We start from the raw sequence: 128,193 nt of genomic DNA, 5'->3' as shown, positions 1-128,193 counted from the left end.
GATATAATTGTTTCTTCACCTCCTAACTTCTATGATCGAAATATCTAGAATTCGATTTTCGTTAAACTAAACAAAAAATTTTAACATAATGAGATAATGAGATAATGCATGAATTATTAGTCAATATAGTTGGCATAAAAAGAATGCATGTGTATATGTATATGTTGTGGCATAAAAAGGGTCGATTCCATCATTATCATTATCCTATAATTTGAAGGATGTTTTCCATTATTGGAAGCGCAAGTTCTCATAGTTGATGCCATTATTGTCAAATCGAAATTACGTGGAAAAACTCTCTACGTAAACATATATATTCCTCATTTGTGTAAACAACATAACAATAATGCAATCAAACAAGTGATCAAACAGAACAGGACAACACAAAACTCCGATGCCATCCGACAGGATCGTGCTTATATATATATATATATTCTCGCATGCTTCTTAATCAACGGTAGTATAACAATAACAACAAAATTTTGTTTCATTAGATAAAATCAGTTATATAGATCAAATAATAGATATTATTAAACTCTATCATGTATTATATAAAGAGATAGATTGTTTATATGTAGATTTTGTTTGATCATTTTATAGATGGTATTTCTAAATCTTCTTTTCACTCCTTATCCATCTTCTATCTCATCTACCTTTTTAATTGGATATTTTATCGGTCTTCTTCTCATATGTCTAAATTATCTGAGATACGATTTTACCATCTTTTCCACAATAGCTGCTACTCTAACTCTCTCTTATATATTCGTTTCTTATTCTATCCAATCGCGTATGACCACTCATCAATCTCAACGTATTCATCTTTGTCATACTTAACTTATGTTTATACTCTCCTTTGACTGTCTAATACTCTATACCATAAAGTATAGCCAGTCTGATAGTAGTGCGATAAATTTGTCTTTAAGTTTTAAAGGAATTTTTTTGTTACATGTAAAACTAGACGCACTTTGCCATTTTGACCAACCTGCTTGAATCCTATGATTTATATCCTGTTCAATCTCTCAATTATTCTATATGATACACCCCCAAATACTTAAAACTTTTAATTTTTCGTAAGATATTTTCTCCAATTTTCACCGCTATATTAGGGTTTTTCCTTTGACAGCCGAACTTACATTCCATATATTTCGTCTTGCTACGGCTTATGTATACACCATACACTTTTAGACCTTTCCTCCATAAATTCAACTTCTTATTTAGGTCTTCTCTTGATCTCCCACAAAGATAATATTATCGGCAAAAAAGTATGCACCATGGCACATGTTATTGGATATGCTCTATGAGTACTTCCAAGACTAATGTGAAAATGTATAAACTTAAATATGATCCCTGGTGTAATCCTATACCAACCAATAGAAAATTCTTCTGTCGCACCACCTTTAGTATTCACACTAGTTGTAACCTCATCATACATGTCTTTAATTGCACAAATATATGCGATCCTTACTCTCTTTCTTTCCAAAATCTTCCATAAGACTTTCCTTGGCACCCTATCGTATACTTTTTCCAAATCAATAAACACCATATGTAGATCCTTTTTATTATTACAATACCTTTCCATCATCATTCTTAATACGTATGTAGTTTTAGTGGTGGATCTGTCTGACATAAAACCAAATTGGTTCTCTGTTATTTGTGTCTCTTGTCTCAACCTCCGTTCTATCACCATTTCCCATAACTTCATGGTATGATTCATGAGTTTGATCCCTCTATAATTTTCGCAACTCTATATATCTCCCTTATTTTTGTAGATAGGTACCAATGTGCTCTTTCTCCACTCATCTGACATCTTCTTTAACCTTAAAATCTCGCTAAAAAGCTTGATTAACCAACTGATGCCTTTCTCTCCAAGGCTCTTCCAAACTTCAATCGGAATATTATCGGTCCTACTACCTTGCTATTTTTTATCCGCTTTAAAGCTTCTTTTCCTGAGAGTCTCGAATTCTTTAATAGTAGTCAAAGTTTTGATCTTCTCTCGTACATAATCGACCAACGTTTGTCAAAATTCTCTGTCATTCATTAAATAACTCGTAGAAGTAGTTCTTCGATCTTTTATTAATCTTCTCATCTTGAGGTAAAACCTCTCCATCTTTATCCTTTATGCACTTAATCTGATCAAAATCTCTCATTCTTCTTTCACGGCTCTTTGCAGTTCTATATAATAAAACAAAATAAGTATAAAAAATTAAATTTTAATTAGTTAATATTAATTAATTTTTTATTATAAAATTAATTTTTAAAAATTTTAAAATTTAGAATTAGAATTTAAATTTAAAATTTAGAATTTAAAATAAAAAAATTAGTTGATATTAATTGAGAAAAGTTAGTTTCCTATTTAAACTGTTTTCTTACCATTATTTTGCTCACTAGAATGTAGCAAAACAAATTTATATATGGAGCGTCTTTTGTAAAATTCAAAAATATTAGCTTTTTTTTAGATTCTTACTAGAACATGGGAGCGAAAAAAAAAATTGTTGGGGGACAATTTAAAAAAATTGTTGAGTGTGGTTTTCTGATATTTTTTTTCCCTTAAAATTTAATAAAGAATCGACGGCGTGATTTCTGATTTTTTTGTTAAATAGTTGATAGAAAACAGTGGACATAATTTCTATTTTTTTAATAAATTAAATAAAAACTCTTGGTACGAATTTTGCACACCATAATACACAATTCAAAATTGATACCATCGATTTCTGCACATCATAAAAGTATATTTCACACCACTATCATCATTCTCTTGTCATACATACACATTTGCCATCTTCAAAATAATAACCTCTAGAATGTTTTTAATTTACATATATATATATATATATATATATATGAAAATTTTATATTGAGAGAAGCTTTTAAATATTACTTTTAATGTAAAATGATCGAGAATGTTAATATATATATATATATCAACCACACATCTTATAAGATTTTAGCAGACCAAGAGTTAAACATGAGATTCAGATCCAAATTAAACATCAACATTTATCTAATCTTAAAAAGAATTTAAAATAATTTCATACCCTTAGCTTCAGATCCATTTTTATTCATTCAAACATACAAGAACGGATCATATTTATATTTTTGTTAAGATCAGAGTTTTCATTCATCAATATTTAATATTTTAGTTATATAATAATATTGTAGGATAATGGTCAATTTAAAAGACTAAAATCTAATCAGTTTTTTTTTTTATTTTTAAGATACTATATGTTAAAAAAAAACTAACTATATATATTTCTTATATATTTTATACACTAGCATGGTTGATTTTTCTTTTTGAGAGAACTAAGGGCTAACAACAGCTCAATGAAAGCAACAAAACAAAACTGCTAAGGTAGTGTTTGGTAGAGAGACAGAGACAGAAAGACTAAGAATGAGAAACAGAGACTAAAAGACAGATATTTAAATAAATTTTAATATTCTATTTGGTACAAAGTGGGAGACAGAAATTGAAACAAGAATGAAACTCTAATTTAATTAGTACAAAGGATAAAATTGGAATTAATTAATTGAAATGAGAATATTTTAGGTATAAAATATTATTAAAGTTTCACTCTCTATCTCAAAATTTTAGTCTCCTATATCCATACTTTTTGGAGGTATTGAAATACTGAAATTTTAGAGATAGAGACAAAAGTTTTAGTATCAGTCTCTAAACCAACAAATATGATACTAAGTCTCAGTCTCTCATCGCTGTCTCAATACCTCAAAACAAATGCTACTTAAATATTTTGCGTTTATTTAATTAATTAATTAATTATACTATTCAGTCACGCTTAAACATATCCCACAAGTTTTTCCATGCATGAACAGAAAAAGAGTCTTTGTTATATTGTAATGTATATATAAATATGAACTTGGATAGAGAAACAATTAAGAATTCAGAATTGTGAACATGCATGCAATATTATTTGATATAAAAATGTGATTCTTATGGTGAATTATTTGTTGAACATGAATTTAACTAGATGTAACGCAATATTAAATGAGGACATAGATGTCACTTGGATATGGTCAAGGGGAGATAGTGAAGATTTGAAGCTAGGTAGGGTTGAGATAGGTGATAGAAGTGTCAATTATCATAACCCCAAGCTTAATTAATCATAGGATTAAAATAATAGTGATATGGATGGATGACATAGAAGATAATTAATTTAGTAAGTGAAGGAGGGATTATATTAATGTTAGGTGTTTGGTTTGGCAAGAAATATGGTGGCTCGCTCCCCGGTTACAAGTTTTTGAGCCCGGACCACAAGGACACTTGTCTCAAATGTAAGAGAAAAATGTGTCCTATTGTGACTCACCCCACAGCCCACACCACCAATCACCAATCAAAGCGAAAGCCACAACAGCATTATTCACATTGCACATGTGAGTGAGAGACACTCATATGGAAAGATAAATTATAAGTTAAGATGGATAATTGATTAATTAAGATGGTATATATCTTAGCATTATAACTATAAGAGTAAAGTATCGTTTTTATTTTCAATATTTGGGGTAAGTTTTATTTGTGTCTCTAACGTTTAAATCGTCTTATTTATATCTTTAATGTTTATAAAAGTGATTGAATGTTATCTTACTATCAATTATATTAATAAATCAGATTATATTTTTCAATTATTCTCATTTGGATGTATTCATTCTTAATTACTCACTTGAATGTGTTCAATTTTAATATTATACCACTATTTGTGTTTAGATTCAATTATGTCCCTAGAAAAGTGAATTATGTAAATGTTGTAGGAATTAGTTTAGTTTCAACATTTGATGAGTTATTTTTCGGAGTAGATCATCGATTTTATCCCAGACATTTGTATTTTAACTTGAAGAAGAGATTTTTAAAACTCAAACTAAAGTGCTCATGATGTGTAATTGACGGCAGGATAACATTGAATCACTTTTACAAACGTTAGGGATACAAATAGGACGATTTAAACGTTAGAGATACAAATAGGATTTACTCCAAATGTTGGGACAAAAACGATACTTTACTCTAACTATAAATCTTGAACCAAGTTGGGTTAGTCTAATGGTTAGTCTATTAGTCTGGTTAAATAAGTGTTGAAAGTTCGTATCCTACCTTGTGCATGCAGTAACTTATTGGCCAACAACAAATTTTTAAATGAAATTCTGATCCGTAACGAATTGATTCTTAACTTGCCGAACTGAAAGATACGGTAAAAAAACAACAAAACATTGTAAATCTTGAATTTGATTAGATCAAATCAAATTTATTACATTAGAATAATCAAATTTACAATAGATGAATAATTAAATTTATTTAAGATTATATATAAGATATCAAATATGTATTTTTATATGTAATAATTAATTAATGATTAATTTTTGTGTACACATAACATAATCAATAATAATAAATCTTGAGTTTAATCTGAACAAAAATATATTCTCAATTTAATTGAATCAAATTGAGTTAATTAGGCTTTAATAATAAGACTAAGATGTTTATAATTGAATTTTAAAAAGGGACAATGAAATATAAATTCGGCGGTGGGGCAAAACAATTTAATACACTATAGTGTGGGCTGCAGGAGACAAGAAAGGCCTCAAGACCCGGATAGGATTTAAAAAAAAAATGAACTTTTACACTAAGCAACTACAGTGCAAAGAGAGAGAAAAAAAATGCCTAAAAAATACAAATGCAAAAGGTTGCAGGCTGATGAAGTTATAGTGTAAAGACTAAAAAGAAAAAAAGGAGGGGAATGTTTTGGATTGGTAGAGAGTTCGGCGGGAGTGTGTTGGCATTTGTGGTTTGATTCCCTTCAAAACTGCGGTAAAAAGATAAAATAAAATAAAATAAAAGGGACGAAGTTGAAATTTACTCAAAAACTATAATAATTGAGGGGCATAAAAAAAAACCCCACTAGCATACAAATGTTGTAACATAAAGTAAGCTAATTGAGGCAGCTGGCTATACAAAAAGACATATTCTTTAATTCGTGGCCAAATACTTTGCCGGAACGGTCAAAGTTTGATTAAAAAAAGTGCCATTTCTATTGCTCAGTCTTGTTTGTGGTCAGAGAAACGAATCATTTCTCACGTTCATTGCCCATATCTATCTTAATTTCTTACTATTTTATTATTTTCATTCTTATTACTTCATGATCCTTTCTTGCACTCACCTCTTTGTATTCTAGCTACTCCAATTCTCTATTGTTTTTATGTATTTAGTCACTTTTTAATTTGAACATAAAAACAAAAGTGATGTTAAATTCGGATATGAAAAATACAGGTGTTTTATAGTCATGTGGTGTTAGTGGAACAGAATTTGGATCATACAAATTTTTTATTAGTAAAATAAACGAATGGTCCGAATTGCATTTAATATTTCATTTCATAAAAAAATTGACAACAACAAATAATTTAGAGGGTCCGTTTTCTAGCTTCCGAAATTCATATTTGCCCAACCACAAGTCGGACTATGCGATTTCTTAAGCAAAATTTTAAAATCAAACAATTCGTATGGTCTGATTTGTGTACTCTAAATTTTTTTCAATTTTTTAAACACAAATCGAAACCTACAATTTTAAAAATACCAAAAATTACCATGTTAAAGTATATCACGCATTTTGCTTCATATCAAAATTTTTCAGCCGTATTTAGTTGTGTTTGATTTAAATATTGTTCTTACATTCTAAGTTTAGAGAGAGGGTGAAAGAACGGTGTTGGCATTGTGTCTGATCATTACATGATTTAAGACATATACCAATGCGGGACCCACTTAGGATTCACTGTACGTGTGGGTTTGATTATGATTCTATTGCAAAAAAAGATATTTTCCTTTTGTCGTTTTCCTAACTTTGGTGTATAATTCCAATTAAACATTAAATAAATTGGATTCGGCAAGAGAACTTGGACACTGCTATATCTAAATCTAAAAATAAATAATTGAAATGTTAGTGAGTTTAATTATGGAGGTAGAGTGAAAACGGTGCATCCACATGAGGGGCAATTGTCAAACCTTGAGAATGGCAACGCACGTGGCGACTTGAGTGGTATTAGTAATTGGTATTAACGTCTATCACCGCAGCACGTGACATGGATACAAAAACTTCTGTTTACACGTGCCATTTCAGCCACAAGAGGAAGAGGCGGTGGAATTGGATGCATGCAAGTCATGCTTCCACTTACACTTGTTCTTTCTAGACGGTATCAAATGGAAAGTTATATGTTCATGGAATATTGAGTTACTTGTGCATATATATAAGAACACTTCAAATTTTTTGTTGGTCATGCCGTTCAAATTAATAGCCCAAAGGAACAAAACTCGGATTGTTTTAAGGTTTCTAATCTTATAAAAGAGCATGAGACCAAGAGGCCCAATGTTTGAGACCATTAATGGATCCAATAAGGCCAAAAAACAATTCTTTATCAGAGTGAAAAAAGAGTGAATACCCCATCCGGTCCCTGATAATTATCTCAAAAGGACGAGACCCAAAAAAAAAAAATCCAATCCGATCTCTGATATTTTTTTTTTGGGACTGATTAGTCCCTGTGGCAAAAAAAAACAACATTGATTTTTTTTTGGCACAGGGGCCTCGTCCTTTCAAAGTAATTATCAGGGGTCGGATTGAGATTTTTTTTTGTCAAGGGTCTCGTTGTCTTTTGAGGTAATTGTCAGGGGTTATTTTTGGTTTTTCTAAGTGAAGGAACTACTACCTTGTCAAGACCCAAAAAAAAAAAAAAAAAACCATCCTTGTAAGACTATTTCTTATCATGATATAAAAGGAAACATCAACAGAAAATACAAAACAAAACAAGTAGATCAAGATTCAAGGACCAGCAAACTCCCTACTTTGCTTAAATCCATAGATCTTAGGATAACTAGTACGCTTAATTGCTCATATTCACACATTAAACCTTACTAACAGGCATAGAAAGGATGATTGGAACTCCGCACAAACTATATCTTCGTATATTAAAATGTCAACCATTGATGGTTGACTTATAGTGATCACTTATAGCTTCATAAATCTGGCCTTCATCAATAAGATTTTTGATAGCCAACCTGCAAAACCAGAAATAGAGTCAGCAAAAGTGTGTGTGTGTGTGAGAGAGAGAGAGAGAGAGAGAGAGAGACATCAGCTTGTCCTTAGGAAGTCGAAGTTGCTCTTCAATAAGTTTAATAGAGACTCCCCCTTCCGATGCACTGAAACATCAGTATCACAAAGTTGAGATGTGAATGCCATTATGCCAGACAAGTCTCCATGTATCAAGTAAGAATTCCACCAAGGAATATGAACATATAATAGTCTGATTAATGGACTAGGGTAAACAAATCAAGCATAGTAAATGCAATACTGCATATATTCTAGAAAGTAAGTGCAAACTTTAATTATAAGAATGCTTGAATGAATGATGCTTTTGTATGATTAACCTTGCAATATCTAATTAAATCAGCTGTTCCAGAATATAAGTTACCTTCAATGTTTAATTCTAATATATCATACTGCAAATTTTCTTATATTCGGATTGTGGAAAACTCTAGTCAGTTCCAAAATTAACAAAAGCCCACACCTGCATTTTGCCCCCTAATCTCGTTACTGCAGGAGAATATATGGAAGGTTATCCAATTCATACCAGAACGGATACCAGCAAAAGTCAAGCCAGAGACTTAACTTTTCGACCCAGTCACATGACAGGTTAGTAGTTTACCAATTTACATTTTGTATAATTTACACTAGCGGACCATTCCTTTACCAGGCAGACAGTTCCACACCCATCATGTAAACCAATAGAGTTGATGCCCTTCAACTCTTTGTTAACCAATTAAATGTTTTTCACTTAAAGTTGAACAAGAAATCCCCTTACAATCGTTCATCAAATCTAAAATTGGATAATTTGCCCTTCCATATTTCCATTTATGCATCAGACAATGCCTTAGATTTTGCTAATTATAGGATTATATGCATGCATCACATGCACAAACAACAGATATTCAAACAAAACAAAGGCACCAGGGAGATAGGCATATGGTCAACAAGAGCTGATCAAATAATATATCAAAATAACTTTCAAAAGATCACCTGTGTGGGGGAAGATGCAAAAAATCCAGGACCATTTCTTCGAACCTCGGCTGACCATTGTTATGCAGACCAGAGAACTACAATTAAAATCCAGCAAACCACTGAGGAGACCATATAAAAATGAAGTGCAAACTGAAAATCTATGGTCCATTATCTTACTTGATTTGGTGGGAGAACTTGGTAACCTTTTGTGGGTGTTATTGGTGTTGAATTTGTAACATGTTGCTGGTTAGGCACAGCAGCCTGAAAATGTTACCATGTAACGTTAGAAAAAGAAATATAAGTGTATGGTACAGTTTTCTTAAAATTAATAACCATATATACACATAATATAAATTCAATTTGTCCAACTCAACAATAAATCTACCTTTAGCTTGGAATTGTAGAGATGGACATATATACATTCAATGAAATGGCTGGCAATCTCATTAAAGTCAGTCACAGGTCTGAAAGTGACACAAAGTAAAGTATTTAACTGTCAAGAAAACAACATATCTGCGTTATCATTTACTTGGACAACATGATAAGTAGCATGGGGCATCCTTACACATTGAATTTTACTGAAAGGAAACCATTCATTGGTGATAGAATAATATTTTTGATAAGTCATAACCTTACATATACGATATAAATCCAAATATTGAACCGCTAAAATAAAAAAGTGAAAGGTAAACTTCAAATCATACCTAAATGAGAAAACATTCAAAATCCTTTTCCCATTAAGGCCTTTTAATTGTCCATGAAGACGCACATACACTCCATCCCTATAATGAATTATGAATCAAGAATTTTAGCATGACACTATACTAAAAGCATCTTTTATTCCCTAAAAGAACAGGGGGGAGGGGGGGGGGGGAGGAGGATTTGTGTTAGCAACAACTTTACACACAACTATAGTGCAAAATATCCAGCTTCTGCTGCAGAATGATAGATAAATAATGGAAAGGAAAAAGGGGAGCTTTCCAAATCACAGATTTCCGTTTCTAAATTGATAGTAATGTTCCTTAGTGTTCTTCTCTACTCACTGAAATAAATCCCCCAAGTAATCATAGTGTCAATATCAAGCAAAAATTTTCTTGAAGAAGATATACAAGTAAAATTGCACATGGAACTCACTAATAAGAATTTGGAACCATTTTTTTCATCCCCCCCCCCCCTTTTTTTTTCCCCTCTTCCTCCAAAGAAAAACAGAGAGGAATCACAGATCAAACCATACATATGCTATATGGTAAATGGAAAACTCAAACTAGGAAATGCAGTGTAAAACCATACATGATACCGTCCACTTCATTTGATTCCGCTGCTTCTTGAAGCCTGCACGGAAAGAAAAAACTCATCCTTGACAAAAAGGAACTGAAAAAATAAATGATAGTGCAACTTTTGGCAATAAACTAAGACAATTTTTAGAACATTCACCATTTATTACACTCAATCCTTCCAGTGCCATCATCAAGGACAAAATGAACTTCAGTAATCATCCCATTTTTGTTGCATACCCTTCCTACGAGTGTAACCTACAACATTGGTTTGTGTTAACCTTCAGAACAAGAGAGAACCAGAAACCCAATTTTTTTTTAAAAAAAAAAAAAAAAAGAGCGATAAAGGAGTTGAAGAACACACAGTGTTGACATCAACACCATCGACAATCAAATTGGATTTATTATCGCTCGAGTTATACGCATCGTTTATCTGCTTCACCGTCAAAGGTAGCAACGACTGAGCATCACGATTCTGAAAACCAAAACAGAAGAAATTAATAAAGAGAGCAAGTAAATAAAAAAGAAAAAAGGGAAAATCAATAAAGCAATTTCTGAAATGACTCGGAAGTTTAGTATTCGGAGGAAGCTAAAACCCTAAACCCTAACATGAGAGTGAAGTTAATTAGCGTTTTATTGTGACAAGTAAGGTGATTAAGGTTAAGACTATGATGAAATTGAGGACAGTGGAAAGAGGGTTTACTCTGGAAGTAGTGAAGGTGGAGGAAGAGTCATGGGACTGAGTGGTCTGAGAGGGCATGAAACCGCCGCCGGAGAAGGCGGCGTTGCCGTCAAACTGGCTGGCATACATAATATGCTTCGAAATGCAGAGATTGAATTTGAAACTGAAGATACTTCAAATTTTCACGAATTCGTGTGGAAAATGTAACTGCTACTCATATCAATTATCAAATCCTTTCTGCTCTTTTCTTCTTTTTCATTTTTGAGGACCAAACGTGTTTCCCGCCATTTTTTCCCCTTTTTTCTTTTGGGGTTTTTTTTTTTTTTTAATTAGGAATAGATTTTTAAAAAAAATATAAATTAGGGAGATTTTAAATTTAATGTAAAAATCTTTGGATTTAGGCTACATGTTGTAGATTATTATGAATGAGATAAATATTGATTTATGATTGATAGATTTTTAGAGATATTTTACATAATAGGTATTATTGATAGCATTGGTTAAAATTTAATGTAAAAATATTTGGATCTAGGCAAATTATTGTAGTTTATTATGATTGAGATGAATAGTGATTTATGGATGTTAGATTTTTAGGAATGTTTTACATAATAAGTGTTACTGTTAGTGGCGGTTTAAATTGACCTTAATGTCAAAATTACACATGGTCGGCGAATCCTATTTCCTATGAGGAATAAGGATTTATGAGTGGAAGGACCGCCTAATCCATTGTTGCTTTATTTAGAGGAGTCTGGTGTTGTTTATGTACCTCGAATTAGAGATTTATACTTCAACAACTCGCTCCTGTTAGTCCTTGTTGAGAGATGGTGTCTAGAACCCATTCGTTCCACATGTGGTGGGGTAAGTGTACCACCACTAGATTTCCTATGAGGAATAAGGATTTATGAGTGGAAGGACCGCCTAATCCATTGTTGCTTTATTTAGAGGAGTCTGGTGTTGTTTATGTACCTCGAATTAGAGATTTATACTTCAACAACTCGCTCCTGTTAGTCCTTGTTGAGAGATGGTGTCTAGAACCCATTCGTTCCACATGTGGTGGGGTAAGTGTACCACCACTAGGGCTGGCAATGGATAGGGTAGGGTAGGGTTTGGACTCTATCCTAACCCTACCCGCGGGTTGAGAATCTCTCAACCCTAACCCTACCCGCACCCTAAAGTTCTAAACCCTACCCTATGCTACCCTACCCTACCCGCAGAAATATCAATTTTTTTCAAAGTAAATATAAAATTTAATCATTTCAAAATTTTATACATATTAATAACATAAAAAATAAAAAACTAATGCTCTAAATTACTAAATGAACTAACTAGTTTAGTGGTTGTTCATTTATTGTAAGTCATTACATAAGGGAGGTTGTGTGTTCAACTCTCACTTTCCTCATTATATACCTATTTTTTAATAAAATATGTGTTATATATGAGGTACGGGTAGGGTAGGGTAGGGTACACTCTAAACCCGCAGGCATACTCGGACCGTACCCTAGCCTACCCTACCCGAACGGGTTGGATCGGGTTGGGTACCCGCGGGTAGAGTATGAATTGCCAGCCTTAACCACCACCCTTCAAGATGTTGCTTATCACCTTAACTTGTAGACACATAGAGAGTCGGTAGGTGGTTGCACCCTTCAAGATGTTGCTTATCACCTTAACTTGTAGACACATAGAGAGTCGGTAGGTGGTTGCAGTCATGATTTTCAAACTTATTAGAATCATAACATGTGAGAGTGTGTTGGGGAGGCGCTTGGAGAGTTGTCACTGCATCAGGATCCCCGAGAGGGTGTACAGCAAGCTGAGTCTGTTTCCATTAAGATAACGTGGTTAAAGACTCTCCTGAGACAGATGTCTGTTGACGCTGCACTAAATATACTCCGGCAGGTTGGCTGGGCTAACACAACATAAAAATGACATGATTCAAAGGCTATTGAATTGGAGGCAGTAGTTGGACTTGACCCTTTATAATAGGATATTTAAGTTTACATAAAAAATATTTAGTAAATTTTGTTTACTTATGCTCATCATTAACTTGACAAAATATATATATATATATATATATATATATATATATATATATATATATATATATATATATATATATATATGTTTTTATAGTTCTAGTGGATACATTATGACATACGCCTCAGTGGGTGTGTAGCGACAAATAAAAGTTGACGCATTCTGTAGTGGTTCCTTTGATCCTTTTTATTTTGTCGAACTCCATCACCCAGATCAAGTTATTTGACAGTTCATGGGTGCGTAGCATGTAGGAGTCACCGGTAAATATTAACGGGCTACTTACTTTGACTCTCATATTGGAGGATAAATGTCCAAAATACCTTATCAAACTTCAAAGGATGTCTTCATAACATGTCACAAGCTTAATATCATGAACCGTACTAGACAAACATTGCTCAATCGCATTTAGCAACTTTGGAAGCTGGTTGTACAACTCTTCTCAATCCCTATATATTTGAGTAATTGCTTTTTGTTTCGCCATCCAAACTTTTGTGTATGACGGCTTAAATATGTAGCTCTGCTCCACTGCCCACTGTAGTACTCTAATCTGAATGGAAGGATTACCTAATTTGATTTAAATGTCAACCATTTTAGAAATCTTACAACAATAATATGATAAACAGGAAGCCATTTTTCCAAAAACATGCAAAATTTTAAAAAACTTGCCTTCTATCATGGAAAAAATAACTGTGCAAATCAAGTTGCTGTTGATATTTGAATGATCTTTAGACATTGTTGACACCAAGCACATGTGAATAGTCTTGTATTTACGAACCTCCCAATAACCAAGATTCTGTCTATATGCAATCTTAATGCTCCACTGACAATTTACAACATAATATTTGCATTGACAATGATACCTCAGATAATCAGATTCAATAATTCAATATTCTACACTTTGACAAATGTTGTATATTATAAGAAAAACGCTGAATACCGTCGGATTTAGCGTTGCACATTAGCGTCAACTTTACCGACGGATTTTTTTTCCAAGGTAAATTCGCCGGTAATAATTGGAGAAAAAAGGGAAAAATAGGAAGAAAATTTAGCGTGGGATTTACTGACAGAAAAATCTGCCAGTAAACCTAATTAGTGGAATGCTACGTTTTGGTGACCCGCAATATGTTACCGTCAGATTTATCCGACAGTAAACTTGCCCTAAATTCAAAATGCGAACCTTCCTCCCTCATTTTTGAAACTCTCTCTCTCTCTCTCTCTCTCTCTCTCTCTCTCTCTCTCTCTCTCTCTCTCTCTCTCTCTCTCTCTCTAAAGACTTCATGGACTCGCCTTGATCCTGTTTTGTTGCCTGAAACGGAGCTTCTCCCTCTGTCTTTGTCGTCGTTGGTTTCGCTGCTGCATCTTCTGTCACCGGAGTTGCGTCTCTCCTCCCTACTCTAGGTAGGTTGCCCTTATCCTTCTCCCTATTCTATCTTTGTTTTTACTTCATTTTAAATAAAAAAATCCTAACCCCTTTTTGAATACCCTAACCCCGCTTTTACTTTATTCAGTTGGATCTGTTTTATTATTGTGTATTTATTTTTTCTTTATTATTATCCTAATAAATTTTATTTTAGTGTTCATATTCATTGACATAAAATTATTCTAAGTAAGCTGTCTGTGTGCTGTAGTTTTTTGGGCAGCTCATCATCCTAATATTAATATTGTTGTTAAGTTGCTTAGACATGTTAATTTCTTGTCATTTTTGTTAACTATTTACTTATTAGATTATTCTAATTTAGTTTTGTGTTAAGTTCTTTTGGTCTGTTTCTAAATATTATATAGGTATTGTTGAATTGAATATTGAACCATATGTTGAAGATGAAGGTACTGACGAATTATGATATGTTCAGGTAAACGGTATGTAATAATATTGAGTATGTTTTAGTTCAATTAATAATTGAAGTTTTGGATATGAAAAGATATATGAATGGTTTTTTGTTGTTATTGAATTAGATCATTTATGTGAAAAAGTTGAATTGATATTATTTTGCTATCGGAGTTAAATAAATTGTTGATAATTTATTTTATTAATACTGTTTCAGAAAAGGTTTAAGTTACTTTGGTTTGGAATTCAAGAAATGAAAATTCACCTAATTTAGACAAATGTGAGCTTGCTGCTTTCTTTTTTTTTTAATGACATAAGTTAATGTTGTTGCTACAGTGACTAACATTGAGCATCAATTTGTTCCACATTTACATGTAGTCACCATTGGATCTTGTAACACTACTTGATCAATGACTCCCTTATTTGCAGAAGAGCAATTGCCTATGATTAATAATATAATATCACAAAGTTAGTAAATTAGATATAGGAGAAAGAATTAAATCGAAAAATATATATTTATGACGCTTTATATTAACCCTCTTGCGTATAGTTCATACTATTACTTAATAGAGAGTGAGCAAATGAGAGAAATAAAACTTTGTTTGGTTGGAGAGAAATAAAATGAAAGTTCTTTCTTTTCCTTTTTATATTAGAATACAAGTGTAATTTTGTGATATTATTTGGGTATTAAGATTGTAAAAAAAAAATTGTTACTATCTAAGGAAGTGTTTCCATTTAATTTTTTTAAACAAAAATTAAAATTTAAGTTACTTTTGGATTTATTAGGGGATTAATCCGACAGTAACAAGTTCAAGAATTTCGCCAAATAAAGATATATATCCGCTGATAATTAGCGGCAGACAAAAAAATTCGCTAGTAAATAATTACCTGCGAGGTTTATACCGTCAGATTTTTTTGGTAAATCCGTAGGTAAATTCGACAGCATTCGACGATTATTTTGTAGTGGTGGTTCTTGATGGCAAGGTAAACGGACTCGCTACTGTAGAATCTATGGTCAATCCTTAGCTCTACGCTCCCATCTATGTTATAGTCGTCAGTGCCCCCTAGACTAAAAGGCATTGGCTCCACTTGCATAGTATTTAGGTAAAATGTCGAATAACGGCTTGGAACTTTGGCTCGGCTAGAAAATAGTACGGTGGTGACAATATATGTTGTGAGGAAGTAAAAGACGATAGTTTAGTTTATGGGACAAACTATGTATCGTCATCGCTATCACTATCAGAATCAGATTGGACCCACTCCTCGTTTGAGTTGAACTCCTTGGAAACCAAATTAGCACTGCACAACCTGTTGGGACTGCACGTGAGGAATAAGAAGAACTACTGCCAACGTCCACCAACTCAATGCAAAGTTCCATCATTTGTTCAGTCACAATCTTTTCATGAAAATTGAACATAGTTCGCACGCGATCATCATTCTTTAGCCACAATACCTTATACTGAATATTCCTCATGACATTCAATGAAATGAATCGATATCCAATTTTTTAAACATGTTTAATGCCAAACATTTTTATATTGATCAAAATCAAATTTTTAAACTCTGTCAACAAATACAACTATCAAATATGTATAATAACAAAATAACTGTATTCAAAATGTGCACCATCATCTTTACATATTGTTACATTCGAATAAATAACCACAATTATATATTCACTAGCCATTTGAAGATTAAAAAGAAATGCTGATGAGAAAACTCTCGTCTATTCTTCGAACCCTTTGAAAGTAAAGGTATTGAAGGGAATTTTGTATATCCCACCTCAATTCATTGCTGCTAACTACTTTGAGTTTGAGGCAAATTAATACGATATTTATTATTAATAAGCACACTATTTTCACATTATGTAAGAACTAGTTACAACTATGCATGAGATAGAACATAGAAGCTAAGGCACATGATAGAGTGTGATCGGAGAGGCACACGCGTTTACACTGTGAGTGAATAGCAAGATATTATATATGACTTTATATTAATTGACAATCATGTATAAGGGAAGTTACCCCAATACCTTCAAACTATACATCATATATAATATGATACATAACCAAAATCAAATTAAAACAGGACGCGTTTTCCTTAGATGATGATTAAATGAAACTAGTTATTATTAGTAGGGCTGTGAAACGAGCTAGACCGGCTCATTAAACTTGCTGGTTAAATGGGTTGGACTGTTTAAGTCTGCTTTATTTGCGGACCATAATTTTTCAGCCCGGACCGTTTATGGTCAGTCTGTGGGTTAAACGGGCCAGTCCGTTTATCCTTTTATTTTACTTTTTAAAAAATATTTTGATAAAAAATATTACTTTTATGTCAAAAACCTTTAAAAAATATTTTTTTTTTAGTTAATTGGTCGGATTTTCGGGTCGGATCGAAGAAAATATCGACTAAAAATACTACTTTTTTAGAAAAAATTAAACGGACCACCCGTTTAGCCCGCGGGCTAGTCCGTTTAACCTGCTATTTTTTGCGGGTTAATCGGGTTCAGTCCGTTTAGCCCGAAATTTAAACGGGCCTAATTTTAAAGACAAAATCTGCCTATTTAAATGGATAAATGAACTGGTCCGATGAATTTAGTCTATTTTGGCGCCCTAATTATTAGCGTTTGTGACTTCGGGTTTATATTTTAGCAAGACCTTTTACTGGCTTTTGAGCATAATACATTAATATTCCTACGTTTTAAAAGGGGTATTTTCTTGAAGCTGATGAGAACAAAAGTGGTCGTGTTCCTTAATCAAGGCTATTCATATATAGAATTAGAATATTAATAAGACTAAGATGTGTATATATACGAGTTAGCTTATTCCAGAATCATACTCAAAGAAATTATATTAAAATGACGGGTCTAACTAAAGATAAGGATTGTCAAAAGTCAACTATCTACTTCATAAACAACTTCATTCTTACAATAGTAGATATTAGATAGCTAGTAGAGTTTGCAATTAATCATAAAAATTCAATGAACGTAATAACATTAGGTAGTTTCCAAAGTAACGGAAGGTTGCTTTCTTCGCAACGGAGAAACAAAAGAGAATCAATTTCGCAACCAAAGACGTTCACAAACCCTTAAATGGAGCTCAGTACCGCGACGGATTAGTCTTTGACTTGTCGGGTTGGGAGATACCGTGGGAAACAAAAAAAAAAATTAGTTATCCTGTATTAATCTTTCAGAATAAAAAAATGTAAGGTTCGTTAAGTTAAAAAGTATATATCTTTTTCAATCTTAAATAACTTTTTAAACAAGTATTTATTTTTCTAACTGTAAAGATAATAAACTTAATAATATTACTTTGATGATTACTCGAGTTAATAATATACTAATTCGTATTAAAAGCTAGAATCTTATTCCAACAATAGTAATTTTATACACAAAATAGAAATGTTGGACAGGAGTTGTTAACAGGAAAAAGGAGTGGAACAAGTAACTCATATATTTCTTTACAGTTATTTGGAAGAGGAATGTTAGGGATCAGTAATTTTTGTGATTTGTAGTCATCAAATAGCCATCAATGATGGTTTTATTGGTGTGAGATTGGTGTGAGATTTCATTCAATGACTCATTTTTCTTTGCTGGTTATATGCTGGCCAGAATTTAACAAAGTTGCTGGCCCACTTTTCCTATTTGGAATGTATAGCTAGAGAGGAACAAACGGATCTTTAATAATAAGGAATTCGGAGTAGAAGATGTGTTTCACAGATCCTTGACGAGTTACGGAGAATTGTTGTTGACGACAATAACAAAGATAACACTAGGGATTGTTTCAGGCTTTTATTCTTTGCTTGTTGTTTGAGACTCTGTTCGAAACTTTATCAATCCACTCTATTGTGTTGAGCTCTTTTGTTAAAAAAAAAATCATGTTTGCATACTAAATGCAAGTATACGTATATGCCTTACATGTATAATTAAAAGTAGTGTGATTAAGAAATTAAATTAATTAAGAAGGGTAATAGCAATTCTTAAGGGTTTGGTTAAATCTCACATGCAGAAGAGACCGCCCAACAATACAAATATGATAATTATATTAGTCACTTAGAAATAACGACACAACACACACACACACTTTATGCCTTTTTCAATTTGTTTCCTTGTGATTACAAAAAAGACATCTCAAGTCACTCAAACTACAAGTAATTAACACAAACACACCATCAACAATAATCAATCTAACTAACAATAACACAAACTCAAAAATAGTCAAACATCAAATTCCATATCTAATTATCTCTCTCTCTCTATATATATATTACATAGATAGAGAGTTGTGTATGTCCTTCAATAACTCACACACACACATATTAAGAAGCATTGTTCATTTGGAAATTAAGATGGATTTTGAGAACCAAAGTGATGAGAGAGCAGTGATGAGTAAGATTCTGTCAAGAAGATCGTCGGTGGGGTGCTCGTCTCGTCTCTCATACTACCGTAGTGGCGGCGGAGAAGGAGGGGTTCCGTTCAAATGGGAAAAGCAACCCGGGGTTGCGAAAGAGAAGTCACCGGAGAAAGTGATTCCTCCGCTGACTCCTCCGCCGGCACTTGTCAGCCTTGGCCTCCCAAAGCCATGCATCCACTATGAACCCAATAAACACACCAAGCTCATGAGGCTTCGATTTTGGAAGAAGAGGGGAAGAAGAATAACGATGAGGAGCAAGAAAGCACAGCGAGAATGTAATAACAATGAAGGTGGTTGTTGTTGTTATGACGAGGATGTTGGTTTCTTGAATAATAATGTAGATTACAGCTCGGATTCAGAATCAACAATGATGACATCATCGTCACCACGTGGCTCAGTGTTGTCTTACTCTTCGTTTTCTTCTTGTTCTTGTTCTTCGTCTTCATCTTCTTTAGCTAAGAGTACGAGGGAAAGGGTGATTTATGGAAGACCCTTCAACTTGGGTTGCTTCCCTAACGTGCGTGTTATGGTTTCCATTGCGAGGCGAGAGTAGCGTTGTTTGTAATGTTATATCTTAGGTAAAAACTCTGGTGAAGTTGATTTCACTTGAAGTTGATATCTAAAAGCCGTTAAATAAAAATTTAGTCAAACCAGTCAAATCAGATAACGGTTCTCAGGTAGACTGCAGTTAAGTTTCCACTTATATCTTAATAAGTTCTGATTTACTTTTATGTTTACATTTTGAATATAATAACACACACTACTTTGATATGAAATGAAATGTAATGGATGAAATTGTGCACACCTGACCTCTTAATGAACAAGTAACAAGCATGCATTATATATTACAATCCCGCTACGTCACCATTTCTGCCAACTTCTGCCAACTCTTATTTATAACTGTGTTTAATAGAAGTGTCTTTGTAGATGTGTCTAATAAAAATGTCCTTTTTATAGCTATGTTTAATGGAAGTGTCTTTATAGATATATTTTTTGGATGTGTCTCTTTATATATATGTTTAAAATATAATAATTAATTATTATTGATAATAAATTGACAGATAATATATTGATACCATATACTTTTTTTATATATTATTATGCATCATATATCACCTTTATATTAATATGCAATATGTAAACAGTAACACCTCCGGCTTGTTGAGTTGAGTTGAGGGGCATTATTTAGAATAACCATGCTAAGTGTAAATATATTTTAAAATATAAAATATATATTAAAAATAAATTAAATAATATATATATTTATATACAAAATATAATTTTAGTGTATATGTATTTTTGTTTAGAAAATAACATGGTAGTTGACTAGTAGTTACTGTCATCAGAAACTCATCAACTTCTCACCTTCATTCTTCAAAATTAAAAATTAAGTCACGTACGTTCTCTTTTAATTTTGTTGATCAACTACCTTTGTATTTTTTTTTTTTTTTGAATTTTTGTTCTCTTGGTCTGTGATCAACAACTAATTCAAGCCATTTTAAAGTATATTGGGTCTAAGCCATGATGAAAGAACGCTAGGCCAGCCCCTTTGTGTATTAAAAACTAATAACAATACCAAAATACAAAAACTAATAACATATATTGCCACTGAAAAAAAAAATTAGTAACTAAAAATGAAAACACACACACACACTCTCTGACGTCGACAAAAACTTAAAAAGGAAACCAGAACCAAAAAGAATAAAGAATAATGAAAGTAGAAATCTTCAAAACACCAAAAAAGAAAAAACAAAAGTAAAACACAGTGGAAATCATTGAAAAAAAAAAATATAGTCAGTATACCTGGGCTTAACAAACTATAGGAATATGCAAAAATATAGTCAATTTTAGAACCCTGCATCCCAATGAATCTATTTCTATTTGCTTTTCATATAAATAATGTTATATGCACTTTTTCATACAAATAATGCTTTTCATAAATTTGTTGTACAATTTTTATTTTTAATATTAAAAATAATTGATAAGAAATGTTATGTACACATATGTATAAATCTCTCTTGTATACCTTCTATTCATATTAAAAATTAAAAATGATTGATAAGGAATAAGATATACAAAACAAAAATGTACACAATTATATAAACATCGTTTTAAAAAAAAATGTCTTTTATATTAAAAAAATTGTACAGAAAAAGTTTAAAGACTGCGGCCTACCTTACAGCTTCAAGAGCCAATAGTAGCAGAAATCATGTAGATGCCAATATTAAAAGCTACTAAATTTGGTTAGTTGTGCCATCAATATCTTTTCTCTTCTAGAAATAGTTCCAACCTAAGAGTACAAGACTAATTACAACATCATAATAATTACAATAACATTCCCCCATACAGAGCTTGTTGGCATAAAACAAGGCAGTGTAGGACGGACCCGCAAGATCAGTTACACATGCTAGAACCTTGATGTTCCTGCATATACACTAGAGGTGTACATAAACAACTATCATGCGAAGCATCAAATGTAAGTGCCCTCAACTTTGTTAGTTACACACTGCCTGTAAATCAAGAAAGGATAATATCACAACGCAGGCCATATCAATTTCACATATTAAGAAGCAAGTGACAACAAATCAACTGTTAAATGCAAAGTAATGATAGCAATGGTTTCACCTTATTTGTTATTACAACCTACCACCAATTGGCAGGTTGGTTGTTACACGTAATAAAGATTTCAAGTTTCGAGATTGAATACCACAATCATATGTTAATCGTAATTATATGTAGCGAATACAGGAATCAGAAATGGAGACCTCATAGAAGGTTAATAGTACATCAACACTACTACCACTATCATCACAGCAGGGGAATAAGTGTGGACACAGCTCTGTAAGTCCCAGTGGTAACAATTTAGCTTCAAGATTTCAGGTAACAAACAAGTCTATTAGGAGCTAGATTTCTAAGAATGAGCTAAATGAGCCTAGAACAGAAGTGAGCCTCACTTAACAAATGCCAAAGTGCCTAACCTCCAATTTGCATACATAATTCGGTGTGCAAAAGATATTCTATATCTATCATGTATGAAAACAGGATAGCAGACTCAACAACCGGACATCTGCGTAAAACGAAACATCATGTTTGTTTGAGGCCTAATCATTTTACAAAATAACGTATACCACATTGCAAATTATTGCCCATGGTTACTTATCAATCAACCACAAGAAATCCACATGTTGATACTAAAAAACCCTCGGCATCTCACTGATGAATTGAAAGTGTGTTGGTTATTAAAAAGAATCTATAACCGAATTCTCGCATGAAAAATTATTTTTAAAAACGAAAAAAATTGAAATCATACTATAATATACATACCTCAGCTGCCGATGGGATGATAGAGTCCCTGTAAAAGTTGTTGAAGCAAGTTAATTTGCCGTATCCATGCATAATTTGACAGATCTTAACAAATCTAAGAGTACCTTGGCCTGTCAGACTTGGCAAGATGTTTTGACATTATGGATGCCTGCAAATACACATTATCACAATTCTCAGTCCTAGAGAGACGATGCATTGTCAAATTAACACACACACCAGCACCAAGAAACTATGTTGTTACATTGAAAATAGTGATTAAGAGAAAGACTTTGGATTTGTTGGAAGAAAAAACCATTTGACTAGATACAAGGTTATTTTTTCTATTCCTCAATTTTCACAGTTAGTTCCTGATTTTCCTAACTTGTGATTGCAATTGCAAGAGTATGAAACATTACCTGCTCCTGTATAATGCTCCTTGCTTCAACAAGTTGTGCTTCAAGCTCAAGTTCCCTTTCAGTAGCCTCTGAAGTAACTTCAGCCCCTTTCTGAGCATCTTGCAATTGATGCATGCGCTCCTTCATATTTCAACTTTCAAGCATTAATAATCAAAACAAGCCAATTCTATCTAAAAATACTTACAGATCAAAAGATATAGATACCTTTATGGAAGCCATCTTGGTTCGAAGACTTTCTTCTATCTGATCTCTGGCCATGTGAAAAGGAAGATCAAATACATCCTGCAAGTAACAAACTAACTAGTTTCACTTGATAGTTTCACACTGGGAACAAAATATGAAACATTATACAGTTTCCACACCATCCTCCCAACCAATGGAGATTGCGACGGATCACTGTCAGATCTTTCGCTGGAGGTCATAGATTCCTTCACTAGTCCATTAGGAGCATTTAGGAAATCACGCATATCCCCCTGTGATAAGTACAATCAGTAATTCGATAATCAAGGACCCTGCTTCAAAGGGAATGGTATACAACAGAAATATGGCCTTTGTAACACATATTTTAAAGGAGAAACAGATTATTTTAAGAAAAAAAATGGATGAAAAACAAGAAGAAAAATAAATATTTTACAAAGGCAAATGAAAGATCCTAAATAACATTAAATAGAAGGAAAGAAAACATGTGCAGAAGAAAACATACATAAATCCAAAAACTTGTCTTCATGTAGGAATTTCAGTGAATAACAACAATTAAATATCAGGATCCTACCTGCATTGATCTCAATAATGCTCTTAAATCGGTATTCTCTGCCATTAGTTCTTGATTTTTTGCTTCACATGCATCCACCTTCCAACATTATAAAAAAAAAAAATTGTAAATGATGTCTTCACAATGCTATGGGTTTGGTATTACAGGGCAAGAGCTTATCAAGTTGCATACAATCTTTTTATAAAAATCATTGTCAGCCTTCTTCCCATTCCATGTTCCACGTTGCCGGCCTTCCTTCTGTTTACACACATCATAGACACCTAATTAATATGAAATTTAAGATCCTCTGTGCAGAGATAAAAACTACATGAATGGTTGATACCTGGAGAAGATTCATTATCTCCATGCCTGACCTTGATTCCTTCTTCTTTTCCATCAACACTTGGTTTAGCCTCTCCTGCAAGTAGAATGTATCACCCCCTCAAATTGAGAACTAACAACTTACGGAGTCATGCAATATTTCATCAGTAAAGTTCGTACTAAGCAAGCACCAATAACTTAAACACATTGCTTCTTTGTATGAAGAAAACCTGAATATGTCATGTCCTACCTGCAACTTTATGTATTCCTTTTCCTTCTTCTTCATCTCATGCAGTTGTTGAGTCTTTACTTGCTTTGGGACAATTCAAATAATCAAAGCAATTAAGAGTTAGAAATTATCGATTTTGAAGCACAGTTTGGCAAACAACACACAGCAATAGGCAAAGCAGATCCATTCTCTAACCTGATTACCAATAACCATTCTCTGAAACTCATCCCGCTCCTGCTGCAGCTTCTCAATTTGGGCCTTGAGAGCTGCTGTGTTTTTAGCTTCCTAGACAAGAAAAATTAAATACCCATATTAAAAAAATGAAAAGAAAAATAGAGTAGCATTACTTTGTAATAAAGTAAACAGTTTAATGCTTGCAAAAGTGATACACTCGATCTTTTCCTTTAAGCAAGAAAATCATAAACTTTACGTTTGCTAAAACTAGATTTTTATATATGCTCACCGTTCTAGTAATAGTAGCTATCTCTCTATCTTTGGCTTGTAGTTGCCCTTCAAGCCTCTCAACTTTGGCCTCCAATCTTGATATGTCGGATAATAATCTACAACACCATTCATTCAGGTACCGTGCAAGACAATTTTGCATCTTATGCTGAATCCTCAAATGGCTAGAACATTTAATTAAGCTCTGAAATGAGAATTTACCTCTGTCTCTGGTCATTAGCAGACTCTCTGAACTCCACGTCACGCTGCCTCTGTTGCAGCAAGAAGTATATGCAATTGCAAGTCCGTGCAATTGAAACCTACCAAAAACAACCTCCTTTGAAATTTTTTCCCCAAAATAATAATAATACTAGTAACAATGATTATGCAAGAGAAAACAATGTAGATGAGAAAACGAAATTGAATCTCACGGGGTCATTAGCGAAGAGATCGAGGGAAGCAGGGAAGCCAAAAGTGACGAGGGATTGGTTCAAATACTTGGCGCAATGCTCTAAATTGTCCACATCGGCGAACGCGTACTCTCTGAAACGACGAAAAAAGAAGAATCAAAATTGAAAACCGAAAATGTGGCTGGAGATCAAAGCAGCAAAAAACAGAAGAAGAAGAAGAGCGAGTCAGCGAGGATTAACTAACTCACCCGCCGGTGAAAGTAGAAGCCTGAGAAGAAGGCTGCAAAACAAACCAGAAAGAAAACACAATTAGAAGAAGGGAACAAATGCAGAGTGAGGAAGAGTATGTTAGGGTTTACCCTAAGATCGAAATCTGCCTCAGTAGGTGGCATTGTTGTTCTTCTTCTTCACTGTGGCTTCAGCGGTTTCAGATCTAAACTCTCAAGTGTAGTGTTTATTGAGCGGTGGCCAAATTTGAAAGAAAAAGGTGAAAAAAAAAAATATCTACGCAAAAATTTGAAAGAGGAAAAGGGGGATGGTGCTGTTGTTGTGGGGAGAAGTGAATGAATGATGTCTCGTCACTCACGTGACGGTGATTTTATGGTGCTCTCCAGTTAAAGGGGTCCACCTGTAGTCTTGTTTTGGAGATTTCCCACGTGGCGGTGTATGACTCGTTGGGTGAAAAGCCATTGACCGAATTTTGTAGTATTTTTTTCCCTTTTTTGATTGGATATGAAATCCAAATGCAAACTAAAGATACTTAATTACTTTAATGCATTGAATTAGACGTGCAGGTGTGTTATGTTTTTCATTACTTCAATTCTGGTTAGGGTGCACTTCTCATATCATAATCATCAATGGATTGCATAAGTGAGCCAAGGGAGTAGTGACTAGGAGTATTTGCGGTGCAGTTTGATCGATTTTGAGTCAAAAATTCATTCAATTCGAACACTAGTTTTACTTGCGGTGTGATTTGGATTGGATGCTTTTTTTAAAAAAAATTCAATCTGATTTCAAGCGATTCTGATTGGATTGGATTTGTGATTTTGTAAATTAAAAAATTAAATACATATAACAAGTCTCAACATCAAAGTTTAAATAATCAACAATAACATAACAAATCTCAACAATATCTTAAAAAACCAACGATAACATAACAATGGAAATAAAATTCTAGATTAGTTAAAATAAATAAATAAATAACATTTTGAACATAAAATATTTATTAAATAATAATAATACATGAATAATATAAAAATGTATAACAAATTGAACATGTTATAAGTATAATTGTAAATATAATAATAAAATAATAATATTATAACACATTGTACGGTTTGGATTGGATTGGATCGGTCATGAAAAGTAGATCCGAAATCTGATCCGATCTAGCGGTTTGCAAAAAATATAATCCAATCAAATCCAAACTAATGCGGTTTTAATCGATTTTCGATTTGAATTGGATTGAACGAGCAGTTTAATTTAGATCGGTTTGGATTTGAACAACCCTAGAAGTGACTGAATTCGGAAAATTAACACTTGTTTTTCATTCTACTTCTATTATGATAAGAAAATGATGGGACATTTTACTTTTCTTTTGAAAAAATATAAGAAGACAATGAGAATATTAAATAATGTAAATAATAGATATATTAGATATTCAATTTAATAGGTATGTAAATAATTATGTTGATTATTTTTAATTAGATAGTTATTTTTTTATTCGATTTACTCATATACAATTAATAATAGCTGGTTGTTCAATTCATTAGATATCATATAGTTATCCTAATATTAGGATTTAAGAAGTAATTTAGAGACAAAATATTTTTTACTTTATTGAATCAATTCTAAAATTTATTATTCATATTAGTTACAAAAGTCATTGTTTCCTAATAAATCTTTTTTTTTTTCCTTCACTCACACCATCACAAATGGCACCCCTTTCTTCCGCAAAAGGAACCATGTGTCTATCAATTATATGGGAGACATCATAATTTAAGGCACGTGCCATCTACAATAAGGACAAAGAAACAATACAAGCTAGATTATTAGTGCCATGCATCATTCGTTTGCCAACATGTCCATTTGCTTACGAAAAGGTTCATCATAATTATTTATTCCATTCATATTTTTCTCTTTAATTCAGTTACACTAAGGCCCGTTTGGAGAAACAGTTTAATTAAACTCTTTTTGAAAAAATAATTTAAATAATAAATAATTATATTAAAAATAGTTTATAAATAAATTATTTTATGTTTGGATTTTTAGTTTTAAAAATATTTATTTTATAGAAATATGATAAAAAATAAAAATATTATGAGAGAAGTCATTTTTTTAATTTTTATATAAACTCCTAAATAGCTTTTTAAAAAATCGCAATTTAATTTTAAAAATTGTATCAGACATTAATACTACTACTTTTTATAAGTCAAAAATTAAAAAAATTTATTTTTAAAACTTCCCAAACGGACGTGAGACTTGTTTGTTTAGCGAAGGAAAATATCGGAGAAAGAAAAAAGCGGGTGTAATTAAAGTCTAGTTAAAACTGGTTATTTACTTCAGCACTTTAGCTAGAAAATATTTTCATTTTCATTTACTATATATATTGCGTCCTTTCTTTAAGATTTAAAATTATTCAATTTTTTTTTTGTCATGGGCTTAGCCATACAAGGACCCAAACCGCCCAGAAATGCTTTACTCATAACTTAAGTCATAAGAGTGGAATTATTGTTATTATTATCTGTCAAAAATTTATGGTACACACGTTAGGCTATTATCCTTCTAGTTCTGGTAATGGGCCAGCCATTAAAAATTGACCAAAGTGGAAACCTCTTTCTTCTAGGTTGAAAAGTTTTGATGGGGGTCCAACTGCTACTTAAGTAGTTTTTATGTAATAATGGTTTATTTGGTACATGGTACTTTGGTAGTTCTCACCTAGATATGAAATAGGACCGTTGGCAATACCAAAAAAAAAAAATGAAATAGGACCGTTGGTTAATTGCTTAGTAATTTATGGAGTAAACCAATATAATGTTTGAACTCTCAACACTTAGTTAAACGGATGATTGAACTGACCACTCAACCAAACTAAATTAGTTAGTCTAACTCAGCTGAGATTGTATTTTTTTTATTAGCAAAGAGTCAAAGAGACCCTCTCTTTCGATTTTATCCTCAATTTTTGAACGTTCATATTTGGAACTTCTTCTTTTTGTCGATATTTCTATAACCTTTTTCTTTTGGTGAGTTATGTTTTGTTATGGGCTTATACCTCTGTTGGATCCGTTAAGAAAAACAACCTAAGCTTTTCTTAGCCAGCAAAATTTGTAACTTTTTTTTTAAGTTTTTAAGTAAGTGAATATTTCAATGAAGATTTTATAATTGTTTTAATGTAAATTTTTTTTTGAATAATGAATTATAGAGTTAAATTTTGATATGTTATAAAAGTGTTGTTTTTATTTAAAATGTGTCTAAATAAATAAGTCACATTTTTAACAAAAACATATTCATAAAAAGATATTTTTAACATCTTTATTTGAGTAATTGCCAAATTTTAAATCCTAAACTTTGAAGTATTTACATGGTTGATATTAACAACTAATTTTAGCCTTCTTGAAGTTTATTTTTGATAAGTAACAAGTTGGCCACAAAATCTTCTTATATACACAAATATAGGGCAAATGACCTGAATAAACCCAATAGATTTCAATATTTCGTGAATGTCTCAAATCAAAAAATGCAACGTCAAAGTTCTAAAGTATATTTCTATATAAATCGAATTGAGTCAATTTGAATTAGTGACAAATATAGTAAATCGAATCCATTAGATTCGAATTATGTTCATGGTTAAAATGTTAATAAATCAAATTTAGTGAATTCGATTTCTAAATACATGTAAATCGAATTAAAAAGATTCGATTTAGCCAACGGATTACAAGCCCAATGTAAATTGAAACCATTTGACTCGATTTGATGATTTTGTAAAGCGAATTTACTTGTTTCAATTTATATGTACTTATCATCGAGCATAATTTGAATTTAATTGATTTGATTTCCTTGGATCTTTGCTATATAAACAAATTGAAGTCAGTTAATTCGAACCAATAAATCTCATACCCCACCCCAACCCCACCACTAGATCCGAAAATCTCTGTGAAAGCAACCCGGGAACAACCGAATCTGCACGTATAGAAGACGATCCAAATCGTCTGTATCGACTAGATGGAGTTGCGCATATTGTTGGTGCCGTCCACCACAAGGTTAGTGTTTTTTAGTATTTAATTTTTTTTGAATAAATTAGTAGTTGGTTAGAACCGTTAGTTTGGAATTTTTAAAATAAATCCAAAAATAGATATTTGAATTTAGTTCATATCAGACTTAGTGAGTCATTAACTATAGAATAGGGTTAGCTGTAGATTCATGAACAGGGATAAGTACAGGTTTTTATGTGTGTTAATAGAAAGAACATGTTTTTATCTCATATTAATTGTTTTTGTTACGTTGAAGAATTGGATCGTGATTAATGTAGTGGTTAACGTTTTTATCTATAAAAGATTGGTAGGGATTTATTGTAAAAATATTTTCAAAGTATTCGCATGCAATGTCTGCGGTAGCTAGAAATTTTGATGCATCGAGCACTTTTTTTGTGACGAATGTGAGAAGGAATTTTTCATTCTTATGCAGCCCCATCGATGCATCAGCAGCATGAGACGGCAGCACGGTATGATGTTGGATGACAGGATCATTCCTTACTTGCATATGGCTGGTCTGTACCATCTTGCAAGACTGAACGAGAGTTGGTTTCGGTTGACAAGCCGTTGGTCAGCGCCTTCGTAGAGAGATGGCGCCCTGAGACGCATACATTTCACATGCCGTTTGGGGAGTGCACAATAACCCTACAGGATATAGCGTACCACTTTGGTCTCCCGATAGACGGTCAGTATGTTAGCGGATGCCTGACAGACTTTCCACGATATATAGCGGGTGGCCGGCCACCATGGGTGTGGTTTGAGGAGCTGCTGGGTGTATTGCCTCCTGCGAGCTGCATCGACAAGTTCATAGTGAAGTGCACGTGGTTTGAGGAGACGTTTAGTGAGCTTCCACAGGGGGCAGATGAGGAGACAGTTAGGAAGTATGCCCGTACGTACATCATGATGCTCCTATTGATGCAGCTGTTTGGGGACAAGTCAAGTACCCGCCTCCACATTCGATGGCTGCCGTACGTCGCCAAGTTAGAGGACATGGGTCAGTACAGTTAGGGGTCTGCTGTATTGTCATTAGTCATTACTATACAGGTGCATGTGCCGTGTGGCGAACAGAAATATCGTCAAGTTGGTTGATCCACTGCAGCTCCTCCAATTGTAGATCTTTTGGAGGTTCTCTAAATTCCAGCCGGACGAATTTGATATTTTTCATTGGCCGTTGACTCAATTCGATTTATATAAAAATATACTTTAGAACTTTGACGTTGCATTTTTTGATTTGGGACATTCACAAAATATTGGAGGCCATTTGATTTAATCAAGTCATTTGCCTAAAATATATAACGTTTAAACAGTTCATACAACTATTGCTTATATATGCTAAATCTAGTAAATTTTTTTGTTGAACAATAAATCTAGTAATTTGTGAATCCTATTTATTTGCTTATTAAATTGTATGTATTCATACCCATTTTTTTCCTTTGATAAACAGTTAAACAATTTGGAGAAATGTCCAAAAGGAGAAAAATAAAACATACACACATTTGGAGAAGATAATACTCTCTAATTAGAGGCTGGCTTTGTTTATTTTAATGCAAGATGCCGTCTTATTTACGTTAATACGTTTCTTAATAATGAATCTACACAAATACAAGTTTGCAAAAGGTGTAATTAATTAATGGCTACCTAATGAATAGCTTAGAAAGTTAGCTCGTCCAAAATATAATGTAACTTTTTTTTTCTTCTTTTTTCCCGCTTCTTAAAATTGGTGTGGTGATATTAAGAAATTGAGTTTCATATGATTCTACATCTCTAGTACGATTTTAAAGAATATATGGTTAAAAGTTAAAAACAAGTCAAAAACCAAAAATAAGATAAAATAAAATTAAAGGGGCACGTGTCCCTTTTGCTATTCTCTTCTTAGTTACTAGAAGCTTATGATATGGTTGTAAAAAGAATATTGAATATGAGAAAATTTCTTTTAGTAATTAATTTTTTAAGAAGAAAATTAAATCTTGAGACTAGATCGCATCCAAATTAAAGAGAGTATTTTGGTGATTATTGTTAGTTAAATGTCAACGACGGCTTCCAGTAAGATTGAATAGTATTAGCTCTTTCATTATTAAGTCATATTGTTTATTTTATTATTAATGTATGTTTTGTCATATATTTTGACTTTTTCTTTAAAGAAAAAACTTATTCAACCCGAAAGAAATTGGTAAGACTCGTTTTTCTTTATATTTTCTTCGGACAACAGAAAAGACTCCTGTTAAATAACTTGATGAAATCATTAAAGGGAAAGTATATGAACTAATTCCAAATTAACTAAGAATGGAACAACTTAGTTAATTATTAATTATAAATATAGTAATTAGTTTTATTTATTTATAATTTAAAATATTAGTTATTAAATGTTTCATCATATTTAAATTAGGAGGATATACGTTCAGTATCATTACAATGTGAATCATGGAAACTTATTCAATTAGCTTCTGTCTCTTCACCTTTTTTCTCTTTATAAATGTCTAAAACATGATAAATCAGAAAACAGAATCAGAACCATCCAATTTATAAAAATAAAAAAATATCCTAATACCTAACATAAACACCATCCACATAGAGATTTTAGATTCACCCAAAAATATTTGACTGATTTTGACTGGAACCATCTTAGTTCCTAGCATTATTGATCATTAAATTCACAACTTATTTTAAAGGTGAAAACCGTGTATTTTTGTAAGAATTTTACTAATAAATATAGTCCTAGTTACTACATAGTTTTCAAGTCTTATATGCATTTAGAATCTTCTATTTTAGTTTAGTTTACTTTCATTTCTTCTCTTTATTACCCTTAATTAGGGGGAAAAAGATGCTTAAAGTCTTAAACCAACACTGCCAATCGGTAAGGGAAAAAATAAACAAATATGAATGGTGAATACAAATTCTGTGGGCTCTATTTATTTTTTAATGTATAATCTGTGGGCTAATGACCGAGTATGAATAACATATAATAGTACCTAGCTATGAACATACAAATTACAAGGGTCAATGCTGCTGACCACACAAAATGCATCAGCACCTGGACTTTCCAATTGAGCGTCGTTGAGTATTGAGTGTTGACATCTTCCTCCAACAGACATAGTAATAATAATCAAATCAAAATAAGGACTAAAAGGTCAAGAAATGGTGGCAAAGGTGGCACCTGCAGAAATTAATTAAGCTGACCATTTAACTGCACTTCAATATTTGAATCCTCTTTTGATCCGTCACCTTATAACTCAGTCTTTATTGTGAATTATGAGTTATAACTCGACTTTAATTATTATTCATTATGTAACTGACACATTTATTATCGATTTAATGATCATTATTCTGACTTAATGATCAACGGTCATACCATCAATTCTATTCATCAACTTTATGCCTATAAAAGGCACCAATCTATATATACACTACATTCTAGAGACATTTTAAATATATTCTATATTCATAGAATTATTATAATATACAACACATGATAACTTCTATTTCATGTCTTACATTCTATATTCATAGAATTATTCTTATACCTCTTAAACACTTACTAACTTGAACGTCGGAGTGTTTTTTGCAGGTACCCACCCCCTTGTTATCTCCTGAGGAGAAACTTAAAGACATTCATTGACGGACGAGCTAAACACCGGCCAAACTCAGCAAGAACACTCTTAATTTTTTTGTTCGCGGGTATTTTTTACTATTAATTTTTAAAAAAAAATATTAAAAAAATAATGATCATATTTTATTTTCTTAATTTAAAAAAAATTAAAAAAATTCGTTTTCCTTAGGTATCTTCGTTTTATTTTTGTTTTTGTTAAAAATTAAGATATTTTAAGTTTATGAAAAAATTAATATAAACTACATTGACTTTTAATAAGTTAAAAAAAATAAAAATACTTATAATTGAGAAATATAAGAATAATCAAACTGAATGAAATCTACGTTTGACCAATCCAATTTCAAACCCCAAATCATAATATAATCTTCTATTCAGTCTTCTGTCTTCGGTCTTCATTAATCTTCTTAATGCTTCTTATATATATAAAAGGAGGTTCTAATTATAAATCCCCTTTTTGTGGACTGGTGCTGGGGAATAAATCGCACACAGAAAAACAGTTGGGTTTGTGTTATCTTCTTATACCTACTTTGTTGGCGGTTCCCTTCTTCGCCACTATTAATTATGACCAACTGAGATGCATGCACGCAATCAAAATTCGTTAATCCATCTAAAATCATATTAGGCCGTTCCTAATTAGTTTAACAAAAATATTATTTGAATATTAAAATTAATAACAATATGTTTATATATATATATTATTTAATTTATTTTTAATATGTATTTTATATTAATATCTAATTTTAAAATATAACTGTTTTAAAATATTTTTATAAATTCAATATTAAAAATCAGATTCAAGAGTATGAGAATTCTAAGAAATTGATATGATAATTGAGTATTTTTTCAGATTCTCAAAAATATGTTATTGTTAAAAAGGGGAGAGGGAACAATAGAAAAAATATTTGTGAATATTTAAATTATATAGAATGATACAATATAGAAAGGTATTTATAGGTGCTAAGAGAATCAAAATAATAAAGACGTAATTTCCTATAATAAATATTTAGATATGTTAAATAATGCTAATTGATTTCATTGATCTTAATTATACTCTAACATCCCCTCAAACTCAAGTGATAACTTGAGTTTGAAAAAACTAAATAAAAAAAAAAACGCATAAACTAATAGAACGGGTACATACGGAACTTCCCGAAGAAAGCGCAGACGGAACTGCCCGAAGCAAGCGAAGACGGAGCTGCCGGAAGGAAGCGTAGACGGAGCTGCCGAAAGGAAGCGCTCAAACGGAGCTGCCGGAAGGAAGCGCCCAAACAGAGCTGCCGGAAGGAAGCGCCCAAACAGAGCTGCCCGAAGGAAGCACTCAAATGGAGCTGCCCGAAGGAAGCACAACGGAACTGCCACAATGAAGCGCAGACGGAACTGCCACAAAAAACGCAGATGGAACTGCCGGAAGGAAGCGCAGACGAAACTATCGGAAGGAAACCCAAACGAAATTGCTGCAAGAGTGGCCAACTGCTGAAAAACTGCTGAAAAGATGGCGAACTATTGGAAAACTACTGAAAAGTGACAAAGTGCAAAGAGATGACAAACTATCGGAATGTGACAAAAAATATATGGTTTCCCCATGAGAATAAGTAAGTAGTTGATGACCTAATCGGTGAGGTAAGAAAAGCATCAAAGTATTGACAAAAGAGAAGGAAACAAAATGGCACAGAAAAAAGGTACAGTGATTTCTCCATAAGAAAATCAACTTGTCCTCCTCAAGGAGGATACCATGACTCTGATACCATGTTAAATAGGGGAGATGGAACAATAGAAAAAATATTTGTGAGTATTCAAGTTGTGTAGAATGATACAATATAGAAAAATATTTATAGGTACTAAGGGAATCAAACTAATAAAGACGTAATATCTTATAATAAATATTCAGATATGTTAAATAATACTAATTGATCTTAATTATACTCTAATAGTTATAAAGATGACACTAACTCTTCATAATTCATTCTAAGTTCTAACGATCAATAACTCAATTTTATGAGATTAATTGTTATATTATAATTATCATTTTACTATTAAGGAGAACATTATAACATTAACTATATATAGACCTAAGAGCATCATATGAAAAAGACCATAATAAAATATCAAATAATTCATGAAAATAATAATTCATTTTTCTAGATCAATTTAACTTAAAAAGTAAATCATTCATGACCTCTAAAGGACATAAGGAGAGGAGCTCGTGACATCAACCTCACAACATGTGCATTATGTTTCAAATATCCGTACTAAAGTATGATTTCTAACTTAATTTTTCTTGCGACTATGTTAACTTGAGCGTCGGAGTCTTTATAGGAATACTCTCACTATTGGAAATGACGAATTTAAAGAATTATCAACTCGAAATAGGAAGATGTCGACAACATCGTATTTCTGACCGATTCTCTATAATTTTGTTCGGATAACTCTTAAGTTTAAAAGAGTAAAAACACTTCTTAATAATACCTAATATAAATATTAATTTAATTATATAAGATAAAAAAAATTTACATGAGTAAATAAGTATTGCAAACTGAATAAAAATAATTGATAAATGATCATAAAAAGAATATATTTGAATAGGATTTTGATCTTTTAAATTTTGAGTTTTACTTTAAAGGATAAAGTGTAATCTCTCACAATTTATTTTATAGATAGGACTTAAAAAAATATAAAAAAGAAACTATGGTTTTTTTTATTTATATAAATTAAATAATTATATTATTTACCAATTTCCACTATTTCCAGTGTTTTTACCGAAATCCGATTTTAAGCATATTTCGTTTATAATGTAAACGAATTAATTTTGCACGTATTTCGTTTACAGTGTAAATGAAATATAGTGAATATCATGAGACATGTATATTTTGTTTACAGTATAAACAAAATACATATAAAATATACTGTAAACAAAATACGAGTATCTGTAATTATAAAAAAATTTAATTTTTATAGGTATAAAAATATAATTTTTAAAATAATAAAACCGTATTAAAAATATAATTTTGACCAATTTAAAAAATAAAATTAGTTTATATAAAAATATAACTTATAATTCTACCTTAATTAATTTATATTCTACCTTAATTAGTTTAAATTTTTAAATATAGATGAGATATAAATTAATTATGGTAGAATTATAAGTTATATTTTTATATAAACTAATTTTATTTTTTAAATCGGTCAAAATTATATTTTTAATACGGTTTTATTATTTAAAAAATTATATTTTTATACCTATAAAAATTAAATTTTTTGTAATTATAGATACTCGTATTTCGTTTACAGTGTATTTTATACGTATTTTATTTGTACGATAAATAAAATATACATGTTTTATGATATTTACTGTATTTCATTTATACTATAAATAAAATACGTGTAAAATTAATTCGTTTACATTATAAATAAAATATACTTAAAAACAAATTTCGGTACAAACATTGAAAATAATGAAAATTGATAAATAATAAATTATTTAATTTATATAAATAAAAAATCTGAAAAATTATTTAAAAATAAAAAATTATACTTTATTTTCTAAAATAAAAATTCATAATTTAGTGGATTAAAATTGAATAACGTATAGAAGATGCGTGTTACAATATCAGATCAACAATATTAATTAAGCTCATATATTATTATCTGAAATATGTGAGGTTGAATGTGCTTCCACGTTTCCAATGTTTAGACGAGTTCCAACTTCCAACCCCCTCTTCATTTGGGAGGTAGATCAACGCGGAGTGGGAAAAAAATAATCCTTTTTCATTCGAGAAATATGATTAATAGTGGGTGAAAACTTAGGTAAAGTCGACTTCACGTGAAGTTGATATCTGAGAGTCGTTAGATGAAAATTTAGTCAAATCAATTAAATTATCTAATGGTTATCAAATATCAATTTTATGTGAAATCGACTACACATGAGTTTCTACCTTAATACTGACAAAAAAAATTGATATTGATCCGTGTTGTAATCCCGTAATATAAAAGTGTTCTTTGTGAGTCGTGACAATCTTAGATTAAGACTTACATTATACATAATATCATCATGACTTTAATTTAAATTCACAGCATAACATAAATAAGGATTAATATTTCATTTCGGCCTCCATGATCCATCGGTGTTAACGTCATTATCGCCAACTTCAATTTCATTGGAGATACAGTGCAAGTGCAACAGTACAAGGGATACGAGTGGGAGCCAATAAAGAAAACTATTATATTATGTTTATATTAAAATTAATTACCAAAATTTATCACAAAAAATTAATTATTAATATAAAATATATATTAAAATATAAATATATATTAAAAATAAATTAAATTATATATTTTTATATATAAATATATTAATGATTGATTTTATTAGTAAATAGCATTTTTGTAAAAAAGACTTTTGGTCAAATGAATAATAACAACAAAATAAAAAGAAAAAGACTTTCTGGTATTATTTTATGTGGATTTTAGCGTTGGATACGCACGTGTTGCCATTCCAACGAAGCAAATTAAAGCTGTAAATGAAATACGGAAACGAAGGGTGAAATTTGAAATGAAAGAACCCCACCACACAAAAATGCAAGTCACATGGGCAATTGTTTAATATCAATTCGTTTATTTCCAATTTTTTATATGGAATGACGCAAGGGAAGATCATATAGTCCATTTAGTATATTATATTTTCATTTTTCAAATAATGCATCTTAAACCATGAATGTATCTCATTTTTTTATAAATAAATATAGATTGACGTAACAGCTAGCATCATTTTGACGAAAACAGTTGAAGTAACAATTTCACCCTCTTAATTTATTTTTAATGCTGCTACTATAAGAAAATTCTATATTTTAAAAACATGTACATATGTTCTCTGAATATTTAGTTTCATTTCCTAATAGTCTAATCTTCCTTTCCCAAACAAATTAATTTTTTTTCTAGAAAATTAAAGACATTAATTAATTAAAAGAAAATATAAAAGCAAAATTTTGTAGTCATAAGTTTAACCTTTTTTAGAGTTTGTGCATCAGAAAATATTAATCACTACCATTAATAATAAATACTAGTTTAATTGAACCATTTTAAAGAAAAAAAATTGATAAAATAAAAAAATATTAAAATAAGACAATAAATTCATACCTAATATAAATTACAAAAGTAATAATAACTAGTTTTGAATTTTTTTTTTGAAATTTTATTTAAAAAAAAATAAAAAAAGGGTAAAAACTCAAACTTTTTTTAATATTGTATTATTAAGAGTGAAATTTTTCATCATGAATTAAACTGTATGTTGAATACTACTATGACCATTTACAAAATGTCAGTAATATTTTGTATTTCTTTAATTAAAATAATATTTTTCTAACAAAACGTCAGTAATATTTTGTGTTTTAATAATTAAAATAATATTTTTTATTACAAAATATTAATAACGTTTTATTTTTTTTATAATTTAAATTTTTTTATTACAAAATATGATTGACATTTTGTACTGCCACCACAACTATATAAAACATTAAAATAATAAAATATTTTTGTATTTCACATTAAAATTATTCGTATATAAAAATTTTAGCCTAATATTCAATTCATCACATCCTTAATTACGGACAAAAACATCGCATAAATTTCATTTGTTTTTAATTTCTTTTTCTTTTATAGAAACTCTTTTCATTTTTTCCAAAATTTTAATAAATTTTTTTACAACATACAAAATCTCCTTTATTTTTTATACCAAATAAATTACAAAATATAAACAAACATTCATGTCATTATAGTCTGCATCTGTATTGTCCACGCACCGCGCGGGTATCTTTCTAGTTTTAGCCTAAAAACTCAGAAGTTAATAAGTTAACTGCCCTGAATTTTTATAAAAAGTAATTAACCATGGTTAAGGAGTGGTGGGAGGGGTTAGGTGGATTTGACCGGTCTGGGTTGGTAGGCGTTGGTTCAGTAAATGTAATTAAAGAAGGAAATAATTTTAGTTAGTTTTCCCTCCGAAATTCAGAAAAATGAGAATATAACATGACATAACCCCCCTCTCCCTCTCTCTATTCTCTAACATTCCCTCCTACCACGCCTCTCTCTTTCTCTCACACACAACTCCCAACTACTTCTTCCACCACCCACCAAAACCCTCCCAATCGCACAATGGAAGACTCATCCACCTCCATCAAGATTTCGCCCTTCGATCTCATGTCCGCCATAATCAGAGGCAAGCTCGACCCTTCCAACGTCTCCTCCGAGGCCGCCGGCGATGTTGCCGCCATAATACTCGAAAACCGCCAGTTCGTCATGGTGCTCACCACCTCCGTCGCGATTCTCATAGGCTGCGTCATCGCTCTTGTATGGCGAAGATCCAGCTCACACAAGCCCAAGCCTGTTGAGCTTCCCAAGCGCGTCATCGAGAGGGAGCCCGAGCCCGAGGTCGACGACGGCAAGAAGAAGGTCAGCATCTTCTTCGGCACACAGACCGGTACCGCCGAAGGATTCGCCAAGGCCATTGCCGAAGAGGCCAAAGCTAGATACGACAAGGCCACCTTCAAAGTCCTTGATTTGGTAAATAAATTAGATAGCGGAACCTATCAATTTAGCTCTCATGATTTAGAAACGCCGATGATTTAGTTCTCAAATAACTAAACAAACTCCAATTCAGAACTACGAGCTTGTTTAGTTCTTTTGAGGCTAAAATCTTCAATATTTTTGGACTAAATTGGTGATTTATTCAGATGAATACTTATCAGCTGCTTTTCTTTTCTTTTTCTTTTTTTTGATTAGTTCATTAGTTTATCGGATTTGATGCTTACGTTTTGAGAATGATGATTATGGTAATCAGGATGATTATGCAGCCGATGACGATGAATACGAGGAGAAGTTCAAAAAGGAAAAGTTCGCCCTCTTCTTTGTTGCCACGTAAGCTTCTCTCTCTCTTAGTTTTGAAAAAAAATAATTGCTGCCTTGTGTTTTGTGATTTTGGTGATTGATGAATCTGTGGTGGGATATGTGTAGATATGGTGATGGTGAGCCAACTGATAACGCGGCTAGGTTCTATAAATGGTTTACGGAGGTAAGTTTGTTGCCGTTGAGAGAGAGAGATAGAACTTGCATTGTTTATAGCTTGATTTTGGGTGCATGTGGCTGTGTTGGTGTGATTTCAGGGAAGTGAGAGAGGAGAGTGGCTTCAGGATCTTCAGTATGGTGTCTTTGGCCTTGGAAACAGGCAGTATGAGCATTTCAACAAGGTTTGCCCTCACCATTGTTACTTTCTTGCGGATTTGTTAAGCCTTGAGTTCTGATTTTGGAGTTGCATGTTGCTGATGCCTTATTTTTTTTTTTTCATGACTATGGCGATTGACACAGGTTGCAAAGGAGGTTGATGATATTCTTACTGAGCAAGGTATCTACCTCTTCCTCATTTCTATCCTTCTTGAGTATCATGGTTTCCAACTCGCATTTGTAATTATAATATTGCACTAGTATATTTTTCTGTATCGAGTGGAGCTTATATGGAAATGCAAAAGCAGAAGGTCGAAACTCTTAACAGTTCATCCTGCAAAAGGCGGATCTATTTCTAGCCTCACATTAGCTTTCTGAGTGAATCGTTTTTCTAATCCCTTTGATCTGGTTCCCACGTGACGATCTCACATGTCAAGAGAGAGATTCACAAATCACACACTATAGTTTGATGCATGGTTTCTTAAAATAATAAAATCCATCGATAGGGCCCCACAATCCTAACATATCTCTCTCTCTTTCCACTTATTTCACAAGCCGTGGATTTCAATCCCAAATCTTTTGTACTCTATATGGATTGTTTCCAGAAAAGACTTGTATCTTATTCTTATCACAAGTTCTGCTGGATGTTACTTGTTGTATTCTTCTACAGAATTTATTGAAGTGGCATAACATAAGTAGGCACATTTATTGATGAATATGTCTCCAAGGGTCTTAAACAGGGTTAAAATAAATACTGTTGATAATGTAGTTCTCGTACTGCAATGCTTAGTATAGGTTTTATCAATTCTTTTTCTTGATGGAATATCTCCCCCGGTCTGATCTAACTTGTCTTCTGCTATTGAAGGTGCGAAGCGTCTTGTCCCAGTGGGACTTGGAGATGATGACCAATGCATTGAAGATGACTTCACTGCATGGTATTGAAATATTCAACTTGACTTGAGTATAGTGAACCAGGACTCATATGCAGATATTGGTCGGTCATTTCCTCCCCCTAACCAATGGCTGTTATTGCAGGAAAGAAGATCTGTGGCCAGTATTGGATCAATTTCTCAGAGATGAGGATGATACAACTGTATCTACCCCTTATACTGCTGCTGTTTTGGAGTATCGGGTTGTTATTCATGATCCATTAGATGCAGCTGCTGAGAAGTGGCATAATGTTAATGGTCATGCTATTGTGGATGCTCAACATCCAGTCAGGTATATTAGATTAAAATATTAAATTGCAACTTGGCTATGTCTTACAATAATCTGATATGTATGCTTATTCCTGTAGGGCAAATGTGGCTGTGCAAAAGGAGCTTCATACTCCTGCATCAGATCGTTCTTGCACTCATTTGGAATTTGATATTTCTGGCACTGGAGTTGCGTAAGTATCTACCTTTGGAAATAAAACTGTTAAAATATACCACTCCCTATTTAATGTCTGATGCTTCCATTGTCATTGGGGTTATTTATTTATTTATCTATCTTGTAGATATGAAACCGGTGACCATGTTGGTGTCTACTGTGAGAATTTGTCTGAAACCGTAGAAGAGGCCTTAAGGTTACTAGGATTGTCACCAGATACCTATTTCTCTGTCCATACTGATAGTGAAGATGGGAAACCAATTGGAAGCTCATTGCCACCACCGTTCCCTCCATGCACTTTAAGAACAGCAATAGCCCGATATGCAGATGTATTGAGTTCCCCTAAAAAGGTACTTCTCATGTGCTTAATGCGTCATTGGTTTAATCCAGTAATCCATCTTCTCAAGTTACATACTTTGACCTACCAATTAACAATTGCTTATATTATTTCAGTCGGCCTTGCTTGCATTGGCTGCCCATGCTTCTGATCTATCTGAAGCTGATCGACTAAGACATCTAGCCTCTCCTGCTGGAAAGGTTGTAATCTTATTTCACCATGTGTATTTAGATTAACTTTTTATGCTTACATTTCCAGTTTCTAAGCTATTTTGGTCTATCTGCAGGATGAATATGCTGAATGGGTGATTGCCAGTCAGAGGAGCCTTCTTGAGGTTATGGCTGAATTCCCGTCAGCCAAACCTCCACTTGGTGTATTTTTTGCAGCAGTTGCTCCTCGCCTGCAACCAAGATATTATTCTATCTCATCATCTCCAAGGTCAGTTTGTCTTTTCTATTCATGCATTATTGCTTGTGCTGGTTGGACTGTGTGGATCGAGGCTATTGAATGAAAATCAACTTGGAGTTTGCTGAATTTCTGTTATTTGCTTGTATGCTATCATGATGCAAGATAAAGAGTTAGTGCATGAGCTTCTGCTCGGTGGTTAGAAAATAACCACTTACTGTATTCTACTATATATGAGCCATGTAGGAAATTTTGCTGTGACATGTTTTCTTTGTAAGTCTTGTTAATCAATAATTCGTGTTGCATTTACACCCTGTCAAAATTGTCTGCAGGATGGCTCCATCAAGAATTCATGTTACATGTGCACTAGTACGTGATAAAATGCCCACTGGAAGGATTCATAAAGGAGTCTGTTCGACTTGGATGAAGGTACTTATATGCTTGTTTCCTACTCTGAAATTATGGTCGTTCGGTTCTTTAACTGTTTCAAGATATCCAATGTTTAATTTTTATGCAAAAAGAATTGGCTTAGAGTATTATTTTTTATGTCCATACAATAGTAAACCCGTCCATCCCCCCTCTTTTTTCTTTTTCTATCTTTTCTCTATTTCTAAACATGACTTCTTGTTTGATTCCAGAATTCTGTGCCATTGGAGAAAAGTCAGGACTGTAGTTGGGCTCCTATCTTTGTTAGGCAGTCTAATTTCAAACTACCTGCAGATAATAAGGTTCCTGTAATCATGATTGGCCCCGGCACTGGATTGGCTCCTTTCAGGGGTTTCTTGCAGGTTTGGACCAACAGATTTGATATTCCTTCTGATAAATCTCGTCTATCCAATCATCTAAGCCAGCTATTTATACTCACTCTTTTTTGGGCACTTCAGGAAAGATTAGCTCTAAAGGAAGAAGGAGTTGAACTTGGCCCCTCCGTTTTATTCTTCGGATGCAGGAACCGACAAATGGTGAGTTACAACCTCAAATTCAATTGCTTGTAGGTGAAGAGTGCTTCAATATAGATTGGATGACCAATTCTTTGTCTATCATTATTATTATAGGACTACATCTATGAGGACGAATTGAACCACTTTGTTAATAGTGGCGCACTTTCTGAGCTCATTGTTGCCTTTTCACGTGAGGGACCCAGTAAGGAATATGTCCAACATAAAATGATGGAGAAGGTACCCACTTCTACCAAGCTTCCAAATTCTCTTACCAATTAAACGTTTCAGTGTTCACTCAACCAACACTAAAACTTTTTCTCCAGGCTTCGGATATTTGGAGCATGATATCTCAGGGAGCTTACGTTTACGTGTGTGGTGATGCCAAGGGCATGGCTAAGGATGTACACCGTACCCTTCACACAATCTTGCAAGAGCAGGTGTTTATGAATTATATTTAGTTTGTCAATTTGTTGCCTTTTATTATTGGCTGACCATAGCCATTTTTTATTGGTTTTTTGTGATTGTAGGCATAGAATTCCAAATAAAATACCCTACAATATATTCTTAATATATGTTCGTTTTTCCTATTTGCTAAACTAATCAAGTTGTGTGTGTTTCAGGGTTCTATGAACAGTTCCAAGGCTGAAAGCATGGTGAAGAACCTACAGATGAATGGCAGGTATCTGCGTGATGTATGGTGATGATCTCCAATGGTAGAAGAACAAAAATAACAAACTATAAGATATGAGTCATTGGTAGAATATGTTGGAAGGGCCTATTTGCGACGCCTTCCATTAGTGCCCTCAAATGGGGGAACTACGGTTCTGTTGTCATCACTACAACAGTTCCTATATTCTTTTTCATGTATTCTTTTTTCTTTTCTTTTTTTTTTTTTTTTGGCTTTTCGGTGTAACTTATATATTCTGTTTATACCTAGACTGTTGAAAATCGCATATTATTTTTTCTTGTATTTTAATGAACCTGTAAGAAAGGTTCAGAGACCTAATCAATACTCTCTATTGTATGAAATCATAAGAGAAAAAGAAATTGTTTGGAGATAAAGCAGCCATTAGCCCATTACTTCTGCACGTATTGTAATTGGATCAATTTCAATTTTCCATGTCACTAAGTTCACTGTTTGAGGAATACAAACAAGATGCTAATAGATTTGTGCTTAGTTTATTCAAGGCTTCCTTTCTTCTCAACGTAATATTAGGAGTGAGGTGTAGAGCATATTCTTCGAATATAGTTCAAGGGAAAGTTGATTCAATCAGGCTTCACAACTTATTACATTCCGCATTTTTCAAAAAAGAAAAAGGGCTAAATCGATATTTTAATGAGTGATTATATTTATACCAGGAATAAATAAAGTAGATTTGGATGATTAATTCTTTCTTGCATGTCAAGCATATTCAGTGAAATAAAATATTGTTTCAGAACTTTATTTTCAGGTTATTCAACCTATTTTTAATTTTTTGTGACACATTTAAATTGAAAAATATTTTGCATTCTAATTTTATCTCATATATTAAGTAAATATAAATATATATCATCTACTATTGGACGAAGCATTAAAATTGATATAAGATAGATTTAATTCCATTAAGTTATCATTTTTATTTTATTTGGTCATAGTTTATTATAGCCCCTTCTATGTATTTAACTAACTGATCCAATTAAATTGGTATGACTGCCAACTATATATATATATATGAGATTTTCTCAATAAATAATTTTAAAACACTTGTTAGGTAAAATGCATATTAAAAATGTTTAATAACAAAAAATATTAGTTAAAAACGGTCAAAATTTAATATTTTTTACTTTATTTAATTTATATTACAATACATAAATAATATAAATTTAGATTGTTTGAACTTATTATTTTTTTTTGTCATCTTAACATTATAGTAGGGATATTCTGATTTCTACATCAATGGCTGTGGCCTTCAAATTATAGCCACTACACTCCTTCCCTTTGCCACTCACACAAGTCAAAAGTCTTGCATCTTGTGTTTCTGCTTTAATACACTAACGGCGGAAACTAAATCCTAACTAATTTTGTATTTGTTATTTGTTATATGTATATTAAAATTAGTCATTAAAATACATATTATAAATAAGTTAAAAACACACACACACACAATATTGATTTTAATAACTGATTTTAGTGTATAAATAATATTTTTATTTTTTGATTAACTATATTCATATGAACAATGGAAGGCTCAATAATAAAAAATAAAAAAATATTATGCACACATAAAAAATCAATCATAAAATTAGTTATTATATAATTCCATATAAATATGTGTTATTTAAATTTTTTTAATATTATATTATATTTTAATATATATGTGTTATTTATTTTAATAGATAAAATAAATTATTAAAATATCAATGAAAAAATAAATTGAAATATGTCATGCATGTATAATGAGTTGAGGAGTTGCATTATTCTTCAATTGTAATTATTACAATTTTTAATCGAGAGGAGGTCCACGATGTAGCATCGGTGATCAACCAAATTATAATTTACTTTGGTTTAATAATTTGATCAGTTTTTCAACCCTTATTAGTGGATGTTATAAATCCACGACACGAAACATCAAGTATTCAAGTTCAGACGTAAGATAAGAGGACCTAAAGTAAGGCAACTTGAACTGAACAAGAGAAATGTATTCTCTCAAATTTTTTAATTAATTTTGTTAAATATATTTTTTTATTATATATTTTTTTAATAGGATTAAAAATATGTATATGGAAAAAATATTGAATAATAAAAATTATACTTAACAAAATAATACAAAAAAAAAAAGAGAAAATCCATTTTCCTAAATCACTGACTTTGGTTTATAATTGCCGTAAAATGTTAGCAAAATAATTTATTAGAGCGAAAATGAATTGCTACTTAGCGAAATTTTACTTATTAATTAATGCATACATCATAATACAGATATTCGAATTTTTAAAATATAGTTCAATAAAGTGTTTATATAATAATAACAACTGTTTTTCAACCCAATACGTGTAATTAATGAATTCAATTAAAAAAAATATAGATAAACAACTTTTAATCAATCAAATTTAAATAATAACTAGTTAATGATAATTTAGAAAATCAGAATTACCAATTAGTTACAAATTGGTTGGTAATTGGCTAGCGGGGTTCTATAAAGAAAAAACAACTACACAATGTATTGTGAAAATATTAACAGTTATTAAATTACAGGATAATATTTCTTCACTCTCTTAATGGCTAAAGCGGTGCGCTTCTGCTTTAACGTTACTGCCTAAATTGCCGACAAAGAATATACTCCTAAGTCTAATCATTCTTAATTACATTTAATTACATTCATATTGTCAATGTAAGATTTTTTCTTTGTTGTTTTACACCTCTGGTGTGACAGTAGAACCGATATAACATATAAGTTTGGTCCCCCCTTAATATTTCTACAAAGAAGAATTATTTTCTTTCAAATAATCATCCCCCAAGCTTTTTCACCAAACATTGTTAACACTTAAAGATCAATAATCACGTCGAAAGCCATAGAAGCTGCTAGAGGATTCTGTTAAGTTACGGTTTATAAACCTACCAAACATTCCTACCAGCATTATGGAACCTCAATACCACTTTGAGAAAATGGCCACTAAGTTTATAAAACAAAATATGTTGTTTTATGAAAAAAGAAAAAAGAAAAAAGAAATGTGAACGACACAGCTACTGGCCCAGCATGGCGCACACCCCATAAGATATTGCGATCAGTCTTAATCCTTACCAAACCATTCACTTTTATTTTCTTGGTAGTTGGTAGATACTAGATACCACGCCATGAACATGATTTTCATTGTTTTAATTAATTAATTTATTTTTCTTTCTCAATACTTCGGCTTGATTTAAGCTATGTTGTACAAATAATTATTTAGAGTCCTACTAAGCCCAATAAAATATTTGTACAATGTGTACAATGGCTATATGAGTTACAAAATGAACATCACCCATAATATCCGGAATAACCATCTGGGTATTAGGGATAATAAACATCTCATATCATAAAACCACTCATCCCAAAAATTTACGATTCACCAAGAATCGAACTCTTGACCTTTCGGATCTAGAGCTCTAATATCATGTCATGATACCACTCATCCCAGAAGCTTACGCTGATGGGGAAAAGGTAACACTAATGGTTATATCTCTAATACTCCCTAAACTTCCATTATACACATTGTACAAATATTCCATTGGTTCCTTCTACTTTCCCAATTATTTATTATCATACTTAAGAGAGATAATTGCAAGTAAAAACGTAATTAATCCCGAAATAAAATAAGTTTCTCTCAAAACTTATTCATTAGCTTAGAATGACGATGGATGTTTGAAAATGCCTAGCAGACATTTTAGCTCTGTTATTAATGCGTTTCAATAAATTATTACCGCATCGCAAGAATCTGATGGCTACAAAATGAAATTACTAACGACCAATAGTGATAAACATAAAACACCTATCATAGAATCAAGAGAGTCAATTTAGAAATCAATATCAGTTCTAGCATTTACCTTTCCAAAACCTCTAACGGCAAGGTTATATACCACATTGTCAATGGAATATGGGTTATCACTTATCATCACACAAAACTTTAACCCAATATACAAGCCTGAACATTTATAAGAAAGACCTCACTTTCCAGAGAACATGACTATCCAACTATGCAGCAACATTCAAGAAGAAAGCATAGCAGCACCAGACCAGATCAGACCACTACTTCAACTTTTTCAAACTAGGAAAAATCAAATTCAAAACAGTAGAAATCAAGAGGTCTAAACAAGCAGAACATAGGCAACCTATATTGATCCAAATCTCTACACATAAATACACAACCTGAATTTAAGAGGTCTCTAATTATGTTATAACAATGAGATAATTTTATCATTCTAGTCTTCTGCAGCATCATCAATTTCCTCATCCTCAGGCACACCACGAAGGTAGAGAACATTGTTACATCTAGAAATAAAAATAATAGAACAAAGCATACTTATTTCCATTCAAGAGGTTTAGTCAAACACAAATCAAACAGGCCACAGCAATTTCATTTTCATGACAAAGTCACAACTCATAATCACAGATAAAACTAATATGAATAAATTACCATTTGTACCCATAAAAGATACAGATGCTAACAAATGTACCCATATAACAATAAAACGACAATTATAACCACGGAAGATGACTTCCGTGTGCCAAGAGTACCCAAACGTTGGTTACACATCGTTTTATTCTTATATGGATACATCTGTCAGCGTTTGTATCTTTCATGATACAAATGATAATTTATTCAAACTAATATATATGTGCTATAGCAAAACAAGGAAATGCATCAACATATACAAAATCTGGATAGAACACATACCTGATTAAAATTTCTCCCAAGTTTCCGGTAAATTGTCCCTCAATGTATTCTTCAGTGTTGGCAAGCTACAAAGAGATCCATCCACACAAAAAACAATGTCAGTAGCTAGGAACTAAGAACCCTAACATGAGTAAACTATACAAGAGCAAACAAAATAGGGAATGATTCAGAAAATGCACCTGCAAATTCATATAGGAATCAACTGAAACAAGATAACCTGGAGAAAAAACAACATAACCACTAGATGATTAAAATCATGCTTTAAAGTATTTCCGATAACAGTAGAAAAATTTGAAAGAGAAAAAAAAGGAGCATACCTTTGTATTCCATTCCCCACTTCAATTTAACAATAACTTGCTTTCCAGTCAAATTGTTCAAGAAAGGCTTCGGATTCACTGGTATAGTCTGCAAATTTCAGTGTGCAACAAAGACCGCGTGAGTTCAAGGAGTGTGGTCTAGAGTTAATGAAATACATAGAAGAAGATTAAAGGGATGATAGAGGAAGTTACTCACCGCCATTGGAGGAGGAGATCGCAAAACCTGAAACGCGGCAACAATGGCTGACGATGGTGGCAACGGCAGCTGAAGTTAGGGTTTAATGAACCAAAAAGAGGGATAAACAATACTATGATTTTTGTGAGAACTGTACTGGGCTTGGGCTTGTAGATTTAATGGGCCTTGGCAACTTTGCAATTGTCTTCAATTTCTGTAGCCCATTAAGAATGCCAACTTGAAACTTGAAAAAAAATGCAATTACTTTTAAATATTTTTATTTCACTATTTTCATATTGCAAAAGTACTACTTGTTGTATATAAAAAACAGGTTTAATTACTCCCTTGATTCTTATTATTTCACTAAATCTATAATTAGATTTTTATATATTTTTTTATTAAACTTTTATACTATTTTTAACTTTATAATTAAGTCATTTTTATGTCAAAAATATTAATATTAGCAGAATATTTTTTTCAAAAAATATGTGATCAAAAATCTAATTAGATTTTTTATTATAGATATATTTAATTTACAGAAAAATATTTAGTTAATTTTAATATTTTTTATACTAAGAATGTCCTAATTCCAAAACTAAAAGAAGTATAGAAATTTAATTGAAAAAAAAAATAAAAATTTAATTACAAATTTAGTAAAATTATAACGATCAACAGCGTAATTAAACCTAAAAAATAAGCTCTTATATATTTTATAAACTTGTTTAATTTAGTGATTTTTTATATTATTGTGATAAGTACAAATAATGATCGATGTGCTTGTTAGGTATATAAGACTACTTATTAGCTCAACCTTTTACTCTTAAATCTTTTTTGGTGTCTACTCTTATATTCAAATACATGAATAAACATTAAACAATACCGAGACATAATAGCCAATCAGCAATAATTAAGATAGATAATTTCAAACCAATACATAGAAAGCACTAGGAGATATTCATGTGCTAAGGGTTGGGTTTGAAATTTGGACACTCAGGTGTCACACAACCCAAATAAAAATGTAGTGTAATGTCTCTCTAGTCTCTAGAGACAAATGACACGAACTCCACACAACATCGAATCCCAAAGTGAGGGATTTAAGATCCCAAGTTGAACCGCAACGCGTTGCTTGCGTTCTCAACAAAGCTTGTCACCATTTTTAATGTGTGTTTTTGGTCTCGCTCTTGTGCTGATTCAAATTCAAGCCTCTTTGCTTGTTCATATTACTAGCTTTCTAACACAATATACATAGATGATGTCATGATGGCGTACTACGTATCAACGATTTACCAAAAGCTTATTAGAAGTGATTTAAAATTATAGTATGAAATCAGAGTTCATGTTCAAGAAGTCTCTAAGTAGCGTTTGGTGGAGAGACAGAGACGGAAAGATTGAGATTGAGAGACAGAGACTAAGAGACAGAGATCGAAATAAATTTCAGTATTCTGTTTGGTGCAAAATGGGAGACAGAAGTTGAAACAAGAATGAAACTTTAATTTAATTTGTACAAAAGGTAAAATTAGAATTAATTAATCAAAATGATGGTATTTTAGGTATAAAATGTTATTAAAGTTTCAGTCTCCATCTCTAAAAATTTTAGTCTTCCGTGTCTTCATTTTTTTGAGATACTGGAATATTGAAATTTTGGAGACAAAGACATAAATTTTAATATCAATCTCTGAACCAACAAATATAATACTGAGTCTCAGTCTCTCAATCTCTGTCTCAGTACCTCAAAACAAACGCTAGAGTAATTATTAAAGTCAACAAAATCAACAATTTTTTTCATAGTATCTCCGTGTTGGATAAATTAAAATCGCAAACTTAAACTAGTAAATTTTGCACTCAATTAAGTCAAATCGGAGTTTATATTCAAAAAGTCTCTAATAATAAATTGCTACTTACACAAAATAAAATTTAAATCTTGATACTTATGTAGCGTTTGGTGGAGAGACAGAGACAGAAAGACTGAGACTGAGAGACAGACACTAAGAGACAGAGATTGAAATAAATCTTAGTATTCTGTTTGGTGCAAAATAAGAGACAGGAATTGAAACAAGAATGAAACTCTAATTTAATTTGCACAAAGGGTAAAATTAGAATTAATTAGTTAAAATGAGAGTATTTTAGGTATAAAATGTTATTAAAGTTTTAGTCTCCATCTCTAAAAATTTTAGTCCCCTGTGTCCCTACTTTTTGGAGGTACTGAAATACTGAAATTTTGGAGACAGAGACAGAAATTTTAGTACCAGTCTCTGAACCAACAAACACGATACTGAGTATTAGTCTCTCAATTTCTGTCTCAGTACCTCAAAACAAACGCTACCTTACTTAACGAACTAATAAATTTTACATTTGGCTAATTCAAATTGGTTAACAAAATCAACTTTAACCTTGAAACTTGTCCGAGGCTAACTTTGAGTTTGAAATCATGAATGTGTGCCATTCACACATTTGGAAGCAGTATATATGTAGTTAAAGCAAGATCAAATATTCATAAATTAAAGGGCAAAAAACCATATTAAGCCACATGCAGAAAAGTATAACCAAAATACGCCAAACAGAAATTTGTTTCAGCAATAAGCCAAGAGGCATTTTTATATAAATCGAACCACCAAGGTTCGAACTCTATTAGCAAGTAATTCGAACCATCTTGGTTCGAACTACTACTGGAAAAATTTGAATAATTCGAACCGGTTAGGTTCGAACCAGGGAAGCATGTAATTCGAACCGGGTTGGTTCGAATTATGGGGAGAGAGGTTGCTTATAGTAATTCGAACCAGGCTGGTTCGAATTACATGTATCATGGTTCGAACCAGGTTAGTTCGAACCAAAGAGAGGTTGATTGTAATAATTCGAACCAGCCTGGTTCGAATTACATGTATCATGGTTCGAACCAGGTTAGTTCGAATTAGTAGGAGTCAGAGCTCTATATAAACGCTGTAAACGTGATTTGCTCTCATTAGAGGACGTAAGATGGCTAGTGAGGAGGAGAGTTTTGCTGTTTTGGTACACCACAGAGGATCCATCAAGAGGAAAACTCGGTCCGGAGTGAAGTTCACGGATAAGAATCCTCTCTATATTGTGGTGAATCGAACGACAAGCTATGATGACTTGGTTAGAGCTGTGCTGATGAAACTTGGCCTGGAAGGTGCGAAGCGGATTAAGAAGTTTTTCTATCGCATTCCAGTCACGATCCTGCACGATACGGTGAAGTATGATTGTCTCACGATTGGTAGTGATGAGGACCTCCAAGTCATGTTTCTTTGTCGGAGGCAGTTTCCGGAGGTCCGCACACCAGAGTTGCTGGCAAAGCTGGTTGATGTGGTATCCAGCTCAGGGGGTTCGAACCGGAATACCGCCAATGTAGCCACGGCAGCTGGCTCCAGTTCGATGGCTGCTGTGGCTTCTTCCTCCGTCCCAGTTTACGAGCCATGGGCCCAACTTGTCGCCTCTCCGTCATTTGCTGTTGATTTGAATGACGGCGTCCGCGACGAGGTAGGATCCTTTGATGTTCTGCCAAACGCTTTACACGGCGTTCCACCGGTTGGCGTCGGAGACGGAGAATTGGGTGATCCTGATGAGGACGACGTTGAGCCCGAAACGATTGAGGATGATAGCGGGGACGAGGTTGTAGCGGCCGGGCCTGCATTGGCTGGCGGTGGTTCTAGCTCTGGCACACAGCAGTATCCACCATATTTTTCTTCGCTGGACCTGGACGCCATGACGCATGAGGGTGCGGTAGGGCACCCTGTTGGATTCGGAGCTAGAGATGCGGAAGGGAATGCCGGTCTCACAGAGTTCCAGGTTGGTCAGCAATTCCAGGATAAAGATGAGGCCCTGTTAAGTGTGAAGACTTACAGCATCCGGCGAGGGGTACAGTACAAGATGGTGGAGTCCGATCACCGCCGGTATGTGGGCAAGTGTTCCGAGTTCGGGAATGGGTGCACATGGTTGATTCGACTCAGTCTCCGGAAGCGCAAGGGCATTTGGGAGGTCAAACGGTACAATGGCCCTCACACTTGCCTGGCCACATCCATATCAAGTGATCACAGAAGTTTGGATCATTCTGTGATTTCGGCGTTCATTATGCCAATGGTTAGGGCTGACGCATCGGTTAGCATCAAGGTGCTCCTGAACGCCACGGCAGCGCATTTTGGTTTTAGGCCGACTTACAGGAGGGTTTGGATGGCGAAGCAGAAGGCCGTTGGCCTCATCTACGGTGACTGGGATGAGTCATACAGCGAGATACCTAGGTGGGTGTTGGGTGTCCAGCTGACGATGCCTGGTACTGTTGCGGTCCTCAGGACGAGCCCGGTTCTAGTTGGAGGACAGGTGGACGAGTCTCAAGCTTATTTCCATAGACTTTTCTGGACTTTCCCTCCGTGCATCGAGGCATTCCGGCATTGCAAGCCGCTAGTCAGCATTGACGGCACACATCTATATGGTAAGTATGGGGGAACGTTGCTCATTGCGATTGCACAGGACGGGAACTCCAACATTCTACCTGTCGCATTCGCACTAGTAGAGGGTGAGAATGCGGAGTCGTGGACATTCTTTCTCTCGCACCTTCGGCAGCACGTGACCCCGCAGCCCGGTCTGCTGGTTATATCGGATAGGCACAACGGCATCAAGTCTGCGCTTGAGGCCCCGGACGGAGGTTGGTTACCACCATTTGCGTACCGTGCATTCTGCATACGACACGTAGCGGCTAATTTCGCCCTTACCTTCAAGGGCAAAGACGCTAGGAGGCTTCTCGTGAATGCAGCGTACGCGAAGACTGAGGTTGAGTTTGATTACTGGTTTGATATACTGCGGTCTGAAGACCCGGCGATGTGTGAGTGGGCGAACCGTATTGATTACTCCTTGTGGACGCAGCATCGCAATGAGGGGAGGAGATTCGGTCACATGACGACGAATATCTCCGAGTGTGTGAACTCAATCCTGAAGGGTGTAAGAAATCTTCCTGTAGCATCCCTGGTGAAGGCAACATATGGTAGGCTGGCCGAACTCTTTGTTCGCAAGGGGCGAGAGGCTGAGGCCCAGATGGGCACCGGACAGCAGTTCAGTCAGCACTTGGTGAAGTGTATTGAGGCCAACTTGAAGACGGCCAGGTGCTTCACGGTGACGTTGTGTGACCGTGATAACTCCGAGTTCACCGTAGCGGAGACCACTCCGACTGGTACTTTCTCATTGGGTACTTACCGAGTATCGCTTGCCTCCCGGACATGTGACTGTGGGTACTTTCAGGCGTTTCATTTCCCGTGTCAGCACGCACTTGCATGCTGTGCCTACGCACGTGTGAGCTGGAGCTCCTATGTTCATAGCGTCTATCAGATTAGCTCGGTGTTCAATGTCTATCGGATGGGATTCACACCTCCAATCCCGGAGGGCTTCTGGCCACCCTACGATGGGCCCACGGTGATTCCGGACCCAAACAGAAGGCGTGCGAGAGAGGGGAGGCCTAGATCCACAAGGATACGGACGAATATGGATGAGGCAGATCCAAACAGGCCAAAACGGTGTGGCCTTTGTCGCCAACCCGGACACACTAGACGTAGATGCCCACAGGTAGTAGGATCGTCTCAGACAGGGCGAAATTAGTTTCCATGATGTTATTGTTAGTGTTATTTACATTTAAGTTGTCTTGTTAGATGCATTGCTTGACCACGAATGTAACTTGTTGAGATTAATGCATTGAACTTTGGTATTTGTGAGTAGTAATGAATATGTTGTCTTTCATTAGAAGTTATGCTACAGGACTCGTTGATCCTCATTTTAATAACTAAACGAAATCATTATACCTTATCATGTTTCATTTAATACAAATAGTCAACGTCCCCGAACACAAGTTACGAACAACATACATAAACAGAGCACTACATAACAAGAAAACTACACCTAACTATCATACATGACTGAAATAGAGGAAACAAAATACATGAACCGTGACTCATCTAAACAGATGCGAACCAGTACCACAGCGACGTGCTACCCGTGCCCTCTGACCTCGACGGACAAGCGGCTCCTCATCCTCTATCTCATCCTCCTCCTCCTGCGGAGCAGGCTGTACTGGTGGCGCAACACGCAACGGTGCTGCAGACGATCCTGCGATAAACTCTGATGCAGCGGTATAGGAACTGGTACACGCAACTGGTATAGGAACTGATCTCGGATCCCCCAGCTGAGTGTCCGGGGCCAAGAACCTCTTCCCATGCTGACTCCACCACTGAAGGAACTGATGAGATGGTCCAGGGTCGGCAACAACGTCGAACCTCAATACACTGTCATGACGAGCGTCCCAGTATGCATGCCACTTCGGCATGGAAGAGGGGAACCATCGATCGCCGCCTCTCCCGTCCTTGGACATCAGAAAGTCGATGTTCAAGGCGGGACGCGGAGGGGCCTGTACCCCTCCAAACTGAGGAAGAACACGATCTATCTGATGCCACTCTATGACAGCAAAGTAGATCAGCGCAGTCACAGAGCGCCACACCGCCATGTGCCGAGGCTCCAAAACCTCCGGGTGCAACACCTGAAGTACGTCGGGGCTACTGTACGGCATCCATATAAACTGCAGAACAAACCCACCCTTATCAGGGCAACTGTACGACCCAAGTGTAAAATATTTAACTAAAAGAGCATCAGTTATTAATTAGCATACTAACCTCCCTGGACTGTAACCGGTCTATCCTAAGCCTCCACATCCGCACTCTCGGACCCTTCTCGCTACCGGAAGGGTTGTAACCTGCCCATCTGCACCATACACATGAGTTACATATACTAATATCTGTGTTTACATTATGCAATAGAGTATTAACATACACGCAATTCTGTAAGTCATATTGAAAAAGAATAGGCCCAGTATAGTACCTCGACGCCAACGGCCAGCTGAACGTCTCATATCCTGCAGGCCTAAACTGAGGAAACCGCCAAAAGATCCAAGACTGCAGTAGCTGGAGCGGGCCCGCTAACTTCACAACATGTCTGTTTGCCACTCTGCACATGCACCGGTACAACCAGGCCAGTGCTGCCGAACCCCAGCTGTACGTACCCAGCTCCTCCAGCCTCGCTACATATGGAAGCCATCTAATGTGAATCCGGTTGCCAGACTTGTCCGCAAACAGCTGCGTGCCCAGCAACATCATGATGTACGCACGGACATATCGGCGAACAGTGTCATCATCTGCATCCTCAGGGCACTCACCAAAGGTCTCCTGAAACCAGCTGCAGTTCACTGCGTACTTCTGAACCTGACTGGGGGGAGGTATAACTCCTAGCAACTCCTGGAACCAGACCCAGGGTGGACGGCCGCCATCGATGTATATATGGAACTCTGACAGGCACCCGCTCACGTAACGGCCATCGACTGGCAAACCCAGCTGGTATGCCACGTCCTGTAGTGTGATCGTGCACTCTCCGAACGGCATATGAAACGTGTGCGTCTCGGGACGCCATCTCTCCACGAATGCACTGACGAGCGCCTCGTCTAGCCGGAACCACCGGTCGTTCAGCCTTGCAAGATGGTATAGCCCTGCCATCTGCAAGTATGGAACGTATCTGTCATCAAGACGCATGCCCTGCTGCCGCCTCATGCTCCTAATGCATCGCTCCGGCTGCGCATGAAAAGAACCGCATACTGAGATATATAACTACACAGGTTTTACAGTAAATCGGTTCACATAAACCGGTTTACATTAACCATATTGCTAAATTAAACAGCATAACATTACATGAAAGATAACTAACTGGAAAACAAACCCTAAACCACACAACTAAACCGCTAGCATATACCACAATTAACGAGAGCCATTAACAAGAAACAAATTCAATAAACCGGCTTACTTAAACCACCTAACATTAACCAACTACCCTAAGCCACATAAAAAAACCGCTTGCAAAAACCGCTAACATAAACCACCAACATAAACCACTACCAAAAACCACTGACTTAAACCACTAACAAAAATCACTACCCTAAACCACCACCCTAAACCACTAACTTATACCGCTAGCTTAAACCACTATCATAAACCACCTACATAATCCCCTCACCTAAACCACCTACAAAAACCACTAACATAAAGTACCGTCTAACCAAGATACAAAACCACTAAGGCACAACTAACGCTTGAATCAAAAATATTTCCGTACTAACCTCGTCGTTGATGACCCCGGCTATATGAGCGACTCCGTCCAACCGATATAGCCGTGCCGGATCGTCCCCCATCAGCAGAGTAGTCCGTTCAGGTCTTCCTCGGAGAGAATCTGGGTCGTTTTCTCTGAGATTTTGTGGGGTAGGGGGGAGGGATAATGGTTCGAATGAGGGTGATTCGAACTCCTTATATAGTCGAATCACACATAATTCGAACCAGCCTGGTTCGAATTATGAAGGAGTGCACTAGGAGTAATTCGAACCGGCCTGGTTCGAATTACATGGAATCGAATACAAAGCATAATTTGAACCACCCTGTTTCGAATTATGTATGAGAGAAGTTCGAACCTTAGTGGTTCGAATTATGTATGGGAGAAGTTCGAACCTTGGTGGTTCGAATTATACAAATACGTAGCACACTAAATCGAACCATGTTGGTTCGAATTATGAAGGAGTGCAATTCGAACCAGTTATATTAAAATACACTTTGGCTCATTGCTGAAACGAAATTGGATTTGGCGCATTTTGGTTACAAGATTCTTGCTTTGGCTCAATATGATTTTTTGCCCTAAATTAAAAGAACATTGAAATTCGAGTTTCCAATAACGATGTAGTAAATTATATTTAACTTTTATTTTATTAATTATTATTAAATAAGATAAATTTTAACTATTTTTTGTTAATTTATTTTGATTATAAGACATTTTCTATTATTGTTATAGGTGTGAATTACAGCTATGAGTGATAGCTAGTACACACATCATATTTGGGGTTCCTCAACTTGGCAAACCGTTCGGCGACTGCAACGCGGTCGTCCCCACTGTTACTAATTCACACTTCAAATTTCAAGATTGTTTTAACCCTAATTTATTAGTATGTACTACTGTAATCTCGTAGGCAAAGATAACATTGCTTTATCTCTACGCTTTAATTCATTTTCTTATGTCCATTCCCATGATAATTAAATTATAAGGCTATGAGAACAGTACACTGAAATAAGATATAAAAGATAAAAAATATAAATTTTATGTTTTTATATTCTATTTAATAATAAATTAGAATAAATTATAAAAATTAAATTAAATTTTATTTTTTTTATTTAAAAAATTTAAAATAAAAAATATAATAATAAAAAATATAATTAAAAAAATTAATAAAAATAATAAAAAAATAAAAAATAAATTATGTTTCTTATTAATGTCTTTGTGTTCTGTTAAACAAACCCAGCCTAATAGTTATTTTAATTAGTCTTGTGTCTTCACAACAATCACCTGCTACATTCAAATGCAACTAAAACTAGCAATAATTTGTTTTTCCTTTATTAGCTGTTGCATTGATATTTGCATCGGTTTTGTAAAAATAAGCTAATAATCAAATTTCAGACATTTAAATATTTAAAAACTTATATACATTTCAATATTCCAAATTTTTTAAGCTTTAGAACTTTATGTTGACTTTTTCAAAGAAAAAAAAATTAAGCAATATATATAATACTCTGAAAATAAATGTGCCTAACAAAATATACCTTAGCACCCAAACAAAGAAAAATTGTATTGAGCTTTATTATTAGATCTATGATTAATAAATTTGAAAAAAAAAAAAAAAATATATATATATATTAAAATATATTGTCTTTTGTTATAATATATATGATATATGACTAGGAGGGGCAACTAGGGGTGCACAGACCCGGCCCGGCTCGAAGACCCGGTCCGGTCCCGAACACTTTAAGGACTAATTTGGTGTGATTTCATCGGGTTTAGAGTCGGGTACGGGTCTTAAAAATAGACCCGGTCATTATTTCGGGTCGGGTCCGGGCCATAGCTCGGGTCACCCGAAGTCGGCCCGGTGGCCCGGTCATCATACACAATTAATATTTTGTGTTATTAGTGATGGATCATGACTATTCTTATGTGGAATTTAAGTATTGTAAACCTTAATATTTTGTGTTATTAGTTATAAGACTATAAGTTAATGTTTTATGTTTAGAATGCATAAGACTTTAGACTAATACATAAGATTGTGTTATTTGTATTGATTTAAATATTTGGTATTATTAGACAATATTAGTATTGATTGTGGTTATGCTTTAATATTGAAGAAGGGTTGGTTCTTGTTATATTTTTCTAAGTGAATTTTACCATGTTAACTAATGGTTGGAGTCTTGGAAATTTGGATATTTTTACATGCTAGCTTACAAGAAGGTATCAATGTAATGTAATGTTAACGGTCCGGTTTTCACCCGATTTTCACCCGGTATAATTGTAACCCGAAAGTGTATTGGTTTCATCGGGTCTAGAGCCGGATTCGGGTCTAATAAATAGACCCGGTGTATATTTCGGACCGAGTCTGGGTCACATCAAACCCGGCTTCACCCGGCCCATGTGCACCCCTAGGAGCAACTATCGCCTTCAGGCCAAGCTTTGAGTTTGGTCATAGTTTATTATTATAGCCCCTTCTATATATTTAACTAACTGATCCAATTAAATTGGTATGACTGCCAACTATATATATAAGATTTTCTCAATAAATAATTTTAAAATACTTGTTAGATAAAATGTATATTAAAAATATTTGATAACAAAAAAATATTAATTAAAAATTATCAAAATTTAATATTTTTTATTTTATTTAATGTACATTACAATAAATAAATAATAAATAAGATAAATTTAAATTGTTTAAATTTATTATTTTTTGTCATCTTAATACTGAATATATATATATATATATATATATATATATATATATATATATATATATATATAGTAGTAATAATTCTAGGATAAACTAAGGAAGAGTGCATGGAATAAAGAAATGGATGCATTTATTTTATGGGGAACACCTTCTTTTGCAATCACAAGCAAACATCCCCACACTCTTCGATCTCGTCCTCTCCCTACCTACAATTACTACCCACTTGCCTAACTTAATTCATTCTCTCTCACTAGCTCTCTGCCTCTTTTCTTTCTCTGTTTTCCACAAATTAATTAAAGCCAAAAAGAAAAAGGGAAAAAAGGAGGAAGAGATCAGAGAAAAGTGGAGTTAAGTGAAGAAAGGAAGGGGAAAAAAAAGCATGAGAAGTGTGATTGATGGTGAGGAAGAAACTGAAATAAAAAACAGTACTTAGAGATGGAGAAGTGAGTTAGATATTTTAGAAAGAGAAGAAAATGAAAAAGTTATTATTAGGGGACGTATGCTTTAATAAATGGGCTTGAAAATAGAAAAAACTAAATCAACCGTAGCAAATATAAATTAAAATCGTTCACTAATATAGGATAGATATTAAAATATAAAATATATATTAAAAATAAATTTAATAAGGAAAAGTCTAGGGTATAGCAATTTTTGTATTTTCTGACCAGCACTTAACCATCAAAACAAAGTGAGTGATCTCTCACCATTAAAAACACTATTGATGGTCAATTGATGGTTACAAAACACTAAAATTGTTGGCCTCCTAGCATTTCTCATTAAATAATATATATAATATTTTTAAAATTCAATGTATATTTATTTAGGTGGAAACTTAGGTGAAGTCGACTTCACCTGAAATTGATAATTGAGAGCCGTTAAATGATTTAACTGATTTGACTAAATTTTTATCTAACGGTTCTCAACTATCAATTTCACGTGCATCTGAGTTTCTACTATTTATTTATTATGTAATTTAAGAATATATATTAAAATTATTATTAATAAAAAATATTTTAATAAATATATAATAATTGTATTAAAAATTTTAAATTATATCTTTTTAATTTTTTAATTAATATTTTTAATATAATTATTGTATTAAAATAAAAATACACATGCAATTATTGTATTAATTTAAAATTAATAATTAAATTATTAAATTATTTGTCAATAAATTATAGCTTAAATGGTAACGTCTCCTCGTTCTCATTTAGAGGTCGCGGGAGAGGGGAGGCAGGAGGCGGGGGTGGGTCGTGCATATAGACACCCATCTGATCCCTTCCGACATTTGTGCTCTCTCTCTCTCTCCTCTCAAGAAGATCGATCAAAAGGAGAGAGAAGAAGAAGAAGTATATGAACTCACATACATACATGCAGTGCCCCCAGCAAGAGCTAGCAGAACAAATTTAAAGCCTTCTTTAACTCTCTTTTACCAAACTCCATTCTTCTTCTTAACATTAAATCCCCTTTTCACTTTCACTACTTTAATTTCCGATCCACTTCCATCAGTTTTCATACCTAAGCTACATAACATACCATCCCCTTCTTTTCTATCTGCATTCATATTTACATCCATCATTTACTCTCTTGTGTGTGTGCGCGTGCGCGTGCGTGTGCGTTTCTCTCTTTTAGTTACTAGGCTACTAGCTTCATCATCAAGTATTGTCCAATATGATGAACAGTTTTGACCCCTCCTTGAAACGGAGATGGCAAGAAAGTAGTGGTAGAAGACAGATCGTGATCGGTGCTGCACCTTCCAATAATAGTACTAATCCTTCTTCTTCTTTGCCTTTCTATGGCAAATTGCAAGGCTTCCCTGGCCTCGAAGACGACGATCTAGTTTCCACAGTAGTGCCTGCAGTCACGGTGGTTCTCGAAGGCCGTTCGATCTGCCACCGCATCAGCCTCCATAACCACGGCAGCTACCAGAGCCTAGCAAAGGCACTTAGACAGATGTTTGTGGACGGTGCAGATTCATCAGGAACAGGAGCAAACTCTGACTATGATGATAATAATAATAATAATAATAATAATAATAATAATAATAATAATAATAATCTTGATCTGTCAAACGCCATTCCCGGTCACCTTATTGCTTATGAAGATATCGAGAACGATCTTCTTCTTGCCGGTGACCTTTCTTGGAAGTAAGCTTCTCTTCTCTTAATTTCTTTTTATTTATTTGTTCAAAATTGAGCTGATTTTAGGGTTCACCAAAGATCGAACTCTTGACCTTTCGTATCTAGAATTCTAATACCATGTGATGAAACCACTCATTCCAAAAGCGTAACCTGATAGGACAATGTAACACTAATGGTCATATCTCTAATACTTTTTAAATCTCTATTGTACACATTGTACGCTTAGGTCATTGGCTTCCTGTACTTTCTCTTAATTAATTAATTGGATATTATTTGTAATACTAAATTACTAATAATAATTAGGGATTTTGTACGTGTGGCGAAGAGAATCCGGATTGTTCCAGCGAAGGGAAACTCAAGGTCAAGGAAAGGTACAAGAGAGGAATGAGTTATGAGTATAGTATGGATTAGTAATATCTTAGCTGCTAGCTAGCTACTTCATCAGTTGGTTGTTGTTGCTTATTAATTTGGTAATGATTTGAATATGTTGTGTGCATGTAGAAGTAAAGATAGTAGAGAAATTAGTACTCAAATAAATTGGACGGTGGAGGCTAGAAAGAAAATATGTGTGTTGATGATGCATAGGGGAATGAGTCCATACATACAAAAATTCTGGTTCAGTGTGTGCTGGCTATATATATTTGTATGAATAAAAGGGTATTTAATTATTCCCAGTTTGAATGAAGCTCTTAGCTTGCATCTTGCTCACGTTTGATTCATTATTTTATTCTTTTTACCACAGAAAAAGAGAACTTGCTTAGCTTGTTTCTTAAATCAATACGTTTTCAGTTGGCATGCATTAAGATAGATGAATATGAAAGCTCCATTATTATTTATCCCCCCTCTAATAATAAGTGGTAGTAGTGTTTTGTTAGCTTATAGTAGTATAATGGTCCAATATGCATGTCATTAAAAAGTAACAATGTAGTATGTGGAACACTCTCATATTTGCTCCCTTGCTAGGTTAAGTGCACACAAGGGATCATTTAGGCTTTGACATTGATGCATTTCCATATTCATGGACAAGTCCTCCACCCTACTTCATTGGCACAGTTTCTCAAGAAGCATCTTCAATGTTCCTTAGATGAAAAAAAAAAGAAGCCTTTTTAAGTCCCCCTCCTTCCTTAAAAATGATTTTTGCACATTATTACGAGGAATGTTAGGGACATCAACTTTTGTGATTTGTAGCCATCAATGATGATTTTAATAGTGTGAAATTTCATCAATGATTCACTTTTCTTTGCTAGTTACATGCCAGAATTTAACAAAGTTACTGACCCTAGACTTTTCTCATCATTATATATTCTTAGACAAGCTCAAGTAGGGGTCAATTTTTTTTAATTAAATTATTTTTTTAAATATTTTTTTATCCTAAATTTTAAACCATACATTTTAAATTATAAATCTTAAATCTTAAATTATAATTCTAAATCTTAAATTCTGAAAAAAAAAGATAAAAAAATATTTTTACAATAAAAAATTAATTAATATTAACTATTTAAAAATTGATTTTTCTTAGACGTATAAAATACATCTAAATTAAGAACTAAATGGAAAATAGATAAATTATTAGTATATTTTACTTTTTCTTTATCGATAAGAATGTTGCCCTAGCTCGCTAATATATAGATAGAAGAATTATACAGTATTACAGTATGACTTTAAGAGAATTCAATTCTTAATAATCGTCAATGGACATAGCAATCCTAATTTCATTAGGAAGAAAGCAAATTCCCTCAACAATCCCCCAAAAGGACCTAAGCATTTTAAACTATATAGATATTACATGAAGATATCCAAGATTATAAATGTACCGATAACGACGTACTATATAGGAAAAACCCTTTTTCTTTTAGGTACGGTTCTAATTTATGAATAGAAAATATATACAACTCTTGAGTTATCTCGTTTTGCACTCAAGTTTAGTTTCAACTTTCCTTTGATGACAAGTTTGAAATAGTAACAAATAAATAAATAACTAAATATACCTTGATTATGTATCATCCAATATAACATTTCTAGTATTGAAATAGTAATGAGTCAAATTAAATATGTCTCTTCCAGTGCCCTTCACTACAAGTAGTTTTGATTCTCTTGTTCTCTAGTTGGTCGTCGATCAAATCTTTAATTCTGTCTATACAAAAACTAAAAACTTCTATATTTAATTACTGGACTTTAACAGGAAATGATGAATGCTTACTACCACTTGAAACAATATAATATTTGCTCTCTTAAATAGGCCTGCCCAGGAATTTTCTTCTAGGCTTTTTTTTTTTTTTTTTTACGGTCGTTCGACAAATCAAGATTAATCCGTCGCGAATCTGAACTCCATTTAAGAGTCTGTCACTTGTCAATGGAATTTTCTTCTAGCTAGATCATGCGAATCACAATCTCCTTATTACTTGTTTAACTCCAATGGCACATCTCTTGGTTCATGTGACAAGATTTGTTACCTTTAGGGTTCAATCTACATATCCATTTCCCTAGCTATCTCTCTAATTTCTCCTTCCCTATAACAAATAAGCATAAGAATCACATACTCCTCTATTAATAAAAAGATTGTTACATGCTACTTGTAGTATATTTATTTTATTATGCACATTATATATATAATAAGTAGTTTATTTATAACTTAGTTTTTTTAATTTTTTAATATAACTTTTAATATTATAAATTAAAATGATTAGTTGTAAATATTTTTAAAGCATGAATTAAACGTATGATCTAAGAGAATAATATTTCCCCTATTATTATTTAGTTCATTTTCAAACAAACATTTTACTTAAAAAATTTATTTACCTTGCATGCAGATGAGCTTTAATACTATAAGATATTGAGTGACACAAATATATTTTTAAAAATATATATATTTACGTAATTTATTTTAAAATAATAATTTATTTTTTCATTATTTTAGTATCACTGACTCTAATTTATATTGTGTTCATGTGCATGTGAACCACTACTAACATACATATCTCCCCACATGCTCCTCCCTATTTCTCATCCTACATCCAACTCTAGAGATTCTTTTATCTATCCATTACCAGGTCTTAACTGACCAGATGACAAGTTATGGAACCACCAATTTAAATTTGGAGCCTCTAAATTAGCTTTCAAACCTAAAGGCCAGGGGCAAAATCTTACTCCAATTTATTTAAATCAATAAATATGGACCACAGGAAGATAAATGTAGAGGACCACTGCCAACAAGTCAACAGTTAAGTGAACACTGAAAAGCAGACAGAAGGATGGGGAATCTGATATACATGATTAATGGGGAAGGGGAAAGTTACATTATCCTTGTTTAGTTTGAATAGTTCAAATAAGTCTTTATGTGTAAATAGAACAATGACATTCCAATTGCTATTGAACAAAATTAATAACATAACATACCCCTTCTGCTATTCAAAAGATTTATTTTCTATTTTCTAATTTTAATCTTTGTACAAAATTAATGATAGAGATGTTGCATGTCAACCACCCACTCCAAATGACTTGGCTACTAAATTGGAACACAGGTATTAGTAGTAATATAATAAAGTAATGTTTATTTAAAAGCTCCAAACAAGACAACTGAGTTTAAAGTAACATAAATGAGGTTTTTATGTCCTATAAAAACCAACAAAAAGCCAATAAAGTTGCACTAATTACCAAGTTGGAAATATTATTACCAACAAGCAGAGCATTTGTTATTCTCTCAGAATATATTTATTATTTATTTTATTTCAAAATAGTCACCATTTTTATCAAAACAAATAAATTGTATTTAAAATTTTAAATATACCAAAGTAATAATCAAACCGACAATTATTTTATAATAGGATAACCAACCAGCTAACATCTGCTTCCAGTTACGTTTCAATCTGTAAATAAACTATGAAAGTTGAAAACCGTTGTTTTATTAGGCAACTTAATTATTACTAGCCTATATGGTAGAGTTTTGACATCAAATACATTCACGTTTTATGCTACATACGTAAGGAAATATGTAATACTAAGCAAACACATAGACCATGGTCCCAAATCTAAAGCCGTATTGGTGAAAGGTGATGGCAACATTATTAGTAGCAGTATTATCAAGAACACAGAATATGAACGTCAAACAATGTAATAGCTGACAATGCAGCAAAAAGAGACAGAAACTGACATTCTATGGAAATGGATTAATGAGTCATAAATATAGTTGTACATCAGTGGTGCCAGCTTTTTTCTGACCGCAGTGGAAACTGTACGGCATCTGGAGGTTTAACTTGAGCTTCCATTATCTTAGAAGGGTGGTAAACCCCATTCACTAGGGTTGAAATCCATTAATGAGTTTAAGACTAGATCTGCTGTATCATGAAAAGACTTGTCCAGTCTTGGATCCGGAACCATAACAACAAACCTGTGTGACAGACACGTAACAGAAAGAGATCAACATCAAGAATAAATTTAAATCTCTACTACTACATCAAATTGCACAATGTATCTATATTTATCCAAACAACATGCAACTGAATATTGATTTAGGCAAGAAATAGGAACAAGTAAAAACGCTACCATCATTACATAGTGTTCAGAGGTACCCGTATCACATTGAATGCTATATTACCATCAGATCAATATCAGACAAAATTTTGTATCCATTTTCTGTTAAGCATGGGGTTTGAGTGATCACTTTGCTTTTCATTTTTCAAATGATATTATTAGCCCGCTCACGAGTTAGACTTAGATGTAGTACTAAGTTCTTAACTTTTGAAACTAAATAGTGTAACATAATTCTTAAAATATTAGAGCTTATCATGCTTGAAATTCCACCAATACCATGCAAGCCATTAGCCACCTCAAACTTTCGGAGCTAACAAATGAGGAGGATTTCAATTCTTGGAATGTTTATAGATAAGAAATCAATTCATAATTAAGTAAGCAATAACAGATTCCTACTTTGATAACAGAACAGTTGGGACGATCTATCAGTCTCAAGAGATCCCTTTTTTCAGTGATTGCATCTGGTTGGCAGAACTTATCATCTGCCGCTAAAAATTAGCTTAGTTTCCACTCAAACTTAAGCCATCATTAGAATATAAAAGATGGTGGAAGTCAAATCCGCTAACTTGCCTGTGAACACTAATATTTACAATTCATAGTTTTCACTCCTAGGACATACTAAACATATTGCACAACGGTGTCGTGTATCGTATATACTAGAGTTTAGAGAAAGAGGTAGAGAAAGAAATGATCCTAAATTCCTAATTCAAAGTGACATAAAGTCAATACAAAGATGCAATCTGTAATAACTGTTAGGAAGCAATAATGCGACATATGGAACTGATAAATCTATCAACTTATATCCATTCTATTAAATGTTGGAAAATGTTTTTGGAAACAAAATTTGTTTAGATGAAAAAATGAAAATAAAAGAAAAGAACAGGGATATTTTTCAATGGCTCAATCTACTTACATCCCAGCATTTTTAGCTGCAAGAACTCCTGAAGGTGCATCTTCAAAAACAAGAACGTTAGAAGGATCTGCCGGTCCACCCTGTTGACCAGCTGAACATTAACTACAACATCACCATATACAACTACTAACTACAGAGTTTGAAATAAAACAACTAAAAACGAATTCAATACCAAGTTCAGATTAGGAAAAAGAAAAGTCAATTGTAACCATTCAATCTGCAGTCATTTTTGTCATCTGGTAATTGTAAGGTATTCATAACATGGTAATTGGTATACCTCAAATCTCTTGGCTGCTGCAAGAAATACATCTGGAGATGGTTTGCCTTGTTTAACTTCAAGGTCATCACCAAGAACAACATGATGCATCAAAGCAAAGAGTTCACCATGTCTTTGAGTTTTCAATTCAAAGTGTCGCTTGTGAGAACTGTAGATTAAATTTCAATACAACTTCATAAAAAAATTTCCTTCCATGCATGACAGAAAACAATTGCTTCTTTATACATCAAAACAAAAACGACAAGAATCAGAAAAAACATACCCAGTTGCCAAGGCAATCGGAACACCTTTTGCATGTAAATGTCTGAGTAAACGATCAGCACCTATAATATACAAACCAAACAGGGACAATATATAAGCATGGTTGCATATGAAAACAGAAAACTAACCCTTGACAGCAGAGCCAATTTCACCGCTGTCTAAGATATGTGTTTCAAAGCAGCCAAGCATGGCGACATTGATTTAATTTACTGATATTGCAAAACAAAAAAGTGTCCCGATCTAAGCTACTGCTATTAAAGGCATCCATTTAACAATGCCTGTTTGATAGCATTCTCTAATGATCTTAAATGCCAATTCCAGAATTCTAGTTTCCATAGTTACTAGGGATAGGAATGTTAAATAGAAAAAGAGGTCCAATCTACATTTTTTCAAAATATACCTGGCATGAGCTCACTTGTTGGGAACAATTCCTGAAGCATCTCCTCTCTTTCAACCAAAAACTGCTCGGCGCTAAGAGAATCGCTAATTCCACTCTCTTCAACGAAAACCCTAGCAGCTTCTATTGCTTTCCTTCCCATCATCTTGGCCTTGAGGCTCCAATCGAATGTTTTGTTGTATCTGGCTAGTATCTTTTCCTGAACCTCAGTGTAGAATTTCTCCGTGTCTGCAAAAAAGCGTAATTCTCCATCATAATCATAAATCTCCCTAGCAATAGCACTTGAAATGCAGTTGTTGAATGCATGACTTATGCAAGTAATGTAACAGAAAAGAAAAGAGCCGATTCAGAATCCTAAACTTGGCAAAGCTAATAAGAGTGAACGAAGCTGGAGACAAATGGAGAGTATCACATACGAGTAGTGTATAGTAGAGAGAGGTACCGAGCAAGAGACCGTCCATGTCGAAAATGACGTGGGTGATTTGTTTTCTGAGTGAGTTGGGTGCACAAGAATTCGCCATTGCGCTGCGAACAGAGAGAGATCTGATTGGGAAGGAATATTTCTGCCCTGTTCTCTCCTCCAGGTTGCCGATATGGGCTTCTGTTACAAATTTTAGCATAGATGGGTGGGCTTTTTTTGTAGCCCATTATCACTACTTCAGCCCAAAAAAGGGGCTTATTTTCGGACCAAAAATCCCGCGCACACAATCACTCACCACGAATTAGTTTTTGCCGTATATGTCCAATCACAATGAAGCATTTCAGATCCAACGGTGAAAACGTGGAAGTAACTCAGTGACACGGATAAGCATCGAATCCAACGGTAGCAAGTGTATCGTCTCATGTTATATAAGCTCCAGATCCCAACTTCATCTCTCACTTCTCACTACACTCGTCACTCATTGTATTTCATTTGGAGTAGCGTCCATCAGCATCTGCGAGCCATGTCTGGAAGAGGAAAGGGAGGTAAGGGCCTTGGAAAGGGAGGAGCTAAGCGTCACCGTAAGGTACTGAGGGATAACATCCAGGGTATCACCAAACCCGCCATTCGCCGTCTCGCAAGGCGTGGCGGTGTCAAGCGTATCAGCGGTCTCATTTACGAGGAGACACGTGGTGTTCTCAAGATCTTCCTTGAGAACGTCATTCGCGACGCCGTGACCTACACTGAGCACGCTCGCCGCAAGACAGTTACTGCCATGGATGTCGTCTATGCACTCAAGAGGCAAGGCAGGACTCTCTATGGTTTTGGAGGCTAAGCTTCATCAAAAATTGGGGATTTTTAGCATTGTTTACGAAATTAGGTTTATTATAGTCTCCGCTTCGATGAATTTGCTTTTGTTCATATTATATTGTGGACTAGCTCTTCAATTGAGTATTTAACAATGCTTTTAGTTGGCTCTGAGTTTATATTGTGGATTAGTCATAGGTAGAAGTTGTGGTTTCAATCTGATTTTGTAACCAACCTCAGAGTTGTAGCTCTGGTTTCGTGCAATTCGAAATTTATGATAGTATATGGTGTTCCGTTCTGCCTTAATTCTCCAAGTCTATGACGAATTATAGCATATTTGGTGATAATTGTCTGTTATTAATGAGTGTACATTCTTGATTGTTCATACCTGGTCTGCACTGGTTGAAACAATCTTAGTCTTTTTTTTTGTATGTTTGGAGTTGAACTATGTTCTGAATCTTTCTGAAATGTTTGCTTGCAATTAATTAAGGAATTATGGGCACATTAGCTGCATTTTGCTGTATGTTTTATTATAATATTCACTCGTTAATAAAAAACTAACTTTGTTCTTCACGATGGAGAATTTTCTACTTCTCTGCTAGTTGAGAATGGAGATTCTCAAACACACGTATGTTCCAGACAGAATGGAGACCAAATGAAACTGACAATAAATTGTTTTCCTTCTTAAAAAAATGTTTATGACGACTGAAATTGGCCCAAATTGTTAGTGACAAAAAAAGATTTTCGACCATAAATATACACAATGATCCAATTTAGCGTATAAGTAAGCCGAAACATATATGACATTGTACACCAAAAAGAAAAAAAAAATATGACATTAATGAACTAGAGAATTTAGAATGTAGATTTGGAATAGGTGTTACACAACATATACAAGGGCTAGGTAGAATAACAACCAAAATCGTGGATATATATAGAAAGAATAAATATAGGGAGCCAATGGCTTATGCGTATAATGTGTACAATGAAGGTTTAGGAAGTATTAGAGATATGATCATTAGTGTTACATTGTCCTGTCAGGTTACGCTTTTGGAATGAGTGGTTTCATGATATGGTATTAGATTTCTAGATCCGAAAAGTCAAAAGTTGAGTGCTTTCATGATATGATATTAGATTTCTAGATCCAAAAAGTCAAGAGTTTGATCTTTAGTGAACTCCAAAATCAGCTTTAAGCTTTTGGGATAAATGGTTTTATGACATGAGATATTTATTATCCCTAATATCCGGATAGTTATTCTAGATAGTATGAGTGATGTTCATTTTATTCATGGACCAAAGATTTAGCCCATTGTACACATCGTATGCTGGCAGCACTACTCTAATTTATTAGTCGTTTTCAAATAAAAATGAGAAGAGCGGTCTTTGGTATTTACCCTTAAATAATTCCAAATTTTCAAATCCCCCGCGATGCCTACATTACCATTTCAGCCAATCAAAATGAAGCATTCCAAATCCAACGATCCCCCTTTACAAACAACTCCGTCACACAGATCACTACCCAACCCAACCATCATACCTTATAAAACCTCGCAGATCCTCCACATTTTAACTCGTCATATTTTGCCCATTAATTCCACATCGTATTATTTGCCTCAACAAAAAGCTATCAACCATGTCCGGAAGAGGAAAGGGTGGCAAGGGCCTCGGAAAGGGAGGAGCTAAGCGCCACCGTAAGGTTCTGAGGGATAACATCCAGGGTATCACCAAGCCCGCCATTCGCCGTCTTGCAAGGCGTGGTGGTGTCAAGCGTATCAGCGGTCTCATCTACGAGGAGACACGTGGCGTTCTCAAGATCTTCCTTGAGAACGTCATTCGCGATGCCGTCACTTACACCGAGCACGCTCGCCGTAAGACAGTTACTGCCATGGATGTCGTCTACGCACTCAAGAGGCAGGGCAGGACCCTCTATGGATTTGGAGGCTAAATGAACTTCTCTTAATTTGGGATTTTAGGGTTTAGATTTATTTTCCTAGTTTTAAATTCGATTTTCTGGATGTCCCTCTTTAGGGACTTGTTTTGTTGATACGAGATTATGACTCTTTGAATGAATGGTGTAAGGCTTTTACTATCAGTGGTATAAATGAAAACTGATTGTTTCCTATTTTCTGAATGTGCTGACTTTTATTAGTTCAATTGGCTCTTTTTTTGTTGTTGTAGCTTGCAGATTCTTATTATCTGAATATTTATTTGTTTTTGGGTACTAGCTTCTATCTTTGTATAATGTTATGCTTGGAGGATTGTTCTTATGTAAGATTAATGTGAATTTTGATTTGTAACATAAATGTGATTTAGTGCATCTTAATAGGTTTTGTTTTTAGTATTTTCATCTAAATGTTTGACAAGGCTATTTTAAATTGAGGCAATCGGTAAGGTATAACTTATTAGAAGCTCAAATTCTCAACAAGACTACTTTAGATCTGAATTTGTTAAAAGTTGTAAAATTGTAATAAATAAGTTACCACACTTGTGAGCAAAAAAGAAAATCGTGTTGCATCTGGCTTTTTATTCGGCTACCATATGAAATCAGAGTATTCTCGGAATAATTAAAAAAAAAAAGGTATTCTCTCACAAATATTAGCAAATACCAAGTGTACAACAACAAAATTTTGTCTCATTAGGTAGAGTCACTTGAGTCAGTTATATGGATCAAACGATATCATTGAACTCTATCATATATTATCCCTAAAGAGCGATCGTTTACATGTAGATATCGTTTGACCACCTCATATATAGTATTCTTATGTTTTTCTTTATCTTTCACCTTTTATCTATCATCTATCTTATCCACTCTCCTAACTGATTGTTCTGGCGCTCCTCTTCTCACATGTCCAAATCACCTAATATGCGATTTTACTATTTTTTCTACAATAGATACTACTCCAACTCTCTCTGTTATATTTTCGTTCCTTATTATATCTAATCGCATATGATCACTCATTCATCTCAACACTTTCATTTCTGTCACACTTAACTTATGTTCATGCTTTTCTTTGGCCGCCCAACACTATGTACCATAAAGCATAACCGGTCTGATAGCAGTGCAATAGAACTTACCTCTAAATTTTAAAGGTACTTTTTTGTCACATATAAAACCAGACGCACTCTGCCATTTTGACCAACCTGTTTGGATTCTATAATTTACATCATATTCAATATCTTCATTATCCTGCATAATGCATTCAAGATACTTAAAACTTTTAACTTTTTGTAGGATGTTTCTCCAATCTTCACCTCTATATTAGGATTTTCCCTTCGGTAGTCGAACTTACATTCCATATATTCCGTCTTGCTACAGTTTGTGCGCAGACCATATACTTCTAGAGCTTCTTTCTATAAATCCAACTTCTTATTTAAGTCTTCTATTGACTTTCCCATAAGAACGATATCATTGGCAAAAAATATGCACCATGATACAGGCTCTTGGATATGCTCTATAAGTACTTCCAAAACTAATGTGAAAAAGTATGGACTTAAGGATTATCTCTAGTGTAATCTTATAGAAATATATGCGATCCTTACTCTCTTCCTTTCTAAAACTTTCCATAAGACTTCCCTTGGCACCCTATCGTACGCTTTTTCCAAATCAATAAACACCATATGTAGATCCCTTTTATTACTACGATACATCTCTATCATCCTTTTTAACAGGTATGTCGCTTCAGTGGTGGATCTGTCTGACATAAAACTAAATTGATTCTCTGTTACTTGTGCCTCTTGTCTCAACCTCCGTTCTATCACCCTTTTCCATAACTTCATGATATGACTTAGGGGTGGCGAAACGGGTCGAACCCGCCGGGTTAAACCGCCAAAACCGCCAAAAACGGCGGGTCGGGGCGAGATTTTGAACCCGCCAAATTTTAAAAACCCGCCAAAACCGCGGGCCAAGGCGGGGCGGGGCGGGCTGGCCCGGCGGGCTGACATATTGTTTTTTTAAAGGGTAATTTCGTAAATTTGCAAGTGATATATAAATAGGAAAATTAGGTTTTCCTTCTCCTCCTTCCCACAAACAGCCGGCCCTAGCCCCCTAACCCTTCGTCCCTTACTCCTTTCCCAGTTTCCCTGACCGGCGACCCTGACTCCCTGAGATGCCAGAGACGGTGAGACCTCAGAACGACGGACCCTGACCCCTGGCTTCATCCTTCAACAGCTCAGCTCCCTGTCTGTCCTCACTCCTCGGCAGACCCACACCTGTGACACCCACACCCACACGGTGCTACTGTGGACTGCGGAGCTGCCTCGCCTCGGTGCCTCCTGAAGTCCTTCTCAGCCTGTCAGCCACACCCACACGGCAGACGGCACACCCACACGGCCACACCCGACCTAACGCAGTAGCGCCGGTCACTCAGCTCAGCCACACCCACACCCCCGCCGGCCAGACCTTTCGCTGACCCACTCCCTCCTCACTCGCTCCTCCTCACTCCTCAGCAGCTCGGCTCCCTCTTCACTCGCTCCTCCCTGCGGCGGCCTTTCCTCACTCGCTCCTCTCTGGCGCCTCTGCCTCTCTTCTTCCTTTCTCTCCTCCTGTCGTCGTCGGCAGTTTTGTCTCGTCGGTGCCTCTGCTCGGCGGTTCTGTGACTGGCGGACTCCTGGAATCGCTCCTCTCTCCTCCTCTTCCTGCTCGACGGCTCTGCCATTACAGTAAGTGATTTACATTTTCCATGTCAATTTGTTCAGCCTGATTTGAGTTTTCTGCAACTGGGAATTATTGTTTGATTATGTTTGAATATTATTTTTTTGCCTGATTTGAGTTTTCTGCAATTGGGTATTATTGTTTGATTATGTTTGAAACTTTGAATATTGTTTTTCTGCCTGATTTGATTATGTTTCTGCAACTGGGTATTATTGTTTGATTATGTTATGTTTGAATATTGTTTTTCTGCCTGATTTGAGTTTTTTGCAACTGGGTATTATTGTTTTTCTGCCTGATTTGAGTTTTTTGCAACTGGGTATTATTGTTTGATTATGTTTGAAACTTTAAATATTGTTTTTCTGCCTGATTTGATTATGTTTCTGCAATTGGGTATTATTGTTTGATTATGTTTGAATATTGTTTTTTTGCCTGATTTGAGTTTTCTGCAACTGGGTATTATGATTATGTTTGAATATTATTTTTTTTCTGCCTGATTTGAGTTTTCTGCAACTGGGTATTATTGTTTGATTATGTTTGAAACTTTGAATATTGTTTTTCTGCCTGATTTGATTATGTTTCTGCAACTGGGTATTATTTAGTTAGTACTAAATTACTTATTGATTATGTTTGATTATTGTTTGAATATTTTTGACTGATTTAAACATTTTTATGTATTGAGATTATTTAGATTGAGCTGTTGATTCTGTAATGGATAATTCTGTCTCTATGGAAGTTGATGGTGGAAATGCAACACAAAATCCTGAAAATATGGAAAGATCTGAAACGACTGAAGATATTAGAAAGAAAAAGACGAAGGCAACAACATCTGATGTGTGGAGATATTTCACAAAGCTTGGACCTGGTGATGATGGAATAGATCGTGCTCAATGTGATGGATGCAAACAGAAGTTTAAGGCTGGTGGTAAACAATATGGGACATCGACACTTAAGCGTCATTTAGACAGGTGCGTGAAAATAGACTTCGAGGATATTGGTCAAACTTTGATAGAAATGCAAAATAAAATGGGGGCTCTCAAGATAGATAATCATGTATCGCGTGAGATGTTTGCTGCCTTTGTGATTGATTGTGATGTTCCCTTTTCTATTGTTGAAAATCAGAAATTTAGGAATTGGGTAAAATACATCAGTCCAACTCTAGGCCTAATTACTAGAAATACTCTTAAGGAGGATGTGCTGAAAATTTACTTAAGGAAAAAAGATAAGCTTAAAAGTACTTTATTAGCCATTCCTAATAGAGTTTGTTTGACTTCTGATTTGTGGACATCCATCACTACAGAGGGTTATTTATGCCTAACTGCTCACTTTGTTGATTTGAATTGGAAATTGCAAAGTAAAATTTTGAGTTTTTGTCATATGCCTCCTCCTCACACGGGATTTGAGTTGTCTTCCAAGATTTTTGAGCTTTTAAATGAATGGGGAATTGAAAAGAAGATTATGACTCTTACACTAGATAACGCATCTGCTAATGATACATGCCAAGATCATTTGAAAAGTACATTAAATATGCATGATTGGTTGTTGTGTGATGGGGAGTTCTTTCATATTCGATGTTCTGCTCATATCTTGAATCTTATTGTGCAAGATGGATTAAAAATTGCTCATGATGCACTGGATAAGATTAGGAAAAGTGTGAAATATGTAAGGGGATCAGAGAGTAGAATGATAAGGTTTAAAGAATGTGTTTCAGCGATTCAGGGTTTGACTTTTACAAGTGGGTTGCATCTAGATGTTACTACTCGATGGAATTCTACGTACATTATGCTCGAAAGTGCTATCAAGTATCGGAAGGCCTTTGAGTATTTGAAGGCAACCGACCATGCTTATAAGTATTGTCCTTCGGTTGATGAATGGGGGAGAGCTGAAAAGATATGTGAATTTTTATACCCCTTTTATGAAACTACTAATTTGATTTCTGGCACATCTTACCCTACTTCAAATTTGTATTTTCTACAAGTCTATCATATTCAATGTGTTTTGATGGGAAGTTTGAGAAGTGAAGATGAGCTTCTAAGGAGCATGGGAGAAAAGATGATGAACAAATTTAAGAAGTATTGGGAAAAGTATAGTGTCATTCTTGCATTTGGTGCTATTCTTGATCCTAGACTTAAGATTTCTACTTTAGAGCTTATGTATGAAGAGATTGATGTTGAGACTGCAAAAGGGAAGGTGGAACATGTGAAAAAGAAATTATATAAGCTTTTTGAAAAATATGACAAGAATTCTCTTCCAACTGTTCAAGCACAAGGACCTAGTAATCAATCTTCATCCATGGCCCATACCCCTAAAAGTGCAAGCAAGAAGCGACTTGCGATTGTTGGTGTAAGTAATGTCTAACATATTTAAATTCTCTTATTAATTGTCATTATTCTATCCTAACAAGATGTGATTATTTCTATTTTGATAGAAATTGATGAAACGTAACCATCAAGCTGAGGTCTCTAGTGGAAAGAATCCACTTGATACATACTTGGAGGAGCCACTTTTGTCAAAGGATTGCTTTGAAGATTTAGATGTTTTGGAATGGTGGAAATTATATGAGAGTCGTTATCCGAAGTTATCAATCATGGCACGTGACTTATTGAGTATTCCAATTACTACGGTTGCATCGGAATCTGCCTTTAGTATTGGAGCTCATGTCATTAACAAATATAGAAGTCGAATGTTGCCAGAAAATGTTGAGGCTGTGATTTGTACTCGCAATTGGAATAAAGGCTTTGTTGATGGTAATTACATTGTTAGTTACTAATTTAATATTTATATGACATTTAAGTATTTATATCTTGTTCTAAATTCGGGTATTCTTCTAATTGTAGGTGAAGGCGAAAGTGAAGATGTGAATCCTCAAGGTGCTAGGCGAGGCGGTGTTTCAACTTCTGGATCAGATTCAAATTTTGTTGATTTAGAAGTTGATAATTAATTTATGTGTGTTGATTTAAGGTTTTTTTGGGTATCTTGTTGATTTATGAATTATGTTGTGTTTTGTTTTAATTATAGTAGGATTTATGTGTGGATTATATGTTTGTTTTGTTATTATTATGCAGTTATGTTTGAGACTTTGAGACTTATTATTTGTTATGTTATTTTTATTATTGCTAATTTCAATCAAAAAAATTATTATGGTTAATTATAATTTTTTTATGGATTAATAATTAATTTAGAATATTACTCTATATATTAAAAAACCAATTCGATGAAATAATTTTATTATAAAATAAAATAATTGTTAGTTCTTAGTGCGTTAAATTTAATTTTATCATAAAAAAAATGGTTAAAAAAAAAAAAGAGGCGGGCCAGCCCGCCAACCCGCCAGTCCGCCCTTTGGCGGGGCGGGGTAGCAAGTTGAGCCCATATCAATTTGGCGGGGCGGGCCAGCCCGCCCCATATTTGGGCGGGCTTTGGCGGGGCGGGGCGGGGCGGGGCGGGCCAGCCCGTTTTGCCACCCCTAATATGACTCATGAGCTTGATCCCTCTATTTTTTTCGCAACTTTGTATATATCCCTTATTCTTGTAGATATGTATCAATGTGCTCTTTCTCCACTCATCTAAAATCTTCTGACCTTAAAATATCATTAAAAAGCTTGGTTAACCAACTGAAGCCTTTCTCTCCAAAACTCTTCCAAACTTCAATCAGAATATTATCGGGTCTTACTGCCTTGCCATTTTTCATCTGCCTTATAGCCTCGTGCATAACCGACCGAGACTCGGAAGAGTCTTCTGTTATCCGTTAAATAACTCGTTGATGTAGCTCTTCTACCTTTCATTAATATTCTCCGCTTGAGCCAAAACATCTCCGTCTTTATCCTTTATGCACTTAACCTGATCAAAGTCTATTGTTCTTTTTTCACGGCTCTTTGCGATTCTATATATACATTTTTCTCCTTCTTCCGTGCCTAAAGACTAGTAGAGACTTTCATATGCTCTTGTTCTTACTTCACTTACAGTTACTTTTGTCTCTTTGTTAGTCGCTTTATATTTTTCCCAATTATTTGCATTACAGCACAAAGATCACTCCTTAAAGCACTCCCTTTTTGTCTTTATCTTTTCTTTTACACTCGCGTTCTACCACCAGGACCCCTTGTCTCTTGGTCCCATCCCTCTAGATTAGTCTTGTATTTGTGATATGAACTTATTTAACTCTAAGCCATTGTTAGTTCATGGATATTAATAGGTTTTTTTATTGTGCTTGTGCTGATGAATTGTTGCTTACCATGATGTCATACAAAACTATTTTAAACAGTTTGTAATATTTGCTTGTATGGATTATTATGCTTTTGTGCAACCATAGAATTTTAGATAAACATATATATACATTGGATTATTTTGTTGGCATTATTGATTGTATCCTCAAGTTTAGTGATAAGCATACATTAAGGGGGAGTTACCCTTATGAAAAAGAGGGAGAGCACATCAAGTTAAATTGGTATCATTAAAGGAAAGTCTGTGAATTTTTTTTCTATTTCAATTCCTTTGATTATTACCTCATATATAATATTTGTCATTAAGGGAGAGATTGTTGAGTTAAGAATACAATTAATTTAATGATGATGATAAATATTGATTTATTGGGTTAACTACCCAATTGGGTTTAATTATTTCATTTAGTGATGCAGGCCCAAAATAATTATGCAGCAGCCCAAACCAAGTTCAAATAGGAATTTATGTTGTTTTGGATATAGTAACAAGGAGAAAGAGAAGTCCACTAACTCTCCAGATCCATAAAACAAGTGGATGGCTCCATGAGAAATCAAGGAGGGCTTCAGGTCATAAAATGATGAATCAAGCCCATGATTCATAACAAGTCCAAGAAGAAATACAACTTCATTTGCATCTGAACCTTTCCACCACTACCGAACTAAAATTCTATTTTTTCTCTCTTTTCTCTTTCACATCACCCATGTAGTTTTTCCAAAAGGAAGAAATCAACAGTTGGAATCCTAAGTGTCCTTCGGGTATAACACAGAGAAGAAAAAGAGAGTTTGTTGATGATGCAGGCCAATTAAATAAAGCATCCCAAACAAACAAAAAAACAAGAAAAGAGGAGCTGCCCATATCTTCAATCGAAGCCCAAGTGAAAGTAACAAACATATCTATTGGGCCGAATGAATTGACAAGAAAATCCAAGCCCAATGCAATTCATCCAAGTTGAAGCCAACGTTCACATTTCTTACTTCAGTTAGATTCTTGTGGAAAGAGAGAGAGTTTCTTCTTCCTAGTTCTTTCACCAGAGAAGAAAGAAAGAGAAAGGTTCATCATGAAAGCAAGGTCATATCACTCTAATCAAAGCATGTTTAACAAAGTCAAATGTTAAAGGTAAATAACTTCCATTTGTATACAATTTGATTTCTTCACTCCTTCTCCTACTCTCTGCGACACCATTTCTGGAAAGAAGAAGAAACTGGGGATGGATTAGCTTTGCTTTAAATCAATAGCTCAAAGTGTTACTTGGAGCCAAAGCACCTTATCAAAGGTGTGGATTTGGGATTGTCACTAAGAAGACATCTTTTTTATACTCAGTGGACCTCGGTCAAAGCAAATGAAGCAGTTTCAAAATTCCTAATTTTGGAGATGATTGAAGAAAAAGGAGGCATGATTTCTGAGATCTCAAAGTCCAAGGAGTTGACTAGAGATAAACCCTATTTGGCTCTCAGCATAAGGTACAAAAAGAAAATTGCTTCTCTATTTTGGACAAAGAGAGAGAACCCGAGAGAAAGAGCAAAGGGTGAATCCTCACTACTGAGTTTGAAGTCTTGGAAGCATTGCACCTACACTAAAGAGAGCACTCTGCCAAGATGAAGAACAATGTTTTGAAGTCTTGTGAATCATCATCTCCTTCATTGTTTATTGCTTGTGTTTCTATTTTGATGCATATATTTCTTTGTTTTCTTTAAGAGGTAAAAGGCAAGAAAGAAAGATATTATGAAAAAGCCATAGAATGAAAAAGGTTGAGTGAAACACTTGAGAGAAAAGCCAAGAGTGATTTCAGATTTTTTTTTGTTGTATTTTCTGTGTTGTATCAAGTACCTGAGAGGTATCCCTTGCTAAGTTGGGTAAGCACTTAGTGTGTCTAGTTTAGGTAGTTACATAACCAAATCAAGTTCAGGTTGGAGCTTGAAGTGTCTCAGATAGGATTACGTAGAGTCCTAGAGAATTGGTGTTTGTAATACTTAAAAGATAGTGAAAATTCCACTAACGTTGTGGTGGAGACTGGATGTAGATTGCATGGCACAAGGCAATTGAACCAGGATATATGGCTGTGTCAACTTCTTTTTTTCTCTGCTTTAGTTCTATTTTCTATTTTTTGTGAGACAAATCGAAATTGTCTCCTGCATAATATGCTGTGCAGACCAAACTGAAGCCAAATTTTATTTTTATGTTTTAAGGCTTAATTAATCAAAATGAAAAAGGCCATAGATTCAACCTCATTCTCTAAACCTTCTGGAACCTTCACACCTCAATTAGCATTAGCCTATATCATTACCATCTAATATCATCATCATATCTCTTATTTCTCTTCTCGAGTGACCGAACCAAATGGAGAAAGAAAAAAGAGAGGGAGCTTGTGACCGAACCAAATGACACACGACCCTTTTTCTAATCACCACTAATCATCATCTTTACTTTATTTTTTATTTCATTCACTGAGCCTTAGAAAATAAGAGAGAGACCGAAACTTTTCTGCAAGAAACCGTGACCCTCACAAAAACTTTCGGCTTCATTTTTTTGCGATTCGTAACCCTATCAACGCCTACAAGTACTTGTAGAGGTCATGTTCGACATACTTCAACTGGAGAATTAGCGCCTGCAAGAAGTAGAAACTTGCGAGTTGGATTGCGTCGGGTGCGGGTCGAAACCGACAAATGAGCTCATTACCTGCAATAGGGCTAGATGTAACAACCAAATTTCCGACAGGTCTGGATCACTGCTAGTCATCAAGTGTCACCTCTTAATAATCATATAAAATTCTAGACTCGATAATATTTACTACCTATGAGCCTTTCGTACTAACAGAATCACGTATGTTAGCGTGTTTTTATCATATGTTTTTCTTAGTAAACCCGTTAGCAGCAACCAAAACATCATCAGAGATATATAATATAAAGTAAATAGCAAACTAACGGCAAAATTAAAATAGCAACAAGATTACAAAAAAGCTTTCATACATATATACGTCTTAAGTTAGTTCATCATCATCAATCAAGATCACATCTAACAATTACCCATAGCCAATCTATAATCCTATCCCTTACCTCTTTTGAAGTTCAAAATCCTGTTTGCGCCTCTTCCTTGAATTAGAAACCCTAACCACATGAAATTGAAGCTTCGATAAGCCCTTTTAGCTTCGGTCAACCCCCATCTCATGCCATCACTATGTTCCTCTTGCTGCTCTGATTGATGGTGAACAAGAAGAATTGGAAAGACTCCTCCTTAACTTTCTTTTGGCGTCACCCCTACTCCCTCTGTCGTTCTCCTGCTCTGTCGTTCCCGTTTCTATTTTTTGTGTGTTGAAAAGAATACCCAAAAGAAGGGGTGGACATATAAATAGGAGAAGAAGAAGTGGGATGAGGTGGTGAAGAGAGTTGCGTGGTTTCTCCTACAGAGAACACCTAATCAGAGCCCATCATGACATGAGGAAACCAAGAGGTGTAACCTTGGTTGGGGGGTTTCTCTCTGTTTCGGTTATCAGAGGAAGGATGAAGAAGATTAAGGCTTTAATTATGTAGGTTCCTGATGATGTGTATGCTTATAGTTCGGTTGAATCGAAAAAAAAAAGCGGTTTAATGTATTGGTTCATATTTGACTAATCTTTAATGATATATTTGTACTTCTCTTTAATTAATTCATCAAATGAATAATTAAAGATATAATATTCTGTGACGTTTGATAAAAAAAATGTGGAGAAAGAAAAAGAAAATCATCGCTATATAATGGAAGAAAAACCGGTTTGGTTATGAAATGATCGAGTTTGTTTGGTACGGTTTTCAGGTATATCTATTCTTTTCACTTATCAAGTCTAAATTCGCCTTATTATTTTATGATGAGGTGATTCTCAAATATTTATCAAATTTCTTATCACAGAATTTCTGAGGAGAATCCTGTGGAGAATCGGGGTATTATACTAGACATGTATCATACTCGTTTACGTATACTTTTCTATGATTGTGTGTGTATGCTTCCTGACTTGTGATTTCATTGCATTCTGTGATTTGTTATGGTTGTGCATGTGTGCTTTCTGATTTATTTTTACTTGTATCTTTGGTTTGTTAAAAGTTGTTTGTATTCCAGACTTTGTTGATGTTAGCTAAGTATAATAAAGAATAAAATGAACTTAACTTCTAATCCCGACCCTATTAAGAATTCTCCAATTTTTACCCCCTATTTCCACCCCTTTCAGCTATCGGTGCGAAGGCTTATTATGAAACTGCAAGAGTATAGAAGAATATGTTTGCAAGTTGAGTCGTTGTTAGAATGTATTTTCCCCCTTGCCTTGTTAGTTGGAGTTTTATTCAGAGGGGGTAGGGTTTGTAATTAGTTTTGTATGTAATACTATAATATATTATTAATATTAAATACGTGGATATGCGATATTCTGTTCTTGTTGAAAAAGTATTTTAACTTTTAGTAAAATTATTGATAGATTAACGTGTAAAGACTCAATATTAAATAGATAATAAAGGAATTAGGTTGGTAACACCTTACTTTTGGTACGATCATGATGTACTGAAAGTTGGGTCATTACATACATGATGTTAATCTTCTTCATTGTCATGGTATCTACCACCTCCATGAATTTTCCTGTTAGAGTACTTATGTTTCATGTCCTAAATCTCAACTTTCTGTCGCTCCGACCTATACATTTACCTTTTTCTTTGTGAACTAGTTTATTTTATCCTCGTCCGTTCACGAAATCACGGGAACCCTTTCTTATTTAATACTACACGCGGACACCAATGCAACGACTCTTGCTCATTTGATACTATACGAGAGCCATACATCGCGTTGTTTCTGAACAACAATCTAGTTTTATCGCAATAATATCTTTGATTTATGTCATGAAGATTCGACTAAATTTTTATGATGGTTGTCAAAGATTTAATATAACCCTCCTCCTTTATCCGAATTTTAGACCTGCTATGTACTTCAAGCATAGCATAGACGAGTTAGCAAATACCAACAGTGTATTTCACTTATTATTAGAGCATGTTTGAAATTGTTATATGTTTAATAATTATTGCATTTGTTTCTAAAACCATATTATATTTTCGGTTTTTTATATGAACTTTTAAATAGTTATTTAAGTTCACTTATAAAAATTTGGACCAATTATATAATTTTTTTTTTAGCTTTTATTTGTGGTTAGTATTTTTGGTTAATGATATAATATTTTGGATACTATTTAAATAGTTCATCCTAAATTCCTAATACATAAGAGTTGAGAGATACATTAAAAAAATGTTTATTATAATATTTTTAATTTAATTATATTATTTTTATTAATTTTTGTTAAAAATATTTTAAAATTATAGTGCTTTATTTTTTTAATAAATAATCCTTCAAATTTAACGGACGACAAAAGTTAATAATTCAAATTTCAATTATAATTTTCAAGTCGACTAATGTGTAGCACATTATTTTAAAACTCGGAAAAAAAATATGTATTATCTGACTTATACTAAATTAGTAATACATATTTGTTATTTTGAGGAATAATTTGCCTAAAAAATTGTGAAAATTCATTTGATTCACAGGGAAATTGGCACGAAATGGAAAGCGGGTCAATCTTCATTCTTCAATCCGCGCCAACTTTGCCTCCACTTATCTTTGGAATTTGGCGTGTTTTCTTTAAGACACATCTCCCAACAAAAATTAAAATAAAAAAGCGCCCGCTACCCCGAATGCCTACAAAATTTCAAATCCGCCGAACACCATTTCAGCCAATGAGAATCAATCGTTACGAATCCAACGGCATAGATTTGAAGGTCACTCACTCACACGGATCGCTACTCATCCAACGCCCACAAATCCATATCCGAACCCTATAAAATATCGTCTTCCCCATTCACCACATCATTCATTAGCATATTCTTTTCCGGTTCCGTATTCACCTCATCGTTGTCGAGAGAAAGCTAGCAGCCATGTCTGGAAGAGGTAAAGGAGGAAAAGGTCTCGGAAAGGGAGGAGCAAAGCGCCACCGCAAGGTTCTGAGAGATAACATCCAGGGTATCACGAAGCCCGCCATTCGCCGTCTCGCAAGGCGTGGTGGTGTCAAGCGTATTAGCGGCCTCATCTACGAGGAGACACGTGGCGTCCTCAAGATCTTCCTTGAGAACGTCATTCGTGATGCCGTTACCTACACTGAGCATGCTCGCCGCAAGACTGTCACCGCCATGGATGTTGTCTACGCTCTCAAGAGGCAGGGAAGGACACTCTACGGATTTGGAGGCTAAACTCTTCAGAATTGGGAATTTGTTATCACTATGTTAGAATTAGGGTTTATTTGCGTCTTCTTTCTATTATGCTCTGTTTTTTGTCGATAATTGTATTGTGGATTAGATTTCCAATTAGGCTCTTTAATTTGTCTACGGATTGTTTCGACGAACTCAAATATCTCGCAAATTTATAGTCCTAGTTAAATCTTGCATCTAATTCAATATCATTTTCGAAACAGCTCAGACTTGTAGCTCTGGCTCTGTTAAATTCGTTATACAGAGTATTGTGAATGCAGAATATAAGTTAGCGTAGCTGTTGCTATCCCCTATTGAATCCATCTTGAGGTTCTGTATTCGATTTGAATTGAATGAGAATGTTTCGTTAAATATCTCTTTCAAATTGTTCTTTCCTAAATTTAAAGGATACGCTGTTGTATTGTTCAGAATATTACTCTGTAGAATTATAAACGGAGCATTGTACGCAGAAGAATGTTAGGTTTGGATGGTCAATGGCATGAGGTTCACATTTGTTTAACTCTGTCGTGATAGCAGAATTCGCTCACTCTGTTCGCATCTTGCTCTTAAATGAAATCGTTCGGGTAGTTTTTGAACGTATTCAGCATCTGAATGTTATCTGAGTGTCTGATAAAGCATGGTACATGATTCATTAGTCTAAAATGGTGATACTTTTACTTTTATTGCTCTAGATTCTGCAGTCTTTCCGATAAATGAAGGATGGTCATAGGAAAAATAATTGCGCAAGTAATATAACGCTCGAGAAGGATTTGAATTTACTGACACATTAGGATTTGAATTACTTGTGCTGTTACCTCTCTTAAAACAAGGATAGTTTGAGTTTGAGTTTGTAGAAAAATGGGAGAAGGAAAGGCTGTGTGTCTAGATGCTCACTACAAGCCCTTTCTCTTCTAACTCTTAACTCAGATAAGTTTTAACATCATACTATTTATGCACAGGAATATTCAACAAAACCAATTCGTTCTTTCTTCAGGAAAGCTTGGCTTGAACTTTCTGTATTATAATTTTTTTTTTTTTTTTGTATATTAAGCTCAAACTTGTTTTCTGCATTCACCTTTATTTTCCCTTATCTTTGCCATCAGTGGGATTTTATTTTTGCATCATGTAACATATTCCAGATAAACATCTTTATTAGGGGTGAGGGAGGTATCCACTATTAACAGAAAAAACATTTCTCAAGACTAGATGTGGATGGACTTTTGACCAAGTGGATGAGTAATTTGGATGACTACAAACTTCACAAGATTAAGGTTAAACTAGGTAAGACCGATTAATAAATACCTTAAGATAATCTGGATATCGATAACAAACACCCTTAGTCCCTGGCACAAGCTCTGAAAAAGGGTTGATGTTAAATAATATCTTCTTAAGTGTCAGATGACATGATGATTGGGAGGTCAGATGGATCATAAACCAACAGTCGAGTCAATACAATCACAACACTTCTTTCCTCAGATTCTTCTGATTCATAGTTTTTTTCTGCACTTATTGTTGACACTTTGGTTGACACCTTTACAGAGATGATCATCGTGTTGTTCCTCTTTCGAAAAATCCTCATTCCTCTCACGCTGATGGAAATAAAATTACCTTAGCATGGTTAAATTCTGGAGAACTTTTGGAGTGTTTGATCATTTATCAAATAAGTGGTCTTCCTATATAATATATATTGTAAGAAGCCCTTATCTCACATATTTACAACTCACACTAAAAGTATTCTTCTTTTGCTGTAAAGAATTAAAGCATTCTAATACGCCATATTTTTATAAAAATTAGTTTCGTAAATGTATTCTAACTCCCCACATTATTGAGTGCAGAACACATTCATGAAAGAAAGCACTTACCGGTTGACTGTTGTATGATAATGTGCCTTGGTGCACTTTGTTTTGTCATCTAGCTTTTCTGTACTTTTGAGTCAGTCATCGAATACAATTCAAAAGTGGAGAGGTCCACGACGGCGGGTCTATCCATGGTACCATCCTCAGGGTGTTTATTTTGTCAAAGATAACATCTAACCCCAATTCCACGTGCAATAAATTAGCTTCATAAACGAAAGAATATGAAACTTGATCAAAACCATCAATTAATACCAAGATTAGAGAAAAATGTAATGCAGCGCTCAAACGAATTTAATGTTATGGGCTACCTACGCTTAAATTCCAACTAAAATAGGCCGGCACATATTTGATTTTTTTTATTCGTAGATGGAGCCATCACTTTCTATTGCAAATTGCAACACATTATGGAATTCAGAGTATGCAAAGAGTTGGAGTAGTTTCTATTTGTCTATTTGACCATTTGCTAATTAATAATAATATTACTAGTGTCTATATTTGTATCTACGTAGGTGTATGTGGTCCTAGTTTTTGTTTATTTTCTTCCTCAACTCTAATTAGGTTCCGTGGCTATAGCCATTGCCCAAAAGAACACGATAAGGTGCACCGCCAAGCACTGAAAACTCATCTTCATGCTAGAGGCCTTGAGTGTGACTACAGCCACAAGAATGGTTTGGAATTGTTTTTTCGTGGATATAGACAATGCACTATTCCCTTCCCTTACTTCACCCTCCTCACTATTTTGGGCTTTCTAGATGCCTTTTTTCTCTAGAACCCATCGACAATTAACCCAAAAGCACCTAGAGGGATAAACTTGTTTCGTAAATATCGTTGCATATACTCCAAGCAAAATAAAAAAGATACAAAAGCAAAAGGGCAAACTAATAATTCCCCAACCTCTTTGTTTTTTCTTCACTCAAATTCATAATAATCACACTGCAGTGAATATATCATATTGTCACATATATATAACTATTGGAAATATTTCAAGTGCACCGAGATTATCGGTGTTCCATATATTTTAACTGTTCATTTAAATTATAAAAAATATATATAATATATATTAATTAAAATCAACAGTTAAAACAATCGGTGCATTAGTGTTCTGGTGCACTTGAAATGTTTCCGATTAACCACTGGTGTATATATATATAAACAAACATTTGCCTCATTTCCCTAGTTAAAGAAAAGAAAAAAAAAACAATTCCTCTCTCTCTCTCTCTCACCTTTCCTTCAATAATGGAAGAAGAGCATGCTCGTATGATCGAAGACAACAACAATTATAATGAATTTCAAGAAGTGAAGGAACAAAGAGAGGGAATAGCAATGGGGGAAGAGAAACAAGAGGAAGAGGAAGAAGAAGCGCTCTCACTCTGCGATATGCCGCTAAATCAAAACTCCAGATCGGCCAGCAAGTGCAACAGCATGGACGACGCGTCATTCACCAAGATCCTTCGTCGATCGCCACCGTCGTCATCGTCTATGACGGACACAACGGAGCTCTTCGAGTTCTTCAGCGGATTCAGCAGCAGCAGCAGCTCCGACATGTGCCCCGCTGATGACATCATCTTCTGCGGAAAACTCGTTCCGTTCAAAGAACCAACGCAGAACCATATGAGGAATCACGACGTCGTGGAAACGAAGAAACCGCCACTTCGTCGCCGAAGATCCGAGTCACTCTCCTCCGTCGTCACTCGATCGAACAGTGTCACCACCGGTTCTCGCCGCTTCATGATGAGGAACAGCAGGTCCTTGGATTATCGAAGGCTACACGAGCATTCCAGCTCCGCCATATCGCAGGTTCCGGAAGTTGATCGGAATTTGTCGTCGAGGAGTGTTGCGGAGGTTGCGACGGCGAAGAAGGCAATGAAGCCGCGGTGGTACTCTCTTGTGTTCGGAACAATGAGGGTTCCGCCGGAGATGGAGCTCAGCGACATGAAGAATCGGCAGGTTCGCCGGAACAGCTCCGGTGCGATGTTTCCGGCGATGGACTCCGGCGCCGCCAACCGGAGCTCCGGCAAGGTGTCATGGAAGATTCTAAAGGCGTTGAGTTGCAAAGACCACAGCAGTGTGGCCGTAACGACGTCGTTTGCTTTGCCGCAGGCTTCATAGGAGGTCACGTGATGTGCACGCTTTTTTTTATTTTTGGTATTGTGACGTGATTGACCTAGGGGATTTAGGTGGGTGACACCAACTGTTATTTGCATGCGAAGGGGTATTTTAGTCATTGAAGTGTTGCTTGGGTGTGAGGATAAATTAAAATGCGAATTTTAGTATCATATAATGATATGGACTTCACGGAGAAGGGAAGATTCTGTACAGTGGCAATCCATGAGGGCATAATCCCTCAGACTAAATGAAAGGATTTGTTTATTTATTATTACTTAGTATTTTCTTTCTTTTATCTTTTTTCTAAAATTGAAGTTATACTATTTTTGTCTGTTAGGTGGTGACAATTAATAATAGTAGTGAATGATAATCACGAGATCCCCGACAATGACAAGAAGAACGACGGCACCTTATGTTATGTTACATAGGCATCATAATTCAAAATTTGAGATGAATGATGTTATTTGGAACAAATTGATTTTAGTAACGAACTCTATTAATCTTTCGAATTTCCTAAACATAATTGACCATGGATTAAGTAGCATTACATGGTGTTTCCTATTCCTAGTTTCATAAGTTAGCCAGCATTATTGCATAATAATAATGTAGTGAAGAGGAAAAAATTGAAGAAATCAAAATTTGATTGATTCTTTCCTCTTTGGCACCTTTGTTTCTCAGAATTGCTTTTGCTTTTGAAGCAAGGATCATATGTCTTTACGAGAAGGTGAAACTTTTTATATCAATTCCTTATTCGTGGCGATATATTATCCCCACACGAATTTTAGAGACATAATAAATATGTATAATATTTTATTTTTATTTTATTTTATTTTATTCTTTTAAAATTTTTATGTTAGTGTTTTAGACAAATAATAGTATAACGAAATAATAACCAAATGAACATCTAACAAATCCGACGTTACGAGATAATGCTGGATATGTCATAACAGTCACACCAATCAAGTCACGAAATTGCCAAATCGTAACAATAAAAGCACGATATAAAGGTACTAAATGCTGAAAAACGGCGATTCCATGATACAGCAGGTAATAAAATCCAAATCTAATCACATTCTCAAACACTTAGCTAACATAAGTATCGAAATGTCTTGTAGATTGTCCTCTCGGCCTAATTTTACTTTCGCTGAAATTAAGATCTTGGATCTTTCAATTTTTCAGTGGTTAAAGTGTATTATTGTCGAATTAGTATAAGTAAAAGTAATAAATCAACTTCTAACATTCTAATTCACTTTGTTTCTTTTACCATGTTTCTCAAATGTTGGACAATAATATCCCTTTTAGTTAACACAAGACATATAATGCTACTAATTAGTAATTACCTTCTGCTCCCATTTCCTTGTCTTGTTATTATTAAGCCGAAAACTACAAGATAACCACAGTTAGCTTTAGTTAAAACGAGATGAAAATATCAGAGTTGGATTCAATACATTGCATTACACGTTGAGAACCACTGAAGAACCAACATAATTTTAGTCCCGTGAAGTGGATGGAGACTTCTTAATAAATAGAACCAATAAAGGACAATTGAACAAAGAAGGACATGCGATCGGTTTTTTATTTTTGCCCAAATTAAAATGATGGAATAATTGGCGAAACATGGAATATTGGTTGCGTGTATTAACAAAACATGCGTGACCCCACCATTACTCGATGCTCAATATAAAGCTAAAATCTTTCATTGATAAGAACAATATACCACTACGTATTGCACTAACGCAATTGGTTTTAATTTCCATTGTATTTTCACTTTTCTCTTGATTATTATTAATAGTACTATCTATGTTTTTCCTAATGATTATCATGCAGACAAGAGACAAGTAGCAATTCCTCATTGGAACAAACAGCACATACATAATAGTAATACTTGAACAGGAGAGATATGATTAATAAGATGAAATAATTATTAGTTACCTAAATGTATATACCTATAGTTTAAATAATTGGAGTTAATGTGTTCCACTTTACCTTCCGTGATAGCAGGTCTTTTCTCGGGTTTAGTGACACTAATTACCTAGATAAGTGGTAAAAAACTTGGGTAATTATAGTAATAAATCAGCTAAGACAATGAGTTATTTGAAGCGAAAGATTCTCTACTCAATCAGGACGAATCCAGAAATATTATTATGGGATTAATAATATATATAATATTAAAAAATTATGTAAAAAATATATATAATATAAAATGTATTATAAAAATATATCGATAAAGAATATAAAAAATATGTATGTATTTTTTATTAACGAAATGGTCGATTTTTCATATCATAAAATTTATCGATAATCTGTGTCAAATTTTTCAACAATTTTTTTAATATAATTAAAAGATAATTAGCAAAAAATTCATCTTTCATTTTGTTTCTGAGTTATTCTTCACAACATTCATAGCTGAAAAAATTTTTTTAGTTGTAGTAGTTGAAACATAGAGAATTAATACAAAATAAATCAAGAAAGACGCTCACAAGAAAAAAAAAATCCACTTTATGAGATTTGAAAAATTTTATTTAATTTAAAAATATTAGTAATAATATCTTTTCATATTTTTTTAATATTGTTACTTACTTTTTAGATATTAAAAATTATTAATATTTAAGTTAGATTAGACTTTTATTTATATTAAACTAAATATTAAATAAATTTTTTAAAAAATTAAATCATACTTAATAACTTATTACTATTAATCATTTTTTTTTTTAAAAGTTGGGGCCGAGGCCTCCACTCGTCCCATTATGTCCATAATATTATGGGTCTACACTGCTTGTTGCCTCTGATATTACATTGAAAGAAAGCCTTGCCTCTGAAGCAAGGAAGCTAAGAGAGTTATTAGTGAGTACCGAATACTAACACAATTATGTTCATGCGCATATGCCATTCATAATTGGATAGATACTTTTTTACTATATTCATCTTTGGATCAACTGAGTTAAGTGAGCAATGGCTTGTTGAACATGATGAAATGATCTATTATTACAACTTTTGGGACTGTTCCCGACCTTGATGTAACAATGATTTTCACTCAATGAACATAGATCAATGTAGCGTATGGATAAAAAAGATTAACTTTGACTATACTTTTGAATAATAAGGCCAATATTATTGTGTCTACAATGATAGTGAAACAAAATGCATTTACAGCTTTCTTAAAGAAAATGGGAAAAAAAGGGTTTCTATAAGAGAGATACAATCAATCTAATTCAGCACCGTACTATGAGTAGAAAGCATCCATAAGGTGGCAAAAACCAATTACAAGCATGATTGTTCGAAATCAATGGAAGATAATCAACCTTAAAATAATTAATCTCCGTTTTCGAATGATAATTAATTTTCGTTCGTGTTCACTTTTAAAATTTTATTTTTCTACAAATACATATCAACCCAGCAATGTAACATTACTATTGTTTACCAATCACACCAGTCAAATAAATGGATGGAAGATAATTTTGTAATTTACATTTTAAGTTTTATAACTCCAATATATTTCAGTTATTTTCTTAATCAAGGAATTTAAGTGTTCAGTTAGTTAAACACGAAAGGAGTATTCAGTATTATAGAAAAGTTTGAATTTTAATTGGTTCCACCTTTGGAACATTACTCATTTCTTCACATGTGCTATGAACTCAATAGTATAGTACATGATCCACCATACTTTAGCTGCTCATAAATTTTGAAATGAAACTTTCAATTTACATATATACGTGATAAATGTGTTTAGATTTTGTAGCATTTTCGGATATATAATTCAGTAAAAATTAAAGGAAAAGCTGCTGCTGAATTCATCAAAAGGTTATATAATTGTGGGGGAGAAACTGCTAGAAAAGAAAATATGAAAGGATAAAAAAATAGTTCAGTATGCATTGCACTTTCCAACTTCTTACCAACCCTATCATAATGCAAGTTTAGAATTTCAAATACCCAAGGGTCTCTTCCCATACTTGTAAATGGATCCCTGTTACCAAACTCTTAATTTGACTCATGTTCCAAAACATTAGAATATCGATTGATTCTCCTCCTTCTTAACTGATCCATAATGGGATGACATCCGAATTGAAAATTACAGGAAGCTGAGGAGGATAATGAGTATTATTTTCTAGATATCAATTCGTAGAGTTACCCATTTTCTAGAGGTCAAATGCATGTGAACTCCACTCTCAATACGTGACTACCCTAAAAAAATTCTGACATGAAGACCATAGCACAAGACAGTAATCATTATGTTTATGCAGGATCAATTTGATAATACCATTTCCATTTAGGAGATTTAACTCTCAATACAAAGCATATCTACAACAAAATCTTATCAAATTAGAAGTGACATTATAAAAAATAGAGTGACAATATCCATTCCATAAAAAGATTGTAAAGGATCATATTACACACTTGTCTGCACTTTCTAAATGGACATTACTGAAGTAAAATGATGGGTTGAAATGTTCCATTGTTGTTAGTCAACATTTCTTAAGCAAGACCTAAAAAATAGGTAAGTTCTCTAGTATCCGAAGTGATGCCGATGAGTAAACAAAGTATTTAAAAACGAAAATTTAAGGAAAGCACTAGCAGCTGATTTCATGTTACCTTTACTTCACATCCCCAATGTCATCAACAACATACCAATTATAGCATCTAATATTTACTATACCAGACTTAGGCTTGGTTTGGTAAAGCTTTTTGAAAAGGTGTTTGTGCTTTTTAAAAGCTCAAGCACCTTATTTTGTGTTTGGTAAATAAAAAAGATCATGTGCTTGTGCTTGCAGCTTTTAAAAGATCAGGTACTTTTGAAAGCACCTAAGATAGAGCTTTTCAAAGTTGGCTTGTGCTTTTCAAAATTTAAAAGTCTAATATAACCTCACATGTTAACTAATTTTCAAATTTAATACTTGCATTTATGTATATTATAGTATTTTTAAATTTTAAAAGCTATTTTACCAAATGCAATTGTTGTTGCTTGTATTTATTAAAAGTAATTTTTAATTTGATTTACCAAACATAAATGCTACAACTTTTAAAAAGCCATCTTTTAAAAGTTAGCTTTTATAAGCTACTTTTGAAAAGTAAAAGCTTTATCAAACTAAGCCTTAGTACAGTCCAAGCTTAATACTTCGCTAAGAGCAAAATCCTTGCCTAGAGTTCAACTAAAGAGATGCATGGATAATTGGTTTCTTGAATCCGTGCAACCGCCAAATATTGAAGCAATGGTTGCACCTTAGCTATGCCTCAAGAATGCTCATTTTGAAGGATTCTTAAAAATGCAGCTCAGTGTGACATTACGAAAACATCAGTACTCATACTAGATCTAATAGCTAGGACCTATACTATACTGTTGCTGTTACTATCTTCAGAAGGTGTTGTTAATTAATTAGTCATCTCTGGTGGTAAATAATGCATTGTGAAGAACAAGTGAAATCCATTGATGTGAAGTATATGACAACAACACAAAGAAACAAAGATTTTCAGACTAATCAGTGCAAGGTACATGAGTACAGGATCAAATATCCAAGAATGCTATATGAACACAACCCAACCAAACCATACAATCTCATTATAACAAAATTAAAGGAGAAAAAAAAAATACAGCCCCCTTATAATCAACTATCTGATTACAAATCAATTGCACATGTAAACCCCACTCTCCAATTTATGACTAACCTCATAAAAGTCTGTCTTACCCTCAGAGGCAGGCCGTAGACTAACTCCAGAAAATGATTGAGCTCCTTGTAAAGAGAATTTCACATACCCAACCACCTCAATTTCTTCATCACCTTCACTAGAATCTACCGGCATCCTAGCTCTCAACCTTCCAGGAGTGCCCTTTAACGGGATCTCCGAAATAAGCCACCTCACTTCCTTTTCAGTCCTATTCAACACGGCCTTTGGTGAAAGTTTCAACAGTGTCGGGTCAACCGGCAGTTTAAGAATGAATGTAACATCAGTCAGAGGAGTCAGCAAATCAGGGTTTGAAGCATATTGTATCATCACAGAGAGTAAACTTCCAGTATGTCGTTTTATAAGCCGAACCCTCAAAGGCAATGGTGTCAGCCTCGGCAGCAAACTATACTTGATTATCGGTATAGGCTCCTCTGAGGCTGCAGTCCTTACATGAAACATCCCATTACCAAGGCTACTAACACGAGAACTCTGCAAAGCAAATCTCTTAACAGCACTAGTTCCCTCAACCCGGAATGAGAATTCAGTTTCCTTATCACCAGCAGTTTTAGGTGGCAAAGTCCTGAGGTAAACAACACCCATCAATCCAACCCTTGCAAGCAATGATTCCCTAAACTCTGCACTAATCTCCTCCGAGATATACATCTCAGGACCCTTCATGCTTGTCACCAAATTATCAAGTGGAGTACCAGCACCGCTACCGGCAGCACCCGGTTTAGTTGCAGCATCAGGACCTGTCTGCAACAATTCTAACCCACCTAGACCTTGCGGTTTGGGAGCCTTGGATGGACCCACAAACTCCGAAGGATCAAGCCCACCACCCCAAGCATCATTGAAACCTTCAAAAGCTTCACCAATAGAAGCTTGCTCTTGACCAAACTCAACCCCACCATAATTCCCTTCAAACCCTTCAACATTTATCTGCGTAGACTGTGTCGCCTCTGGCGGAGGCAATGTAGTTACCTCAAGCCCCGCCAATGCCAACGTCAAATCAGTAGCAGAAGGATCCTTCGTCTTCTTGAACCCACCCGCAAGATCCTGAGGCTTGTTAATGGCGTCACTGGCGGCAAAAGGGTCCTTTTCTGCCGCAGCCTCCTCCGGCTTTTGCTGCGCCTCGTCCTGATTCTCGGCGGGGGCGGGGGCGGGGGCAGGGGCAGGAGCTATGGCAGCTGCGACCTCATCACCGGCCTGGAGCGTCTCCGCCGGAAGCTCAAATCGGGTGCCAGAGAAGGCATCGATCGCGGCCTGTTGCTCGAGCGAGTGGATCTCGACGGCTGACCAGGTGTCGGCTCCGCGGATCTTGTTCTCAGTGTCAACGGCAGAGTGGACCATCTTGGCAATAGATTCGCCGTGCAGGGTGGCGAGCATGGCGGCGAGGCGGATGTTGCTGACGCCGCGGAGGACGATATCCAGAGCCATGTAGATCTCAGCGTACTTGCGGCTGAGCTTCTCCGGCGTGACGTCGACGCCACGACAGGCGGTGACCACGACGCTGACGGCCTGGTTGACGATGTGAATGCACTCGAAGACGTTAACGGAGTTATCATGGTCGGCGACGGTTATTCCAAGGACGTAAATTCCGTTGACCAGGCGATACACGATTCGGTAGCGACTCTCGACGCCGACGATGACCTGGCCACTGGACGCGGCGAGGGGGTCATCGCCGATGGACTCTGCTGCGTAGGCGTCATCGGGGACGGCATTGGGGTTCTTTGCGCTGGCGGCGAAAGCGTGGCGTGTGTGACGGAAGGCGGAGAGTGCACCGAGGGCGCGTGAGGGTGGGAACCACTCGCGCGTCTGGAGGAGGATGTCAGATCCGTTTGCCGGTTGTAGAGAGAGCGCCAAGCAAGACATCGGCCGTTATAACGGATTTGGATCTGTTAGGGTTGGGTTTAGAGATCCAGGTTTTGGCAATTGCAGAAATGGGAACTTGTGTAGTATTCGATTAGCATTACTCTAGCTTAATTGGATTGTAGAGTCGATAGGGTTCTGATCGAGGTTGAAGGAACGTTTGGCATTCTTGATTTGAGAATTGTCGCTTGGAAGTTGAAGAGGTGAAGAACTGCGTTTTCAAACAGGGAAGAGTGTAGTTGTCAGATGATAGATCAGATCAGACTCAATAGTTTTTTTTTTTTTTTTTTTTTGGACAGGTAGACTCAGTTTGATTCAGAACAGCTGAGACTCGCTTCGGAAATCTACAGCATTTCTTCTTCTTTTTGCTCAACTTATTGGGCCGAATAGTCCATAGACAGGCCCATATCTTGTTTGTAGTGAACAGCACCATTCCATTTGTAGCTGCTATTATTATTTGAGGAATGGTAGGAGCCAACAACTTTTGTGATTTGTAGCCATCAAATAGCCATCAATTATGGTTTTAATGGTGTAAGATTGATGTGAGATTTCATCCAATGGCTCATTTTTCTTTGCTAGTTATATACTGACCAGAATTTAACAAAGTTGCTAGTCTCCTAGACTTATTCTTATTATTATTATTATTATTATTATTATTATTATTATTATTATTATTATTATTATGCATTTTGCTATTCTAATGATAGTTATACCGTGTTTAGATAACATCTAATCATCACCGAGAGTCTAATTATTTTGCTTTGCTGTATATCATATTGTAGTTTCGTCGATTTATAAGTTAGGGATAAAGTTCAGCCATAGTCTCGAGTATAATTATGAATGAATTATCAGTTCTTCCTACAACGATGCTTAATTTGTCCTTTTTGGAATGAATTTTGATGTTTCATTTGTTCTTCAACAAAACATATTTCATGATCTCAAACCTTGATTGTTATCAACACCAGTGAGCTAAACACTTTTATATTCATAAATTAACATTGTTACAAATTACAAGCCCCTCAAATCCTTTTCATTTATTTATTTATTTATTTTTTTTGGTTTCCCACGGTATCCCCCAACCCGACAGGTCAAGGACTAATCCGTCGCGGTACTGAGCTCCATTTAAGGGTTTGCCGCTGGCCAATGAGTTACTGCATGCACAAGGCGGAATTCGAACCCCCACACTTGCTTAAGCGGACTAGTGAGCTAACCACTAGACCAACCCAACTTGGTTATCCTTTTCATTTATTAGATTGCGTACAAACAGCTAAGCAACTTGGGCATATATTAAACATGTACCAAAGTAGACGTAACATTATAAATGTTTAGTATCTGTATCTCTATGCTGCTACCAATGATAAATTTTCATAGACTTCTCGTGATAGCTAGAGTCAAATTAAATAAATATAAGTTGCACCCGAAAGTAAGTATAAGTGGGAGGGAGAAACAGTGTGGAACTTGCATTAAATATAAGATGAATGTATATACATTTGATACGATATGATTTAGTAGGAACTCCTCTAATCCATGTAGCATGGAGTTTTGTTATCCTTATCCTATGAGTATCCACACATTGGTTGGTTTAATCTCAACTCAACAACCACAAAACAGGAGAAGACTACACTGACTCTGCTGCCCCATTGAACAGACTTGGCTAATTGGCTTATTGAATCCCACATATTCTCTGTATTACTATTTTGTCTCGGGACAATTATCTTATCAAACTGGGCCGACAGACAATAGTGACCCTCCTTATGATTCATGAGGACGAGTAAAGCCCTGCAACAAATGCCAAAAACAATCCATTCATGTAATGAAACTCCCCAATTACAAAGCATAACAAGAAAAAAGAATAATCAAATAATATCGTTTTAATTTCCATGCATTATCACTGCGCTGCATTATCAGCTGATTATAACATTTCAATTTTGTAAAAATCAGAAGTAAGAATTTTCTTTGAAATGAAGCATAGATGCTATGTTTGGGCGGAAAGAAACATGAAAGCTGTCTGCACGTGTTACTTGTGGAAAAATTCACATGTGAATTAAATATCTTGCTAAATGACAATGAACCATCTGATGAAGCAGGAAATGGCAGCATTCATTGTCTCCAGCCAAGTTTATGTTAAGTATGTACTATGTACTAACTCACAACAAACTCATGTTTGTCTACTTGAAATATTTCAGATGTTATATATAACTGAAACACAAGTTCAAGATTGTAAAATTACCTCTTGAACTGGTTGCTTGAAGCAGCTGTTTAACTCAACTTGAATAAAGCACAAAGGGAACTGCAGTGTAGGAAAAGAAAATACCATTGATTAGCAGCATGGTTTAATATAGAAACTAAGATAGCAAAATCTTTAGCATAGAGGTCTAACACAGGCAAAAAGACTAAAATGATTAATCTTGTGCCAGAAAAAAGATAGGAGTACAGAAAGTGTGAATATCTTGTGAAAAACTCAACCAGCTATTTAATACCTTATGTTGCTACTATATATAACAATATATTTGTGTTAAATGTGTTCACTATTGATCATCATAATCAAGATTCTACAAATAAAAAGTTTCATGATCTTCTAAAAAAGGTTTATTACTCAACCATAACTCATCACCCGTTTACAGAAAAAATATGGACTCCTAATTTAATACAACATTTTTAACAAGGATATGTGAATAAAGCTAATAGAAGAAAAAAGTAGAGACAAATGTCATGCAGATGAAAGTTTTTAGGACCTGGACGTTGAAAAGCTTACCAATGAGAAAAATGGTCAACAATAGAGCAAGTTTAACTTGAACAGAACAACCTTGTCGAAGTTGCAGGGGACTTTGAAATTGTCTGTGACTCAAACCAATACGCCCAAAAAGCTGCAGGGTAAACAAAAAACTCATTAGCATCTACGAGGAAATCATAAATATCAATTTGTGAACATGTTTCAAAATTGAAGAGCATAAACACAGCATCATAGACATTGAGTGATTGAATAAAATTCAAATTTTATTTTACATGCATCTATTTCTTAGAACATTATTCATCTAACCTGATTGAACCTAAGACCTGTCCGCATGGCCTGAGGTTCTTCACATTTTTGTTTCCAGAAGAGAGATCTGAATCCTCTCCCTTTCGGAGCTGCATCGACGGTCCATGCAGGTTTAGTTCTCTGTACATCTTCATTGGCAATTACAATTTTCAAAGCACCATATCCTGGTGAACTCCATGTCTTCCTTGTACTACTTGTTCTATCTGTCTGAGAAACTATGTCATCACTATCTCTAGAAACAGCATCTGTTTTTATTTCTATTGCATAATCTGCATCTCTCTTAACAGCAATAACATCCTTCGAAGCCTTTTCACTATCAATGATATCCCACTTGAAGGCAGCAGCATTTGCATTTAGATTCTTATCTTCAATGTTGCCTTGTCTCTCCAAAAATGAGCTTTTCGAGGAAGATGTACCCTGTAGGCATTCATCCTTATTGTTTTGTATGGTCTGAGAAGTTCCGGATAGAAATGCAGCCAAATCATCTCTCTCTTCTTCATCAAGGTTTACCCACCGAAGCGGTTGCTTACCTTCCTCAGAGTAAGATTCCCTCAGCGCTGTTTCAACCTGTGAAATTTGGCTTTCAATGGCATAAATAAACTGCCTATGCCTGGTGGTTGTAGTGTCGTCACCATGTCGGTAGCTTAGCTGGACAGCTTTCTCAAATTCTTCCAACTATCTCGGCATGTTCAACAAAAGGAAAATTAGGAAGAAAGATTCCAGAAAATAAAGGAAGAGAGTTGAAAAATAGAGAATCTATAATAAGATAATTAAATACTTTTTAGTGCAAACATATATATTCAAGTAGGTTAGGGATGAAGAGGAACTCAAAATTAATGATAATAAACAAAAGATTATTGACAAACCTGCCATTTTGCAGTACCCAAAGTAGTTTGCAGCTCTCTACTCAGTTCATAAAATTCCTCAGGTGTTGATCTTTCTCTCTTCTCTCTTAACCATGCCCTATATGTAGATTCCATTCTGCAAAGGAGTAGAGAAAAATGAAATTCACGAATAACAGAAATTACATACTCCGATATACTTCTAAAAGGAGTTTCCAACAAAGAACATAGCATGCTGATGCTGGGGGAAAACTAATTAGAATATGTGAATCTATGGCATGTTGCTATGCACATCATTTTAAATGCACAATTACTCAAGCTAGATACTGGTATATGATTAACAATATAAGAAACCAGCTCCATGGACGTTATTTAACATAAAATTCAACGAGTCTCGTGATTGAATCAATCAGAAACAACAAAAACACCATCACACGCAACAAAATAAATATTAAAAAAAGGATTTTTTTTTTTTTTTTAAATGGAATCGGAGGTTAGGAACGTACATATCAGCTGATTCCTGCACCTCTTCAGCTGCAGAGAAGAAGGCGTCCTTTCGCCATAGATCGAAACTATTAGCTACCAACATCTTCAGAAACAACACAACACAAAACCCTCCACGAAAACCAAATCAATCCACCCTCAGAAGGAAGAAAACGAAGCTTAAATCCTTCCAAGCGCAAAGGAAAGCTATATCCGGTGAAAATAAACAACACAAGCAGTTAGGTAGGTAGATTCGCTCGTAGATTAGGTTCCTTCTCTCTCTCTCTCTCTTCGAAGTTATGGCGAAGCAAAGCGAAGAAAGAAGAGAGAGAAAGAAACCTTCACAGAGGGAAAAGAGAGAGAAAGACGTTTAAGCGACCCCTGTCTCCTTTTTATTCCGGGCACTGTCTATGCATAACCGGTTGGGTGTCATCACCTGTGGAAGCCTCCACAGTAAGCCGCCTCGATCTATCTGCCACGTGTAAGATCCGATCAAAACCAATAATATTATTTGACGTGTCAAGTTCTTATTGGGTAGCGGCTTCAGGGAGTTTTTGGGGAAGGTTGGAGGGACTAGAGAGAGGCGTCGGCGGTTGGAGGGAGAAAAAGACAAGAGGCCAGTGTGTTAATGGCTGTTACATCATTGATTCACCAAAGCAATTTCTTTTTTTTTTTTCTTTTTTTTTTTCTCTCTTTCGGTTCTAAATGTGGTTAAAAAATTTTGATATGGAAGTAAAATAAGTGATATATTTTAACATTGTAATTTCTGATATTTTTTAAAATTGTAGGAGTACACAAATCGGACTGTGTTTAAAAAAATTAAAAAAATTCAGAGTATACAAATCCGACCATTCGATTTGTGTTTAAAAAATTTAAAAAACAGTCATCACAGTCTGATAAAACACCCTATATTCCCATAACTATGTCATATACCATTACTTACTCCATATCAAAATTAAAAAAATGCCCAAACTTTAATTTAGTAATTTACTCTTATATTATATAGTTTGGTGCAACCACATAATAGATAATACTTATGAATTTTATTTATTTTCTTACCGCACAACATTCTATATGAATATTTTCAGTTTCATTGGTAGTTTTGACTTGTGATTTAGCTGGCTATAGTAATGCCATTATGATAAAGGCAATGTTTCCTTCTTTTTTAGGTGGCTTCGTACACAAAATAGACTATAAATATTAATATAATTTATATATTGCTTGCGTTTGAGTCATATATTAACTAATTTCTAAATTAAAAATAATATCCCCTAATATTCTCCTAAAAGATATGTTTAAGAAGAATACGGCCATTTGCACCTAAAATGCATCCTAGTCACACTTCACTTACCAACCTCTTTTTCCCTCGAATGTTGGGTGGCCTGAAACGAGAATATGCTTTATTTCATTCTTCTTTATTACTTATCTGATCAGCTTCTATAATTTAAACTTACTTGTTATGAATTCATGAGGTTGAAGGGTTGAATGAACTTATTAGTCTTTTATTCATATTTTAGCATGATTAGGTTTAAACTTTAAATGCAATACTACTGAATTGCTATACAAAGAATATTACACAAATTTTATTATTTTTGCGCCAATCATTTTAATCTGTTAGATACACGAAATATGTCACCATCACAACCGGAAATTTTATTTTATTTGGACACAAAGGAAAAAATAACAAAAAGGTATATATATCGGATCAAAAATTTTTAAAGTGAAATTGGTAAAATAAAAAAATATTTTTAAATTAAGATAATGAGACACATATTTTATAAAATTTATAAAATTAATAGTGATTAATTTTTTATTTTATTACTCTATCAATTTTTTCATTTTAAAATTTAGATGATCCAAATTCAAACCTAAAAGTAGTAGTCTTTTTTCTGTGATTAAAAGAAATAGCAATTCATGATTCACATGATGTATAATTTAAGGAAGTCAACACACTTGTGAACTAGGAGCGATAAGCCAAAAAGAATCAGGACTGGTGGCGACCAGATTAAACGATGCATATAATTATTGTTAATTAATGTTACTGTTTGGAAGTATTATGTCAATTTTAAGACATTTTTATTGGGTCGAAGTCAAATTAAGATAGCCGAATACTTTAATCCAGATTTACCCTAATTCAACGCAACGTAAGCCCACGCAAGTAGTTATAATAATCAAGACTCTTCCGACCGCACATTTTAAAGGTAGTGCATGCCCCATTTTCTTTAATTTTGTTGGGTTTACAATGCGCATGCTTTTTATTTAAACCAACATTTCATTATTGCAACTGCAAGTACTCTCCACCTAGCCATAGCAAAAGAACACGTAGCGCAAATGGTTACAAGAAGCAACTGCTCTGGTCTCTAAATAAAACTCTCTAACCATCTACTCTCCACCAACTAAAATAATACATTCTGAGCTGCCCGCGTGGGTAATCAACATCGACCATAACGAGTGACAAAGCCAGCCTTATAGGCGTATATTTTTTTTTGACAATATGTAGTTAACAATTTCATTTACTCAACAAAAAATAATATTTTTGGTTAACTGATTTCTTTGTTTTCTATCATGTTGGCTACAAATCTAGTCGTGTAATATGACTTTTTTTTTTACTCCATTTTCCACAGTGCTATCCTAAATCTTCCAAAGAATCTCGTTATCGTTACAACTGGTGTCCGCGTCACAAACAACAATCCATGGTGATCAATTAGCCTCGTGTGTCCTCAGCCATGCACTTGTTTAATTCATTCGTCAACATGTTGACACCATTATGACATGAGCTTGAAACAGAACACGCAATTCGTCTTTGTAGATTCTTAAAATCCATTGCCAATTTTCCATCCCAGCTGCAGTTTTCTCTGACAACGACGGCATGTGATAATATCAGAATTTATTTTTTTTTTAGTTTTTGCAGAAATGCAGTAATGGCCCTCACCTGTCATCAAAATCGGTCTCACCCATGTTGTCAATCATGTCATCAAATATATATATTAGATCTTCAAGAATTTGCAGCTCATTTTCCAAGTTTTCTTGCAACTGCAAAAGAAAAAAGATGATATAGAAAAAAAGGTGATGCAATATATTTTAACTAAGGTAGGATTTTGAAAATGAAGAAATGTTATATGCAACATCTCTGAGTACATTTTTCTCATATTTTTTCACTTTTGATATTAAAAGTGATTGATAAAAACTTTATAAGAATAAAAATCTCTCTTATATCATAAAAAAAATTGTACACAAAGTGATACTAACATCATTTCTCTATGAAAATAGGGTAACAAATTAACAATGAGCTTGCTTAGAGGGTTAATAACAAGTTTTTTTCTCTCTCTCATTAAGGTCAAACTACCAATGCATTGCACACGCGAAACCTACAATTCAAAACTGTAGAAGGCAGATGACACCTGAAATCTAAAAATTTGAAAACAAGAAAAGGTTAAAATTGGGAGAAGGAACAGTACCAAGGTCTTCGTATTCAGCATGGGACTTCGAGATCTCCGAAGATGGTCCAATAATGGAGAGGGAAGGCCATAATAGAATAGGCTGTGATTGTTGGAGAGCCAAGTACCACGCACCATGTGAGTCGTCCAGTTGGGCGGGCATTTATCCTCAACATAATCAACATCAGAACCATCAATATCTGCAAAATGACAGTTAGAATGTCCTATCTAACAGCACACATAAGCAAGCTTACAACCAAAAGCACGTTAAATTCTGGAAGGGGGCATTGATTGAGATACGTATACGGCATAATATTACTACCTAATGGAATGGTATCATATGGGTTGTCTCCTCGCGGTAAGAAACCATAGAAGGTAATTAGATGAGAACTGGAGAAGTTCCCATAGCTTAAGCAGCATTCTTCTCCAGATTTGCATGGTCTTGATAGCCGAAATTTCAATGAATTTGTAGTAGCATCTACTTTGCCATAGTGCAAAATATGTGGGCACAGCTGTTGTCAGGTACCAGAAAAGAAATATAAGAGAGAAAACATTTAAAGGGCTCATAAGGTAGCTATGAAGATCAGTGATATTCTTAATAAGAAAAGCCAAATTGTACAATAATCAATTATATTTGGGGAGCACATCAGGCATCATCAAATGGCAGTTCTCAAAAATGAAAAACCAGCTAGAAGCAATATATGCCAGCCCAGCTGCAGAGAATGTTCTATTCTTAATTAAGTACTAATCCACAGCCCAGGTATTTTACAATTTGGTTACCTTTTTTTCCAAATACAGCAGCCAATGCACAATACGTAAATAGTCTTTTATCAAAATATTCAATAATGGGAGACAAATAAGGGACAGGAAATGATAAAAAGAGAAGATTTATATACTGAATGATTAAGAAAGCCAGCTATAGGGATCAAGCATGTCGTCAGCTTTCCATCAGGGAACATTATCTTCATGCTATTGGAGTAAAAAAGTTCACAAGCCCATAAAAATTTCTCCCATGTATACAGCTCTACTGGAAATATCTCAGGGAAGTTGTTACACAAAGCAGGGAACAACTCGTCATACTGAGCATGCAGGTGCTGCCACAAAGAAGAAAGAAACAACATTCTCTACATGTCAGCAACCTTTAGCAGCTTTAGTATTTAATGAAACATTGAACAGAAGCATAATTAACGCGTAGGAACATGTTCTTGCAAATTCCAAATGACCTGTATTTATAGCCACTAAATACTTGTGTAAATCTTCTTAGTAGTTTCCAATTCTGGCTTATATTGTTTTTCACTTTCAAAAGCATCCTTAGTTACAACAGATACATGGCTTAACAATATTTCTAACTAAAAAATCAAGCCCCAACTAAATTACTAAGTTTAGCTTAATTGTTTAACTACACCTCAAAGGAAGGCAGAACCTTCAGTTCAGAGCAGATCAAATTAGAGGTCGAAACCTTGGATAACTGATTACCTGTCTTGCTTGCATTATCTCTTCCAACAGCAAGGTTCCATCTAACATTGTAATTGCTTCAATGCCAAAACTCAATCCTGTGAAGCAAAAAATATCAAGGCTATATGGAAAAAAGAGGGAAAGAATAAAGAAAATTCACAGTGGACAGTGCTTTCCATTCAAGGCTGTATATTTGTCATATACTTTATATCTTATTCAGGTATCCCAGATGATTATCCCGAACATCTGTTTACATTTTAAAACCTTGCTCTCCCTTAACCCCAAAAACAAAAAAGGCTCTTTATAGAACCAAACTAACATCCCGCCTCATCAGGCTTCATCAGGCTTAAATGCACAGTAAAGCCACACTAGTACAATGGAAGTATGGAATAAGGATGGAGTAATCAATCTATACATGAAAACTCAGTTGCATCAGTAGCTACAAAGGTTTCATTCAAAGCCATAGAAACAATTGTAAGGGCTTCAAGTATAAAGGCAAAGCATCACGAAGACCAACAATTTTGGAGATGCATAAAACATTTATATGTTTATGTGCATAATGCATGTGATACTTTAGTAAGATTACCTGTATTGAAGTTTTCCGGGAGTGTGTCAAAGTATGTTTTGAATTTTGAATTGACGTTGTACTTCTCTTTCATACTCCACAGCAGCAATATTGTTTCTGAAGATATGCCATCAACCTCTTTTAAGACATGATACTGAATTGGATAAGAAGGAAAAATATCAAATATTAGCTGAAGTGCCAAGCATGTAATATTTATCATCTTTAATTTTTTTAAAAAAAAAACACAATGTAAAGTGGAAACTAGGGTAACTTGAAAATATCTCCATACCCTTACCAAATCACAGAAATCAATATCCAATTATGTTGTAAATCTTCCCAACAGAGGCAGCAATTGCTCCCATTTGGTAAAGGTATAGAAATATTTACTAGCAACCTATTTGACATTATTTGGTAAGAAAGAAGCTAAATGATGTGTAAGGATAAAATAGGCATTCATGTTTAAGACTGAAACAAATTGGAACCATGCCAAATTGGAGATAAAACCAATGCTAATGCAACAAAAAAAAGGCAGATGAACAGTAACCAATAAATATTTTGTTTGCTATGAGTGACAGTTAGTCCATTCTAGATTTCTTAAAGTTGAAAACAACCTGTCTCAACTGTTTTAGCTTTAACATACCATATCAGTTTCACAAACAAGCTCCTCGGAAATGATAATGGAACTAGGAATTTCTAAAGCAATGTCTCCAACTTTGAGATCCTCCCTCGCTATTGCACCACGTCCTGCACCTTGGACATCTGTATATGTTAAGGGGAAAAGAAAGTTGTATCACATTTCCTAAAGATAAAATCCGTGAAAATCAAAGAAATAATCTCTAAAGTCTAAAACCAACTAATAAATAAGCAAGCAATTAAAAAACATATAAATCATAACAAAACTTACAAGCAATTTTTAGCTGTGTCCTTACACCATTGCTTTCTGCCCATTTTATCAGGCGTTCTTCCTGGTCAATACCATGGTCTCTTTCAACTATTCCCTTCACACTATTCTTATCCCCAAAATCAGAAATCAAATCAAGAATTGTTTGTCGTAACAATTCCAGGATATTTGTATGGAGATTTGTACAAGAAGAAAGTGATATGTCAACAAGTGAAAGAATTGAATCGAAAGCCTCTAACTCATTCCTGGGGCTGTAAAACTCCACTAAAGGACATCCATCATCTTCGGCAAAATAAAGTTCCAGCTGCAACTCAATATATCAGTTAATTCATATAAGTTGATGACATCCCCAAAAGTGAAAAATAGAGTAAATAAAGGAGCAACCCAACAAACAATTGCAGTGCGGTGTACTCAATGTTTTCTTGATGAATAAAGCACAAACACACTTACATACTTCATACTTGCATATTTCTGGTATTGTAAAGAGAATTATTTGAAATCAAAGAGGAGTGTAAAATCTCTAGGCTACCTCAATCCCCTTACTACAGCTTGTCTTTGACCTAAGATTGATATTGAATAACTGAGTTATTAGGGAAACCAGAAAGGGAAGTACCTCATTTAACTGTATAATTCGCGCAATCTGCAGTAAAACCTTTACGGTAGCATTCACCCAACCAGGCTTTGAGGTATCCTTGAGGTATATTCGTTCCTTGGGTCGAAAACCCTTATTTTCTAGTAATTTCTGAGGAATCATGCAGATTAATCAGTTTTGTAGGACAGATTAGGACTCATACTAAATAAAATCAGAACAAAAAGAAAAGGATAAGATAAGGCACACATCGATAATGCGGCTAAATCATGTTAAAAATATATTGCCTTAAATTTCACACACATGAAGACATATTATGTGTAGTTCGCTGCCTTTTCATATTTGAAATTTCTTAATGAGAAACATCGATAAAGTTACTTATTAGAAATATAAATTTCCTTTAATCATGTCAATCTGACAGCTTTATCCTTATGAATTATGGAAATACTACAAACAAAAAATTATCTATAAGATGTCGAGAAAAAGAAAATGCAATATTTAAGTGACTCAATATCTGAGTTTTACCTTCTTTTGTTCAAAGAAAAGATCGTTTTCAGATAGTTCAATAACAAGTGAGTACTCCTCTCCAGTATCCATTACTACAGCTGCAACGAATAGTTTGAAATTACAAATTCATCACAATTCAAAATATCTAAAATAAATAATTATGATATCACTCTAAAGTCTAAACAAAAACAATAGTAATAATTCTTGGCGCCTTATAAATAATACATTTACCATAGACTGCAAAATTTCCAAGTACTGAAGAAACCATACTTAAGTTACACTTATTCGTTATTACTTATTTCCAATTGAAGTATATTCCTATATCGCATTGCTATTTGCCACTTTTCTCTTTGCAAGTACGGATTAGATTCATTCAATTTTCACACATGCAAATCTCAGAAGGCAATACTGAAAATTCTAAAATAACGAAGGAAATACAATAACAAATGAAATGCAATTGGAACACGAAGTGAAAGCAAAAACAATTATAGCTTTACAGCGATTGGTAAACTCGTGTTGCCTAGCAATGGCATTCTACACATTCACAAAAATTTATACATCGTATATTCATATCAGTAAGGAGCAAGTACAGAATGAATTTCCGCGGTGTCTCTGAGTTATAGCAGCGATTTTTAGTTTTTCATTTCTTCATTTTTCCGAAATCAGTAGTATCATTGGTTGCACTTTCTTAGCAACTAAACACAAAACTCAAATTTCATATCAGAATCGAAGGGGAAAAAATTACCGGAAGGAAGGAGCTGGAAAAGAAAGCGCAACTACTTGAGAGTTGAGAGGAGCTTCGGATACGGTTAGAAAATGAAGCTAGGCTCGGTTCGTCGTTTTCTAACAGCTGAAGCCGCCAACGAAGCACGAGAGTTTGAGCGGCAAATTTTAGTGAGTGACTGAGTGAGTGAATGAGGGAGGAATGGAAACGTGTTTAGATCAGTGAGCTTCGCGGGATGATGGGCCTGTTCAGTGTATAATGATAATTAATTATTGGGCCACCTAATATTGGGCCTGATGGACTCTAAATTGTAACGGATGCCTTTGGTATTGGGCCACCTAATATAGGATCATGCATGTTAGGAATTAACCGAGGTATATAAAAATAAAATAAACAACCAAGTTGGATTGGTTTAGTGGTTAGTTCATCAGTCCGTTTAAGCAAATGTCAAAAGTTTGAATCTCGCCTTGTGCCCTTAAATAGAATTCAGTATCATGACGAATTAGTTTTTAACTTATCAGATTGGAAAATATCGTAAAAAAATAAATGAATAAATAAAATAAGTAAGACTTTTCGCATATAAACTTTTGTAATTTATTTTGATCCCATGAAAAAGATATACTTTTAAAAATGATTGTTATGTATGCATTGCATGCCATTTAATTACGGTCTTGAGTTCCGAGTTACAACCTGAAGATTTAGTAGGCCTTGAAAAAGAGAGGATTTGAATTAAGGCTCTCTTTTAAAGTTTATTCGCTGTATTGATTAAACAGAAGATTTTTTAGTTTTGTCTCCTGTAACTGTAGAGATAAATGAGGAAAGAATAGAGAGATTCAAAGCAAATATTATGATTCAATCTCAATGTGTAATGAGGTCCACGATTAGTATTCATCATAACAATAACGAAATCTCACTACATCCAATTTAAGATTATAATCACCAATACCAAGACCAATACAAAGACAAACAAAGCAATAATTTCATGTTTCACGAATCAACACCAAAACCAAATCAAATCACTAAGATCAAACAAAACCAAGAACAAATTAGATCTGAATCTATGTTGTCTTTTTTTTTTTTTTTAGTTTACGACTTTTTATTCATAAACTTTTTTAAATAATCTCTCAATATATCATGTCTTTTTCTTAGTACTAGAAAGATTCAAAATTAAATATCAAATACAAACTAAAGTGAAGAAGAAAGACACTCAATGATGCAGTGTTTAATTTTTAAATATTCTCCTTAGTTTTTTCAAACCTTGTTCATTTTCTTATATTCAAAAGTTCAGTCTCTGTTAGTCATTGCAGTAGGTTTAATGCTCCTTAATAGTGTGATCTTTCCCTTTTTTATAAACAGTAGTTTTTTCTTTTCTTATTTTTCTCATCTTTCCTTATATATACGCAGGAACTCTTCTATCTGAATAAGATCAGGTCATTGCATTGAAGATGATTATAGTCGTTGTTATCTATCATGATGTTTAAAATTTTCTTTTTCTATTTAGTAGTAGCAACTCTTTTCATATATTTCATATCTTGATTTTAATTAGTTGATTCTTTCTAGTTATAACCAAATTAGCATTTATACTAATGTTAAATCTAAAGTTTTATAGCACAATCATTCAAATTATAAACTAAGATTAATCTTTAATTAATCAACTAAATGTTTGTCATAATAAAATGTAAAATCATTTTTTGGACTCAACACAACAATTTTTATGTTGCGGTAAGTGCTGGTATTTATTTTTTTCTTAAGAAAAACTCACCAACCTTTTTGGTAATTTTAGAAAGGAATGAAATATGCTTGAAAAAACCCTATATATTGTTGGGTGACATGACACTCATTACCCTATTCCTATATTAAATGTGGTATATAGTTCTAATTTGATGCAGAATCACGATTAATCCAATAGTAATAATAAATTAATAGCAGAAGTCATACGAGTTCTTTATGAACACTACTATGTATATGGAATATGCTCGTTGCCACTGAGCTCCTTGCCCAATTGGATTTTGTTACGTTGTTGGCTTTTTTATTCGTTGGGATCACCGTCAATATAGTAAATAAAAGTTTAGAGAGTGAACATTTTTTATTAAAATTTAACCAATATTTAATCAATAAAAAATATAAATAATTTTATAATATTAAATATAATTTTATAATATTAAAAATATTAATAATAACTAATTAATAATTACAAATCACAAAATTTATTAGTCTCTTAACACTTCTCATATAAATATATAAGGCTATTCTGTTTCCCACATCTTTGGGACCCTTTTTGAACTTAATAGGATGCACTGAAGAACCTTTGGATCAAGAATTGGATATATATGATTAAGATATTATTAGAGTGAAGTAGTCATGTGATAAAACAACATCTCACGTGCGAACATTAATCATTTGAAAAAGTATAGAGTATCAATATACTATATGCAAATTTATTATTAATAATAATTAATTATTATATTTTAAACACATATATAAAGAAATACATCCAGAAAATATATATATAAAGACATTTTTATTAGATACAGTCATAAAAAAAAATATTTTTATTAGACACTTCCACAAAAATACTTCTATTAAACATAATCATAAATAAGAGTTGACAGGAGTTAGCAAAAATGCTATTAGTAACGTAGCGAAATTGTAATCCTTTTTGCTTAAGAATCCCTCATTGGACAGCTTGCTATGACTTACAAATGCCACCTATCGCTCGTTCATGTTTTGGGTTTTGTTTGTTTGTGTTATTTCTTTTCCGAAATTCATTTATATATATATGCCTTTCTATCATTTGACAAAATGTCCACCATTCAATTCATGCACGGTTCCAAAGAGCAGAATAGAGGTATCTGGTTCTTTGCACTCTGAAGAGGAAAAGGCATGAACCCATTCAATGGTTGCGACGAGAAAAAACAAAAACCACACTTGTGTAAGTGTGTTAAGGACCCTCATTTGTGCTGTTTCTCTGTGGAGCTTAAAGGAACGAACAAAGTATTTTTATTCTTATTATGACTTTGATTGCATTTTTTTTAGGTAGCTTTTGGTGGAGCGACAGAGACGAAAAGACTGAGAGTGAGAGACAGAAATTGAAACAAGAATGAAATTTTAATTTAATTTGTACAAAGGATAAAATTAGAATTAATTAATTAAAATGAAAGCATTTTAGGTATAAAATGTTATTAAAATTTCAGTCTTCATCTCTAAAAATTTTAGTCTCCTGTATCCTCACTTCTTGTAGGTACTAAAATATTAAAATTTTGGAGACAGAGAGAAAAATTTTAATACCAATCTTTGAACCAACAAACATGATACTAAGTTTTAGTCTCCCAATCTCGGTCTCAGTACCTTAAAACAAACACTACCTTAGATTTACTAGCTACCATTTTTTCACGATTAAAAAAAAGCGTGGAATGCATGTAATGGGAGGAGAACAAGGTAAATGAAGAATAAGGATCCTCATTATTATTTAATTAATTTCTTAACGTTGAAATTAAAGCATATGCATATTAGCAGAATAAATGTAACTGACGAAGAATTCAACAAACTAATTAAAGTAGCAGCCAATCAGTCTTTATTCAAGATTCACGAGCTGCACGCATATGCTATATATGGTCTAAGATCCGTTTAAAATCTACATAACGTTAATCTTAAATTATATCTAAAAGTTTGCATGGTTGTAATTTGTAAATAAAGAAATAAATAAAAAAGACGGGTCCGTTGAAATTATTCGTACTTTTGGTGTTGAGAGAAAAGTACGGAAAATGGGTAGAGGAGGATTTTGTTGGGCTAGCATAAAAGCAAAAATCACATCACATATTATGCATTTTCCATTTTTCTGGTGGGGTATGTTACATGCCTCAATAGGGAACCATTAGAATAAAAATCCTTTGCATTGATCTCCAAGCAAGAAAGGGACACACAAATAAAGAAGCTGTGAGAGAGTTAAAAAGCAACAAAGACTTGTTAGCGCAGCGCATCGTCCTTGTATTTCAAATAATATAATGTTGCTTCATTAATTAGCATGCTGTGTTTAATTAATTATGAGTAAGATTGTGGACTTGTTTTCTTCTTCATAGTTATATATAGTTCAAGTGTTATTAGTTGCACGTGTTACTTCTTGTTTCAAAATCTAAACTCAAAAGTACTTTGTATCATTGCCAAAAAGATGCAAGTACTTTTTTATTTTGGATCCAAGGAAAATCTTACACTTAATAATAATTAAAAGCAGGATGTATTCAATTCCAGGAAACTTCGCCGCCCTGCTGATTAATCAGGCATAAATGTCAATGCTTACCCTAACTATGTCATTATTTATGGACGAACTTTAATTGGTCCCTTTTTTTTTTTTGAAGTTAAAGCAAGTATAAAAACTTGGGTTGGTCGAATGGTCAGCTCACTCGTCCGCTTAAGCAAGCGTCAGTGTCGGGAGTTCGAACCCCGCCTTGTGCATGCAGTAACTCATTGGCTAGCGACAGACCCTTAAATAAAGTTCAGATCCGCGACGAATTAGTCCTTAACCTGTCGGGTTAAAGGATACCGTTTGGGTAAACAAAAAAAAAAGAAGTTAAAGCAAGTATTAAACCACGTTGAGGTAAGGAAACAAGAGAAGGGACCATGGTCCTTTTGGGATATCGATCTTTGACAGTGAATCTGGACAACTGAGCAGCTTCGTGCTCAAGAGTAGAATGTGAAAGTGACACTTTATATCAAAACAGCGCCAACAACTTTGAATTGTTTGGTTGAATCTTAAGAAAAGGATTCGTTAATAAATGACATATAAGCCATATGACAAGGAATTTAATTAAGAAGCAGTTTTGTTTTAAAAATTTATATTTTTATACATTATAAAAAGTGTATATTTTATTTTACAAGTACTTTTTTCGAAAAGATCTCCCTTCGTATACAAGGAGTCCTAAAAGAAAATCTTGACCCTTAGGTGCTCGTGGAGGCATGTTTTGCATGTAATATAAAATATGTATATTCATGTTAAGGATGGATCAATCAATGGCTGTGGCTTCGTGTTCATGTAAGAATATAAGGTAGACGGTGTTGTCATTTGTCGGCACTCTCATAAAATGAATTGCTTTTTTCCTTAGCTTGACAACCTGAATAGCCTTTTTCCCAACTCAATATGAAAATCAATGTTTCGGCTTATTTTGTGTGGAAAATGTGGGTGCTAGACATGGATGTGGGAACAACTTTTTCTACAACAGAGATAAAAAAATTAGACCATCCGATTTTTTGTAAAAAAAATTAAGCTTATTAATCCGACAGTCCGATTAGTGTGGAAGAGAAAATTTAAATTTTGATGAAGATACCCGATTTGTGTACTCCAAATTTTTTTAATTTTTTAAACATAAATCGGACGGTCCAATTTTTACTCCTGACACCATAATTGCGTAAAGCACCTATACATTCTATATCTGCGTTCTACACGTCTAAATTAAAAAGTGCAATGTTACACCCAAACATAAATTTTCAACTTTTTCAACCTTTGAGATTGCTTTTGCGACCTCCATCCTCTCACTTTTTGCCAACACAAAATCCGGGTCTTTTTTTAGTTGTTTCCACTTTCCATTTTCACCACTTAATAATTAATTATCTCAGCTCAGCCCATAGTTCATAAAAGCAACCTTGTATTGTATTGTAAAATTGTAATCCTATCCACTCGCACAGTTAATTTTTCAGAAATAGTTGTTGTTCTTAATTATTGTAATATATTAGAGGTTAACGGTATCAATATATCCAATCAGACACGGAAACATAAGGCCAACTTGAATTAAGAAATTAAAAAAAGTTCTCATGAATATATTAACATTACATCAATCACGATACATGACGAACTCAAGCACAATAATTCTTTTATGCAATTAATTTCACATAATTAACAGAAATCATTTTCTTGTCACTAGAAAACAAATAGTACATCAAATCTCAATCACTGCCAATTTTCTGCGTAAGCTGTCACAGTAAAAACTGTTACTAGATAGGTAACTTTCCTTGCACTCCAAATAATTTTCCCAAAGAATCTATAGTCTGAATTATTCTGAGCTTTTCCTTTTAAAGTTAAAAAGTTTAATATACCTGAACTTGCCATTTTTCACCGGGAAGGGGAACTATATAATTCTGAATTTCTCATATCATATCACAACCCATATGATAATAAAACATTAATTAGTGTATAATTGAATTGAATTGAACATAAGGTATTGGGCAATTGGGTATTTTTGTGGTACCCTACTTATTACTGATATTCCCTACCCATCTCATCAACACACTAACCATGTGCACCCCAGGTGTTCACCAACATCCCAGCTGGCTACCCAAGCATGTCAGGGTGTAAAGTCCTTCCTTACTAGACTAATTATTAAGATTTTAATTAAATCTTAACTAATTAAGGAAAACAATATGCAAATTAACTCATAATTTCTTAGTGCAGTGCCAACTACTAAACTGGTTCTAGATAAACTTCCCCGACAACATATATGTCTATGTAAGACTCCATTATTATTATTATTATTCAAAATCAAAAGTTCAAAACTTAATTAATAAAGAAAGACAGGAGTATGTGACATGTTTAGAATTAGAGGCCCCAATTGCTGCTGCTTCTTTCCATGCTCCTTTTTTTTTTTTCATTCTTCTAGTTCTATCTGATATGTCTTGTAATTAGCTCACCATAAATTTCATTTTTTTTTTCAAAATATAATCAATTACACTTGAGATTACAGTGTATGCTGCTTAATATTGTTCTGTAACATGTGAAACTCATCTTTGTCACTGTAGAATAAGAAGAACAACATTACCATCATCACTTAATCTTCTCTTTTTCTCCATCTCCTTCTTTTTCTTCTTCTTCATCTTCATCTTCCACCTTGTTGCAATTGTCCTCAATCTCAGACTCCTCCTTAGGACTCTCACTATCGAGAGCCCTCTTCTCTTGTTCTTCTTCCTCTTCTTCATCTTCATCATCATTTTTTCCCCTTCTGACTGCTCTTCCGCCATTGCTGGCATTGTTGTTATTCCTCTCAGCTCGGATCTTGAGTGTGTCCAACAACTCAACGACGGCTCTCTCCTTCTTGCGGCGGTTCTTGATGAGAACCTCGCTGATGTCAGCAGGGGTCATTCGGGCCATATCGACCACCATCTCGAGCTCCTTCAAGACATGGCCATCCAAGTCGCCTTCCTCATAATCCAAGTAGTTCCTGAGAAGAATCTTGAGAGCAGGGAAGGAACAGAAGCTCATGAAAACATGCATATCCATTCTTCCACTTCTCAAGAGAGCAGGGTCAAGCTTCTCAATGTGGTTCGTCGTGAAAACGAAGATCCTTTCACTCCCACAGCAAGACCACAACCCATCAGTGAAATTCAGCAACCCAGAAAGAGTAATCGAGTTCCCGCCATCTTCACCGCCACCCCCACCGCCGCCGCGTATATCACCGGAATCATAGTAACTCCTGGAAGCCCCGCCGCCGCCATTGTTGCTCTTCTTCCGGTTCGTCAAGTTGATAGAACAATCAATATCCTCAATGACGATTATGGACTTGGAACTCGTCTTCATGAGAAGCTTCCTGAGCTCAGAGTTGTTATGAACCTCGGTCAACTCAAGATCATAGATATCGTAGCCAAGGTAATTGGCCATGGCGGCGATCATGCTGGATTTTCCGGTACCGGGAGGGCCGTAGAGAAGGTAGCCTCTCTTCCAAGCTCTGCCAGTTCTGTGATAGAATCCTTGACCTTTGGCGAAATCCTGAAGATCCTCCATGATCTCTTTCTTCTTCTCAGGGTCCATAGCCAATGTATCGAAGGTGCTTGGGTGCTTGAACGGCACAGATTCCCAAGGGTGGCCTCTGGAATCTAGAGAACCGCCTCTGGAATTCGTATACAGCAACCGATCCTGATTCTTTCTTCTTATCTCATTTGCTTTCTCCATAACATAGTCCAGGTAAGAGTTGAGGATCAAGGGTTTGTCTTTCTTTCTGATTCGGAGAGTGAAGCCTCGTTTTTCTTCCGGCAAGGGCCGCCATGAGAAGGTTTGGGATTGCCGCTGGGTGACCACGTGTTCCCAGAGCACGGTGGCGCCGTTGAAGGTGTCGGAGATGGTGTCATTGTTGGCCAGGCCGAAGGTGAAGGCGGAGGAGTTGAGGGCGCGTGTCAGGCTGAGGCGGTTGCCAGTCACGGAGACAGAGGAGCTGAGGTAGAGCTGGACGGCGTTGTAGAGCTCGTTGGTGTTGACGCCGTCGATCTCCGTTATGTCGAAGTAACAGTAGGAGGAGAAGCAGTGGAAGATCTTGTTGAAGAGCTTCACGGTGGCAAAACGGAGCTCCGGTGGGAACACCGCTTGGAGTATGGTTTGGCAGAAAGCGAATACCCCCAGAACCGATGCTAAAGAGGTCCAATATTCTTTCATTTCTATTTCTTTTCTTTTCTTTTTTTTTCTTTTTTTTTTCCCTCTCTTGTGTTTTTTGTGTTGCTGATAACTAATAACAAACAAGAGAGTAGAGAAGTGGAAGATGATGTGAGAGAGAAGAAAAAAGAGAGATCAAGTTAAGAGTTAAGATAGAGATGAATGAAGGTGTTGTGTTGTAGTTGTGTTGTGTGGTGTGAAGTGTAATTTTATGGAAGTGGTGTTGGGTGTATTTATAGACAGAGTGGATGGGGTTTTGAATTCAATTCAATTCAAGTGGAGAACCTGTGGGGGAAGGCCATGTTTGTTTGTGGCAAAAGCATGGGAATGGGAATAATGCATTTTTCTTAATTTAACATTATTGTAGAAACTTAAATAAATAAATCGTTTCCTAAATATTTCCGGTTGTGTCTTTAAACGTATTTATTGTATAAAACTTTTTAAGAAATTTCATCATTGTAAATCTTAATTCCTGTTTAGATATTAACATGAAAACTCAGATGCAGTCGATTTTAGGTGAAGTTGATAACAGATAACTGTTAAATGATTTGATTGATTTGACTAAATTTTCATCTAACCACTCTCAACTAACAACTTCACATGAAGTCGACTGCAACTGAGTTTCCACCTATAAATAAATGTTGGAGGTTAAATGTTAATTTAAAAAAAAAAAGTTAATTTCCTAACAAAATTTGCACAAAAAATAGGGACTAAAAGAAGACTATTGTTGAGTTGTAGTTAATTTTTTTTGAGTTATATACCAAATTTTATTTTTTGTAATAAAGAGGTTTTAAATTGGTAGTAATATTATAGGAAAATTTTTAAATATATTCGAAATACTAGTGTTCTAATAATCTTAACCGTTGATTTTAATTAATATATTATATATATATATTTTATAATTGAGATCAACTATTAAAATTATTAAATTTGGTAATTAAATTTAATTAAGTTGATTCAATAACTTAAAAATTAATAATTGAAAATTTTAGCAAAAAAAAAAGACAAAGATAAAAACAAAAAAGAGATTTAATTAATTTAATTACAAAAATAACTAATGATGATGTGAGTGTCAATGTGGGTTATCAAGTGTTTGAGTCTTTGAGATATGAATAAATTGGTAAAAACAAAATATTGGTATTGGATGCTTTAAATAGAATGACTGCTGGGAAGGCAAAGGCTCAGATGAAGAAAATGAAGGTATTTTTGATATGGAAGGGAGTGAGTGGGCCAATGAAAGTACAAGTAAAACAGAAGCAGAGGAAACAAACAAAAAGAGTTTTGGAGTTTGGGTTATCAAGATTTCAGAGATGGGGCCCTAATCTATTGGGTTGGGTGCTGGACTCGAGCCAGCCACCCACTCATATCATTTTTATTTTTTTTTTTTACATAGCTTTTCTAATGATTCTCCCCCCCTTACACTAATATGGAAAGTTTTGTTTATTATTTTTGTAGTATCAATTTTGCTGCCAGAGATGGATGACGAGGATGCCTGAAAAATGTGATATTAATTTGAGATAATACTCAATTTGGTTTCTGAAGTTACACTCGAACTTTAATTTAGTCTTTAAAATTTTAATTGTCTCAATCTATTTTCTAAACTTTTCAATTGACTCTGTGACAGGAAATCACTGTAGGACTAACGTGATTAAAATTTGAAAAGTTCAAGGACTAAATTGAGACAATTAAAATTTCAAGGACTAAATTGAGACTCGAGTATAACTTCAGGGACTAAACTGAGTATTTTCTCTATTAATTTTGAACACATTATATTAATTGAAATTGGACAAGGAACTAAGTTGTAAAGGAAAGGTTAAAAATTGTGCTTTGTTTGCAGGTCTGTTGCTACAGTAATAAACATGTGCAACAAGTAAGGGGTGAAAATATGTGCACAAAATTGGAAACCACAGAGGGAAAATAAACAATAAAAATTTAATGTTAAATTTAGTGGCTGATGCTGATAGAGAAATGTCGTGCATGCATGTGAGTATTGCAGGCACAATAGAATAGACCATCATATCATATAGAGCATCATACTATCATATAGCTTTTTGATGTATGTGATTAATTATGTTAAAGTTTAGTTTCGTTTATGCCATAATGTCAGCGGTGGAATGGGATTTAAAACTCATGCAGGTTGAAAGTGTGGAGTTATGTTGCAATTCAAAACTGGTAATTAATCCATGTGGATATCTGTGCTTTGTGAATTATTTTTTGAGTGTTGGTGTGAATTGTTATCATTGCAAGACTAAATTATGAATGAAAATCTGATTAGGATAGGGCCTCTTCATAAAAGCCTAAATAGTAGATTCGAATGTGGAGGGTAATATGGCCCCACCACCCTCTTGCCTCACATGTCAAACACTTTGCTTTTTTCGTCATCATATCATATTATTGTTTTTTGTTATTAAAAATTACTAATAATTAATGTGGTTGCTTCATTGGGTTGAGAAAAGATTGAGGAAATAGTTAACTGAAAGAATCAAGATGGAGGGATTGGGTGGCAGCCTCTCCTTCAATCGAATATTGGTCTGGTTTCGAGGCTATATATTTCATTCTTGAGAGCATAACATGGGATTTTATTTTTTAATAAGATGAGTGATATATATATATATATATATATTTTAGACTTCTGCTAGGGAATCAACTAGGGTCCAGCCAACTTCTGTCAACTCTCTAATAAACTGGATCTCGAAACCCGTCTTAACAAAAGTAAGTTGATATATATAGATATTTCTTTTGCTAAGCATTATGATGTTTCTTTTTCATACTAAATAGATATTTTTTAATGTATTTTTCGAATTTTTTGTATTACAAATGTGGAAAGAGAAGGTTTTTATAGTTTTTAATTAGGTTTACTTAATTAGTTTCTAATTATTTAAATTTTGAATTTAAAAAATTTAAAATTAATTATTAATAATTATAATTAATTGTGTAATTTAATTCTTGGCTGATTACGCACTTGGTTACCTATACTTTTCCTTTATGTTATATCATTAAAAAATAAATATTTAAATGCGAAAACGTTTCTTAATTCGTAAGCATGATTAAGAGAGGTTGATTTTTTTTTTCAACCAAAGATTTTTTAATCTCTAGGCGAAATCACAACTCTTTTTATGGAAAAAAAAATTACGAAAATATGTATTAAAGACCAAAATCTTAAAATTATTACTTATTTGAGTGTGACACTTATCAAATCCTAAAGTTCAAATAAAATAATATTTTTTATTTTATTTTTATTTAATTTCAAATTAAAAATAATAATAAATTATTTAATTTAACATTTATGATAATAAATTGTTATATAAATCATTTAATGTAAAATAGTTTAATTTACAATTATAATTAATATATGTATTATTCATAAATAAATTAAAAAATAATATTTTTATTAACAAAAGATTCAATTTCTATATCTTAATTTTTTTTTTATACCTCAAATTAAATGATTCTATATTTAGAAATAACATTTCAAGCGTTCACAATTCAAAAAGATATCATTATCAACCTAATATCAAAAATAAGAAATATGAAGTGCCCTTATTAAATTAAATATGCATATTACTTTCTTTTTAATTTCTCTTATTAAATAATTATTTAAGCTCAATTTACCTTGTATATACATGGCATGAGGGGGGCAGAAGAGACAAAATGATATTTATGGGATTAAAAAGGATATTTAAAAATAGAAAGCAATTATTAAATATAATTATATTCAACGTAGGTGTTTCTAACATGTTTCAGAAAAGGGAGCATACAGAGGCTTTAAATTCCATCTAAAAATAACTTAATATATAATTCAAATAGTGAAACTCTCCATGCATCTGTCAAAAGTTTTAATAATTGTGCCTTCTCCTACTTTCATCTTTTTCTTATATATTGTTTAATTGCGTGTATAAATTAATTAATATGCTTGGCTCATTACAGGGGCGGAGCCTCTCATTGGTTAGGGGACATTGTCTCCTCCTAAATTTTAAATTTTTGTTTATAAATTATGTATAAATTTTGATTAATTTCCTTTAAAATTTTTATTTTTAACTTTTTTATATTCAAAAATTAAATTTTAGCCTCTCTCCAAATTTTATGCTAAGCTAGCTCATTAATAACGAAATTACAGGAAAATCATATGTGCTTCTATTAAAATCGGAGGGTCCGATTTGTTTGATAAAAAAAAAAACTACAAATCGCATGGTCCGTTTTGTATTTTTTATTTTTTTTATTTTTTTAAATAGAAATCGGACGGTCCGATTTCAACAGTAAAAATTTTTTTATTTTTAAAAACACAAATCGGACCATCCGATTTGTGATTGTTGATTTTAAAAATGAAACGAATCGGAGGGACCAATTTGTTCACACCATAGCAATGAAAAATTCATCTCTTCTCCCATCATTGTGAGATGCATTCAGCTCTCCCCCACACAAAAAATAATAAGCGATAGATAAACATAGGCCAAGGCCCCGATTGAATGTGCAGGAATATAATAACACCACCCAATAACGTTCCCTAGTTCTCTCTCTTCTGTAATTTGTTCCGATTGGCTGATAATATATTAATGCCTTTAATGATAGGTGAATTATATGATAAAAATGTAAGTTTATAGATTTTTCTTTTAATAAAATGAAGGAGAGATTAATAAAAATAAGACCCATATTTTAAATAATAATAAAATAATAAAAAATAACTATAAAAGGAATTATATTCTCTCTCTATACCATTTCAATCTATACTGTAGAATGTCTCTTATTGATATTGGTTAAAATAATAGGTTCAAAATCTTGTATCATAACGCACTGTAGATCAATCATAATATTAAGAATTTACATTCTTTAAATTTTAAAAGATAAAATATTATCTCTCACTTTTAAATAAATTTTTTTATATTTTTTTAGTCTCACTTATAAAATAAATGGTAAAAGATTATATTTTATTTGTTAAAAAAAAATTTCAAAATTTAAAAGATTCAAATTCTAATATTAAAAAAAACAACCATCTTTTATATACATCAAAATCAATTACAAATATATATTAAAATATAAATATATATTAAAAATAAATTAAATTACATATATATTTATATATAAATATATTAATAAATAATTTTAGTATATAAATAATATTTTTAATAAAAAATAAAAAAGACGGGTGGATTCTCTGTCTCTGCCAAGTGCCAAGTGCCCAACTTTGCCATTTATATATGAAAAAAAGCAAGTGAAAAAATGTCCTAAAACTTTATTGAAACTTTTAACATTTTTATATTGTTAATTTTTTAGTGAATATCTTAGATGAGAAAAAGTATATGAAATCAAATGTTTGTAATTTAGGAATTGCAATTGCAATTAGATGAGAATGGTTTGGCGTAATGGGAGGTAGAGAATAGCATCTATGAGAAGATCCAGAGAGAGATGCAAGTAAAGTTAAAAAAGGGCTCACACATTACGTAAAGCAAACTCTTTCTGCCTCTGATTCTGCAACTGCCACCACTACCACCACCACCACCCTCCTCTTTCTTAGCATTGTTTATTTGAATTGCCGTACGAAATTTCACCATCACGTAAAACCAGAGAGATGGTTACTCAACAGAGACCACAGTAGGGTGACGCAGTCATGAGTGATCACTGCCCTCTGCCTCTGCCCCTGCCCCTGCCTCTGCGCCTTCCGTACTCTCTGTTCATTCCTACGCTAAATCAAACAATTATCACCATATACACTAATCTCGTGTGTGTGTGAAATGAACTTTGTTTTTAGTGAAGACATATACAATTAGATAATTCTGTATTAAAAATATAAAATATTTTATTAAATTTTTTAGATGATTATCTACGAAATTAATATAAAAAATAATTAATTTTATTAAAATAATATTAAAAATAATTAAAAGTGAATTAAAATTAAATTTATTTTTTATAATTATTGGTATCTTATTTTTTTAGATAATTTAATATGTATTGTTAAACTGTTTAATATAATACTTGTTTATATTTTAATTATTATCTTTATATAAAATACCTATTTTAATGAAAACATAAAAAATATATTTATAAAAAAAATATTTGTTTAGCCACTTTAAAGATGGGATTTATAAAAAAAATTAACAATTTGAAAGTAAAGTTTTTATAAGTTATTATAACATGTTAAAATTAAATTTTACAATTTAATAGCTAATGAGAAAAAAAAATTCTTCATATAAAGAATGTGCAGACCACTTCGATAAAGACACTAAAAATATCTTTTTTTAAAGACGTTTACATGTGTTATGACATTATTGAATATTTTTATTAAATTGGTTAATAATTTATTTTTTAATAAACCAGAATAAAATCGGTTTATTATAGCAACAATAATAAATTCAATTGTCCGCACTATAATTATTAGACCCGATTTGTTTCGACCGATTTACACAATCTAAATCAAATCATGTTTAAATTTTTTGATAAAAAGATAAATATATCCCTAATTTTTATTTAAAAAAAGAACAAAAAAAAAACTATGATACAGTAAATTATGTAAATTGATCGATTTGATCAAATCTGATAATTTAACAATTAGATTTATTGTTATTATTATAAAAAGATTGATTTTATTCTAATTTATTAAAAAATTTAAAAATAATCAATTTATTAATACGTCTAATAATAATAGAAACATATAAATATTTTTATAAAAAGACGTATTTTTATGGAGAATCCTCCGAAGAACGTTCAACGTTGGAGAGTTTTTATTGGATTATAAACAAAGGAATAAATTACAGAGTTTCTTTCTTGTATTCTTTGTTTTTTTTCCCTTCTTTTTGTTGGAGCATCCTGGCAATCAAAGTGTAGCTACCTTCCATTCTCTTACTTTAGACTTAAGAGATGCTGCTTTATTGTTTTTTCTGTTATAGTCCTAAAAGTAACCTTATACTAAATGAATTGCTTATGTTGGAAACAAACATTAGTTCATAATAGAAGTGGCAGGCGAAGAATAAATAAAGATAAAAAAGATATGCGGAGTGTATACTTATAATATTTATAGTGTTAACATTATTATTTTTTTACTAAAACAGTTAAAAGATATGATATTATTTGGTAGGAATGGTATGATTTTAGTGAAATGAAAAGTGGTTCAGGTTCTGAAAAAAGTTAGATGATTTAGGAGTTGAAAATGCGATAGTTTGTAATACAACATTTTTGTTTAAGTGATAATAAAGATTTAAAAAAAAAAATGTCTATAGTAGAAAAAAGGTAATATATTCTTGCAATAACCTCAATCTTAATGAATTACTATCCACACAGATTTTATCTATTAGAGAGGAATTATAAAAAGATATTTGTCAGATATAGATTAAGGAGCAACATGTAAGAGACAAGATAATAACTAGTTTGTCCATGGAAATTGGTGATGGTAAAATAATTCAATTCTTGGAGGATGTCGGGCTAAATGGTGGTTTTCTGAAGAAAAAGTTTCTAAAGTTCTTCTCGGTTTCAATCCAAAAAGATCTGGCATTTGAGTTGGTGGGTTTTGAGATGGATTAGAGTGGATTTAAAACTTATAATAGAGACAAAAGCTATTCCAATGGAAGTTGGAATTAGTGAATCAATTACATAACACTTTGAGGCAGATAAAATTAGGTGTTGATAGAGATGATAGAGTTACGTAGAAGTTTGATAGACAATACGTATTTTCTACTAACTCATTTGTATAGGTATTGAAGGCAGAAATGTTTATGGAAAACGTAACAAGTTACAGTTTCACAAAAACTATTTGGAAATGCTTAGTTTTTCCAAGAGTTGAGTTATTTGTTTGGTTTGTTTTGATAGGTAAAGTGAATATAAAGGAAAGATTGTGTCGATTCGGAATTGTTAATCCGAAAGATAGTGTGTATATTATGTAATAAGGATGTTGAATATATTCACCATTTATTTTTTGGTTGTGAATTTGTTTGGCATGTAGGGGTGCACAGACCCGGCCCGGCCCGAAGGCCCGGCTCGATCCCGAACACTTTTGGGGCTAATTTGGTGTGATTTCATCGGGTTTAGGGCCGGGTAAGGGTCTCAAAAATAGACCCGGTCATTATTTCGGGTCGGGTCCGGGCCATGGCTCGGGTCACCCGAAGTCGGCCCGGTGACCCGGTCATCATACACAATTAATATTTTGTGTTATTAGTGATGGATCATGACTATTCTTATATGGAATTTAAGTATTGTAAATCTTAATATTTTGTGTTATTAGTCATTATAAGACTAGGATTTGGATCCTCTAAAGTTTGAATTTCATTTTAGAGAGTAAAGTGTGATCTTCTATCCTTGAATAGTTTCTCTTTCATATTTATTATTGGTCCCACCTATGAAATCAATGGTGAGAGATCATACTTTACTCTCTAAAGTGAAATTCAAACTTTAGAGGATCCAAATCCATAAGACTATAAGTTAATGTTTTATATTTAGAATGCATAAGACTTTAGACTAATGCATAATATTGTGTTATTTGTATTGATTTAAATATTTGGTATTATTAGACAATATTAGTATTGATTATGGTTATGCTTTAATTTTGAAGAAGGGTTGGTTCTTATTATATTTTTCTAAGTGAATTTTACCATGTTAAATAATGGTTGGAGTCTTTGAAATTTGGATATTTTTACATGCTAGCTTACATGAAGGTATTAACGTAATGTAATGTTAACGGCCCGGTTTTCACCCGGTATAATTGTGGCCCGAAAGTGTATTGGTTTCATCGGGTCTAGGGTCGGGTTCGGGTCTAATAAATAGACCCGGTATATATTTCAGGCCGGGTCTGGGTCACATCAAACCCGGCTTCACCCGGCCCATGTGCACCCCTATTGGCATGTATGGTATGCATAGTTATCTGAATTTGGCCGTCTATAGTCATTTTTCGATACTTTGAAGAAACATTTTTAAAGTTAGACAGGTGTAACAATTAGAAAGGAGGAGTGTAAAATTGTAAAAAAATTATTATTATAAAAAAAAATACTAATATGTAATTGAAACAAAAAAAAGCTAGATACTCTCGATATTTTAAACTTTAAAAACCAACAAATTATTATTATTATTATTATTATTATTTTAGTTAGTGATTAAGAGAATATTTAGATCACCAATCTGTTCATCAGAAGATGAATTATTTGCATTGAACATATGAATGCTCGAATGTATGTAGTATGTACTATGTAAAGTGTGTCCTTTCCTTGCACGTTTGACTAAAGGTACTATTAAATTAAGCAGCTACACTTGGAGTACGTAATCAATAATTACTGGTTGAATGGAGTAAATAGACAAGTAATTTGGTTACTATAGAATGCATCATGCATGTATTGTAACCTTTTTGATAAATATAGTATATTATTATTAAGCCTAGGTATAGGTCTACTTTCATGATTCAGAATCAGAGCTATCTCAGCTACCTCCTTCCCCTAATAACCATATCCATCCGTTGAAATACGGTCATATCAAAACGTGAATAGCTAGTAGCTAGGTTAAAAACAAAAGAAACGAAATGATGATACCGTAAGAAGAATCTATATAACATGCCAACTACGGTTATATTTTGTGGTGTCATTATTTGACCCTACAAACCGAACATGGAAGGCTATGATAATATGACTTGGATGTATGTGTGTGTCTATGGAGTTCATTTATTTTCCGTCCGAAAGACCAATGTACGTATATGAGACTATAAATTGAAACAATCATATTCATCTATGACTATGAAGAAGAAGCAGCTAAGAATATATAAAGACGAATTGATTATTGATGGTGACCCTCCAAGCAATGGATCCTATATATTGATTTGATAATTGATTATAAATTGGTACATATGGTCCTTCCTAGTCGGTGAGGAAAGGAAACAAAGCACGCGCGTCACGATGGTTATATTAACTAATTTGCAACCATTAAATACTAACGTGTCAACATAAATAGACCCATTAGAATCAAATTTTGTTCATAATCATACATACGACAAAGTTGGCAACCTTCTCCAATTGCAAAATTTGCTGGCCATAGCTCTATGTACAATCATTATTAGACTCCTTTGCATTGCACTTCTCCAACTGAGTATTATCAAAATCAAAAGCGAAATGAGTGAATGCTATTATGAACTGTTGAAACGCCGTTACCAATGTACAATTAGGGAGACAATGAATGCCCTAACGTCTCCATCATGCCCTACTAGTCCTAATTATTGAAGCTTTTATAGGCTTTTTTCGGTTGCCAAATTCCAACATGTATATGATTATTGTCTGATTGAATGTGACTATGGAATTGCGTTTCAATGGAGTTTTTCATTTTAAAATTTAAAGCAAACAAGCAACCGAACCTTGTAATAAATGTTTGGCGAAGCAACAAAAGCCTAGTCATAAATCATGATTGTCCTAATCAACAAACTCACCTTCCTATTTACGTTGGAGGTGCTAGTTGCCACTTGCAAGGTCCTTGTTAATACTACTTAATAGAGCAATATTACTGACCCAACTATTTTAATACGAACTTTGGACAATTATGTAAATGGATATATCTGAGTAACATTATTTGTCCTGGTATCATTCTTTTGGTTAAAGAATAATTGAATCGTGCAGTTATCACAAAAGTGCTGCGCCTCATGAGCCGTGTGGATAAGATCAACTTGGCCAATTAGTACAAAATGGAGAGTGTCATTTGATTTTCATAAACAAATACAAAAGAAATTAAAAAAGCACCACGCAAAGTTACTCATAGTCCTACCTTACTCTACACAAGTTGAGCACTTGCCAAATAAAACAACTAATTCAATAAACATAATATAATAGTGGTCAAAACTCAAAAAGAATTCGGTCAAGCATGAATGCATGATTTGAGTTCAGTATATAGACTACTTTTCTTCAATTTTCATTTTTAATTTTA

The 128,193-nt window shown here is 33.9% G+C and overlaps 16 protein-coding genes and 2 long non-coding RNA genes across 19 annotated transcripts; 8 read left to right on the top strand and 10 right to left on the bottom strand.

Moving 5' to 3' along the window:
- Positions 1–7,732: 7,732 nt before the first annotated feature.
- LOC112723563 (replication protein A 32 kDa subunit B) lies at positions 7,733–11,292 on the bottom strand. Of its 2 annotated transcripts, XM_025774973.3 has the most exons (10): positions 11,022–11,292; positions 10,683–10,793; positions 10,479–10,576; positions 10,335–10,376; positions 9,749–9,826; positions 9,430–9,508; positions 9,222–9,305; positions 9,063–9,139; positions 8,117–8,185; positions 7,733–8,044 (listed from the first exon to the last, which is right to left on the bottom strand). In XM_025774973.3, exons 1-10 carry the CDS (start codon positions 11,127–11,129, stop codon positions 7,963–7,965), a joined length of 828 nt encoding a protein of 275 aa, XP_025630758.1. In that variant the 5' UTR covers positions 11,130–11,292; the 3' UTR covers positions 7,733–7,962. The 2 variants fall into 2 exon arrangements, with proteins under 2 accessions (XP_025630758.1, XP_072063865.1); XM_072207764.1 differs by lacking the exon at positions 9,749–9,826 and having other exon boundaries at positions 11,022–11,278.
- On the top strand, positions 8,044–9,387 carry LOC140176438 (uncharacterized). The gene is made up of 3 exons (XR_011867978.1): positions 8,044–8,252; positions 8,586–8,678; positions 8,971–9,387. It is a non-coding gene; the product is annotated as an uncharacterized lncRNA (long non-coding RNA).
- Positions 11,293–21,377: 10,085 nt separating the features above from the next.
- Positions 21,378–25,711, bottom strand: LOC112723562 (uncharacterized). Its single transcript, XM_025774972.3, has 16 exons — positions 25,499–25,711; positions 25,388–25,419; positions 25,161–25,272; positions 24,952–25,049; positions 24,752–24,848; positions 24,484–24,573; positions 24,310–24,372; positions 24,082–24,156; positions 23,931–23,996; positions 23,760–23,837; positions 23,350–23,460; positions 23,192–23,269; positions 22,988–23,107; positions 22,697–22,740; positions 22,593–22,620; positions 21,378–21,778 (listed from the first exon to the last, which is right to left on the bottom strand). The coding sequence occupies exons 1-16, from the start codon at positions 25,529–25,531 to the stop codon at positions 21,764–21,766; spliced, it is 1,140 nt and encodes a 379-aa protein (XP_025630757.1). The 5' UTR covers positions 25,532–25,711; the 3' UTR covers positions 21,378–21,763.
- A 4,028-nt stretch (positions 25,712–29,739) lies between these two features.
- Positions 29,740–30,397, top strand: LOC112722158 (protein MAIN-LIKE 1-like). The gene is made up of 2 exons (XM_025773128.1): positions 29,740–29,793; positions 29,879–30,397. Exons 1-2 carry the CDS (start codon positions 29,740–29,742, stop codon positions 30,395–30,397), a joined length of 573 nt encoding a protein of 190 aa, XP_025628913.1.
- Positions 30,398–38,972: 8,575 nt separating this feature from the next.
- Positions 38,973–44,321, top strand: LOC112723561 (NADPH--cytochrome P450 reductase 2). Its single transcript, XM_025774971.3, has 17 exons — positions 38,973–39,548; positions 39,826–39,902; positions 39,999–40,056; positions 40,148–40,231; positions 40,350–40,386; positions 41,071–41,140; positions 41,241–41,426; positions 41,503–41,595; positions 41,704–41,926; positions 42,030–42,113; positions 42,200–42,351; positions 42,651–42,747; positions 42,957–43,106; positions 43,203–43,280; positions 43,374–43,496; positions 43,583–43,696; positions 43,880–44,321. Exons 1-17 carry the CDS (start codon positions 39,141–39,143, stop codon positions 43,958–43,960), a joined length of 2,115 nt encoding a protein of 704 aa, XP_025630756.1. The 5' UTR covers positions 38,973–39,140; the 3' UTR covers positions 43,961–44,321.
- A 3,468-nt stretch (positions 44,322–47,789) lies between these two features.
- LOC112723560 (probable small nuclear ribonucleoprotein F) lies at positions 47,790–49,297 on the bottom strand. The gene is made up of 5 exons (XM_025774970.3): positions 49,185–49,297; positions 48,989–49,076; positions 48,851–48,888; positions 48,672–48,736; positions 47,790–48,265 (listed from the first exon to the last, which is right to left on the bottom strand). The coding sequence occupies exons 1-5, from the start codon at positions 49,188–49,190 to the stop codon at positions 48,196–48,198; spliced, it is 267 nt and encodes an 88-aa protein (XP_025630755.1). The 5' UTR covers positions 49,191–49,297; the 3' UTR covers positions 47,790–48,195.
- Positions 49,298–55,113: 5,816 nt separating this feature from the next.
- LOC112722157 (serine/threonine-protein phosphatase 7 long form homolog) lies at positions 55,114–56,865 on the bottom strand. Its single transcript, XM_025773126.1, has 4 exons — positions 56,857–56,865; positions 56,034–56,557; positions 55,829–55,916; positions 55,114–55,734 (listed from the first exon to the last, which is right to left on the bottom strand). Exons 1-4 carry the CDS (start codon positions 56,863–56,865, stop codon positions 55,114–55,116), a joined length of 1,242 nt encoding a protein of 413 aa, XP_025628911.1.
- Positions 56,866–61,214: 4,349 nt separating this feature from the next.
- On the top strand, positions 61,215–62,861 carry LOC112723558 (auxin-responsive protein IAA33). Its single transcript, XM_025774968.2, has 2 exons — positions 61,215–62,159; positions 62,457–62,861. The coding sequence occupies exons 1-2, from the start codon at positions 61,684–61,686 to the stop codon at positions 62,539–62,541; spliced, it is 561 nt and encodes a 186-aa protein (XP_025630753.1). The 5' UTR covers positions 61,215–61,683; the 3' UTR covers positions 62,542–62,861.
- Positions 62,862–66,170: 3,309 nt separating this feature from the next.
- LOC112723557 ((DL)-glycerol-3-phosphatase 2) lies at positions 66,171–69,133 on the bottom strand. The gene is made up of 6 exons (XM_025774967.3): positions 68,974–69,133; positions 68,535–68,759; positions 68,136–68,196; positions 67,874–68,021; positions 67,597–67,676; positions 66,171–66,540 (listed from the first exon to the last, which is right to left on the bottom strand). Exons 1-6 carry the CDS (start codon positions 69,050–69,052, stop codon positions 66,423–66,425), a joined length of 711 nt encoding a protein of 236 aa, XP_025630752.1. The 5' UTR covers positions 69,053–69,133; the 3' UTR covers positions 66,171–66,422.
- Positions 69,134–69,403: 270 nt separating this feature from the next.
- LOC112723559 (histone H4) lies at positions 69,404–70,065 on the top strand. The gene has a single exon (XM_025774969.3). The coding sequence runs from the start codon at positions 69,476–69,478 to the stop codon at positions 69,785–69,787; it is 312 nt and encodes a 103-aa protein (XP_025630754.1). The 5' UTR covers positions 69,404–69,475; the 3' UTR covers positions 69,788–70,065.
- A 1,244-nt stretch (positions 70,066–71,309) lies between these two features.
- Positions 71,310–71,881, top strand: LOC112723556 (histone H4). The gene has a single exon (XM_025774965.3). The coding sequence runs from the start codon at positions 71,393–71,395 to the stop codon at positions 71,702–71,704; it is 312 nt and encodes a 103-aa protein (XP_025630750.1). The 5' UTR covers positions 71,310–71,392; the 3' UTR covers positions 71,705–71,881.
- A 12,490-nt stretch (positions 71,882–84,371) lies between these two features.
- Positions 84,372–85,247, top strand: LOC112723555 (histone H4). The gene has a single exon (XM_025774964.3). It carries the CDS (start codon positions 84,565–84,567, stop codon positions 84,874–84,876), a length of 312 nt encoding a protein of 103 aa, XP_025630749.1. The 5' UTR covers positions 84,372–84,564; the 3' UTR covers positions 84,877–85,247.
- An 803-nt stretch (positions 85,248–86,050) lies between these two features.
- Positions 86,051–86,910, bottom strand: LOC114924794 (uncharacterized). The gene is made up of 2 exons (XR_003812450.2): positions 86,736–86,910; positions 86,051–86,462 (listed from the first exon to the last, which is right to left on the bottom strand). It is a non-coding gene; the product is annotated as an uncharacterized lncRNA (long non-coding RNA).
- A 798-nt stretch (positions 86,911–87,708) lies between these two features.
- Positions 87,709–89,106, top strand: LOC112723554 (uncharacterized). The gene has a single exon (XM_025774963.2). It carries the CDS (start codon positions 87,966–87,968, stop codon positions 88,836–88,838), a length of 873 nt encoding a protein of 290 aa, XP_025630748.1. The 5' UTR covers positions 87,709–87,965; the 3' UTR covers positions 88,839–89,106.
- A 5,128-nt stretch (positions 89,107–94,234) lies between these two features.
- On the bottom strand, positions 94,235–96,743 carry LOC112723553 (uncharacterized). Its single transcript, XM_025774962.3, has one exon. The coding sequence runs from the start codon at positions 96,366–96,368 to the stop codon at positions 94,455–94,457; it is 1,914 nt and encodes a 637-aa protein (XP_025630747.1). The 5' UTR covers positions 96,369–96,743; the 3' UTR covers positions 94,235–94,454.
- Positions 96,744–97,799: 1,056 nt separating this feature from the next.
- LOC112723552 (uncharacterized) lies at positions 97,800–101,349 on the bottom strand. The gene is made up of 6 exons (XM_025774961.3): positions 100,754–101,349; positions 100,272–100,386; positions 99,406–100,080; positions 99,121–99,232; positions 98,596–98,655; positions 97,800–98,144 (listed from the first exon to the last, which is right to left on the bottom strand). The coding sequence occupies exons 1-5, from the start codon at positions 100,834–100,836 to the stop codon at positions 98,630–98,632; spliced, it is 1,011 nt and encodes a 336-aa protein (XP_025630746.1). The 5' UTR covers positions 100,837–101,349; the 3' UTR covers positions 97,800–98,144; positions 98,596–98,629.
- Positions 101,350–103,060: 1,711 nt separating this feature from the next.
- Positions 103,061–109,100, bottom strand: LOC112723551 (uncharacterized). Its single transcript, XM_025774960.3, has 12 exons — positions 108,930–109,100; positions 108,203–108,282; positions 107,702–107,830; positions 107,092–107,392; positions 106,828–106,946; positions 106,209–106,341; positions 105,644–105,720; positions 105,064–105,261; positions 104,490–104,679; positions 104,189–104,367; positions 103,663–103,763; positions 103,061–103,585 (listed from the first exon to the last, which is right to left on the bottom strand). Exons 2-12 carry the CDS (start codon positions 108,272–108,274, stop codon positions 103,435–103,437), a joined length of 1,650 nt encoding a protein of 549 aa, XP_025630745.1. The 5' UTR covers positions 108,275–108,282; positions 108,930–109,100; the 3' UTR covers positions 103,061–103,434.
- Positions 109,101–115,397: 6,297 nt separating this feature from the next.
- Positions 115,398–118,303, bottom strand: LOC112723550 (AAA-ATPase At4g25835). The gene has a single exon (XM_025774959.3). It carries the CDS (start codon positions 117,316–117,318, stop codon positions 115,720–115,722), a length of 1,599 nt encoding a protein of 532 aa, XP_025630744.1. The 5' UTR covers positions 117,319–118,303; the 3' UTR covers positions 115,398–115,719.
- Positions 118,304–128,193: the final 9,890 nt, after the last annotated feature.

The sequence above is a fragment of the Arachis hypogaea genome, chromosome 11 (assembly GCF_003086295.3).
Source record: "Arachis hypogaea cultivar Tifrunner chromosome 11, arahy.Tifrunner.gnm2.J5K5, whole genome shotgun sequence".
NCBI lineage: Eukaryota > Viridiplantae > Streptophyta > Magnoliopsida > Fabales > Fabaceae > Arachis > Arachis hypogaea.
This window is presented reverse-complemented; position numbering and strand designations above follow the sequence as displayed.

Excerpts from the sequence above, each read along its gene's own strand:
- LOC112723556 (XM_025774965.3), top strand. The coding sequence starts at position 71,393 with ATGTCCGGAAGAGGAAAGGGTGGCAAGGGCCTCGGAAAGGGAGGAGCT.
- LOC112722158 (XM_025773128.1), top strand. The coding sequence starts at position 29,740 with ATGTCTGCGGTAGCTAGAAATTTTGATGCATCGAGCACTTTTTTTGTG. Across the intron at positions 29,794-29,878 it reads GCACTTTTTTTGTGACGAAT|GATCATTCCTTACTTGCATA; the intron begins GTGAGAAGGAAT and ends GTTGGATGACAG.
- LOC112723560 (XM_025774970.3), bottom strand. Across the intron at positions 48,737-48,850 it reads ATTCCTATATGAATTTGCAG|CTTGCCAACACTGAAGAATA; the intron begins GTGCATTTTCTG and ends ATCTCTTTGTAG. Across the intron at positions 48,266-48,671 it reads TTGGGAGAAATTTTAATCAG|ATGTAACAATGTTCTCTACC; the intron begins GTATGTGTTCTA and ends TTTTATTTCTAG.
- LOC112723559 (XM_025774969.3), top strand. The coding sequence starts at position 69,476 with ATGTCTGGAAGAGGAAAGGGAGGTAAGGGCCTTGGAAAGGGAGGAGCT.
- LOC112723562 (XM_025774972.3), bottom strand. The coding sequence starts at position 25,531 with ATGCCACCTACTGAGGCAGATTTCGATCTTAGG. Across the intron at positions 23,997-24,081 it reads AGATAATGAATCTTCTCCAG|AAGGAAGGCCGGCAACGTGG; the intron begins GTATCAACCATT and ends GTGTGTAAACAG. Across the intron at positions 23,838-23,930 it reads ATGATTTTTATAAAAAGATT|GTGGATGCATGTGAAGCAAA; the intron begins GTATGCAACTTG and ends TAATGTTGGAAG.
- LOC112723555 (XM_025774964.3), top strand. The coding sequence starts at position 84,565 with ATGTCTGGAAGAGGTAAAGGAGGAAAAGGTCTCGGAAAGGGAGGAGCA.
- LOC112723557 (XM_025774967.3), bottom strand. The coding sequence starts at position 69,052 with ATGGCGAATTCTTGTGCACCCAACTCACTCAGAAAACAAATCACCCAC. Across the intron at positions 68,197-68,534 it reads AACAAGTGAGCTCATGCCAG|GTGCTGATCGTTTACTCAGA; the intron begins GTATATTTTGAA and ends TGTATATTATAG. Across the intron at positions 67,677-67,873 it reads CAGCAGCCAAGAGATTTGAG|GGTGGACCGGCAGATCCTTC; the intron begins GTATACCAATTA and ends GCTGGTCAACAG.
- LOC112723563 (XM_025774973.3), bottom strand. The coding sequence starts at position 11,129 with ATGTATGCCAGCCAGTTTGACGGCAACGCCGCCTTCTCCGGCGGCGGT. Across the intron at positions 9,509-9,748 it reads TTGAATGTTTTCTCATTTAG|ACCTGTGACTGACTTTAATG; the intron begins GTATGATTTGAA and ends TGTCACTTTCAG. Across the intron at positions 9,306-9,429 it reads TCTACAATTCCAAGCTAAAG|GCTGCTGTGCCTAACCAGCA; the intron begins GTAGATTTATTG and ends TAACATTTTCAG.
- LOC112723553 (XM_025774962.3), bottom strand. The coding sequence starts at position 96,368 with ATGTCTTGCTTGGCGCTCTCTCTACAACCGGCAAACGGATCTGACATC.
- LOC112723561 (XM_025774971.3), top strand. The coding sequence starts at position 39,141 with ATGGAAGACTCATCCACCTCCATCAAGATTTCGCCCTTCGATCTCATG. Across the intron at positions 41,141-41,240 it reads GAAGATGACTTCACTGCATG|GAAAGAAGATCTGTGGCCAG; the intron begins GTATTGAAATAT and ends CTGTTATTGCAG. Across the intron at positions 42,748-42,956 it reads TCTGTTCGACTTGGATGAAG|AATTCTGTGCCATTGGAGAA; the intron begins GTACTTATATGC and ends GTTTGATTCCAG.
- LOC112723554 (XM_025774963.2), top strand. The coding sequence starts at position 87,966 with ATGGAAGAAGAGCATGCTCGTATGATCGAAGACAACAACAATTATAAT.
- LOC112723551 (XM_025774960.3), bottom strand. The coding sequence starts at position 108,274 with ATGGATACTGGAGAGGAGTACTCACTTGTTATTGAACTATCTGAAAAC. Across the intron at positions 106,947-107,091 it reads GACACAGCTAAAAATTGCTT|ATGTCCAAGGTGCAGGACGT; the intron begins GTAAGTTTTGTT and ends TAACATATACAG. Across the intron at positions 105,721-106,208 it reads CCCGGAAAACTTCAATACAG|GATTGAGTTTTGGCATTGAA; the intron begins GTAATCTTACTA and ends TTTGCTTCACAG.
- LOC112723558 (XM_025774968.2), top strand. The coding sequence starts at position 61,684 with ATGATGAACAGTTTTGACCCCTCCTTGAAACGGAGATGGCAAGAAAGT. Across the intron at positions 62,160-62,456 it reads GCCGGTGACCTTTCTTGGAA|GGATTTTGTACGTGTGGCGA; the intron begins GTAAGCTTCTCT and ends AATAATAATTAG.
- LOC112723552 (XM_025774961.3), bottom strand. The coding sequence starts at position 100,836 with ATGTTGGTAGCTAATAGTTTCGATCTATGGCGAAAGGACGCCTTCTTC. Across the intron at positions 99,233-99,405 it reads CAGGTCTTAGGTTCAATCAG|CTTTTTGGGCGTATTGGTTT; the intron begins GTTAGATGAATA and ends TTTACCCTGCAG. Across the intron at positions 98,656-99,120 it reads GTTGACCATTTTTCTCATTG|TTCCCTTTGTGCTTTATTCA; the intron begins GTAAGCTTTTCA and ends CCTACACTGCAG.
- LOC112723550 (XM_025774959.3), bottom strand. The coding sequence starts at position 117,318 with ATGAAAGAATATTGGACCTCTTTAGCATCGGTTCTGGGGGTATTCGCT.
- LOC112722157 (XM_025773126.1), bottom strand. Across the intron at positions 55,917-56,033 it reads AGCTGGCCGTTGGCGTCGAG|ATGGGCAGGTTACAACCCTT; the intron begins GTACTATACTGG and ends TGTATGGTGCAG. Across the intron at positions 55,735-55,828 it reads ACCGGTTACAGTCCAGGGAG|TTTATATGGATGCCGTACAG; the intron begins GTTAGTATGCTA and ends TTTGTTCTGCAG.